Source organism: Dipodomys ordii, unplaced genomic scaffold (genome assembly GCF_000151885.1).
Source record: "Dipodomys ordii isolate 6190 unplaced genomic scaffold, Dord_2.0 Scaffold146, whole genome shotgun sequence".
Taxonomy (NCBI): domain Eukaryota; kingdom Metazoa; phylum Chordata; class Mammalia; order Rodentia; family Heteromyidae; genus Dipodomys; species Dipodomys ordii.
In genome coordinates, this window is record NW_012267362.1 from 1,218,348 (window position 1) to 1,346,103 (window position 127,756).

The 127,756-nt window shown below is 46.4% G+C and overlaps 4 protein-coding genes across 4 annotated transcripts; 2 read left to right on the forward strand and 2 right to left on the reverse strand.

Moving 5' to 3' along the window:
* Nucleotides 1-14,616: 14,616 nt before the first annotated feature.
* Eps8l3 (EPS8-like 3) lies at nucleotides 14,617-74,982 on the forward strand. Its single transcript, XM_013031873.1, has 19 exons — nucleotides 14,617-14,672; nucleotides 65,380-65,433; nucleotides 65,611-65,675; nucleotides 67,059-67,217; nucleotides 67,497-67,646; nucleotides 67,748-67,803; nucleotides 68,144-68,289; nucleotides 68,371-68,486; nucleotides 69,225-69,348; nucleotides 69,438-69,499; nucleotides 69,723-69,797; nucleotides 70,098-70,246; nucleotides 71,733-71,814; nucleotides 71,998-72,029; nucleotides 72,500-72,680; nucleotides 72,864-72,992; nucleotides 73,556-73,629; nucleotides 74,345-74,477; nucleotides 74,736-74,982. The coding sequence occupies exons 2-19, from the start codon at nucleotides 65,403-65,405 to the stop codon at nucleotides 74,745-74,747; spliced, it is 1,776 nt and encodes a 591-aa protein (XP_012887327.1). The 5' UTR covers nucleotides 14,617-14,672; nucleotides 65,380-65,402; the 3' UTR covers nucleotides 74,748-74,982.
* A 7,271-nt stretch (nucleotides 74,983-82,253) lies between these two features.
* Nucleotides 82,254-85,014, forward strand: Gstm3 (glutathione S-transferase mu 3 (brain)). The gene is made up of 8 exons (XM_013031916.1): nucleotides 82,254-82,357; nucleotides 82,682-82,757; nucleotides 83,091-83,155; nucleotides 83,433-83,514; nucleotides 83,615-83,715; nucleotides 84,263-84,358; nucleotides 84,455-84,565; nucleotides 84,836-85,014. The coding sequence occupies exons 1-8, from the start codon at nucleotides 82,307-82,309 to the stop codon at nucleotides 84,932-84,934; spliced, it is 681 nt and encodes a 226-aa protein (XP_012887370.1). The 5' UTR covers nucleotides 82,254-82,306; the 3' UTR covers nucleotides 84,935-85,014.
* Nucleotides 85,015-97,630: 12,616 nt separating this feature from the next.
* Nucleotides 97,631-103,433, reverse strand: LOC105997437 (glutathione S-transferase Mu 1-like). The gene is made up of 8 exons (XM_013031858.1): nucleotides 103,353-103,433; nucleotides 102,973-103,048; nucleotides 102,501-102,565; nucleotides 102,125-102,206; nucleotides 101,930-102,030; nucleotides 100,929-101,024; nucleotides 100,734-100,844; nucleotides 97,631-98,131 (listed from the first exon to the last, which is right to left on the reverse strand). The coding sequence occupies exons 1-8, from the start codon at nucleotides 103,386-103,388 to the stop codon at nucleotides 98,042-98,044; spliced, it is 657 nt and encodes a 218-aa protein (XP_012887312.1). The 5' UTR covers nucleotides 103,389-103,433; the 3' UTR covers nucleotides 97,631-98,041.
* Nucleotides 103,434-116,874: 13,441 nt separating this feature from the next.
* LOC105997436 (glutathione S-transferase Mu 2) lies at nucleotides 116,875-122,930 on the reverse strand. The gene is made up of 8 exons (XM_013031857.1): nucleotides 122,817-122,930; nucleotides 122,424-122,499; nucleotides 121,949-122,013; nucleotides 121,584-121,665; nucleotides 121,373-121,473; nucleotides 119,965-120,060; nucleotides 119,772-119,882; nucleotides 116,875-117,341 (listed from the first exon to the last, which is right to left on the reverse strand). Exons 1-8 carry the CDS (start codon nucleotides 122,850-122,852, stop codon nucleotides 117,252-117,254), a joined length of 657 nt encoding a protein of 218 aa, XP_012887311.1. The 5' UTR covers nucleotides 122,853-122,930; the 3' UTR covers nucleotides 116,875-117,251.
* Between the last annotated feature and the right edge of the window lie 4,826 nt (nucleotides 122,931-127,756).

The window sequence follows — 127,756 nt, forward strand, 5'->3', positions numbered from 1 at the left end:
AAGACTTTTCTCATAAAACACACACATTCCTGAGGTCATCTGAACACTCCAATTAAATATAATTTTCTAAGAAGCTTCCTCATACAGATAATCCACCCAGTCCTTCTTATAGATGATGAGACAAGATTATATTCTCTGTTTTATGGATCATAATTTTACTGAAGCCAGGTGCCAGTAGCTCACACCTGTAATCCTAGCTACTCAGGAGGTTGAGCTGAAAATCATGGGTTGAGCCAGCCTGACAGACAAATCCAAGAGTCTCTTATCTCTAGCCAGCAAAATGCCAAAAATGGATGCATGGCTCAAATAATAGAGCACCAACCTTGAGCAGAAAAGCTAAGCAAGAATGAGGAGATACTGAGTTCAAGCCCCAATCACAGCATAAACAAACCCACAAATAAATACTTCAGAGATTTAAAAAGAAGAATAAGTTTAGTGAGTACTGTCTATCTGAGAAAACAGGGAGATAAACAATCATTGTGAGGAAACACCTGAGATAGCTTCTAAGGTGGGAAGAATTATTTGGTTATTTGGTTATGATTTGGCTATTATTATTATATGGCTTCAGTCCATCGGTGCATGGCCCTGCTGCCTTTTGGGCCTTTGGTAAGAGAGTAAATCATGGTGGAAGTGTGTGACAGAGAAAAGCTACTCACTTCATGGCGGCCAGGAAGCAGAGAGAAAGGAACCAGAGTCCAGATAACCCTCCTCAAGGCCACACCTCCAATGACCTACCTCCCTTCCACTAGGCTCCACCTACAAAAGGTCATCATATCACTTCCCATTACACTATCAGCTGGAATCAAGCCTTCAGAATGTGGGCGTTGGGGGAACATTCAAGACCCAAACCATAACAAGTACCTGCTGTATGTCAGGAACTGTTCTAGGCTCCTTTCCTTCAAGTTATCTTCCTCCATTTACTAAAGGACTCAGGGCAACTGAGCTCCAGGTCTTGCATGTGTGGTGTTGCCTTTGGAATCATTTTGATCTCAGACTTCTTCCAGAAGCAGATATTACTAAGAAAAAGGTATTCCATGAGCACGCTTAGAAAAAGATAGGCCCACCAGATGGGAGAGTATGCAATCAAGGGGCAGGGTGGAAGGATAAGGTACCTACAGGAATTAAGAGCCCAGGATTACAGTGGGCTTGATTCTAGGCCAGTCTGCCTACCTTCTCAGAGTCACTGGGCTTTCTTAGCCTTTCTTCCTATATCCTCTTCGATGTAGGGGACAAAGTCACTGATCTGGGAGCTACAAAGATCTGGGTTCAAGCCTCAGCCTCTCCAACATTGTGATCAAGGTAGGAAGAGTGTCTACTTCTTTGTTAAGTCAATATGAGGGTTCAGAGTTACGATGTGATGTCCATGAAATGCCCCGTATATACTCCTGGCTAATGGAAACACCTCTGCTATGGCCATTTAGGCCCCTCCCCCCATGACCTACACAGCTCCTGCTTCCAGCCACCCTGTACATCTCTCTCACCCAGTTCTCTCCAGCCAGACCTTTGCCCTTGCAAAGGCTACTGGGAATTGTATACAAATTAGAGAGACACAGCTGGGACAGGCAGCAGCAGAGTTCCTATCATCTCCCACCCCTTGTGGAGGATAGACAGAGTGCTCAAGCCTGGCCTGAGAGACCAAATCCAAACTCTCTCCTTCCTGTTTACTTTGCCAGTATCCCTACTATTTAACTTGGCCCAAGTGACAGGACTGTGTGGTTCAACCTTAATTCTTAGAAGTAGCAAAGATTCTGAGCTGGGGGAGCCACTAGTGTGGGTCCCAATGGGCCATTCCCATCCTGCATGCAGACTCCAAGTAGGGGCTCTAGGCTCCACAGGCCTGGGGCATGCCTTGCTGTGTTCACACTACTCTAAAGGCTTTCTACCCCAGCTTGGGCCAAGCTCAGGACCACCACTGTTAGTGGCAAGAGAGCCAGAAGCTAATGTCTACTTTGTGAGAGACCTGTTGAGTCTCTGGGCACAAACTCCTACAACTCCATGGGATCTCATGGGTGACAAAGCAAGTTGCCAAGTGAACCATCAATACCTCTGATGGCTGTGATGACTGTCTTTCCCCCTTTAACTGTGTGTGTGTGTGTGTGTGTGTGCGCGCGCGCGCGCGCACGGGTATGCCAGTGCTGGGCCTTGCACTCAGGGCTTGGGTGTTGTCCCTTATCTTTTTCACTCAAGGTTTGCTCTCTACCACTTGAGCCACAGCTCCACTTTCAGCTGGTTCATTGAAGATCAGTTTCACAATCCTCAGATCTCAACCTCCTGAGTAGCTAGGCTTACAGGCATGAGGCACTAGCTCTCCATTCCCTTTACATATTTTGAGGATGAACTGCTGGCATGTCGGACAGCTGTTGATAGCAGAGCAGCTGAGCACTCGGACACAGCAGCCAAACCGCCTGGGTCTTGGCCCTGCCACTGAACTGCCCTGTTTCCCTGTCTGCAAAAGCAGAGGGAAAACAGTGAGCAGAGCCTGCATGAAGATCTTAGGAAGGACCTGGCAGGAGTTATGTGCTACATAAGTGTCAGTTGTTATTTTGTAGCCAGCTACAAAAACTCATGAGCTATATTTGCCTTGCAGTGAATTCTCTGGAGTTTCCTAGGTATGCAGTTGTATCACCAATGAATAATAAAAGATTTGCCAGTTCTTTTTCCCGTAATCCTACTTCCTATTTCTACTTCCTGCCTTATCTCATTGCCTATATGATAGGTCCTTTGAGGACTCACTGGAACTTGGTAAAAAAAACAAGTTGAATTTCTGAGCAATTATGAGAAGGATGGGGTAGCTAATAAGAAATTACTTAGGAGGAGAAGGAAGAATGGAAAAAGAAAGATGGTGAAAAACAATAACACATCCCAAGTGTGTGTGTGTATGTGTGTGTGTGTGTGTGTGTGTGTGTGTGTGTGTGTGAGAGAGAGCAACACAGAGAAACTAAACAAAAGCTGGTAACCAATAAGGGGATGGAGGGAAAAGAAACAGATTAGTGGGAGGGGGAAGATTCCCCGAAGGAGGACAAAGAAGATTGAATACATTACTATCAAAATAGACTAAGCCAGGTGCTGGTGGCTAACACTTGTAATCCTAACTACTAAGAAGGTGAGATCTGAGGATCAGAGTTCAAAGCCAGCCCAGGCAAGAATGTCCCTGAGCCTCTTATCTCCAATTAATCACAGAAAAAGCTAGGAATGGAGCTGTGGCTTGAGTGGTAGAGTGCTAATCTTGAGCAAAAGGAGCTTGGGGACAGCACCCAGGCCCAGATTTCAAGTCCCAAGATCACAAAAAATAAACAAACAAACAAATACACACAAAAAACGATTCACAACCATTAAAATGGAGCAAAGAAACCTGTTGGGGATGTATTTCTTAAAAGGAAGGGTGCAGAATGTGCAATGGAGGGGTGAAATTGATGGGAACGCAGGTTAACATGTATTGATACAAGCTAGAAGCAGACTACAATAATCTGGGAACTATGCTGGGATGTGGTAACATGCTAGGAAACAGAAAAGGACACACTGCCAGTAAGAGTTGGATATGGTGACAAACAGTAACCATCCAGGAAATTCTATTTCTTCCTCCTCCTCCTCCTCCTCCTCCTCAACCTCCTCCTCCTCCTCAATCTCTTCCTCCTCCTTCTTCTCCCTCTTTTCTTCTTTTTTTGTGGGTCATGGGGCCTGAACTCTGGGCCTGGGCGCTGTCCCTCCACTCTTCAGCTCAAGGAGGGTGCTCTACTACTTGAGCCACAGTGCCACTTCCTATTTTCTGTGGATAATCGGAGATAAGAGTCTCATGGACATAGCTTTTGACCTTTTCTGCTTGTCCTAGACATATACTAGTTATTGCAAATAAGGGAAACCATGGGACCTATGTTTCTTTGTCATATTAAATGATGCTAAGCAAAATGAACCCCAAGATAGGGACACAAGTGGTTTTATCTTTTTTTTTACTGTTGTTTTAAATGTGTTTATAATGTACCATGTGAAATTTTTTTTGTTTCTTTTGTATGTTCTTCCCCCATGGCATAACCCCTGTTTGCACTATATTTGATTCTGGTGCCCTGCATCTTGTATATATGTTTTTCTAATTTGGGGAGGGGAAGGGAAATAACAAAATGTTGAAATAAGGATACAGGCTGACCCATTGTAACAATGAGATGTACAAGAAGACACTGTTGAAATGAACTTTACAATTTCGAGGGGCGGGGGAGCAGGGAAGGAGTTGGGAAGGTGGGGAGGGAAGGGATGGTAGGGGATAAACAAAGGAGGTGATAACAATGCTCAATGGGAAATATACTCATTACCTTATTCATGTAACTGTAACCCCTCTGTACAGTATTTTTACAATAAAATATATATACAAAAAAAAAAGAGTCTCATGGACTTTCCTGGCTGGGCTGGCTTTGAACCATAATCCTTAGATCTCAGCTTCCCTGGTAGGTAGGATTACAGGCATGAACTACCAGTGTCCAGCAGCAATTCTATTCTTATTTACTCCTCTAAAAGGGAGAAAAAGAATGGCAAAGTTTCAGCTTATGGTTAGTTTTGAAACAATAGATTCAGGAGTACTTTGCATGCAAATACTTTAGTGACACAACTTGGCTGTTTTCAAAAAAAAAAAAACTGATCACTACTTGCGAAAGTATTTCTAGTTTGTGCAAAGCAGCCTTCTGTGTTTGAGCTTATTTAGTGCTCACAAAATCCCTGTGGTAGTAGATATTCCTGAAACACCACATGTGGAACACTGAAACATAGCAATTAAGAGTGTGGTCCTGGGGCCAAACCACCAGTGTTGGGAAGTTGTTTCTAACACTTGCTCGCTGTGTGACCTTTAGCAACACACAACTTCTCTGTGACTGTAAGACTCCTGGATAGATTCTGCTTCAGGACCAGTTTTCCTCAGCTACACCACTGAGACCTACGTAGAAGAAGGAAAAACAATGAAATAGAAGATGAGGTCAGGGAACACACACTGAGTGTGGCTCGCATAGCTTTCAGGGAGGCCATGCACTTGAGAAAGGAGAAGATCTCCAGGGTAAGGAGCTTTGAAGAGCCATCTGAGGGGTCAAGGGGTCTGTGAGGAGGAATTAGGTGAAGTAGGGAAGAAAAGGAATGGTGGACATGTATAACAGGCTGGAAAATGGGCTGGGCTATGGCAGGGCTTGGAGTAGCTGTTAGACCACAGTGGAAAATCCCCACCAACAGTCAAGAAGTGCATTCAACAAATATTTGTGACACCTACTCAGTGCACCGAAGAAGGCTGGCTGAGTCATTGGATCAGTCCTGTCCTGGCATCTCAGTGTTGAACACAAAGGATTCTGAAGGCCACTTGGCATAGATGAGGAGCTTGAAGGGCAAGCAGGAGCCAGGCCGGGCCCTGAGGCCCTCTTAGCCCCATCCCTGTGGGGACCAGACCTCCACAGACAGCAGGGCCCCACCCTCCAGCATGAAACTGATGAGTCACCCCCTCACTGGGCACAGCCAACGTGGCCCTGGGGGGTCTAGAGCAACAGACTTTGCTCCAATATTTCTATTATTTCCATGGGGTGGACACGCAAGAAGAGGGGCCTCCACAGGCCTTCAGTCCTACCTGCTCAGACTCTACTCTGAGGTACCCCCCGAGGTTGCAAAAGCTGAGATATAGGCAGGGGGTGGAGGGATATAGAGCCCCATCTTCCTTTACCTTGAACTTCTCACTCTATCTTTCCTTCATATCCTCTGGGCAGACTGTATGGCCCGTAGGATTCACTGTGTCACCCACCGGCTGTCATTTTGCCCTGCTGTAGCCACAGGGCCTGGTCATACCGTGGATGAGCCGGTATTAGTCTTCTGTGTTATATTCATACCTCTGCCCACCCCCAATAACCAGCCTTCAGGGTTGGACTTTAGTCCCTGGACCCCAGCTTTCCCAACCAAGCAAGTTCCAAGGCCTTAGGTAAGCAGTGACAGGTCTCAAACAAAAGGCTCCATAGAACCCCCTTGGAAAAGATCAGAAGATCACCTCTTGCATGAGAACTAGTGTGAGTGGGTGAAAGGAGTCTCATGTAGCCCCTTCCCAGAAAATGATGTGTCAGGTCAATGCAGACATGGGTGCTTGATGTTACTCCCAAAGTGTCTCAGTCTGTACAGCTGCTTAGAGTGCAAAGCACTGTCACGTCCGGTCTTCACAGAGCCCTCAGCCTGTCATCCATTCCTATTATCCAGATGAGGAAACTGAGGCCTGGGTGCTGCCACCTGAACTGGTGCTGAGCTCCATTGTGTGGCAGAACTTGAATTCAAACCCAGAGCCTATCTTCTCAACACAAGACCAAGATCCCACACATCCCACCCAACATCTGTGGGTATCACAGATGGTGACATGCCCCTCCTTCTCTTTGTCTCTTCAGTTGTCCTGCAGTGAAACCTGCCCTTTGTCTAGAATGCCCTCTCCCATTAGCTCCTTGCAGCCACAGCTTTGGTTCTTTAAAAAAAAAAAAAAAAAAGAAAAGCCACCTCCCCTGTGAAGCCCTCCCAGTTACAATCCAGCAGAGCCAATCGCTCTTGCTCTTGTGTTGCACATCTCTCTATTCCTGTGACAGGGCCCCCAGGGGTCCAAGAGCGCTGTTGTTGTTTTACTAGTCAGAAGCTGTTTCTTGAGCAAATAAGGAATGAATGAATGAGTGAGTGAATGAATGAATGAAGCCAAGGGTCAGAACTCAGGTCATTAGGAAGGAGCTTGCCTCACGAGGGACATCTTGTCATCCTCAGAACTGGAGGAGCTAGGGCCAGGATAGTGACTTCACTTGCCTCTGAGCAGAGGGTCACACATCCTCTTAGTTTGGCTGTTTCCCTGAGGACATTACTCAACAAGTCCTCAGCTCCACCCACCCCCTCATTTTCTTCCTCAAAGAACCCATAGCTCTTTGAGCCATCATTCCTGTTCATTTCAATCCTTTCTCCCAAACTTACGTCCTTAAGGGGGCTGCCCTGGATTCTCCCACAGACTTTTCCCCATTCTCTGATGGGGCTGAGGGAGCAGTCAGCCTCAACTATTGGTGCCTGATGCCACCTTTAGGGCCCGTGTTGCATGAGGACCATGACATTAGCAGCCCTCCTGCTTACCTATCTGGAGCCAAGGCCCACAGCAGTTCTCTTTTCTGAAGAACCAACTCACCCATCTCACCTGGACCCTCAAAACATGGCTTCAGCAGCTCAAGAGAAGCCTAGTTTGTCTGAATTCCTGACTAGAGCTGTGGTCTAAGAAGCTCCAGACTAACCCTCACAACCATGGCTCCCCTCTGACCATTGATCAGGATGCTCAATGCTCTGTGGTTTTTCATTCCTTTGGTGAAGCTCAGGACTCCACAGAATGCCAACTGGCCTTGAGTTATTTACATCTCTGCAAGGATCCTGGGGACAGAGACAGGGAGTCTCTTGGGGCTAGAAGAGGGCTAGGTTCCTGGGCAGGAAGGATCCCAGGATGTTCAAGCTGGAACAGTTAGAAGAAATGACTTACTGGGTACTGGTAGTTCATACCTGTAATCCTAGCTACTCAAGAGGCTGAAATCTGAGGATCCTGGTTCAAAGCCATCCCAGGCAGGAAATTCCATGAGACATCTCTAATAAACTAACAAAAAGCCTAAAATAGAATTCTGGCTCAAGTGATAGAGCACTAGCCTTGAGCAAAAAATGCTCTAGGATAGCACCTAGGCCCTTAGTTCAAGCCCTAGGATGAGCACCCCAAAAAAATGTGACTGTTCATCCCAGAGGAGGGAAAAGCAGGTTCTACAGGCTCCCAGTCTTCCCTGAGTTGCCCCTGGGTACCAGGAGAGGGGAGAGGCAGGGTTGGCCCTAGAAGGGCTCAACTGGGCCAGCCAGACTCTTCCATATCCATTGCTGTGGGTGATCAGAGAAGCTGGAACCAAAGCTGCCTGGGGCTTCTCGCCCATAGATTCCTCAGGGCAGTGCCCCTCCCCTTCCCTCACATCCTACCCTTCCCTGAATCCTTGTCCTGATCCCAGGAAATCAGCAGTGCTGGCACAGGCCACATGCCACTGACTCATCAGCAAGGCGACAGCCTCCTTAACCACACTCGCAGCAGCCACATGTGTTGCTCTTGAGCCCTCTCACTTCTCCAGTCAGCGGGCCTTGCTCCAGCTCCGGGATAAAAACTGGTGCGGCCAGGCTGTGATTATTCCCCCCGCCCCCGTGCCAGTTGCTCTGGGCACTCATCACAGAATTTCTCCACGACGTGGTGGACACTGTGCTGTGCCTGGCAACAGCTCTTTTCCATGCCACTCGTGAAGTCCCAGGGGCTTTTGCAAAAAGAGAGCATGATAGAGAGTCTTTGGTTCATAGCCTATGTTCAGGGGTCCAGGTTGCCTCGCCCCCACTTTTGCCCTGCTCTGCCCTCTCATAATGCTCATGAATGCCTGAAGAAGCTCTCCTCTGCCCCACTCTGTCTATATGGAATTTCATAAAGAGGCAAAAGCTTGATGCTGGCTGCTCACGCCTGTAATTCTAGCTACAGCAACCTGGTGGAGGCCGCTGAGACAGAAGCAGCATTCCCCAAGGACCCTGAGGCAGAACTGCACAGCGGACAGGTGCCCCTCCTCTCGGGGTGAGGGGGACAGTGACTCAACCAGATGCCGGAGCAGCTGAAGCTGAAGCTTCCCCCAAAAGGGCTATAAAAGAGGGATCCCACAAACACTGCCACAGGCTACTGATTTGGGGTTCCACGTCTCACTCAGAGAAGCCTGTATGCTCACTCTCCACCTCTTCCTCCTTGCTCAGAAGAAGGTGGATACAACCTCATAGGGTATAAGGTGGTATCCTCATCTCCTCTGGCACCTTGTTCTCACTTTCAAATAAACTTTGCCTCTGCTCCCATTTCTCCTGTTTCATGATTCTTTATTTCGTGAAGAAAATGAAAGACCCAAGATTCCGTACCCACACTCTACCCCAGTGCCTCACCCTCACTCCTGGTCTGCCTCCTACGTCCTCAAAGGCTGGGCTATGCCTTCTAGCAAAGCCTAAGGTTTTCCACCCTGACCCCAAGCCCCACATCCTTGCACAACTCAAGAGACCTTACTACAGACTATCAGATCCCAGCAGCAAACTGGGCCTCCCTGCCATTGGTGACCTCTGTATATGATGACAGGGCCAAGGTTTATGGAGGCCATGAGGCATGAAGGTTGAATGGCCACAAGATATCTTGAGCATTTTAAAATCCTCCTTCCCCCAAAAGCAAGAAGTATCTGATCACCTATATGCCCTAAGTCCCTGACCAACCCTCCCCTCCCCACTCATCCCTGCCTTGGCTGGGGTCCTTTCTCAAACTCCCTCATCTTTCCCCTGCCCCTCTTTCAAGGGTAGAAAAGAGGCTCAGACCGACAGCAGAGAGAGAAAGTCTCTGGCTATCCAAAGACCAGAGGCTACAGCTGGACTAGAGAAGGGAACCCTGGGATTAAGAGTGACCAACGTGGTCCAGTGGTCCCAAAGGAGGAAGGACTGCCTTTTCCTAAGAGAAGTTCTCTGGAATCAGACTGGCCTAATTTAACTCCTGATGCTGGCCCTGGATGAGACTTTCTTCCTGAGTCCTGGTCTTCCTATCAACAAAATGAGTTAACAATGGTTAATAGTTAGCATAGAACCCCAGGGAAATGTACCCAGCAAGTGGCAGGCCCTCCTTCCCAGCCTAGAAGACCCTGGCTGGCCTGGTCTTCTCTTCTTTAAATTCTAGCTGTTCAGGCAGTGCAGTAGGACAGGCCCACACAGCACAGCACAAAACTTGGCGCCTTGATCCCACTCAGCCTCAATGCCCAACTCAGCTCCCCAACAGCCTCAGAGAAAAGGAAAGGCCATTGGGCCATCAGAGCCAGCCAGGGAGCACTCCTTGGTGCCCAGATCTTGACTTCTACCAACCTGGCCCACACTCCCCTGGCATTCCAGAAGCTCGGTTCCCCACTGAGCAGACTCATCTCCTGATGGCTGGTGAAGCTGTTACACACAGGGTAGCATCAGAGACACCAAAGCCACCATGGTTTGGCATCCACATCTCCTGGTTTTGCTTGTAAAGACCGAAGTGTTCCGTGCTACTTTGGATTCCTTGATACCATTGTGCAGAGCTGGGAAAAGGCTCTTCTGGCTTTCTGTCATCTGGACTAGGTCTCCTACTCTTATCTCATCCCATCTCCCTCGGTCTGCACTGTAGAGGGAAGTGGCATGGCGGCACAAGGTTTAACCTACAATTACCCCATGTCTGAGGCTCGGTATTTTGTGTACAGCCAGGTGACCTCTGTAAAACCAGGACAGCCTCCCACCCTTGAGCCTTCACACAGGGGTCACATGCACTACCATGTCAGAGAGGCTGTTGGGATCTGAGTGCCTGTGCTCAGAACCAGCTGGAACTCTACCCCTGTGCCTAAGGGACAGAGCAGAGCCAAACAGCAGGGGCATAGCACTCAGATAGAGGTCACAGGGCGAGGACAACACTGGGAACTCTTGCCCAAAAGGAAGATATGATCTTTTCATAACATGTTCTGGCTTCCTGGGCTTCTGGCCAGGGTACACCCAGCCCTTGCCTCTTCCACAGTGTCTCCAACAGAGACACTGCCTTCTTTTGCCATGACCATCTCTGGGGATAGAGGAATCCAGGGATCCCAGGAGAGAGGAACCATATCAGCAGACTCCACGCAGGGCTAATCCTAAAGCTCTTGTCTCAGAAGGTCTTTGCAGATCACTTCAGACTTCACCCCACATTCAGGCTCTGCTGAGACCTGGGTGGAGCTAGGAGCAACAGTATTCTGGCCCCTGGGATGTCCAAACCCGCTGTGCCAGATTCTCTGAAGACAAGACGTGGCCAGCTCATGTATTTAGGGTACCCAGCCCAGCACAAGGCAATGAGGAATGTGGACTCATGGCTAGGGAATGGAGCCACCTCTTTCACCCATGGCACTCAAGATATTTTAAGTATTTTATTTCATTTTTCTAAATGACAACAAAAAACGTATGGCCCTATCTAGACTCAAGCTGCCAGTTGGCAGTTTCTCCTTGCTTCTCTGGAGAATTCTAACATCTAGGTTTCATCTGAATCCAAGGAGCAGGCCTCTCTTGTGTATCTTTTGGGGATAGCAGTCTCTCCTATGGAGAAGCTTCCTATGATTTCTTTAAGTCCCACAGCCCCTGGAGACATGTGTGGTTTTGTAGTGTGTATGTGCATGCACACACTCATGCTGCTGGTCCTGGGGCTTGCATTCAAGGCCTAAGCACTGTCCCTGAGCTTTTTTGCTCAAGGCTAGCACTCAACCACTAGAGCCACAGATCCACTTCCACCTTTTTGGTGATTAATTGGAGATAAGAGTCTCACAGACTTTTCTGCCCAGGCTAGCTTTGAACCTTGATCCTCAGATCTCAGCCTCCTGAGTAGCTAGGACTCCAGGCATGAGCCACTAGTACTTGGCTGGTTTTTAACTCTTAGTTTTGCTAGTAAGGGAAAGCAAGCTGACAAATCATTAGAGTTGAAGTTTGTGGGTTCTCAGCTTAGACCTTGCCTCTCAAAAAAGTTCAATCAACCAATTTAGATTTGTAAAGTAATTAGGGATTTATGAAGGACTTTCTCATAACAAAGGCGTTTAGCCCCTTCATTTACATAGTGGAAGTCTGGGATACGGAGAAAGTGGTATATCACCTCATACCTGGGGAAGTGAGGGCAGGAAGTCAGGATCGGTGGCCTCCTCACCAGTATAGCCAGGTGACCTCAACAGATGGGCCAGGCCTGTGCAGGTGCAGATAGCAAACAACTGTTTGCTGAGTACCATGACCCTAGGAAGTGTTCTTCCTATTTCACCCCAGTCTCCTCCCCAGGAAAGGAAGATATTGGAAGCCGCTCAACACAAAGAAACCACCCTGACTTTGCATTAACTACGTACTCACTCACCTGCCTAAAAACTGAGCAGGATGAACCTAGATTTGCCATGCGCCCAATCTTGAGGACCTTACATTAACTCCATGTGACATCCACCTAAGTCGGTGTCTAGAAAGTAAAAGACCATTCTCCAGCCTGCTCACAGAGGTGGCAGAAAAGACTGAAGCATTGAGGTAGGGTGCATGCTGCTGGTAAATATTTCCAGACTTCCTTAGCCAGCCATAGTTGCACAAGAGATACAGAGGAAGCCCGAATCTCAGCCAGGTCCTGGCCAGAACAGCTCATTTGGGCTCCCTCTAGCCAGCCAATCTAATACAGGAGGGAAGAATATAAACCCTGGAGCCTACCAACCTAAATTGAAACCCCAGCTCAGCCACTTTTGCAGCAGTGTGCCTTTGAGCAAGTTCTGAACTTCTCTGAGCCTGTGTGTACAGGCCTGTAATTCTGGAACTTGAGAATCTAAGGTAAGAGGATCAAGAATGAAGAGATAGGGGCTAGCTGCTATCCTGAGATATACAGTAATACCTTATCTCAAAGAAGGAAGGGGAGAAGGAGGAGGAGGGAAAGGAGAAAGAAAAGAAGGAGGAAGTAGGCATTAATAGTTAATAGTACATACTCCATTGGATAGCAGTGAGAAGTTTATGAATTAATATATGTAAAGTTCCTAGGAAATCAGTGGCTCACACCTGTAATCTTAGCTACTGAGAAGTCTGAGAGCTGAGGATTGAGGTTCAAAGCCCATTCATACATAAGCATGTACAAGATGTTATCTCTAATTAACTAAAAATTAATAAATTAATAAATACTACTACTAATAACAATAAAACTGGATTCAAGGCATGTCTCAAGTGATTTAAAAAGCCAAGCAAGAGTGTAAGGCTCTGAGTTCAAGCCCCAGTACCAGTACAATATAAAAGCAAAATAAATAAATTAAATGTCTAGGACATTCCTGACATTTTATGTAAGCCATAATTGCTTTTGTTAGTTTGTTTTTAAATTTTGAGGCAAGGTCTCTAGGAATTGCCCACACTGGCCTCAAACTCATTATATAGCCAAGGCTAGTCTTGACTTGAGATTCTCTTGCCTCTCAGCCTCCCAAGAAGCTGGTATTACAGGTGTTGCTCTACCATGCCCAACTTGTGGTTGTTTTGTTATTGTTGTTGTTTTTTGGGGGGGTATCTTGTTTTGGTTTGGTTTTGGTTAGTCCTGGGGCTTTGCTCAAGGCTAGCAATCTACCACTTTGAGCCACCGCACCACTTCCAGTTTTCTGGTGGTTAATTAGAGATGAGAGTCTCACAGACTTCCCTGTCCAGGCTGCCTTTGAATTGCAATCCTCAGATCTCAGCCTCCTGAGTAGCTAGGATTATAGGCATGAGCCACTACTGGCTTGTAACTTCTTTATAATCATTGTTATTGTTATTAATTATTATCCAAACTCAAGAAAAACTATGGATAGTAGAGCAGACAAAACCCTCACCCCTAGGGAGGTTCTGTATGCAGTGGAAAGCTCGTTGTGCAAAGAGCAGGCATGTGGCTCACCAAAAAGGTTATATCAGGTGGAAATAACCATTAATAACAATTCCCTCTGGAGCCAGACACAATCCTACAAAGCATAAGAGAATGAGAAATTTCACTATTGCACAGAGTAAGAAATATTCCTGCTGGGCAGATTCCATTTTTAGAACCCAGGAAGTTATTTTGAGCTGAAGGATGGTGTTATTTTTTTTAATAGCTTCTGTACTCTAATAATCTCTTTAGGCATGCACAGCTTTGAGGAAAACCCAAGCCCAGTGGGGTGCCTGGTTAGACCTCTGTAGTTGCTAGGCAACCAGCCTTTACCCTCGCTGAAGCCTTAGTGAGAGATGGCAGCGGCGCCATACTCCCTCCCCTCACAGGAGCCAGAGCTCATTAGTGGCTTTCAAGGATGTTCAGAGCAAGCAAGCCCATTTGCATTTGGGCCTTAGCAGTGTGAACAGCGAAGGGAATCAGCAGAATCTTTTGTACAACTACAGGCATGCTCATTTTCTGAAGCTGTATTAGCTTCCTGTGGCTGCTATGACAAATCACTGTGAAATGAGTGGCTAAAAATAAGGGAAATCTAGTCCCTCAACGTTCTGGAGAGCAGAAATTCAAGATGAGCATCCCTGGGCTGAAATTAGAGGGTCAGACAGGTAGGTAGAAGGGGGAAATCTTCTTGCCACTTCTGGCTCCCTCTGGCCACCTGCATCCTTTGGTTTGTGATTGTAGTATTCTAGCATCTGTACTTGTACCTCAGATCTCTGTGTTTCTCTTTAAGGAAACCTATGATTGTATTAGGTCCTATCATAATAATCCAAAAGTATCTGTCCATTCCAAGATTCTTAACTTTGTCATATCTGTTGGGGCTTTCATTTTTCCCCATATAAGGTAAACTTTGTAGCTACCACAGGTTTAGGAACTGCTATCTTTTGAGGTTATTATTCAGCCTGCCACCCAAGCAGCTATCTTCCTCTAACAAAGCCAATAAGTGGGTCATCACTTTGGCTGCCTGGAATGTTGGCTTAGTCACTATAGCCTGACAACATGCACCGGGGCCAACATGACTGAGCCCTGCACTGAGCTCCACCTGTTCTGGAGCTGTCTTGCCTAGACCAATGAAGAGGCCAGGTTTGTGCTCCTTGGAGTACCTAGACTATTCAACTCCACAGTTAGCTTATGACTGCTTCCTCAAGGCCACCAGCTGCCATTGTAGAAGAAGGCATGGAACTGTAGACCAGAGATCAGGATGGTGAGAATTTCTCTTAAAAATATTTTTTAATAGCACTACAAAATTCAACAAGGAAATTGGGGTGGGGGGAGTGGAGAATGCAAATCCTCCAGAATTCTAGTCCCCAGAGATTTAAAAAAAAATATTTGTTGTATGAAACAACCTCCCTTCTAGATTTTTTTAAAAAGGTAAAACCATAGACTTGTAGTTAAAAATAAATAAATAAAAGTAGGGCCCGGCACCGATGGTTCACACCTGTCATCTTCACTATTCAGGAGATTGAGATCTGAGGATCTTGATTTGAAGCTAGCCCAGGGAAAACAAATCTGAGAGACTCTTACCTCCCAGTTAATCAGCAAAACAACAAAACAACCCAGAAGGTTCAAGTGGTATGCCAACCTTAAGCAAGAAAGCTAAAAAAGAGGATGAGGTTATTATTCAAACCTCAGTACTGTCACCAAAAGTATTAAAGTAGGATAATACTACATTCTCTTCTTTAACTTGATACTTTTTTTCAGTAAATGACTACTTTGGGATAACTTTCACGATAATAAAGCAGTTTCTCCATCTTTTTATTTATTTATTTATTTTGGTCCAGTCATGGGGCCTGAACTCTGGGCCTGGGCGCTGTCCCTCAGCTCTTCAGCTCAAGGCTAGCGCTCTACCACTTGAGCCATAGTGCCACTTCCGGCTTTTTTTCTTTTTGCTTATGTAGTGTTGAGGAATAGAACCCAGGGCCTCATGCATGCAAGGCAAGCGCTCTACCACTGAGCCACCTTCCCAGCCCTCGCCATCTTTTTAAGACGAGAAAGAAGTTCCCAAGATGGATGGTTACCCTACTGATGATAATCTGGTTGTTCTAGTTTTTCCACTAATGGGGTAAATTAGACTTTGCCAGAGAACCACACAGACATCCAGGTACAGAGAACAAAGAAAGGTTCATTGCCAGGAAAGGGACTGCAAGACTCCTTCTCACAAGAGAGAAGTGAGAAGTGGCTGCTATTGTCTGAGATGACCTATATAACCTAGGAGGTTTACGAGGAGCTAGAAGGGGCTAGGAAGCAGAGATCCTTGTGTGGACATGTGGGCCAGGGGCTTCATCATGGCGGACTAGGATTTATGGCTGCTATCCTAATAGTAGATAAGGGGTCCTGCAACTGCCCAGACCTGAAGGTCATTCTAAGGGGCTCTTGTTGCCTTATATGGTGGTAGCTGCCCCAGAGAAGTCCCATCCCAAGGTAAAGGGGGTTGGAGGCTGATTATTTACTGGCTTTACTACATGGGCCTAGTGTTGCCTAAGAAGGGAGCATGCTAAGCTGTGGAGATGGGAAGGAGTGGACTAAGCTATGGGAAGAGAGCCCATTTCGTTAACATCCACTGACCCAAGTGTGTGTGGTCAGCTAATTCAGTGAGAAACTAGTATTTGGCAGTTCACATTGCTAATAGGAAGTTTAGAAACTGGGGAGACATTTTTCTCTGTCTTCCACATATCACCCCAACAATCAAGCTAGTGAAAGGAAGTCAGTTCTTCTCAAGCTCCCAAGAAGAATTAACAGGACTTCTTTCTCAGAGGCAAACCCTCTTAGAGACAAGGACCCAGATTGTCTGTAAGGGGGAGGGACTCTGTGAAGAGGCTCTTACTACAAACATACAAACATCTCTCAAACCAGTTTTAACAATAGAGAATGTGCATGGCCTCTTGCATCAGGAAAGCCCAGGGCTTGCATGGAATTGGAAGTATGGAGTTTCATCAGGCTTCTCTTGGTTCAGTCCTATTCCGATATGTTTTCATCCTTGTAGCAAAAAGAGCTAAAGCAGTTTGGGTCATACATGGACCTGTACCATCCTTGGGAATGAAAAATCTCTGACTGTGGGCTTTCCACAAAACTCCTGAGATTCATCATGTTTGGACCAGTTGAGGTCCAGTGAGCAGACAAAAGAGTACTGACAGACTTAATTTTAGGGTATGCTTGCTGAGGCTGAGGTGCAAAAAATTGTTCTGTTGGAAAATAGAACTCATGAGAGCCTGGAAGGTGTATGGGTCTTATAAAGTTCTCCTCCCTCCAATATAAAACTTCTGAAAATATCCATTAATTCACATCTTATCATTATTAAATATTCTTCATCTTTTGTGTTTGTCATCCTGATAGATCAGATTGGATTTTTTTTTATCATGAGGGTGAACATCTTTCCTATTCTTTTTACCAAGTCTCATTCTTCTATGAATTCTTCCATCTTGGCTTTTGTTCAGTTTTCTATTGTATGTTTACCCTTTTTTTGTTGTGGACTTATAAAAAGCTCTTTGTAGCCTCGGGATACAAACCCTTTGTTTTATCTGTTGAAAATATTTCCCCCAGCTTGTCCTTTGTGCTTCAACTTGGTAGATAGAGCTTTTTTTGTCCAGACGTTTACAAATGTTGTGTAGTTAAATGTATGAGGATTTTCTGGGTTTCTGCTCATAATGGTCTTCCCCAATTCTACAGTAAAATAGTCACCCCTGTTTTCTTTCATGTTTTCTGTGTTTTTAAAAACTCATTTCAATATTTTATCTGGAATTAACTCTATTGTGTTATAGATGAGGTGGGGATAGTTTTGAGCACATTAGGATATGAGAATTTTGTCATGTTGTAGACCCTCTGGAATTTTCCTCTTGTCTGATTTTTGGTAACCTCTTGTTTCTAGAAAAGACCACGAGAGGGACTGAAATAAGGATATTGGGTCTAAGTAATATCACCTTGCTCTCACAGCCATCCTGGTGACTTGCTGGGTGGTGAGGGCTTTCTACCCAGCAAGGCCTAGAAGTGAGACAGGCCATTCATTGAATTACAGATATCATGCTGTTTAGCCTGAGGAAAGCTTTGCTCACCTTTGATTTCCCCTAAATGATCTTGTGTTGCTTGCCTCTGAGTATTCCCCTAGGTGGTTTTCTTTGCTTAATATTTTGTCAAGGCTCGGTCTCTACCCCCAAACACATAGTTTTTTGTCTTTGTGCTAGCTGTATTCTGGGCTGCAGGTCTTTGAGACAGAAGTCCAACTGCAGTTGCAGGCTTGCTAATAAAGACTCCCAATCTGATCGTTCAAGATGTGGCTTCTCTGTTTCTCATGATTGAATTCCCCTATGACAGAATTAGAAGGAAAATCAGTGCTCATCTTCAAGTTCAGGAACATCCAGAAAAGGGAGATGCAGTGAGATCAAGATGTAGTATTCAGACATTGTTGGGAGAGTGGTTGTGGTCCCAATAAGAGGAAACATGTTGAGCTCAGTAGCAAAGAAGAAAGGAAGGCAGACTAGGTGCCAGTGGCTCATAATCCTAGCTGTTTAAAAGGCTGAGATGGGGAGGCTCATAGATCAAGGCCAGCCTGTACATACAGTGAGACCCATTCTCAATAGCTCGGCGTGCTGGTATGCACCTGTCATCCCAAAAGTGAAAAATAGGTGGGTCATGGTTCAAGTGTGCATCAGGCAAAAAACATACCAATAGCCAATGCACAAAAGGGCTGGAGGTGGATTTGACACCAAGCAGCCTTCTTTCTGCATTTCTGTACTCCTGTCTGCCTTCCATCTTCAGCTTATCAGGCTCCTTATTACGTGTTCCTTCCACAAGGATTCTTGGGGATGGGGGAAAAGTGTCTTTAATGGGGTTTGAAGCCAGGGGCTTTGAGCGCTCACTTGGCCTTTTCACTGATAGCTGCCACTCTGCCACTTGAAGCACACTTCCACTTCCAGCTTTTTGGTGGTTAATTGGGGATAAGAATCTCACAGATTTGTCCACCTGAACTAGTTTCAAACTTTGATCCTCAGATCTCAGCCTCCTGAATAGTTAGGATTACAGGCGTGAGCCACCAGCACCCGGCTTCTGGCTGTAGTTCTTTCTGGCCCTAAAAGTCCACCTTGGGATCATCTTTTGGGTGACCCTTTTTGCTGGAAGGCAAGGTTATGCATGTTGGTGGTAGGTGCTACACGGGGCTGAATGAATGTATGTGGCATTGTCACATTGTCTGAAGTAGCCCAGGGCTACTTCAGACCCTGCCCAGCTGGAGACCATGTGGTCACAGAGGCCCACAGCAGGTGAGGGAAGCCCTGATTTAGCTCATGGGAGGAACATAGCCCCTCATATCTGAGTTTGCCAATAGCTGAAACCTTGCAGGCATGGTCACCTGGTGTAGGCCTCTCTCCCCAAGTAGGTGACCTCCAGTGTCCAGCCCCTTGTGGTGGACAGCAGCTCTTCCACCCTTGGAAGCTTCTGCAATTCCAAACCTAGTGACCACCCATTGGGTGACATTCCCTGAACCCTTTCCTGCTGACTCATGCAACCTCAGCTGTTTCCCATGGTCAGCCTGGCTGAGGCCAGAGGGGGAGTAAGGGGGGTGGGAGGGGGTGGAGAGGAGACCACATCAGGATCCAGGAATTCCCTTTCAGGCAAGGGGGACAATTTCTTTGTAGGGGTGGCCAGGAAGTGGACTGCCTAGTATCCTGTGGACTCTTCTGTCCCCAACTCAGTTACAGCCAGGAACTCACTAACCCCTATTCAGAATAAAAGTTTCCTCCAGCCCTCACTGCCATATTTAAAGGACCCTGTATGGCTGCCTATCAAGGCCTGCAGTCACTGACCACCTATGATGGTGTGTTGCCATGTGCCCATGAATGTGACCAAATGTGATTGTGGTTGCATAGAGTGATACGATCTCTGTGGGACTCAGAATCACTGTGCAGCATGAAATGGTTGGATGTATTTGGTTAAATCTCACTTTGAACCATGGGACTCATAAGACTATATGTCATGGCACATGGTTGCCTGTGGTTAATGCATTCTGTGTGGTTGCCTGCTGCTGAGTACAGCGATGAAGTCTGATTGCAGGTGGTGCTCTGGGTAGTTTTGAGTGGGTGGCTAGTGTGACCCTGCATGACAATGTGCATGTGTGTTCCCTGACTCATGCCCAAGGGGGTCAGAGGTCTTTGTGCTGCAGTAGGAGAGGAACAGGTGTGTGTGGGGGGGCGGGAGAGAGAGAGAGAGAGAGAAAGAGAGAGAGAGAGAGCATGCACACATTTCTGTCACATGTTCCTGGTTATGAAAGGTATTAGAGCAGACTAGAGGATAGTCTTCCCCGGGTGCTTTCCCTGGGTTGTAGATCATCTTTAGAATGTTTTCTTAGAAGCCACGCTGGGCTTGGGGTAAATCCTGGCCTATCTGAGCCCTCCCAGCTGTTGACTCCCAGGCTTACAATTTCTCAGTACAACCCTGGCCCAGGTCTAGGCTGCCTCCCATCTCCTCAGGGACCCAGCCCAAATTGCTGAGCCTCCAGCCACCTGTGCCCATGCTTTTGTACCTCCTGGAGCTGCAGAGAGAATATAGGCACCTAACGTATACATTTTAAAGTTATACTAAGTCCCTCTGGGAAAGAAAATGAGATAATAAAGACTTTCTAACAAGTGGTTCCAATGCTTCAGCTATTTACAAGCCTTCATCATCCTGGCATCTGGACATCTTCCTTTTCTTTCTGAGGAAGGTGGTGAACACCCATTCTTACCTGCTCTCTTCTCCCGAGACAGGTGACCCCCATCCTCAGGCAGGACTCTTAACTCCTCGCCATGATCACCACCCTTCTCGCAGATGATAGCCCCTGCCTCTCAGAAGAGACTCTACCTCTTGGGGATACCGCCTTGCCCAGAATGACAGAAAATTGCCCTCTGCTTTGATTTCTGTAGGTCACAGTTGAGCAACAACTGCCCAAGTGTGCAAGCCTCTGACACTTCCAGGAAAAAAAAAAATCCTGTGTTCAAGGAAGGCCTGGTCCCACTGCCCTGGCTGGCACTGGGCAGGTTGAGAATGAGCAAGAGGCTGACACAACTTGAGGGAGAAAGTTCTGAAAAGAAGAAACCAAAAATGGAGAGTCAGAACGCTCTGTAGGGGCTAGGGCCAAGGAAGATGAGTGTTTAGGATACTTGGGATCTGGGCCTAACTCTACCACCCCAAACTATGCAACTAGGGAAAGCAGTTGTCCTCTCTTGGCTTCAGTTTAGCCACTGGACAGACTAGAGGAGGGGAAAACCGGGGAAAATAAACTATGTAAAATGTGGAACGCAGGGAGGAGAGCACAGGAAGTTGCTCAGAGGACAGAACTCTTCTCTTGACCCTAAAGATAATTGCTGGCTCCAAATCTGAGATCCTTCCTAGTACCATCTGTCTCTGAAAGAATCAATTTTCTCTTTTGCCAATAGAAAAGGAAGGCCCCACAATCCCAAGGTGCCACAGAGACCCTTCTTAGACAGGGAGAAATGGACGGGGCTGGGGGTAGGGGTGGGGGAGTATGGAAGGAAGAGAGAAAGCTGTAGAGCTTTCCATGGAAGTACCCAGATGCTAGCACCTGCCAACTCTCTGCTTTTTCCAGTTCTGCATCTAATTTATCCTACCAGCCCCTGCCTTCTCCCTACTCCCTTCCTACCACCACAAATCCCTCCCCCCCCATTGTATGACTACTAGACTGGCAGAGATACCATTTCTTTAGCTCAACAGATGTTGGCTGAACCCCATCAGTGGGCCCAGCACTGTGCCACATGTAAGGGAGATGAAGATGAGCCGTCCAGATACACATCTGTGTTCGGGTGGCAGAGGGCCCAGTGGAGGGGGTGGGTAATGGACAAGCATTTCTATAAATGTCATAAGGGTTTAGTATGGAGTACAACAGTCAGCCTCAGACCAGGGCCAGGGCCAGCATCCCAGTAAGTGACACACAGGCCCCTTGGGAGTGGACCTGGCAGGGAGCTAGCTCCTCTTCTCTGTGAGTGAGTTTTACTGATGTAGGATTTCCAAACATGGAGACTCTCTCAACAATGTGAAGTTACCCTGCTTCTGCCCACTGGCTTCCAGGATTCCTGTTCCCAGAAATCCACACCTCTGTGACTGCCTGATGACACTCAGACTTTAGAGTCAGTTGGACATCATTTCCTGCAAATATCATGGAGTGGCTGGCCATAGGAACCTGGTTCCTTCGCTGAAGTCTGACAGGGGAGGTAGGAGGCAGAGCATTGGGATCAGGGAGGGCTGGGGGAAGGGGGACTTGTGGTATGAGCCGAGAAAAGGAAAGGAATTCCATGAGGTCCTTGGGGGTCCAGCATTGGCCAGTGATGATTCAGGAGCCCCAGGGGTCCTCGGGGGATGAGCTGGCTGAATGGAATGGATTGGGAAGGGACTCAGCAGGAAGCGGAATAGCACACATAAATTTGGTGATTTGAGGCACATTCCATAAAGAGACTATTGTCAGAGATCTAAGTAAGGATTGTAGAAACCAAGACCCAGAGCTGCAGCCGGCCCCACTGCTAAGCCTGTAGGGTAGGGAAGTTTCCAGAATGGCTGAGAATCCAGCTGAGTGGAGAGGCAGGCTTTGGCAATCTGCAGGAAGTGTCAGGTGCCTTGCCCTTCTGCTGTCTGCCCACTGCATGTTGGTGGTGCTTGCTGTAATTCAAGAAGAGACAGCTATGTCTTCACAGGGCAGACAAGTTGGAAGCAGGCTAAAAGGAAGAAGAGAGCTAGAGGATGTGGATCAAATGGTAGACACGTGGCCCTGAGTTCAAACTCTAACAGTGCCAAAACTTAAAAAACTAAATAAATAAACGAGCCCAATCCCAAGTCTTTGGCAGGAAACGGAACAAGTTACTCCTCCTTCCTAGGTCCCCATTTCCTTCTCCATGAAAGAAGGAAGGTGAATGTGCTTATGTTTGGGGGTTTTGTTTTTGTTTTCCAAATTTGAAATGTGTTTATAGATCGATGGTCCCTACAGAGGCTAGATGTCTGATAGCAACAAGAATCTAATATCAGGGTCACTGAGAAGCCAGAAGCCAGCTCCTACAACCCCAACAAGAGAACAGGCACTGATAAGCAGACATAGAACCCCTGTGGGGATGGATCCAGAAACCCTCTCTCCACACAGCCCCACCCCTAGCCTGAAGCTGCAGTAGGTACTTCAACTCTCAATCTCTAAGAAAGCAGCACCTCAAGGTGTCAGAACCCAGGGGCTGCCTTCAGTAGATAGGTGAGTGGATGAAGGAGCAAAAGGCTGGGCCATGCTTCCTAGCTTGGTTGAGGATGGAAGACTCTGGGCTGGGCTGGAAGGACACCTAGCCATGCTGAGTCCCCCTCAAACTCCCACAGTGTGTATGTCTTCCTTGCTGCACCCCAGAATCCAGCATGCCTCACGAGGAAATGAAGCAACTGATTATAGAAAGCAGTGGTTTGCTCTGGATGGCTAAGGGCCTAGAGACCCCAAATCCAGACCTTCAGCCCTCAGAGCCTTTATTGGCCTCGCTAGGCTTGCTCACTCCTTACCACCTCAAGTGCCCCCAAACAAAAACCCCTGGAGAGACCCACAAGCCTCTGCGCTTTATCTGTTATCACCAACATCAGAGCTTACAGGAAGAGGGTTTTCAAAGAGTCAGAGTCAGGGCTGCACTGTGGTCAGTGGTTTTTAAAAGAAAGGAGAACAAAACGGATCAAAAAGTACAGGTGCAGCTGATTAAGGCAGACACTGCCTGTGGCAGGAAGGGAGCCCAGAGAGAAAAGTGAGTGGGTGGCTGGAAAAAGGGTAGGGACTCCTTTCCTCAGCCCCTGCTGCTTTTCTGGTTCTCCAGATGAAAGCAAGGGCAGGAGAAGGGGCAGAGAGGTCAAAGGATAGGGAAGGGGAAAGACTGTGCACGGCAATCAGGCACATTAGCCCATGGATCCGTTGGAAGTATGCAAAGAGCACCTCCCCTGCCCAGCAGCCAGTCCCTCTGTCTGGAGAGGCCCTGGGGAGCTCACAGCCAGGGTATCCCTCATTCTGGTCCCCTATTCCTGTGCTGCTGAGCCCTAGCTGCTCTCCCTACACCCCGACAATCTCCCTCACTGATCTCCCAATGAGGCATTCAATCCCCACATCCAGCCTCCAAGAGGGATCACCAAATCCCACGTTTTTCCTAGCAACAGTTATCTCTCTTGTTCCATCTGAGGTGCCTCCTAAAGCTGAGTTGCTATAATCAGCTATAATCAATTGCTTCATGCATCCTAGACGTGGACTCCTTATCTCCCATGGGACTTGAATTCACTTGATCCAACAGCTTGTAAGGACAGTTGTCTACCCCAAGCCACGTGGGAACATCAAGTTACTTATTTCACTGCCTTTCTTTTCCATTCGCTTCACTTTTGGTGTCTTGTTTGTTTTTCTTGTTACATTGAATGAATCCTCTTTGAAGACAAACGTGTTTGCAGTTGTGAAATGTTTCGCATGTTTGGCAAAAAATCCTAACGAATTGTATAACTTTCTAACCCGCATTATGGATTCTTAGTGTATTATCATATTTGCTTCAATCTTTTTTGTGTTTTTAGTGTAATAGAGTAACGTAAACAAATTGTCATTTTCTCCATTTTCCATTTCAGTTTCTTTTTCTTCTTTGTTTTTTTTTTGCTGGCACCAGGGTTTTGAACTGAGGACCTTATGCTCATTCAGCTGGTACTCTACCACTTGTATCACACCTCTAGCCCAGATTCTTGCTGGTTATTTTAGAGAGGGAGCTGATCAGACTTTTCTGCTCAGGCTGGCTTCAAAACAAGATACTTTGATCTCAACCTTATGAGTAGCAAGGATTTTAAATGTGAGCCACTGGTGTCCAGCTTACTTGTTTGTGGAGACAGAGTCTCAGTATGTAGTTCAGGCTGGCCTCAAACCCACAATATTCCTGCCACACCATCCCGCAAGGCTGGCCTTACAGGCAGCTACCAGTGCAGCCTGCTGGCTCTTTAGTTTCTTTTTGAAACATAGCATTATGAATACAGTTAAAGGGTCCTTTGACATCTTCGTTTGCCTATTGAAGTGACTATATAAGCACTTGTATAGCAAGTGGTAATTGGATGCAAAGTAAAAAGTAGTTCTGTTATGCTCAACCTGAAACTCATCCTCACAGTAAAAACTTTCTATGCATCTTCCAGGTTTGTTTTGTATTGCTGTGTTTTGTTTTAGCGTTACAGATTTGAAGCCAGGGTCTGGCATTTGCCAAATTTTGCTCTATCACAGACCTTTATGCCTGATCAACCAAGTAATATTTTAGAAATCTAAATTATGTCAGCTTGTTATCTTCCTTTACACAGATGAGATTCTACAATCCATATTGTTCCCCAATTTTTCTTTTGCTTGCAAGAGTCAGTGTTTCTGGATTGTTTCCTCATGTGAATAACAAACAGATCTACCATGTTCTTTTCAACAGCTGCCTGGAATTCTACTTGATTGTTTCCCATGCACGGATATTTAGGTGGTTTCCAGTTACCATGCTGTAGCACGGTAGCAAGCCTACTATGAACGCTCTGCCTTTCTGTTTTATTCACTTGTGGGAACACTGTCTAGCTGTGGAATAAATACCTAGAAGTGGTGTTGCTTGATTTAAAAAAAAATTTTAACTTTTGTCATCTTGAAAAAATCACTAAACCCTCCTTCCAAAAATGAAACACCTACTCAAGATCATGTCTTCACATACCAGTGCTGGCTTTTTGTTTATCTTCTGTAACCTGCCCACTCTGATTTCGCCCCCATCCCCCAGCATTTTAGAGAGATTCTTTTTATATTTGAATCTCTGATCCATCTGGAATCAATTTTGGATGCGGAAGGAGAGAGATATTCTTTTGAATCAACATCTATTGATGGTCCCTACTTTGTAGATAAATTGAATTAAGAGCCAAGACAAAGGGAAAGGCAGATTTCTTTCCACTCCTAAGAGTAGCCTGCGTCTGCCATAGACTATGGTGCAAATTGGGTGGACATAGAAGGTAACCACTGGAAGTGATGCTTGCTTTGACACCAGAGAGGTAATTTTAAGTCAAATAGGAAAGAGAGAAGGAGAGGAGAGAAGATGAATATTCTGGCACCAGAAGGGGAGGAGCATACGCAAAGGTTCTGAAAGTAGATGGTGCTTTTTTTCTTCTTCTTCTTTTTTTAAAGTTACCAGTGTTTGAACTCAGGCCTTTGCTTGGATTGTTTGCTCTGCTGGCATTCTGCCACTTGAACTATGCCTCCAGCCCTGCTATTGGCTAGTTATTTTGGAGATAAAATCTTGCAGGTCTTTCTGCCCAGGCTGGCCTTGAGCTGTGCTCCTCTGGATCTCAGCCTCCTGAGTATAGGATTACAAGTGTGAGCCATTAGAGGATTTGGAGAAACTAAAGAGGAAAGAAGAGGGAAGCCAGTATAATAAGGACTGAGGATTTCAGATAGGATCTCTAGGAAATGTGGTATCCTTGGCCCATTCCAGTAGGAAGTTGATGTAATCAGATTAGGACTGAGAGCTGCCAAAAAGCTGACTGAGACATGGTCTGAGGTGGAGCAGTGGAGACAAGTGATTAAGCTTGGGATGTATTTGGGAGGTGATTGATAAGATGGAGGGTGGGGTGAGGGAGAGAAGTGTCAAGGATGAAACATCAATGACATGATGTCTAGTCCATGAGTAAATTGTGTTGCCATGGCCAGAGAATCTGGACAGGAGGACAGGACCTAGTTCAAAGTCAGCTCAGAGCATTGAAAAGAGACTAGATTTGTGAGCATGTCACCTTTCACAGTGTGTGTGTGTGTGTGTGTGTGTGTGTGTGTGTGTGTGTGTGTTGGTACTAGGGTTTGAACTCAGGGCTTCATGCTCTCACTTGGCTTTTTCAATCAAGACTAGCACACTACTCCTAAAGTCATAGTTCCATTTCCCACTGTTTTTCCGGTTAGTTAGCAATAAGACTCTCACAACCTTTTCTTCTTGGACTGGCTTGGAACCTTGAACCTCAAATCTCAGCCTCCTGCATAGCTAGGATTATAAGCATGAGCCCAGCTCCATTTTTTTTTGTATAATTTAGAAATAATTACAGCTTCATCTGCCACCTAGGAATGCCTTAAATATAAAGACAGTAGGCTCCACTGCTGAGAGGTACTAATAATGAAGTAGATGATATGTGTTCATGAAAAGCGCTAAGAAGAACATAATAAGCTGGGAATTGAAGTGTGGTTCAAAGTGCCATAGCACAGTCTTGAGTGCAAAAGCCAAGGCAGAGAGTGAGAACCTGAGTTCAAGCCCCAGTACCAAAACAATAGCTAGCTAGCTAGCTAGATAGCCAGACAGACAGACAGACAGATAGACAGCTAATAAAGTAAACAGAGGGGATAGAAGAGGGGTAAATTGGGGGTAAGATATTTATGTTCATAGGCAGGGTGACTCTTGATTCTCTGAGAAGCCTGAGTTTTAGGCACTTTGGAGAAGCTCTCTTTTAAATATCTTACTTTTAAACATCTTCCTTTTTTCCAAAAAAAGGTACTAAGTCTCCAGGGCCTGGGAAAGGACCAGTATGAGTGGGTGGCCCCACAGCCCAGGCTCCAGTTCTTCAGAGAGTCACCTGTGCCCATGAGCACTGAAGCTGTAGGTAGGAGTGGGTGGGCTGCATGTCACAGTATGAACCTGTTTTTTTGTAGCTTAGAGCAAAACAGCCAATCACTCTAACCCTCAATTTCCTGATCTGTTCACAGAGACAATGTCTTGTCCATATAAGGTTTTAAGGAATAAATAAGGACATATTAGTAAAATGCTTGACTCTTAGGAATACACAGTAGCTATTTTTAGACATTTTTATTCCTACTCCACACAGATGGAGAATCATGGTCTTAACCACTGAAAGAGGCCAAAAAGAACTAGAATCAAAACAGAATTGAAGCCAGGTGCCAGAGGCTCACGCCTGTAATCCTAGCTACAAAGGAGGCTGAGATCTGAGGATTGTGATTCAAAGCCAGCCCAGGCAGGAAAGTCCATGAGACTCTTATTTCCAATTAACCACCAGAAAACCAGAAGTGGTGCTGCAGCTAAAGTGGTAAAGTGCTCGCCTTGAGCTGAAGAGCTGAGGGACAGCACCCAGGCCCAAAGTTCAAGCCCCAAGACTGACAAAAAAAAACAAAAACAAAACAACAACAACAAAAAAACAGAATTGAGAAGGGTCAGGGTTGTGATTCTGAGGTAGCACACTTGTGTAATACTTCTCATGGTCCTGAGTTCATCTCTAAGTCCTGAGTTCAATTCTCCTTCCAAATTGCAGGGGGGAGGTGGGGGAAGGGATTATCAACCCTAATAACAGGCAGGCCCCACACCATCTGTGAATGCTGGGCTCCGTGGCGCCGGATGTATATAGTATCTGTATGGCCTTTGACCTGTGGATTCAGTCTGTGGCAATGACCCTCATGTGCTCTGTGCTCTGGAGCAGAAACTTAATGGCAATCAAACATCCTATGATGACCCGGCTGCTGTACAGGCAGAACTGTTTGAACACAAAGAGCAAAAAAGAGCCTGGCTAGATGATGGTCCTCACTAGAGGTTGTGAGGACATGAGAAGGCAGGGTGCCAACCATTTCCAAGATTAGGAGGAAGAAGCTTCTTCCAGTCAGACACGGACTCTGCGATCTGCAGCAAGGCCAGCCGGGGGTAGTTGGTAATTGTGGAAGTCTGTCAGGCCCTGGGATGTGTGGCTGCCATAGCCTGTGCACATAAGCATATAACAAAGCAAGTGTGACCTGTGAGTGGGTGCTGGTGACATGCAATTGGACCCATAATCAGAGGGTGCTTTGACTTGGCTCGGGAAGGCTTTTTTGCCCACAAGTCACAAATCATTTGCTAGCACAATAGATCAGCCGTTAGCCCTCAAACTCCTGTTGCTAAGAGATTATGAACCAAATGATGTTTCCAAAAACTAACCACTAGAGGATGTTCAAGAATTTGAGCTGTAATAACAGCCCAAACCAAACATCCATGCTGATATTGATCAGTCCTTCTAGAGTTGGGGAATGAATAGGTAACTGGGAGGGAGTCTGCCCATATATATCACTGGTTTGCCAGAGGTTTTGAATCTAATAAAACTGACACAGTGTAAAATGGATTTGGTATAATGCCTTTGTAATGCCAAAGGCTTGTCTTCAGCCAACCAAGATGCATTGGTGGGAAGTCTATTGTTTTGTGTACATTTATGACCATCTTAGCCACATTTAGTTTCAGGGATGACTAAGTCTAATGAAGCCCTTGGCTGGCACAGTGCCTGTTTATGTTAATTAAGTGACTTAACATAGTCATTTGAAGCCATCTCCATGATTGGTCTGTTGCTAAGGTAACAGAAACAACTCCATCAACAGAAGCCAAGTTAGAGCCAGACAGAGGTCAGCCAACAGGGCACTTGCAAGGAACTGGCTGCATATCTAATGATGGCTGCCTATAGAAGTTTGCTGTTGTTCTTTTGGATTTTTGTTGTTTTTATTTTGTGCAAGTACTAGGGCTTGAACTCAGAGCCTTGTGTCTCGCTTGACTTTTTCCACTCAAAGATGGAGCTCTACCACTTGAACCACAGCTCCACTTCTGACTTTTGCTACTTAACAGAAGATTTTAAAAAAAAGTCTCTCAGATTTGTTTCCCTGGACTGGCTTCAAACAGGGCTCCTCAGATCTCAGCCTCCTGAGTAAAGGCTAGGATTACAGGTGTGAGCCACTGGCACCTGGCTCAAACAGATTTGCTGTTGAGATTTTCCTGAGAAAACACAGCCATTCTTCTGCTCTGTGTCCTAGCAAAGCTCCTGTGTTGCCCCCATTACCTTCCTCAGACAGATGGGCTAATGCAGGGTAGCTGTCCCTCAATCTGTCACAGAAGGAAATTCTGGTCTCCGCAGGCCTCTCTCTAGGACCTTGGATCCTAGCAGCTGATTGCAAGCCTAGTCCCTCCCTGCTACATCCCTCCCTGGCCTCTTAGCTCCTCACCTCCCTATTCCAGCCCCTAACCCATCCCTACCCCACCATCTGCTAGAGCAGTCTACTTTCTCTCTGGCCAAGTCCCTGGCTACAGGATCTTTATGTTCTACCTTTCATCTCAATGAGGCAGGTAGCAGAGGACAGTCATATTCTTCTCCTCCATTTCATAGACCTGAGAACCGAAGTCGGAGGAATCAGAGTAGAGTCAAAGTTGCAGTGTAGTCAATCAGTCAGTCAATCATTAGTCAGTGAGGAGACAAGTTCATGTTTTCTAGTGGAGGATCCCAAGATCTTCACAGCTCACCAGCCCTAAGCACCCTGTGATGTGTTACGCAGGAAGTCACTGGATATTGCAATGCTTCCTAGAAAGGGGTCAGAGTTTCCACAGGCCAACTCTGGTGACCTTCCGTCACTGTGTGGTACCCATGGGAGGGAGCAGGCCTGCAGGAAGCCTGCCCTCCTTCCTTCCTCCCTTTCTAGGGAGCAGGAGGGTACACAACAAACAATATATTTGTAACTACACCCATGGAAGCTGATTTTTCCATTGACCTCCATTGCCTTCTGCAATGCAATTTCCTCTCTACAAAACACAGGCAAGACGAATATCTTCCCAACCTTATAGGACTGTTAGGAGAAATGCTGCCATCACAGAGTATCAGTGGTTCACACAGTACCAGTGGTGAAATGGTGTGTGGGAAACACTTGCTAAATGCCAGCAGCAGCTAGCACCCCAGCCATAAGATGGTGATCCTTTTTTCTTTTCTTTTCTTTTGCCAGTCTTGGGGCTTGAACTCAGGTCCTGGGCACTGTCCCTGAGCTTCTTTTACTCAAGGCTAGCACACTGCCACTTGAGCCACAGTACCACTTTTGGCTTTTTCTGTGTATGTGGTACTGAGGAATTGAACCCAGGGCTTCAGGCATGCTAGGCAAGCACTCTACCACTAAGGCACATTCCCAGCCCAAGGTGCTCATTTTCAACCCATCATCATCAGTGCTCTGGCTGCAAGAGGTCAGGACACTAGTGCCAACCGCAGGGCTGTTGTAGTCTCTGGTGATGACTGGCCTGTGTCATGAGGTGCCTCTGGTGACAGAGATATTTCCCCAGATTCCTAAGAAACCCAGCTTTGTGAGGTTTCTATAACGGTGTAAGCAAAGCTGTGCTTCCAGTGGGCTCACCAGGGCTGGAGTTCCCCATGCTCAGCTCAGGCGGAGTCCCCCTATCCCTGCCACCCCACCCCAATCAGGCCTGCCTCCTGCATTGCCTAGACCACATCTGGAGGGTCCCCCGGGCTGATTTGCTTTCCTGTGCCATTGATCAGCTCTCCTTGGGAAAAGGGAAGAACTGGCCAGTTACCGGCCCCTCCTAACTCTAAAAATTCCAATTATTATGACTCCAGGGGTCTTAAAACCCCAGCCTGGAAGACATTCCTGGGGTAGGGAGAGTAGAGCTGAAGACGGGCAGAGAAGATCATTAATTTACCCACCCACCACTTGGCAGCTGCCGTCAGCACAGCGGCTCCACTTATCCCCAGTCCAGGACCGGGATATTTCTGTCGAGTCATCCTTTCTTGCCCAGAGGGATCCTGGATCAAAGCCACATTCCTGGTGGGGTCTAAGTGTGGCAGAGAACGGAAGCTTCCTTCCTTACCAACCCCCAGCTATGCAGTCCTGGGACAGGCTGGTCACTCAGCAGCCTCTGCAGACAGTAAACCTCTGCCTCCAACTTCTATATTCCCCAAGCTCCCACAAAGCTACACCACTCCTGGTGAGGGAAGGGGTGAGTTAGAGACACCAGTGTTCTGGAAGAAAAAACTGGCCTATGGGGAGGGGGGGTTAAAGGTCAGATTGAGGAACTTAAACTCTTGCTTGTCCATTTGGGACCCTCTTGCCAGTGGGGCCAGCATCTCCATTAGGAAGGACTTTACTGCTGGACAGAATGTCTAGCCTCAAGATGGTAGACTCCGTGTCAGGCTAGGAGGCCTCATTACTGGGCCCATACTGCTTCTACTCTGCCACTCTAGTCTGCCTTCACTGTGGGTATCAAGGTGCCCAGGCCAGCAAGCTAGCTGTCCCCTCTGTGAAACATAGGCCTCAGGAGAGCATGTTTGGAATAGTTACCATGTACCAAGCATGGCACCAAGGTACTGCTCTGCAGTACTGGTACCACCCCCATCCTTTTCACACTCCATCTCTGCCTCCACTCATACATTCATCTCAGGTTGCCTAGGTTAACAATGTCTAGCTGTGTGACCTTAAAAAAGCTACTCTCCCCCCTGGGTCTCCTTTACCTTCTCTATCATGTAGGACAAGATAATACCTACCTGACAGGAATGAAAAGGCAAATAATAAGAGAGGTTAATATGAATAAAAGTTTAGGACAAAACTGGGCAATGGTAGCTCATGCCTGTAATCCTAGCTATACCAGAGACTTAAGATCTGAAGATCAAAGTTCATGGTCAATTGTTTTTGTTGTTGTTCTTGTTTTGTTTTGTTTTGGAGTCCGGTCCTGGAGCCTGAACTCTGGGCCTGGGCGCTGTCCCTCAGCTCTTCAGCTCAAGGCTAGTGCTCTACCACTTGAGCCACAGCGCCACTTCTGACTTTTTTCTTTTTGCTTATATGGTGCTGAGGAATCAAACCCAGGGCCTTATGCATGCAAGGCAAGCGCTCTACCACTGAGCCACCTTCCCAGCCCCATGAAGATCAAAGTTCAAAGACAACTGGGCGGGGGGGGGGGGAGACTGTGAGACTCTTATTTCTTTTTTTTAAATTTTTTTTGTGAACATACTGTACAGAGGGGTTACAATTACATGGGCAGGATAATGCATACATTTCTTACCAAGCATTGCAGCCTCCTCCTTTGTTTACCCTTCACATCCCTTCCCAGCCTCCCCCTTCCCCCCCCACCAAACCGAGACTCTTATTTCTAATTAACCAGCAAAAGCTAGAAGTGGTAAATGTGGCTCAAGTAGTAGAGTGCCAGCCTTAAGTGGAAAAGCTAAACAAAAGTATGCAAGATCCTGAGTTCAAACTCCAGTACTACTACTATTTAAAAAAAAAATGGTTTGGGACTGCTCTTAGCTTTCTGTGTGTATGTGTCTGTGTGTCTATGTATCTTTGTATGTCTGTACCTTAGCTCCAGCCTCTTGCTCTTTCCTTTCCTTCTAGAAGGGAAGATTGACTTTGGGCAGACCAAACTTTGTTTACAGTACTAGGGTTTGAATTCAAGCCTTGAGTGTCTTCAGCCTGCTTGCTTGGCATGTGTTTCCTTTCTGCCTGGGGCTTCACATCAGCCCTGGGAGCTAGGTGTGAGGGGAGGGCCGATATCTGCCCGAGGTGGCCGGTCAGTGCTAGATCTGAGTGTGGAACTTGGATCTTCTGTTTGGAAGTAGCTTGGTCCCCACCCCACTTGTCACAGCAGTCCCCAGAGTCCAGCAGACACTCTTCGGAGGCCACCAACAGAGTATCAGAAGCCCCTTTACACACCTCTTTGGCTCATACCCAGGGCACAGAGCCTTCTGGGCCTGGAGTCAGTGGCTTGTCTCTCAGAGCCAGATGGGCTTCATGAAGCCTCAGGACAGGGATGCAGACCTGGCAAAGCCCCAAGGAGGCCCTGCAGCAGGACTCAGCCCAGGAAAGTCTGAGCAATGCTGGCAGACCACAGAGCCCCAGGCTTCCTGCCCCTTCCACGCAGGGTGCCCTGTCAACGTCAACAGGCTTGTGAAAGCTGTTGGTGGGCAGCAGGAACTTGGGGGCCCCCAAGGTTCACGGGCTGTGGTCACCCTGCTCCCTCGAAGCCCTGGCAGAGGTGGCTTTCTAAGCCTGCTGGAAGCCACACTGTAATTGGCTCCAGCTGCTACAGGAGACTGGCACCTGGCTGAGATCCATCATCATCTCTTTGGGCCTAGCACCTCAGACCAGGTCTTCCCCATTGAGCCTACAGGCCTACATCCCCTGGGTTTCTCACAGATGCTACCAAGGACCAGAGCAATTGTCTTAGCAACCATGAGAGGAAATAGACATTAAAGGTACAGCATCCTTGTGTTTTTCTGTTTTTTTTTTGATTTAAATAAAAGCTACCCAGACTCAATTGACTATAGATGATCCCCAAATCATAAATGGGCTTAGAAAGCTGCCAGGCATCAGTGCCTCAGCATCTATAATCCTAACTACTCAGGAGGCTGAGATTTGAGGATTGCAGTTTGAACCAGTCCAAGCAGGAAAGCCTGTGAGACTCTTATCTCCAATTAATTAACAAAATTCAGGGAGGGAAACTGTGGCTGACACTCTTACCTCTGATTAATTACCAAAAAGCTGGAAGGAAAGCTGTGGCTCAAGTGGTACAGCATCAGTGTTGAGCAGGAAAAGCTCAGGGACAGCACCCAGGTACTGAGTTCAAGCCCCAGTCCAGTGTGTGCATGCTCACATGCATTTGTGTGTGCACACATGTACACACACACACACACACACACACACACACACACGGTATTTAGAAATACATGGAGACTATCAACTACCTGTTTGCAAAACCATGGTTTTTAGAGGCTGGGTATATTACGTGCATATTTAACTTAGGATACCTCATTATATAATGTGCTTATCAGAAGAGCATCATGGGAGGAGCATCATCTACTCAGAAGAAGAAGGACCTCCTGCCTAATCTTTCCTTTCCCTCTGATTACCCAAGATCCACCAGATCTTGGAGGTGGAGGTGAAGGGTCCAGTGAGGACCTTGCTGAGCTCCTGTTTCACCTCAACCCAGATCACAGCTTCAGTCCATTATGTGTCTCCAGAATCCATGCTCTGCTCCAGACCTCTGAACACAAATTGCCTCATTGTTCCTGTATCCCCAAATCCTCAGGCTCCCCCATCAACGGTCAGCGTCAATGCTCATGGTTTGGTACCCAAGAACCACCATGACAGTCTTTCTGGTCCAGAACAGAGAACATCAAGTGGGAGGCCAGGATCTGTGGAGGATCCTCTGCCCTTCCCCTTTATGTTCTAGGAACACCAGATGTGAGGTTCCAGAAACAGGGCAGAGAGGGTTGCTTTGGGAAGCAGACAGGTGGGTAGGTGGGGCTGATGGCCTCAGAGGAACAGAGAAAAAGAAGATGCATTCCTAGGGAGTGACAGGGAGGGACAATGGTCAGGGAAGTGGGGTTAGAGCTGCTCAAGGACCCAAGAGGCATTACTGGGAGAACCCTGAACGCTGCTGGATCCAAGGGAGGCTCGGGCATATGAAGGCAGGACCTAGTCTCCATAGCCTGAGTGAGACAGGTATTTGGGAGGCCGTTCTCCAGAGTCTTCAGAGACAGCAGTCAGAACTGTAATTCTATCTGGAAGGGGCTTCTGGGAGTGGTCCAATCAAAGCTAAGAGCAAGCACACAGCTCTCTGCCAAGGCTGCCCAGTACCCTCCGCCCACCTAGGTGCTTGTGTGCAGGCTTCCAGCTTGAGGCAGACCTGGACTCAGGGAGCATCTGGGGGGACAGGAGCAATGGCCAGGGCCCCACCACAGAGGACCACTGGGGTCTGGCCTTTGGAGCCCGACAACCTGGATTCAGACCCACTTCTGCATCTACAGTCTCTGTAACAAGGCACCATCCCTGAGTCTCAGGCATACACTTCCCTTCCAAGTGGGCTTCATGGAGCTGCTGGTGAAGATAAATGGAAGGATGCGAAGTTCTTAGAGCCTAGAACGTGGCACACAGGACACCAGTGGACCCACGCGGTGCTGTGCTACTACAGGTGTGCTGAGGAACAAGGTACGGTGACAGAGGCCTCTGCCAGCCTGTGCCTGTGCAAAATAATCTAGTTGGCATCTCTCCCTCCCCCAGCCAGGGCTCCAGGCCCAGTTGGAGGAGGCCAGGCTTTGGCCCAGGAATGAAGGAGGTTTCTCACCATGGCAGGGAAATTGCTGGCTTGGGGGTGTGGGCAGCCACAGTGACCATCTCTCTGCAGGACGGATGCGGCTTTGCTGACAGGGAGTCTGCGGCCTGAACATGCCAGCGGTGCAGGTCTGAGGTCAGCCCAGGGGAGCCAGGCCCACCATGGCCTTGCCACTCCCGCCAGGGCCCCCTCCAGAACATGGCATCTGTTTCCAATCAGCTGCTCTTCAGCCAAGAGAACCGGGTCGGGGTCTAGACTCTCCCCAGGCCCAACTTCCCCTCATGCAGAATGGACACAGGATCTGAAGGCAGGGAGAAGCTCTGGGGACCAGGGCTTTGGAGAGGCAAAGCACTTGGTTGTTGCTAAGTTGCTTAAACCAAATCCTTTAACAGCTGCTTTTTTTTCCCCTTTTCTTTTCTTTTTCTATTTCTTTATTTTCTGCCAGTCCTGGAGCTTGAACTCTGTGCTTGAGCACTGTCCCTGAGTTTTTATGCCGCAGCACCACTTCCGGCTTTTTGGTTAAGTGGAGATAAGAAGTGTCTCATGGACTTTCCTGCCCAGGCTGGCTTTGAACAGCCATCTTCATCTCTCAACCTCCTGAGTAGCTAGGATTACAGACATGAGCCATTGGTGCCCAGCAACAGCCGCTATTTACAAGGAATCTTGAATGTTCCCCAAATCTCTTGGTCTCTAGAAAGTAGTGGAACCTTTGAGACCCTGACCACATCCTTGCTTTCTTCTTCCTCCCAGGCTTGTAAAGGTGGGCTATCTTGCTCCAACACACACACCAGCCATAATATGCTGCTGTGCCACAGGCCCAAAACAACTGGGCACATTGATCGTGGACTAGAACCTCCAACCCTGAGCCAAAATAAACCTTTTCTCTTTATATGTTGGTTGTCTTGGGCATTTTGTTATCGTGACAGAAAGCTACCAAACACAAGTCCAGCCAGGCTCCCAGCTTCCCCAGTTCCTGTTGCTCTCTCTCAAACCTCTGGCTTTTTCCCTACTCTATGGCTCAGTATTCACATCCCAGGGCCCCCTTCCCAGCTATGCACAGCCAATCTTCATCCTTTCCTCAGAAAAGCCTCCAGACTCCACTTTTGTTCCCTTGTTCCCCACTAATCTTTTTAAAGGAATTTTTAACTTTTTTGCCAGTCCTGGAGCTTAAACTCAGAGCTGGGCATTGTCCCTGAGCCTCTCTGTGCTCAAGGCTAGCACTCTACCACTTGAGCCACAGCAGCACTTTCGGCTTTTTCTGTTTATGTGGAATTGAGGAATTGAACTCAGGGCTTCATGCATGCTAGGCAAGCACTCTTTCACTAAGCCACATTCCCAGCCCTTAAGTGTTTATCTTTATTGTTATTATAAAGGTGTCATACAACCTAGCACCAGTGGCTCACATGTGTAATCCAGGAGGCTGAGAGCTGAGGATCACAGTTCAAAGCCAGCCCAGACAGGAAACTCTGTGAGACTATTATCTCCAATTAACTACCAGGAAACTGGAAGTGGAGCTGTGGCTCAAAGTGGTAGAGCACTAGTCTTGAGCTAAAAAGCTCCTAAGGACAGCTCCTAAGTCCTGAGTTCAAGCCCCATGAAAGAAAGAAAGAAGGAGGAGGAGGAGGATGTGATGTTCAGTCTCTGCTAATCTTGTAGACACAACTCAATTTGCACTTGGATTTTTACACCAATCTACTGCCTGCCTCTCTCTCTCTCTCTCTCTCTCTCTCTTTATATATATATATATATATATATATATTATAAGCCCATGTAAGTAAGAGTTACACCTGTCTTCCTCAGGAATGACCCCTAGAACTCAGCATAGGGCCTGCCAGAATCCATGTTTACTAAGTTCCTATGGCATGAATGAATGATTCATGCATATTTTTCCTTCTGCGGTCTCCCATCTTTTGGTTGCTACTGGTCCCTGCCAAACCATCAAGACATAGGTGAGTCAAAGGGCTCTGGCTCTGTGGTCTTTCACAACCTCAGGCTCCTTTTGTTTAGGAGCAGAGGAAAGATAAAGTAGGCCTCTGTGCCAAGCACCAATGGTTCACATCTGTATCCTAGCTACTCAGGATACTGAGCTCTGAGGATCAGAGTTAAAAGCTAGCCCAGGCAGGAAAGTCCATGAGACTCTTATCGCCAATTAATCAGCAAAGAGTCAGAAGTAGAGTTGTGGTTCAAGTGCTAGAGCAACCAGCCTTGATGGAAAAAGCAAAGTGAGAGTATGAGGTGGTGAGTTCAAGCCCTAGAAGTGGCATACACACACACACACACACACACACACACACACACACACACACACACACACACACACACACACACAGGGTCCTCTATGTTTCTCAGGCTTCATTGGTTCATGGGAAGCATCCTTTGGCATTGGGCAGGGGGGATTCTTCGGTTTTGAATATGGCTTATTCCTTTCTATATAGGAATCCTTTGGGGACAAGGACTTATGTGTCTCCCAGGGCTTCTGAACTACCCTAGGCCTGGACTCAGTACTCAGCCGGCTGCATGAACCTGAGTGTGACAGCTCAGTAAAAGCTCTGTTTACTTTCTGATTATGCCAGTCCAGGGAAGCTGGGAGACGGATGTGTCTCTCCTGTTGACCTGGAGCTGAAAGATGTAGAGGGTAGGGAAGAGCCAAGAGAGAGCTGTCCCTCACAGGAACAAGAGGAAGGCATCTGAGCAGAGGCAGGGAAGGGCTGTGGTGGGGTTCGAGAGGCTCTGCCAAGGGCACTCTTGACCTCAGAATGTAAAGAGCAGTGTCAGGGCGTGCAGAAAGCGAGCAAGATACCCAGCAGGGAACCACAGAATTAGCCTGGACCTTTGCCTGGGGCAGGGGCGATGAGGCCAACCTTCCCTTTATAGCACCTACCTAGAATAGTGCCTGGCACAGAGCACATGCTCAGTAAATATTTGTTAAGTTAGTGAAGCAGGAAGAACGAGGCTTTTCTGCTGGCTTCTTCACTGGCCTCCCAACCTCTCTTAGCTCTGGCCCAGCATGCCTCCAGAGAGGTGAGAGCCCAGGATCCACTCACTCTATGAGGCTGTGTGGATCTACTCACTCCACACACCCATGGGCTGTGTGTACCACGCCTGTAGTGTCTGTCCCCACCGAAGACTCATCTGATGCCCACCTAGTCTTTGGTGGAGGCCCAACCCTTCCTGGGCAATAGAGCCTCATGTGGTCCTTCCCTGGCAGAGCAGTGGCCCCTCTCTGGCTTCCACTCTAGCTCAGCACTATCTCCCACTCTGTATCCCGTCCATGAGCTGTGGGCATTGGGCTGCAGGAACTCTGCTTTGTTCTCCCTTTATCTCTGCTACCCAGCTCAGCACCAGCCTATGGATATATAGTGTAGGCTTGGGGGGGGGGGGCGGAACTCACTGAACATGTTCCTTAAAAGGAATCCATGACATTGAAGCTGCTGATTTCATGAATGGCAGTGACATAAAGAACCAAGTACTGGTGGCTCCTGCCTGTCATCCTAGCTACTCAGGAGGCTGAGATCTGAGGATTATTGTTCAATGCCAACCCAGGCAGGAAAGTACAAGAAACTCTAGCTCCAATTAACTGGAAAAAATACTGGACTAGAGGTGTGGTTCAAGTGGTAGAGCACCAGCTGAGTGAAAAAGCTTCTCCAGAGCATGGAACTCTGAATTTAAGACCTGGTATGGCTCTCCCTGAACAGCACCCAAAAAAGTTAGAAAGCTTTGGTTATGTCAACCTCTAATACATGCATGAGTGTGTGTGTGTATGTGTGTGTGTGTGAGCTGTTCTCAAATTCCTCCTCCCTTACCCCAGCTGGAGATTCCACTTCATGTTCCAGATCTTTCCTCACCCCACTTGCATCAAACAGCTGTGTCCTAAATTCTAGATCTAAGCCTCCCCCTTGAACCCAGCTTGCTAAATTGATTGCAGCTTGGGCTGCTCAGGCCAGAGCAGGGTCATCAAGCCAGGTGCTGGTGTAATCATAGCTGTTCAGGAGGCTGAGATTTGAGGGTCACAGTTTTTTTTTGTTGTTTTTTGTTTTGTTTTGTTTTGTCCAGTCATGGGGCCTGAACTCTGGGCCTGGGCGCTGTCCCTCAGCTCTTCAGCTCAAGGCTAGCGCTCTACCACTTGAGCCACAGCGCCACTTCCGGCTTTTTTCTTTTTGCTTATGTGGTGCTAAGGAATCGAACCAGGGTCTCAGGCATGCAAGGCAAGCGCTCTACCACTGAGCCACCTTCCCAGCCTGAGGGTCACAGTTTGAAGCCAGCCTGGGCATAAAAGTCCCTGTGAGACTCTAATATAATCTCCAACTAACCACTCAAAAACCAGAACTGGAGCTGTGGCTCAAAGTGGTAGAGTGTCTAGCCTTGAGTAAAAAGAGCTCAGGGACAGCACCCAAACCCTGAGTTCAAGCCCCACAACCAACTAAAAATAAAAAAAAATAAAAAAAACCAGCTCATCAACTTTGGGGCTGAAAAGGACTTTGAAACTTAAACATTGTATAGGTAAGAGAAAAGCAGTGTTGAGCCTGGCCAGCCGGGTCTGGCTGGCTAGCTCCCTGAAGAGGGGGAGAAGGGCCAGCAGGAGAGAAAGCACCGATGGAATCTCACTCCATGAAGGCCCTAGACAGAGTACTTGCCCCTGCTGTGACTTAGTCCTCCAAAAGACCAACAGGTGGCAGCCAGCCAATGATCATGACAATGATGATGTCAGCTGCTATGCATTGCCCTTTGTCTGCTTGACTCTAAAGCCACATTTAAAAAAAAATATTCCTCCTCCTCTTCCTCCTCCTCCTCTTCTTCCTCTTCTTTTCCTTTTCTTCTTTTTCTCCTCCTCCCTCCCTCCCCACCTCCTTCTTCTCCTCCTTCTCCTTCTTTCCCTTTTCTTCCTTTTCTCCTCCTTGTTTTTTGTGTGCCAGTACAGGGGCTTGAACTCTGGGCCTGGGTACTATTCCCTTAGTTTTTTCACTCTGCCACTTGAGTCCCACTGACTTTCTTATCAAGACTGACTGACAGTAAATAGCAATCCTCAGATCTCCACCTCCTGAGGAGCTAGATTACAGGAATGAGCCAACGGCACCCAGCCAAAGCCATATTCTTTACTTGCATATTCCAAGTGGAAGTAAAGACCAGGCAGGGTCCTGTGGAGGATGCGATGAGCTTCACAAGGCCCAGGGTAAAGGTCATGGAAGTCAATAACCTCACTGAGTTGTACTGGACACATGAGTACCCTTCCAAGGCTAAGGTCTAAATGAGATCTCTTTCCTGTGGGAGGAGGGAGGGGTGGTTCTTTCCCACTCCCTCCTCACTCCAGGTGGGGCTTAGGAAACCAATGAGATAACCTCTAACAGAAGGAGGGGCCAGTCACTGGCTCTATGTTATTTTGTTGGCCACGTTTGAAGGGAAGGGCTCAGGTAGCACAAGGTTAAGTTGCCTTTCCAGGAGGCAGATCCAGTCTGGATCAGCCTTGGGCTCTGCCCCAGCTGTGCCCCTACTAGTAGCCTTGAGTTCATCCAGGTGGGTAAGAGCTCTGTGCCCCAAGGCAGAGAGAACAGAGCCAAACCCTAATACTCACAAAGCCAGCCTTGGAAAGCAGAGAGATATTAATGGGCACAGGCAAGAGAATTCCCCCCTTCCCCCTCCCCAAATCCACGAGGGGAGGGCGCTTCCCCTGCCCTCTGGGACAGCCAAGGAGGTCCAGCCCTCCGGACATCCGGCCACAGCACTGAGAATCAGGGACCCCAAAGCTGTCACTTGGAGCTCTTGTCGACTTCCTGAGACTCAGCCTCCCCTTCCCCCCTCCACCAACACCATGAACCACCTTCCCTGCCAATCCCAAGGAATGTGGCGGGCTCTCAAAAGCCAGCCCAGGGTTAAACAAACAAATGGAAGTCGGCTTCACAAGCTTAGGCGGGTCAGGAATAGAAACAGGCTTCTGGCTCTCCTTTCTCTACCCTCTCTCCACCCCTACATCTGTAAATTTAGAACTCCATTACTTCTACCCCCCCCCACCCCCGACCCTCTGCCCCATACCCCAGAACTAGGAGGAGACCTTTCAGAGGGAGCGAAGGGCTGTCCAGAAGGGTGAGCCGCCTCCCCTGTCCAAGGCATCCCCTTTTGCCTGCTCCCATTTCTCCATACCCCCCTGCATTCCTCTTTAGGACATGCATGTCCACCTCTGTGCCCCCTGGAGTTCTGAAGATCACCTCTGATTGTGCCTGTCCCACAGGTGCACAGGACACTGAAAGATGGGTCTAACTGGTGCCATCTTGGCATCTCGGTGGCTGATGGGGACTTCCCAAAAACTCTAGAGGTGAAATTCACTTCCTCACCCCCCAGGTGATAGATGCCTGAACTCCTAGAAGCAGATGGGTGGGGATCTGGACATAGGTTCCCATACCTGCCAGACCTGTACCATGAACTCATGGGACTCTGAACTTTTGAGCTCCCTGTGACCCTGCTCCCTAAGCATGACTCTATTTAGGCCCCTCCACCTCTGCTGCCATTATGCTATTCCTCGGCTCTCCTGACTGTCCTCAAGTCACCATGGCATCTCTCCAGCTCTGTATTAGAGTTGTTCTGGTTTGTTGAGTGTGTTTTCTGCTTTCTTTACTATGCTCTTGGCTCCATTTCCTAACAATATTAAGTGCATTCGAGGTTGTTTTTGTTGTTGTTGTTTTGTTTTTTTTTTTGGGAGGGAGGTGGCGCAGGGAGGGACATGAATCTAGTCACAATTGCTGGCTTCTTAATAAAGACTCCAAATTCAACCTCTCAAAATGTGGCTTCTGTGTCTCTCACAATCGAATTCCCGTATAACAACACAACTATGAGGAAATTTTCCCCAAAGAAGAAGGCTGAGGATACTTGGGAGGAGTTGTGGCTGGCTGGTGGCTCTCAGGGTGAGCCTCTTTTGCCCTTCCCTGCTTCTCTTCAGCTTCCAGGGCTCAGCCCGGCCCCCTCCCGCACAGCCTCCCTGGGCCTGGCCTGTCCAGCATCAGTGGCCTTCTGCTGAGGGGGAAGGCCCCACGCCCATACGAGCCTCTAAACAATGGGAAAATATGCAAACACTCAGCCCACTCCTCAGAACAGAAGAATGCACAGCTGGACAGAGGTGCATGCAGGTGCAGATCACACTGCTGGGTTGGAGCAAGCTGAGCTTAGCCACAGGAAGAGCTAGCTACAGGGTCCAAATCCAAGGCCATGGCTCCCACTCTAAGGCCCCAGACCTCTACTGTTCCTCAAGCTTCTTAAAATAGCTGAGAAAGCCAATGGATGTCTTACATTCAGACAGGGTGAGCTTCTGGGATTAACAAAAATTCCAAGGCTTTGCTTTTGGCTGGAATTAAATCAACTCAAGGCAAAAACATTGGCCATTTTGTCCTGATAAACATTTTGAGGGCTAATATACATGGATCAGATGGAGAAAGAAACAAGAACTGTTTAGCAAAATCCTTCCAAACATGGTATTTGTAAGTTGATGGTAATAATAATATGAATCATATACGCTTATTGTGTAATATGTAACTCGTACAAATCAAAGAGGAAAAGATTAGCCAAAAAGAACAAAGACCAACAATGTGGGGAAAAGGGAGGGGAAGAAGCTCAAATAGTCAATAAACATAGTAGTATTCCCTTATCTGTGGCTTTGCTTTCAAAGGTTCAAGTTACCTGCGGTCAACCACAGTTTGACATCCTTAAATTGAAATTTTCAGAAATAAACAATTTCTGGAAGTTTTAAGTTGTATGTTATTCTGAATAGCCTGATGAAATCATAGACTGCTCAATGTGTCCAAGCTGTGTAAACTACCCACCCGCTAATCATTTAGTAGCCATCTTGGTCATCAAGATGACTAAGTTGTGAGATGGTAGTGCTCAAGTTCAAATTACTTTTATTTTACTAATAATATCCCCAGAGTAAGAGTAGTAATGCTTGCAATTTGTGTGTGCCAGAGAGAAGATATTGTGTTTCTTTTAACAGAGAAGATATTCTCAATGAGGAAAGAAAAAAAACCCATAAGCTGGAATTTGCTAATATCTGGTAAAAATAAATCTTTGACCCATGAAACTGTGTACAAGAAAAAGAAATCTCAGCTAATTTTGCTATTGTACCTCACATTGCAAAAAGTTATAGCTATGGTAAGTGCTCAATCAAGATGAAGAAAGGGTATTGAATTTATGTATAAACCAGGTACTTGGTGGCTCATGCCTATAATCCTGGCTATTCAGGAGGCTGAAATTTGAAGGATCACAGTTCAAAGTCAGCCCAGGCAGAAAAGTCTACACAACTCAATCTCCAGCCTGCAAAAAGCAGGACTGGTAGCTGGGCACCAGTGACTTCACATCTGTAATCCTAGCTACTTAGGAAGCTGATATCTGAGGATCTCTATTCAAAGCCAGTCTGGACAGAGAAATCTACATGACTCTCACCTTCAATTAACCAGCAAAGAGCTGGAATTAGGGCCATGGCTCAAGTGGTAGAGTGCTAAATGTAAGCAAAAAAGCTAAGGCCCTGAGTTTAAGCCCCAGTACTGGCATGCATTCATACACATACCGTGTGTGTGTGTGTGTGTGTGTGTGTGTGTGTGTGTGTGTGCACGCGCACGCAAGCGCGTGCGCGTGCACAGAGGAAAAAACATATTCAGGTATTCACTAGAGGCCCTGGAACATATCTCCTAAGCATATCTCCTGAGAAACTACTAGATAGGAAAATATGCTCAGCACCACTCTTGAAATCACTTGGAAATTTAAAATCCCATACCATTTTTTTTTTACTAAATTAGAAAGATTTAAAAGTTTTATAAGACCAATATCAATGCAAATATAAAAGGAAATCAACATTCTCACATATTATTGGTGAAACTATAAATTATAATCATGTTTTTGGAAGGTAATTTGGGAACAGACATTGATTTTTTTTTTTTTTTTGCCCATCCTGAGGCTTGACTCTTAGTCATCTTGAACTCTATCTCTGAGCTTCTTTTGCTCAAAGCTTGTACTTGAGCCTCAGCACCCCTTCTGGCTGAATAGTTTATTGGAGATAAGAGACTCATGGGCTGGGTACCAGTGGCTCACTTCTATAATCCTAGCTACTCAGGAGACTGAGATCTGAGGATCACGGTTCGAAGACAGCTTTGGCAGAAAAGTCCCTGTGAGACTCTTATCCACAATAAACCACTCAAAAACCAGATGTGGCTCTCTGGTTCAAGTGGCAGAGCACTAGCTTTGAGCACAAAGAGGCTCAGGGACAACACCCAGGCCCTGAGTTCTAGCCCCCCCCAACCCTCCCAACACACACACACACACACACACACACACACACACACACACACACACACACATACACGACTACATTGAAACTTTAAACACAAATATTATCTGTCAGCTGGCAATGAATGAATTTAAAAATGCAGTTATCCATCTCCATGTGATTTGCAATGACAAAAACTAGGAACAGCCTAAATGCCCACCAAAAGCCAACCAACGAACAAGTCATCTGATGAATCAAATCTTTATATTAGACTTTGCTGTTAGCACAAAGAACAGGTGAATCTACAGGTGCAGCATAACCAAGATCTAACACCAAATAATCGGACTGGGATGTAGCTCAATGGCAAAGCGCTTGCCTAGCAAGTGCAACATCCTGGGTTCGATCCCCAGTACCAAAAAAGAAAAGACAAAAGAAACACAGTTAAAAAAAAAACCCAAACACAAAATAATGAAAATCAAGCACATGCACATCTATTTTAGGGCTAAACAAGGAATTGTGAGGGTGGTCCTATAGGATATAAAAGGGGACAAAATGAGAGTATTTTTTTTTAATACTTGGATTTGAACTGAGGGCCTCACACTTGTTAGGCAAGCACTCTCCACTAAAGTCGTATCCTATCCCTTTTGCTTTGTTTATTTTTCAGGAAGGGTCTCAAGCTTTTTGCCTGAGGCAAAGTTTGGACTGTGGTCTGCCTACCTATACCTCTCAAATAGCCCCCATTATAGACATATAGCACCATATCCAGCCCTCTGCGATTATGCTAACTGCCATCATTTTTTGAATTAATTATTTAAAGGGATCTTGGCAATGAAAAAGGTGAGTGTTCCCAATTTGGAAGGACTAGATGATTACTGAGAAAGGTACTGCTATGTTCTGAATTTTTGTGTTCTACCCAAATCCCAACCCTTAAGAGTTGGGGTCTTTGTGAATGATTACAAGGTCTCGGGGAGCAGTCTTGACATTCCATGTGAAGTCACTGCTAGAAGGCAAGCCCTCACCAAACTCTACATCTGCCAGTGTTGATTATAGACTTTCTAGTCTCAGGGACTATGAGAGGTTAAGTTTGCCTAGCCTATGGTATTTTCTCATAGCAGGCTGAACAGAATAAAAGAGAATTTGGCACCAGGAGTAGGCTGCATGTACAAAAACAAAACAACAAAACAAAAAAATCTAAAATGTGGTGTTGGAACTCTCTTGAGTACTTAACAGAGAATGCAAGGAAAGAGAAATGATATTAAGATGGAAATGTTCATCAAAAGAAAAGCAGAATATTAAGACCAGCGAGTTCTCAGCTTATTCATAGTAAAAGGATTGAAAAAGTGTGTTTGGAAGAGACCATCAAGAATGTGTAGCCAAGGACTAGGAAAGTGACTTAGTAGTAGAGTGCTTGCCTAGCATGCATGAGGCCCTGGGTTTGATTTCTTAGTATCACATAAACAAAAAATAAATAAAATTAATTTTTTAAAAAAAGAATGTAGCCAAGCAAGTTGGGCACTAGTGGCTCACACCTGTAATCCTAGCTACTCAGGATGTTAGGGCCTCCAGGAGACTCTGATGCACAACCCAGGCAGAGGGCCACAGCAAGGGTAGGACCAGTGCAAAGAGTCTATACTAGAGCAATGTCCCCTAGAGCCATGGGGGGTGAACTACTCCCAAAATCTCAGTTAAGTGAGCCATCAGCATGCAATTCAAGCCTGTAAGAGCCACAGTCTTCCATATAGCTCATGCAACATGGGCAGTACTCAGAAATGCTTGAGAGCAGGTCATCCAGAGACTTAAATACCTCGCTTCTGCCCTAGCATGTCTACGGGCAGAGCATCAAGCCAAACAAGACTATTCTTGAGTCTTCAGATTTCATATTGTTCAGCCAGTTCACTTTCAACTTACTTGGGTGATCTTACCCCTTTCTTCTTGCCCATGGCCCCTTTCTGTGATGGAAATGTGTATCCCGTGCTTGTCTCCCCATTGTATTTCAAAAGCACAAAATAGTTTGGCTGCACCTGCTCATAGCTGGAAAGCAGTTTGCCTCTGATTGATCTGCCCTTGAGTCTCATCTATATGTGACTAGACAAAGCTTTGGTCTTAGACTTTAAAGCTGACGCTGGGTCAGGCTAAGTGAAGGTATTGCCAAGACATGCATGCATTTTGTATGAGAGAATAACATGGATTTGGGGGTGCTAGGGAAAGAATGTTATGGCCTAAATGTTTACATCCTCCCAAAATTGGTAACCTAAAATCCTACCCACCAAAACCATAATATCAAGAAGTTTGTTTGTTTAGGGTTTGGGGGGTATTTTGGGTTTGGGATGTTTTGTTGTTTTGTTGTTGTTGTTGTTTGCAATGCTGGGATTGTAGTAGAGAGCCTCTCACTTGCTAGGTAAGTTCTCTACTACTTGTCCCACACTTTCGTTGTGTCTTACTAACTACCCAGACTCAAACTCAATGATTCTCCTGTCTCTGCCTCCCTAGCAGTTGGGATTACAAGTATGCACCCCCATGCCTGCTAAGAAGTAGGATTTTTATAATATGCCTTTCTAAAAGGGACCCCCAAAGAGCCAGATCGTGTCTTTTACCTGGCAGGGCACATTAAGAAGGCATCATCTAGGTACCAGAATGCCCCTCACCAAATGTCAGCATCATGTTAACTCAGGGAAACACCTTTCTGCTGTGTATGGGAGGCTCAGTCAGTCTGTGGGATTGTGTTCTGGCAGCTGGGCCGATTAAGATAGGGCAATGAAAGGAGACATTATGTCAGGCTTCTCCAAAAGTGCTTAACAGGAGGGGAGACACAAGAGGTCTATCTTCTCAGGACCTCCATCCCACCCAGAGGAACAGACGAATGGGTCCTGGGGAAGGAAAATAACCTTCAAATGGCAGCCCCTGGCCTGAAGGGTGGGGGCTGTTTGCTCTGCTTTCTAGCCCAGCCCCTCTTCCCTCTTACCCCATCCCAGGCTCCTTTCAAAGCCAGGACAAAAGCTGTGCCCTCCAAGAAAGGAATTTGCACAAGAGCTTTTCTAAAAGGAAAAGAAAAGGTGAGAAGATAAGACACACAGATGGCCCCTTACAATAAGTGAACACGTTCTGATCAGATCTGATAGCCTAGCCAGGATGGGGGGGGGGGGAGGGGGGAGGCCTCCGGAATGCAAAGGTTATTTCTGGTCTGTATGTCATCTCCCTATACACCCCCAACTCCAGTCTTACAGAAGTTTCCTAGGGCCACGTGGAACAAGACTGAGATGTCAGCTCCTGGGTACTTTCCCAGGGTTTCTACGTTGTTTCTGTGACGCTTCATCTGTAACAAGATGATCCTGGCACCTTAAGGGTTGATGTGAGTATTAGAAACAATTCAACAAGTATTGTTGTCCAATGTTGCCCACCTACCAAGTAGTTATTGAAAAGTATATACAGGCAGGCACCAGTGGCTCATGCCTATAATCCTAGAGACTCAAGAGACTGACATCTAAGGATCCCTGCTCAGAGTCAGGCGTGGCAGACAAATCTGAGGCTCTTATCTCCAACTTTCACTTCTGGCAAAAAGCCAGAAGTGGAGATGTGGCTCCATTGGTAGAGTGCCAACTGTGAGGAACAAAACCAAGGAAGAATATAAGGCATTGTAAAAGTACCAGTGCCAGCACACACACACACACACACACACACACACACACACACACACACACTATGTAGAACTATTTTCTTAAACTCAAACTCACCTCCAGGCCTTTATTCCAGCTGGTCAAATCCTATTCATGTTTCAAGACCCCATTCCTTATCACCTACTCAGTCTATAATCTTCAATTCTCCCGTCCTCTCTCTGTATCTATAGTTCCTTTCATCTCTTCCAGCTAAGTCTGGAGCTACTTAAGGATGCCTCGTGGCAGCAAAGTTTTCTGGATGGATTCTGTTGCTAGCACAGAGACTCTGGCAAGTGTCAGTTAATACCCATGAGTGCCATCCACCATCTGGGTACCGCCCATCCTTCTTAGGGAAGGAGCCAGCATGGCTGACACTTCTTTCGCTCCAGCTGCATTCTTGGCTCTGAGTTTTGATCCTAAAGTCCTTGAGGTTCCCTGGAGGCCCAAAGCAGGCACCTCTGGATTCAGAAAGGAAGGGCCACAGATACCAAAGGCAACACAGCCACAGCTGGGAAGCTGGGCTGGAAACAGGAGGTCAAGAAAGTCACTCGACCTCACTTTGATCGCCATAAACTGGCTTCCCCTCCCCCAGATGTGCGCAGCTGGATGGTTTCCTCCTCTCCTGGGATTCTTTACTCCCAAAAGGGCCAAGCCTCTGGCAAGGAATCCTGGACTGGATGGGTCCTGAGCTAAGGGAACATGGGTTAGCCCTGCCCCCTGCTGGCCATTGCTGAGACCAAGGGTGAACTGCAGGTGGAAAAACGCCAGAGAGTGCCAGACTGACCTTCTGAGATAGCTCTGGAAGATCAAGACCACCCAGTACAGCACATTGCCCTCTAGGTTTGGGGGTCTGACAAAGTACTCCCGAACCTGGTTCCGATGACACCTTCCAAACTGATTTCCAAGGCAGGAACCCGTTAAAGCAAGTGTGCTTTGTCCCTGGACACACAGGCCTGTGTATCCTGACCTTCATCCTCTATGCCATATTGCTCCCACCAGCAGTGGTCTTGCCTTTCCTCTCTATTTCCAGACCAGTTCAAGTGTCACCTCCTTGCTGACGGCGGCTTCTCTGGGGTCCTAATCCTCTAGCAGCTACTGTTGCCTGTGGCTTGTAAGCATGCGGCCCTGGGCAGTCTGTACATGGTGGGTCCTGAGAGGGAAAGAAGACCACATCCCAGCCTCTCCCATTTCCATCCCTCCCATCAGCCCTTGCTCAGGGTACCTCCCAGAGGAAGAAGGATGACCTCAGGGAGGTTTAGAATCATCTCCAGACCCCTGCCCTTAGAAGTTATCCAACTGTTAGAGACAGGCAGGAAGTCCCTCTGAGGGGGGGGGGTCTCCTAGCATGCAGCCAGATATGGAAGGAGTTTGTATCTGAGGAACACTGAGCCCCTGCGCCCAGCAAGGTTCTGGCTCACTTTCTCCTCTCTCAGCCACCATTCAGCCAGGTTTCAGTTCCCATTTTCCTCCTTCCCTCCCTCCCTTTCTCCTTCCCTTCTTTTTTTCGTTTCTGCTTTATTTCTTTCCTTCCTTCCATCCATCCTTCCTTCTCCCTTCTTCTCCTCTTTCCTTTCCTTCTGCTCCCTCTCCTTCTCTCCTCCCTCCTATCTCCCTTCCTCCTCCCTCTAGCCCTTCCTTCTTCCTTTCTTCCTTCTCTCCTGCCTTCCTCCCTCTTTCCTTGCTTCTTCCTTTCTTCACCCATTAAGTGTCTGCCTGGCTGTGAGTATCACACAGAAAAGATATAAAATCCTGAACTTCCTTGCCCAATCTGTAGGAGGAGCTTCTCAGTCTGGGAGCCACACACAAACAAACTTCAAGGAAGCCATCAGTGAGGTAGCTGGTATTAAACTCAGTTTGCTCATCTGTAAAATACCAGGCTGGGCCTGGTCACCTCAGGTCCCTCCCAACAGCGATTCTACCTTTGCCCCTGCTGCAATTCACCTACTGCCCAGCAGAGGGAGGCAGCATATTTCTGCAGACAGCCTGGACCACGTTCCCAGAGCTGGCCAAGGGATCAGGAGATGTTAAACCAGGGCTGTACCAGGCGTGTGACAGGCTTAGCACAGAGCCTGGCTGGGCTACACATTCAATACATAGTTCTTATGGTTGTTTCTTGTCCACCAATGAAGAAAGTGAGGTTCAGAGAGTTCAGTGGAACCCAGGGTTCTGGCTCTGATGATGCTCTGGGGTGGCCCCAGGATACCAAGATTCTGTCTTCACTATCTGAAGGCCTCACCTCAAAGAGAGCTTCAAAGGGTAGACACTTGCGAGTTCAGATGGATCCTGGCCTCAGGAGTAATGTTCTAACGGGCAAAGCTAGCCAGTTGGAGCAGGGCCTGCTCTGGCACTGTGCCCTGTCTGAGAGTGTTTCAGGAAGTTAGAGATTAACAGGTAGGGTCCGCTCCAGCCCAGGAAGCCACATTCCCAGAGGACTAATGGGCCAGCATAATTGGTCCTGACTTGAGTCACTGAAGCCACAGCTTTGGGGGGATTTGGTTCCCCTAGAATCACACAGATGCCCATTCTCTCTGGAGGACATAGTTTAGACCCAAAATTTGTTGCTCTGTGGACCTCAGGATTCCATCACAGCCCCCTCCCCCACCCCCAACCGTCTGTCCCACGGCTTTCTCACTTCCGCAGGAAGGCTTGTTCTGAAATCCCTGGCAGGCTTTGTAAGGCTGGACAGTTGGTAGCCTGGGTTCTGGTCTCTGTTCATAGGGTTAAGACCCCGGCTGAAGGAGGGCAACAGGACCACAGACTGTGCTGTCAGGCTCATTTTGGAACCCTGAAGAGGCTGTCTATCCAGATCTCTATTTGGAAGAGCGTTCTAGGTACCTCGAGGGTCAAGTTGCAGAGGTCAGGGCTTCCAGCCATAGTGCAGTCCACTTTCAGAGCAGAGTGTCACAGAGCCCACTCCACTGAAGTGAATGCTTCTCTGAGCCACAAGCAGACCCCATAGACTCAGTGGCATTGCTGGGGGCAGCTGAAGGGAGGACTCTCACATCCAAGCTGGCTAGGCTGCTCCCTGGCTCAGTCACTTGTGGGGACAGTGATAGTCTACCTGCTGCGTGGAGGAACACTGGGCACTGACTTGTAATTGTTGGCACTCTGAGATTCCTTCTCAGTCTCCTGAGTCAGACTTTGCATGAGAATTTAGGTCATTTTTTGATTTTTTGTTTGTTTGGATTTTTTTTTGCTTTTTTTAAAAAAAAAAAAAAAACTCTGTACCAAAGTTTGAACTCAAAGTCTCCTACTTGCTTAGCTGGTGCTCAACCATTTGAGCCATGCCTCTAGCCTAGCTGTTGCTTGGTGGTTTTAGAAATAGAGTCTTATGTATTTTTCTGTCGGGCCTGGCCTTAAGTCTCCATCCTCTGGATTTCAGCCTCCTGAGCAGCTAAGATTACAGATATGAGCCTCTGTCACACAGCTAGGGTTTTGCACATCACCCAGCTTTCCCTGGAAGTTTGATGGGGAGAAACCATTTCAGACTGAGGAAGCTGTGCAGAGTATGTCTGGTGAAGAGATAGGGCGCAGGAGGGGACTGTTCTGTGTGGCTCCACAGGAAGAGCTGGCAATAGCAAGAAGAACTATAGAGTGACCTATCTATAGAAGTCACATTTTTGTTTATAGACTCCCTCCCCTGATTCTGTGTGACCCGCTGTCCTATGTAAACTCTGCTGTCAGCATCAGCCTTTTCTTTTTTTAAAAAAATTTTTTTTATTGTAAAGATACTATACAGAGGGTTAGTTACATGAGTGAGGTAATGAGTACACTTCCTCTTGAACATTGTTACCCCCTCCATTGTAGCATCAGCCTTTTCAAGCCAAGGTTCCAAGACCAAATCACAGTAAGCTACAGCTTGCAGTGTTTCTGCACCTCTCTCTCCTTCCATATTGTGTTGTCTCTCATATGACCGCCTTCTCTGTGGAGACAGTGAGCTCCTGGCCACTAAGAGGGTCCCAGCTGCTGAGACTGCAAGAGGGGATCTTGCTTTGTTTAGAAGTAAGAATCTACGTGGAGATATGTGGCCAAGAAGCCAGGACAGACTTCTGGACTTCCTTGTGAGAGCTGGGCAGACATACATGTGAACACTTAAACACGTATTGCCCCTAAAGCTCCATAGCCAGCACCTTTCAAAGTCAACCAAGGGGAAGCCTGGGTTTGGCCCAAGACGTAATGACTTCAGTGGGAGGCCTGAGGTTCCCAAGGACCTCAGCCCAAGGCCTCTGGGATGGTCAAGGGGCCATAAAGCAGGACAGGGAGCAGGGCTCTCCTGGTCTTAGGCCTCTGATCTTGCCCTTTGATAACCACCTATGGGCAAGACAGAGTCCCAGAGCTGCAAGACAAGTACCTACCTTGGTTAGTTTTGTCTTATTAGATTACTTTAAAATTGTCAAAAGGGAACTCTATTACACTGTTGGTGGGAATGTAAACTGTTCAACCACTCTGGAAAGCAGCATGAGGTTCCCCCAAAAAACTAAACATAGAACTACTCTATGACCCAGCAATTCCACTCTTGGGCATTTATCTAATAAAGCACAAACAAGGCCACACTAAAGCCACCAGCACAGCCAGGTTCATTGCAGCATTGTTTACCATAGCCAAGATATGGAATCAGCCCAGATGCCCTTCAATGGACAAATGGATCAAGAAAATGTGGTGTAGATACACAACAAAATTTTACTCATCCATCAGAAAGAATGATACTGTACCATTTGTAGGGAAATGGAAAACTTGGAAGAAATTCTATTAAGTGAAGTTAGCCAGACGCAGAGAAACACAGGTTGAGTGATTTCCCTCATTTGTGGGAGCTAGAATTTGCCTATAAATCTATAAGTAAACACACTGAGTGGCATCCAAGCAGTTATAAATTAATTAATAATAGACGCTATGAGAATGCAAATAGTATATTTTTTAGAAAGATTAAGTCTAAGTCCAACAAAATAAGTGTTAGGAACTGGGTACTTGCAAGGGGTGGGGGCAAGGAGAGAATAAATGCGGGAAATGAGTAGAACGTTGGCAAGAATGCATTGTATCTGCCAAAGAACTGAGAAAAATAAGGGAAAGGGTAGGTTGAAGGAGAGTGATGATGTTGAACGGATGACAAAGATCTAGATGTGCTGTATATATATATAAACTGCTTTGTTAAATGGCCAAAACTTCAATACAAAACCCGAAAATTAAGCAAAGTGAGGAAATGTGTGAGGTAGGAGGTGAGAATGTTAAAAGGGGTGACATTGATCAAGAGGCACAGTGTTCAAAAACTGCTTTGTTGAATGGCAACTCATTTGTACAGCTACTTGATGAAAATAAAAAATATTAAAAAAAAAAGTTATTTGTTCAAGCCAGGCACTGGTGGCTCACGCCTGTAATCCTAGCTCCTCACGAAGCTGAGATCTGAGGAGCTTGACTCCAAGCCAGCTCAGGCAGAGCTTTTATTTCTAATAAACTACCAAAAAGCTGCAAGTAGAGCTGTGGTTTGAGTGGTAGAGTGCTAGCCTTGAGCAAAAGAAGCTCAAGCCTCAGGACTGGCATTTTAAAAAAAAAAGTTATTTGCTTAATGTTACCCCTTTCATCATTTTCTTTCATCCCTCCCAACCCCTCAGTTTTTTTTTAGTTTCACAGGATATACATTGAATATTAACGACAAGGTTGACATCTATCAGGATGAATAAACTGATTTGTTGAATGGTAATTCTTTTGTACATCTACTTAAAAATAGTATTAAAAAAATATCTGGGCACTAGTGGCTCACGCCTGTAACCCTGTGTAACCTGAGGATCATGGGACAAAGCCAACCTGGTCAGGAAAGTCTGTGAGACTCTTATGTTCAATTAACCACCAGAAAACCAGAAGTGGAGCTGTAGGTCAAAGTTGTAAAGACTATCCTTGAGCAGATAAAGCTCAGGGACAGTGTCTGGGCCCTGAGTTCAAGCCCTACAACTGACAAAAATTTTAAAAATGAAGCTACTTGTATTTCATGTGGACTAGCATGAGAGTGAAGATATATTGATTATTGATTGTTAATTGTGGTCGAGCTCTTTCCTAGCATGTCCAAAGCCCTGGGTTCAATCCCAGAGCAAAGCAACCAGAAGTATAAAATTGGAAAACATAGAAAAGCAAGACCACACACATCTTGAAAGAATTGTGACTGCTTGCAATGTCTCTATTTGCAAGCCTAGCTGCTTAGGTTCAAATTGCACTTCTGTTGTTTACAGGTTGGCTGTGTGGCCTGTGACAAGTCACTTAGCTTCTCTGTTTCTTCATCCTGGATTTTGTCCTATGTGAATTGGAGATGAAAATCACGGTACCTATGTCAAGGGGTTGTGAGCATTTTCAATGAAGTCGCTAGATGGGTACATGTGACAGAATAAGCTAAATAAATGCTTAGATTCCCATGGTGGCATCACGAACGTTTTCTATGTTTACATTTACGTAATTGCAATGTTTTCTGTTAATTTGATGATAGGGTTTATTGAGTTTCTTCTATGTTACATTTACATAATTCCTATTTACTTCCTCATTTGTGTGCTGGTTTGTTTTCTTAAAAGTAGGATTTTACATTTATAGTTGCCTTTTACAGTTAATACCGCACAGTGAACTTTCTCCCACGTAGCTGATTGTTCTTGTGGATTTGAATGGCAGCATTGTTCCCAGTTTGGCCAGTGGTCTGAAGACTGGGGAGGAGCTGCGGTGAGCCAGGAAGAGACTCTGCCCAAGGCCTGTCCCTTCCATACACAGAGAGAGGCTGCAAACAGCCACTCCAGCACCTAGACAGCCCCAGGACCCTTTCCATGGGACCATCCTTCTCCATCTCTCCTCATCTGCCTCACACACGGAAGCTGAGCCAGACTAGACCCCACCCTTGAGATCCCCAAGAGCTTTTCCTCTGTGCTCTTTCCCAGCCTGGCCTGTGGCTCCTGTCTGAGATGCTCTGAATCATAGTCCAAGGTCCAGGGCTCTGTTGAAGGGCTTTCCCAGCATCCACGAGGACCATCGGGGTCATGGGGTGAAGGGCTGTGGGCCGCAGCCCTATGTACCTGGAAGAGGTTGGATGCAGGGCAGAGGGAAGGTGGGAGGGGGCACTTGTAGGAGTTACTCAATGGATCCAGATCAAGAGGGCCCAAGATACCCATACAGAATGTGGCAAGGGAGGAGGAGGAACTGAGAAAGATCTGCAGTGGCACTCAGTTAACAGGGAATTAGAAAAAGGTAGAAGAATGAGGGTAGATTGGGAAAATGGAGTGGCTCTCAGATCCAGGCTCCAATCTCCCATCTCCCATCCCTGGACAAAGCAGCTTCCCAGAGCACAAATATCTGAGACTAAACTTAAGTCCCTTCACCCATTGCCCTCAAAAAGGCAATATGTTGATGACAAATTGTCAGAGCAAAGAAAAGGCCTACAAAATCAAGACTGAGCTCTACTGAGTTTCCAGCTCCTTTGGGCAAAAAGGAGAGAACAAGGTTTAGGAATGGAAAAAGGACTCTCAGGGGCTGCTCCAGTGGTCTGGAATGGGACATGGGAAAACTTGGTGTTTGATAACACATTGATCCTGATGGCCCCTGTAAATCTTGAGAGTATCTATTGCTCTTCTATGGATATCTTCAGCCTTGGAAAGGACTGAATAGGGAAGTTTCAGGAAAAAAAGGCAACTTCAAATTACCAGTTCTGGTCTAATATTTCCTACATGACTAGCCCAGCCAAGCACAGAGCTGAGCGGAAAACATCCAAACCAAAGGTTAAAGGAGAAAAGCAATACCTGTCAAGAAGACAGGGATGAAGGTGAAGGTGGAGCCTTTCCACCGGCCATGAGTCACTTATGGGACATCTTCAGGTGATGAGTCAGAGTCAGTGCTTTTGGCAAAAGTGGCTTTCAGGTTTATGAAAAGTAACCTAGGCATCTGCTACCATGGTCTTATGGCAGGAACATTATTTACTGCAAAGCTAGTTAGGAGACTAAAATATACTGCTCAGCCAAGACTAAGTAAAGCTGGAAGGCTTATTTAGGTCAATTCTGGTGTTCTGAAAACTCAGACTTCCATAGTACTCTGGCCCAGAGAATCAGCCATTTGTCCTCAGATTGTCCTCCTCTACATTCTTCCACTGCCTTCATGCAGAAGGAAAGCAGGGTTTTGCCCACGGATGGGGCACTACCTGCCCTCCTCCAGAGCCAGTTCCTCCACCCACACTCCAGCCAGATCTCTGTTGCCTCGTTAGCTTCTCTAGCAAATAAACATGTGTTGCCTTCCACTTTAAACTCTTCTGAACCAGTCTCCATACTGTGCCGGACCCGGCTACAGCCTCCCAGCAAGGCCTCTGTTCCCAATGTCCATGTCCACCACCTCTCCCCTCAAACCCCTCCCCTCAGCCCTTTCTCCACTCCATACCCACCACCTGTGCAAGAAACTGCCCCTAACTCCCACAAAGTCAGATACACACCTGATCACACCTGATCCAGGTCCTTCTTCTGTGTGTGTGTGTGTATATATGTGTGTGCGTGCACATACTGGGCTTGAACTCAGGACCTGGGCACTATTTCTTAATTTTCTCAAGGATGGCACTCTATCACTTGAACCACACCTCAACTTCCAGCTTTATTGGTGGCTAATTGGAGATAAGAGTCTGATGGCTTTTCCTACTCAGGCTGTCTTCAAACTTTGATCCTCAGATCTCAGCCTCCTGAGTAGCTAGGATTGCAGGGTATGAGCCACCAATACCCAGCCTTACCTTCCTTTAAAATTCTCCCCCTCTAAGGGAGCTGAGCTCTTCTGGGAACTTACCAGATACCCCGCCCATCTCCTAGGTCAATTGCCCCTCACTCTGCCAATCTCTTGCATGGACTCAAGCCTGAGTTCCGCTTTCCTCCTCTAGGCAATCATTCTTTCAGTGGTCTCATCCAGCCTTTGGCCGCTGGGTAATATTGTATACTGACAACCTCCAAGTTTCTCCCATTATCCACATGACAAACTCTCCCCTACCCTGAAGAACCTCCCTACTCATGGTTTGGGATGGCTGTAATGTGGGGGTATCACTCCACTGAGCTCCCAATTCAAGCTCACTCTCCCTTCCTACCACCTCTGAAGTCTGAGAAACATCTTAAAGGAAGTCATCCAGATGGAACTGAAACTCCTCATGCCTTCCATCTCCCAAACCTTCTTCTTCCCCAATACTCAAGCCTCTCCCCGTTTCCCAACTGTACCAATAACACATCTGTCTTGTCCACCTGCTCCATCCTCACTGCCCACCCACTGTCCTGGCCTGGAGGTCTCTCAGGTCCACACCCCACCCCCACCATAACACACTGTCCCCAATACAGCCAGAGAAACTATCTAAACAAGGTTAGAACCCCAGGCAGTGGCTCAAACCTGTAATCCTAGCTACTTGGGAGCTGGAGATCTAGGGATTATGATTTAGGGCCAGCTCAGGAAGAAAAAAAAAAACAAAACAAAACAAAAAGCATGGGAGACTCCATCTCAACCAATGACTGGGTGTGGTTGCTCATGCCTTTCATCCTGGTGGCTCACGACATTGGGAAGCACAAACAGGAAGTTCAAAGTCCAAGTCAGTCCAGTCATAAAGCAAGATCCCATTTAGAAAATAAGCAATATGCTGGCACTGGTGGCTCATGCCTATAATCCTAGCTACTCAGGAGGCTGAGATCAGAGGATTATGGTTCAAAGCCAACCAGATTTTTTTTAAGTCCATAAGACCCTTCAATTAACCACCAAAAAGCCAGACATGCAGTGTAACTCAAGTTGTAGAATGCTAATCTTAGCATGAAAACTCAGAGACAGCACCCAGGCCCTGAGTTCAAGCCCCAGTACCAACATAAATCATCATCATAAACAGCAGCAGCATCACCAAAAAGGGTGGTAGAGTGGCTCAAGGGTATAACATCTGCCTAACAAGTCTTCGGCTCAGTAAAACTCTGTTTAGTAATAACAGTAATAATAATAACAGATAAGATTCATCTACCTAAAACTTTAGTATCCTACAACTATCCTGGGAATGAAAGCTAGACTCTGGCAAGGCTTTCAGGACCTGTGTGATCCAGTTACTCCCATCTCAGGGCATTTCATTCCACTTATTCCACTCTAGCCACCCTGCCTTCCTTCCCAGCTTCGAGCCTTTGCCTTGTTGCTCCCTTTCCTGCCTTCTTCCCACACCCTTGTCCCAGCTGGCAGCTTCCCTCCTCCCAATAGGGTCTTCTCTGAAGTCATGGAGCCAAAACAACCTCCCTCCCTTCTTCCCTCCCTCCCTCCCTCCCTTCTCCTCATTTACATCCTCTTCTCTATTTCCTTTCTGTCACTTACCAGGTCATTGATTATCCTTATGTGTTATACTTATTTATTACTTTTTTGCCGTCTCTCAAGTATAATAATTATACACTTTGATAAAGTGTTTTATATGGTATGTGAGCAATAGTTTGAAATATAAGAGCCTGTCCCTTTGAATCATCTGTGTGTGTGTGTGTGTGTGTGTGTGTGCGTGTGTGTGTGTGTGTGTGTGTGTGTGTGTGTGTGTGTGCTGGTCTTACGGCTTGAACACAGGATCTGGGCGCTGTACCTGGGCTTTTTTACTCAAGGCTGTCGCTTTACCTCTTGAGCCACAGTTCTGTTTCCACCTTTTTGGTGATTAATTAAAAATAAGTCACACATTTTCCTATCCAGGCTGGCTTTAAACTTTTATCCTCAAATCCAACCTCTGAGTAGCTAGCATTATATTTATGAGCTACCAGCACTTGGCTTAAATCGTCATTTAAAGATTTTTTTTCCCTCCTCCTCATTCTTTCAGGTGTCAGAAAAGCAACTTCAGTGTATTATAAATCTCTTTTCAGGTAGCATGTGCCATTAGTTCACATAGCAGTCAGATGCAGCAGCCCTTCTAACTGATGAAGCTGAGCTTTGGAGAGGAGGGGCCATGGTCACACTGCTAGAATGGAAACTAGCTGTCAACTCCCAATGACCACATCTGTCCACTTCACAATGGCTGCATCCTGAGGATGCTGATGAGGTTTTCTGAAACCCATGTGGCTTCTCTCCAGCATCTTGAAGGACTTTGGGAAAGAATGAAGCGTGTTGAGAAGCTCTCTTTGTCTCTGGGAGAGTCCTTGAGGTGCAGGCTCTGTTAATCATGGGCAAGCTCAGCACAGTACCCCCCATCAGGAAAAAAGACTCTAGCTTGTCTGAGTGTTGGGACTTTGAACAGTGGCCACCTGGGTGTGTTTGTTTCTTCTACCTCTGGAATGTATGTTTCCAGAGGAGGGACATGTCTCTTGTTGACTCCTCTTTGCTTGGCTCACATCCTAGCAAGGGTGTGAATGCACAGCTCTTCCTCAACACCCTTTAGTGCCCCAGTCCTGACCAGTGCCTGTTCTGATGCTTCTGAAGGATCCAGGCCTACTTCCTGGGTACAACCAGGGCAGCTTAGAGGGGCTCCTTGCTCTCTTCAGACTAAAACTGGTGTGCTTACCATTCTTCAGAAGCCTTCACCAACAATACTTGCCACTACACACACACACACACACACACACACACACACCCCAGGATGTTCAGGCTCTGGCATACCCAAATCTCCACCATGCCATGTCACTTCTGCATCTAGAAGAACTGTTGATTGCCCCTGTATGGTATTCCTTACCACTTCCTGTTGGCCCCAGAAGTTTCTCCTGGTACCTATTCTTTGATGCTCCCAAGCACAGTGTGGCTCATTGTGCTAGACACTGGATGGTGCATTTACTTCTTTATAAATTTTTCTGTTTACCAGAATGTGATTTAAAAAAAAACATCGGGGTTCCCAGAGAGGCCAGGGGTGGGGACATGTCTTTCAATGTAACACAAGCAGTAATGGAGGACATGTAGCAAGGTCTGGGGGCCAAAGTCAGAGTCCTTATGGCCCTGGGCATCTAGGATAGTCCAGAGAGGCAGAGCAGGCATGAAGACCTGAGGCACCGAATGTGCCTCCAGTGGCCAACCCAGGCAGAGAGTGGTTGGCTCAGTTTCTATGGCTCAGATGGGATTACATGAGCCTCTAAGCTGAGTGTAAAGTTCAAGGGACAAGGAGTGAAAAAAGATAAGATACAGTCGGACTGAAACCTGGGACTCACAAGGGCCTTCATTTGCCATGATGGAAGTTAGAACTTTGTCCCAAGAACTGATACTTTGGGTCAGAGGAGTAGGCGATAAAATTGCTAGTCAAGAAAGAGCCTCTGTCCACAGCCAACAAGAAGGATTAATAAGAAGAAGGGTGAGCTGGAGGCTGGGGGCTGGGGGCTCACACATGTAATACTCGCTACTTAGAAGTTGAGATCTGCGAATCATGGTTCAAAGCCAGGCTGAGCAGGAAAAACCCATGAGACTCTTATCTCCAATTAAACATCAAAACTCCAGACATGAGGTGGAGCTCAAGTAGTAGAGCACAAGCGTTGAGCACAAAAACTCAGGGATAACGCCTAGGCCCTGAGTTCAAACCCTAGGACCAGCTCTAAAAAAAGGGAAAGGTGGTGGAAGCAGAGAGCAGAAAGATGGTTAAAGGACAGCTGCATAGGCAAAGGCAGAGAGTTGGAACAGGCCCAAAGAAGGGCAGTCACAGAGAAGGGGTAGTGCTGTAATATAATGGGCTGAAGCAGTGGAACCTGCCAGCAGGTAGTGGTTTGGGCATGGGGGCTGAGGGAGGGCTCAGGATGACCTCAGCTCTCCACTGACACATACAGCTGGGTGAGATGGGAATGTGGGGGAAGGCCTGGAGTTGTTTGGAGGGAGATAATGAACTCCAGCTGCATTCTGAGGGGATGTCAGCCCTCTAAGTAAGCACGATGCCTGGCAGACAAAGCTTTGGAGTCCACAGGAAATTTTGAGTGAGTGAAGGAGGGAGGGAATCAATCAATCTATGGATGTGTGAGATACCCAGCCTCTATAGTCTCAGGAGGTTTCTTTCTGGATTCTGCTTCCATCCTCCTCCCTCTTGAGTTCCAAGTGCTCATATCTCGGTGAAGCTTACTCGCACACCTGGCGGTGTATTTGGGCAGAAGCCTCAATTCCAAACCTTCTATCCTTCCTCTTACTTGGGGAGATGTGCACATTGCATAGCCCCCAAAGCCCAAGCCCCCTCCCCTAACCCACTACTACAAGGCTGCTACCAGAGGACCTTGGGCCTCAGAGCACCCAAGGACACTGCAGAGTACAAGATGTCCCGGATATCACATGGCTTACTCTTTTTCTCTATCCAAAGATATGAAGTAGATCCAGCCCCACTCTGCTCTCAGGTCGCCTCTGAGAATCCTGCTGTTCTACACTGCCCTGGGCACAGGACTGTGGGAAGGACAATCTGGCCTGAGCTGGGTAGGAATGAGGTCTTGGCTGGGCACCCAAGCTGGGGCTGAGTGTGTGGAATGTGGTTATGGCCTTGATGAACTTGGGGGCTGACACTGGGGGAGGCAATGAAGGTCAGGCTGTCCTGTCCTGAAAGGAGGTTGAAGGTTCTGAGTCCTAGGGAACAGGACATCCAGAGAGATCGAGGAGGACTGGTTCTCATGAGGTCTTGGCTAGGTATAGGCCCAACAGGCACCTGCCATTTGGGGCCACAGAAGCTGGCTGCTAGATAGACTTTCCCACAGGCCCATACCAGCCCAGGTGGGGAGGCCCCTCACTAGTGGCAATCCCTGGACTCTAGGCCAGCAGAGCAGTGTTGCTGGGTGGGGGAATGAGGAGAGGCCAAGATCCCCTGGCTGGTCTGAGGGAGGACGAGGATAGAAATGCAGGCTGAAGGCAGCACACTCCATAACAAATCCTAAGAGCTGCTGGGCCTGGGGCTCTGTGGCAAGAGGATCATTTTCCAAGGATCAGTTTTGCTTCTTCTCTTTCATTCTATCCCCCACCTCTTCCCTCCCAACCCTTTGCTCCTTTGGTTCTAGCGGGTAGAGAGACTGGTCCATCCTGAGTGTCAAGGCAAAATTTTTGTTGTTGTTGTTGACCATGGGGCTTGAACTCTGGGCCTGGGCGCTGCCCCTGCACTCTTCAGCTCTTCAGCTCAAGGCAAGCAGTCTACCACTGGAGCCACAGCGCCACTTCCGGTTTTCTAGTGGTTTTATTGGAGATAAGAGTCTCACGAACTTTCCTGCCCGGGATGGCTTTGAACCGTGATCCTCAGATCTCAGCCTCCTGAGTAGCTAGGATTATAGACATCAACCACCGGTGCCTGGCTCTCAAGGCAAGTTTTTAAAATGCAGAGTCTGACAGGTTCCTGTGTCTCCAGTATAGGACCTATAAATCCTAACTGGTAAGGGTCTTGGTTCAAAGTCAGCCCAGGCAGGAAATTTGGTGTAACTCTTATAGCCAATTATCCACCAAAAAGCTAAAAGTATTGGCTCAAATAGTAGAAGGCTAGCCTTAAGCAAAAAAAAGCTCAGGAACAGTACCCAGGCCAAAAGTCAAATCTTAGTACCAACACACATACACACATATATACATACACATACACACACACACAAGAAAATGGGAAAGGGTTGGGAAGGTGGCTCAGTGGTAGAGCGCTTGCCTTGCATGTACTGGGTTTGATTCCTCAGCACCACATAAGCAGGAAAAACAAAAAGCTGGAAGTGGTGCTGTGGCTCAAGTGGTAAAGCGCTAGCCTTGAGCTGAAGAGCTGAGGGACAGCGCCCAGGCCTAGAGTTCAGGCCCCACAACCGAACCAAAAAAAAAAAAAGAAAGAAAAGAAAAAGGGAAAAAAAGTGCAGGGTCTCTTAAATAGGGTCAGAGGGAAGCCTAGGTTCTCTTTTTTTTTTTTTTTCTGGAGGCAGCCAGGCATCCTCCAGGGGTGAGGGTAATGGAGAGGGAAGTGGTAGGGAGGGAGCCGGATGTGGAGAATGGGTGGGAGGAGCCCCTGCTGGGTGGGAGAAAACACAAGACAAACCCCACACATGAGAAACCTTAGCCCGGGCCACTCCATGCCCCTGTGACCCTGGGGCCAGCCTCCATGTTCTCTGACAGGCCCATGCCCTGTTCACAGTCACTTCCTAGACACGCGATCACGTGCCCCTGGGTGCAGCACATGTGAACTTACAGCACACAAACAAACCCACAGCTTCCCCAAAGTCTTAAGTTTACCTCTAGATGACCTGTCCTCCATTACGAACCCAGGCTTTCTAGGCCTAGGGCACTAGTGCCTCATGCTATCCTGGGACCCAGAGAAAGTACCCAAAAGGCAGAGGGACCAGGGGCTAGTCCCAGTCCAGAAAGCCACGAAGGAGGAAGCTGGGAAGCAGGGCGCTTCCTCAGCTCCAACTCAGTGTTGGGTGGGTGGTGGCTTAGGAGGCCTTCCCACCTACCAGAGTCCAAAGGGCACAGGTGTGGCTGGCTCCATTAGTCTCTCCACCACGGAGTCCCCTGCTCTCCCAGGGCCATCTGGCTGCCAGTAGGGCTCTGCCTCAAGCCAAGCCACCAGACGACTGGCTCAAGCACCAGCCCCCCATTAGGGGACCAGCCACCAAGCTGCATTGGCACCAGGTAAGAGCTTGTCCCATGGGGAAGATCAGGGCTTGAAGGGAGAGGGGATCCCAGGGCCAGCAGGTGGGGGCAGTTTGGTGGCACCCTCGGCCAGGGCCTGTCCCAGCCCCTTCCCAGATGCAGGCAGGAGGATCATCCCAGGTAGGGTCTGAAGGACTCTCCAGGGGCTGGAGGGTTGGGTAGTCCAGTGTCTGTAACAGAGCTACTCCTTCCTTGTGTTAAGCTCCTGCATTTGGAGTACAAATGGGGGCTGCCAAGGTCTTTAGCTGTTTACCCACCCACAGGCACACACGTGACCCACAGCGACCACCTGGTGTGAAGGAGGAGCGAGGAGCTGGGTAGAACTGGACTCCCTTTTCTCTTCTACTTCTAGAAGCAGGAAGCCAGTGCCATAGTGTGGGGGGGGGAGGGGGGAAGGGAGGCTTCCAGCACCCTTTCTCTTGGGAAAACAGGCAACAGAGATCTGGTCACTTCCTCCTCCCCTACTCCCGCCCTTCTTCACTCGTTATCCATTTTCCCATCTCAGCTTCCCAGATTCCCCATTTTCATACCAGACCTAGTAAAAAGGTGTGGGTGCTCACTTATACTTTGCCCAGGATACTCTAAGATTCTGTACTACACAGGTGCACCCCCAAACACGTGTGGAGACCCATGATGCATACATGCCTCACCTGGATGACACACACCCTTGACCCCCTTGACTAACCCCACCTCACACACACACACACACACACACACACACACATACACACACACACTCATACCATATCTAATTTTCTTACTTTTCAAAAGATTTGGATCCCAGACCTCCTGGATTCTGGCCTAATAAGCACACATTTATAAATCAATTAAAACATAGAGTGGCCAGGCAGACAGGCCTGGGTTCACTCTTGGTGAAAGCATTCCTTGAGACCCCAGGTCTTCTCCCCCTTTAAGTGTCAGAGTTCTCAACTGGTGAGAGGAGATACTAGAGGCCCCCAGACTTGAGGATTAAAGGAGTTATCAAAGGTAAAGCCCTTAGAACACCGCTCAGCACTTAGGGCCAAGGACATGGGTGTTGGTAAAGATTGAACCATGTGGGTTCTTAAGAGTCCTGGACACAGGTGTCAAGACAGGAACGCACAGGCATAGTGTGGCAGAGTGGTAATCGAAAAAGGCCTAACCAGGACAAGGATATAGTATCCTAGAAGATGTGTAGTCAGACATTCAGGCAGGTCCAGATCGCTCTCACAGTCACACACACGTGCACATACATGCATTGCACACTCCTCTAGAGGGTCTCTAGCTTGGAGGTTAGCAGGAGCTAATTTCCAGGTTGAAAACTGAAACTGGATTGAAAAATGCAAGTTTGTTGTATCGGAAAACTCTGCTAAGCCCTTGCCCTCTCTGCAGAAGTGGGTAAGGTTCATCCTCTAACTCCCAGGTCCAGGGGTAGGATCCAGTCCTAGAGCCAAATAATGGGAAGCCAGCCATGCAGTAGTGGCCGAAGCCTTTCCTTCTGTAGTCCCCGGTCTCTAAGCCCAGTCAGGATGAGGGCTCCTTGGAACAGAACACTCTCTGGAGCCAGGAGTCTGATCTCAGAGACCCCAGATCAGAGCAAGAACAGCAGTTTGCTCTGTTGTGCCTTGTACTCCTCTCCCCAGCTCTAATGGCTGTCTCTGATTCACTTGGTTCTAGGGAGCTTCCTCAGCAGTGGCAACATGTCCCGGCCCAGCAGCAGAGCCATTTACTGTAAGCTCTCCCTACCCCTACCCCTTTCCCTGCCCTACTTGGCTCTGCTCAACTCCCCACTGAGCTGAGCTCCCAAATCCCTGTCCTCTGGCCTGGTCCTCCCTATGACTGTGCTAGCCATTGCCTGAGCCTCACTCCAATTCTTCAACTGCCTCCTGTCCTGCTGATACCCAACAGTGCACCGGAAGGAGTACTCCCAGAACCTGACCTCAGAGCCCACCCTCCTCCAGCACAGGGTGGAGGTGAGTACTGCTGGGGCCCCAGGCAGATTTTAAAACCAGGGGCTCCTATGTGTCCACTGCTCTGCCCATACCCACGCCATGGAAGCCAATAGCTTAGTCTGGCCAAATCCCTTGGAAATAGAGCCAACAAGACTGGAGCTTGGTTGAGCATCTGCTAAGTGCTAGGGTCAGAGAGGGTGTGGTCAGGGTTGATTAAACAGCACCAAGTGAAGTCCAGTACTTGGACAGAAAGAAGCAGAGGGACAGGCAAAAGGCCACTTTAAAGCCACCTTACCTTAAACCCACTTGGCCCACCTCCTATCATACCATCTCCAGGGACTAGCTCTTTGTGGGAGACAATGCATGCCTGGAGAAAGGAGAGGGGGAGGGATGTAGCTTATGAGGGCTTAAGAAGACCATCATTGCAAAAGGGAGAGTCTGTCTGAGCTCCCAGTCTAGGCTGAGCTGCTGGAACCACAAGAGGATGGCTGGCATTTTGAGATCAAGTTATCTGAAGGGCTGCCAGGAAAGCAAAGGCAAGCTACAAAGACATGGCTGGAGGAGGATGCAGTGCTGAGGACATGGTGGGGGACATAGCGTGTAGGGTAGAAGCTCCCACCTGGCATCTTCGGTGTTAGGCTGGAATGAAGCAGGAAACCCCATGAGTGATGGGAAGTGGATTCTCAGCTAACTGAGGATAAATCAGACTTCTCTCTAGGCAGTGTGAACACAAGGAGGGATCTGGATCCAAGTAGGGATATGCAGTGGCAGATCTAGGGGCAAAAGGCAGATTGCATTTCCCCTTGGAAGATGGGAGTGGCAGAGGCAGAGTTGGGCTGGGGAAAGGCCCACTGGAGGAGTTTGGGCAAAGACAAAGCCCACCAAAAGATGAGGCTAGAAGGAAGGAAAGGACTTGAGTGGAAACAAATCACTCCAGATCTCTGCAAGAATCAGAAGGTAAGCTGGATCTTCCTGAAAAACTCAGGGCCTGAATTGGCAGAAGTGAAAAGGCATATGGTATAGGAGCAAAGGACAGGGATGCTGTTGGAAGGTGATATCTCAAGTGCAGTAAAGGAAACAGGGTAGAGTCTGAGGGTTCAGCAGAGAAGCTCTGACATTGCTTGTTAGGAGACTAGAGCCCATAGCTACCGGCACTCAGCTGCCTTGGGCCTGTCCTTCCTTTGAGTCCTAGAAGCCCTCCTGCAGCAACGAAGCCTCAGGCCCAGATGCCCTTTCCCTAGCCTGCCTGCTGTGACTTCAGTGGTCCTATTGCCCTTTCGGGAGCCTGGGACATCCCCCCATTCCTTAGAATAAACCAAGAACACATCTTTCTTCTCTTCCTGCCTTTCCCCTGCCCCCCACCACCTCCAAACCTCCTAGTGTGGCCTCTCTGTTTTTCCTTAGCACCTGATGACATGTAAGCTGGGGACACAGAGAGTCCAGGAGCCCAAGGATGCCTTGCAGAAGCTGCAGGAGATGGAAGCACAAGGCCGAGTATGGAGTCAAGACCTGATCCTGCAGGTCAGGGATGGCTGGCTCCAGCTGCTGGACATCGAGACAAAGGTCAGCCCTCCCACCAAACATAGCCACAGGTCCTGGCCTACCCAGCCTGTGGAAGAGCAAGCATCAGGCTTTTCCAGGAAGCCCTATATACCTCCCCACATACAATGCACACCCAGATCTACGAAGATTCAAGGGTCCAGGGGCAAGGGACAAAAGAACAGGGGTCAGTGTATACATCCTAACTGTGGGCCACTAGAGGGTGGGGGAAATCTCATACAGCTCCCAGGAGCCCAATTTGGCTCTCAGTGGCCTAGCAGTTAACTACTTTTCTTGGTTCAGGAGGAGCTGGACTCTTATCGACTTGACAACATCAAGGCCTTAGATGTGGCACTGAACACCTGCTCCTACAACTCTATCTTGTCCATCACTGTGCAAGAGTCTGGCCTGCCAAGCACCAGCACGCTGCTTTTCCAGTGCCACGAAGTGCAAGTAAGTGGCCAAAGATGGGGTTCAACAACCATCACACACACAAACACACACACACACACACACACACACACACACACACACCTGACTGCTGCTTCCTTTAGGCAGAGCGATTGAAGACAAGCCTACAGAAAGCTCTGGAGGAAGAGACAGAACAAAGGTAAGTATCTCCTGGCAAGGAAGACCTTGATCCCACATCTTGAGGAGCTCAAGAGCCTAACAAAGCAAGGTCTAGAATGAAAAAGGGCTAGGGCAGAGATGAGCAGGGTGAGGAGTGGGGCCCAGGGGACACAGGACATTGTCACTTCACACTGTTATGGGACCTACGAGGACTTGGGCACCAGGGAAATGAGTCAGGATGGAGTTGGAAGGAGACCAAGGAGCAGAACTGAGGCTCCTGGAGAGAGGTGATGGGTACCCCTGGGTCCTGGAGCAGAAGTGTAGGCAGGGCCTTTGTTCCAAGAGTCTTATTGATCATGTATCCCTCACCATGTCCCCAGCAAACCTAAATTTGGAGGCCTTTATCATCCAGGCCAGAACAGATGGAGAGGGCCTTTTCTGGAAAGGCCCTTTCCTATAGATCAGGCACCCTCTGTGGAGTGGGGATCCTCACCAGAACAACTCCACCAGATGACTCCAGAACACAGTAAGTTCCGGACATAAGGACAGGTGAGAAGGTTTAGATTAAAGTCAGAGAAGCTGTAGCCCTTGATCCTCTAAATTCCAGGCCTCCCACCATCTCCAAAACCCCTGCTACGCTACCACAGTACTCAAGAACCAAATGCCTTCACTCCACCCCCTCCAAGGAGGAGCCCATCCCCTGAGGACCCTGAGAGAGATGAGGTAATAGAGAATGTCTTGGGCTTTCTGGTCTTTGGAGAAGGGAGAATTATGGGAACCCTAGAGTCCTGAGAGGACTCTAGGCTGGCTACAGGAGATAGGACTGGTGAGCTTGGAGTTTGAATGCTGTCGGTGGAAAAATCTTGGTTGTGTGGTTGTTTGTCCTACATCTAAGTACAGACAGAAAATTATCAGTAGCTGACCTTCTGCAGTAATCCTGTCAAGACAGTAGGAGTCCCTGAATGAACTTATCTCAGTGATTCCCTGGTATCCTGGATGTATTATGAAACTGCTTACATTAGTACTTCCTGATAGCTTGTTATCTACCTTTGCCCTTTTGTTTATTTTTCCTTAACTCCTTTAAGAATGCTTCAGATCAACAATCTGAACTTATAAAAGTAAAGGATAGGGGGACATGTTCCATTGAACCCTGTCTGCCAGTTAATCCATGCCTTGCCCCGTGGTGGTATTGAAATATTAATTAATAATAGAATATCAAATATAAGCTATCATATTTAATCATATTTCTTCATTCATTGCCCTAGAATCTGCTGGTCAGAACCTGTAGACATCCTCCCCCTAGAAAGTCAGATTCCTCAGGTAGCCAGGGCAGGCTTGTTCAACAGAACCCATGCTGGGACTAAGGCTGGGACTGGTAGTGGGGAAGGGACAGCAGACAGGGTTGAGAGGTCTACGATCAGTCTATCTGCCCACTCAAGGCCACGGGTTGTTTGGGTCCAGGAGATACTCAATCACACCCTAAAGGACATCGAGCTATTCTCAGGGAAGCTGAAGGAGATCCAGGGAAAAGCCAATCACAAGAAGAAGAAGAAGGCCTGGAAAAAAAAGAGCAAGAAACAGGGTGGTGAGTGCTGTGCACCTAGGGAAACAAGTGGGGGGGAGAGGGGTAACTTGGGATGATCTGTGACACCCATTTTTGTCCATATCCCATAGGAATCCCACAGGAGCATTTCATTGACTGCTTCCAGAAGATCAAATTGAGCTTCAACCTCTTGGTCTGTGGTCCCTGTCAATTCCTCATCCCTTGTCTCCCCCCCCCCCCACCACCCAGTCTCTAATTTCAGCACCCCGAGCCTTTCCCTCCTCCTGTTTCTCTCCTGGGAAGTTTTGGAGGGTGCCAGGTTCCCAGCTAAAGCACAAACCATTATGTGGCACTGGGACCCTGTTGGAGGTGTTGTGAGGTGAAGGGTGGTGACAGACATTTTCATACATCCCCAGGGGAAACTGGCCATCAGGATGCAGGACACAAGTGCCCCAGAATTCGTGCACATCATCTTCCAAACTCTGAACTTCGTGAGTAGGGGAAGAATAGAGTGTTAAAGACAAACAAGCTGAAGTCAAGAAGGACAAGAAGGGGCTTTCTCAGGTCAAGAAAAAAAGAAAGAAAGGTGTTAAGGGAGGAGAGGGTCAAGGGAAGCAGTGAGGACTGCCCCTCACTTAACCCAACACCTTCTCCTATAAGGCCAAGAGACCATCTCTGGCATATAACAGAGAACCCTTAGTAGGCTAGTTGGTTAACATCAGAGCCATGGACACTGGAACCCTGAGCACACGCTGGGCCCTTTCCTTATCTGGCCTCCACCCTTCTGTTAGATCCTGTCGCAGTGCCCTGACCCTGGCCTGACAGCCCAGGTGGTCTCACCTCTGCTCACTCCCAAAGCCATCAATCTGCTGCAGTCCTGTCTAAGCCCAAATGAAAGTAACTTCTGGAAGGGGCTGGGTGCATCCTGGACCATCAGCCGGTGAGTGAATATGAGGTGCAGCCAACAATCATTATGTATTTCCAGCTCATTCTTACAATTCCAAGCAGAAAGTTATCCTTAAATACTATTTCCTTATCATTCTCTCAGGGTTACCTCTATTCTACTATCTCTATAAATTTGTCTGTTCTAGTTACCTGATGTCAGTAGAATCAAACATTATTTGTCATTTTGTGACTGGCTTATTTCACTCCTCATGTCCTTCTTTCTTTTTTATGTTCATTGCGTGGTTGTGTCACACTTTATCCATTTATTCATCAATGAATTGTTTACCCTAGTGTGATCTGATTTTATGTTGTTCTCTTTTAACTCAAAAAATGAAATCATTTATGGTTTCTGAACCTCCTATCTCTTGTTCATCTACCCAGAACTCAGTGTGGAGTAAGTCCTTACATCTGTCCAGCACTAGCAAGAAAGGAAAGCAGAAGTTTTGCAATGGGCTTAAACAAGAAAGTCTCAAATACTTGAACATTAAAGAAGTGTATTCGATGTATCATTTCTTTTTGTCTCAAAATCTCATCTGAAGCCAGGCACCAGTGGCTCATAAATACTAGCTACTCAGGAGGCTGAGATCTGAGGATCACAGTTTGAACCCAGTCCAAGCAGGAAAGTCCATGAGACTCTTATCTCCAATTAAACACCCCAAAAAAGCTGGAAATGAAGCTGTGGTTCAAGTGGTAGAGTGCTAGCATTAAGCACAAAAACTCAGGAACAGTGTTCAGTCCCTGAGTTCAAGCCCCGGGACCAGTACAAAGAATTTGAGACCTTAGAAAAATGGATCATACTGGGTGCTGGTGATTCATGCCTGTATTCCTAGCTGCTCAGGAGGTTGAGATTTTGCTGGTCAATTGGAGATAAAAGTTTCTCTGGCTGAGCCAATTAACCAGCAAAAAGCCAGAAGTAGAGGTGTGGTTCAAATGGTGGAATGTCAGCCTTGAGTGAAAAAGCTAAGGGATATTTATCCAGGTCCTGAGTTCAAACCCCAGTATGGCACAGGTGTGAATGTGTGTGTGTGTGCACATGCGCACGCACACACATTCACACACACACACACACAATTAAAAAGAAAAGAAAAAAGAGACTAAGCTCCACATGCTATTTATTTGGAAAACAGAGACTTAAAACAAGTTAGAAAAATATCTCCAGGGCCCCAATATTCTGGCACCTAACATTTTAGTTGTCATCTCCAGTGAGGGTAATAAAGTATCTGCTATATTACTGGGGATCAATGCTCAAGGATGAAGCTGAGAGGGGCCCACAGATGCCTACACTGTAATATTTATTCATGCTTAACTGTCTGTTCCTTTTCTCCTTTATAGGTACTCTATGGCCTTTCATCTGTGTACATATTCCGTGTCCCCATTATAACTAGATGATCCGTGGGCCTAGTCCTTCACATTCCCTCCCTTTCCATGTCCCCAAAGCCCAATACAGAGACACGATGGACTCAGCTTTGTTCTCTCCCCAGGGATGACTGGACAGGCACTGAGCCCTCACCTTACCAACCCACATTCTATGATGGATGGCAGCCTCCAGAGCCCTCCTCTCCGGTAAGGGATGCTCAGCATAGAGCCCTCCAGGTTCCAAATTCCAATCACAGGACTAAGGGCTTAAATGGAGGAGGAAGGGATGGGACAGGAGGTAGCTGTGCAGGCTTGGGATCTGATCGCTCTCTCCCTATCACCATTGTGGTTGCCTCCCACTCTCACTCCCTCTGTTTTTGTTCCTAGCAGGCACCCTTAAGACACCAGGACTCCTTTTCTAGGTAAGCCAGAGCTTACTGGGAACTGCTTGGCCGTGGGAGGAAGGGGCAGGAAGTGTCTCCAGGATCACAGAGATCCTCTGTGCTCTCTTGTAGTGAGATGCAGACATCTGCAAAGATACTTTTCCCCTCCTTGGGTACAAAAGCAGCATTTTTTTAACCAGCTAAGCTCCAGTCCCTTCTGATAGATACTACCCACACATGCCTTAGATTTCCCAGAGCTCAGTCATAAAGTGTTCAGAGCAGAGCTCTACTGGAAATGTCTTCAGAGACCAACACTATTTCAGAGCCCTCCTGTCTCCCACCCCTAAATACCACCTGCTGCCATCAAATTCTGGGCGATCCTCAAAGTTACCACCAGATTCTAGCCAGGAGGCATTAGGAGCTCTTGGGGACTGGGACTGGGACTAATACTGGGGTATCACTTCTGGGGCTCCTTCTCCAGCCATCCTGATTTTCCTTCATGATCAAAGGCCTAGGTCAGAGAGCACCTCACACTTTGCTCGGGAAGAGACAAACAGCCATGGTCTTCAACCTTGGGATGTCAACCTCCATCCCAGACCCACCAAGCCCATCCTGAAGATGCAGGTGCTATATGAGTTTGAAGCAAGGAACCCACAGGAACTGACTGTGCTCCAGGGAGAGGTGCTAGAGGTGAGGCCAGGGCTTGAGTTGGTGTGGAGTGGGTGGTCTGGATAGTTGGGCTGCCAGGCTGGATGGCCAACAGAGGAGGAAGAAGTGGGAAATGAGTTGGGAGAGTCAGAGCCTTGGGGGCGGGGGGGGGGTGGTTGCTTCCAGGACAGAGCCTCAGGTGACTGAAGTAGTGACTCTTGACAGGTCCTGGACCAGAGCAAGCGGTGGTGGCTGGTGAAGAATGAGACTGGACAGCGTGGCTACATCCCCAGCAACATCCTGGAGCCCCTGCAGATGGGGGTCCCTGGGAGTCAGGGCCAGTCACCCCCTCGGGTATTACATAGCCTAAGCTGTCTAGAAGCCCTGAGTCAGAGTGGGGAGGAGAGGGTGGACAAGGAAGACAGGATGACAAGAGGAGGGGATAGTTCTTTTATTTTATTTTATTTATTTGTCAGTCATGGGGCTTGAACTCTGGGCCTGGGCGCTGTCCCTCAGCTCTTCAGCTCAAGGCTAGTACTCTGCCACTTGAGCCACAGCGCCACTTCTGGTTTTCTGGTGGCTAATTGAAGAGTCTCACAACACTTTTCCTGCCCAAGCTGGCTTTGAACTATGATCCTCAGATCTCAGCCTCCTGAGTAGCTAGGATTACAGATGTGAGCCACTGACACCTGGCAAGGGGATAGTTCTTATTTGATTATTGATTATTGTTCAGTATTATTGCATGCTTAGAGGGTACCAAGTTCATCATAGAGCCACAGAAGGGAACAAATCAGGATGCCTGCTAGACCAGAACAGCAGGGGATTAAATAAGTGATTTATTGGGAGCCCAGAGAAGGGACCCACTGTGGGGAACTGTGAGATGACATGAGCCCTCATTGCCCCTCCTCCCATTCTAGGCTCCAATGCTTCGAATGAGCTCCAAGCCTGAGGAGGTCACAGCCTGGCTGAAAGCAGAGAACTTCTCCACTATGTGAGTGGCCAGCCCGGTGGACGGAGAGCCTTGTGAAGGACTCACAGTATAACTACAGTCACCCAGAGATCTAGAACATGCAGCCCACCCCTATTGTACATGACAACTCCATCCCAGGCTGCAGAAGACAGGCAGAAGGGCTAATGCCAGTCACTGGTGACTCACACCTGTAATCCTAGCTACTCAGGAGGAGATCTGGGGACTGTAGATCAAGCAGAAACACAAACGAAATAGGGCATAAAAGTCTGTGAGATTCTTACCACCAATTTACCAGCAAAACAGAAGTGGAGGTGTGGCTCAAGTGGTAGAGGGCCAACCTTGAGTAAAAAAAGCTAAGCAAGAGTGTAAGGCCCTGAGTTCAAATCCTAGTGCCAGAACAAAAAAGAGGGAGCTGGCCTAAGCCTAAGACAGGGCATCAAGTGGGGAACCCCTGCCAGAGTGAAGATTGCAGGGATCCTCAAGGATCAAGCTCCTACGTAATGAACTTAGAATCTCAGCTCCTGGTTCAGCTATTCAGCACATTCTATCTTCAAACCTGGGAGTCCTGAAGTAGGTTGAGGCCAAAGCCAATTGGCTCCTTTACTTTCGAACACCCAGTTCCATGAATGTTTCTGTAACCGCACTCTCCAAACCCAAAACAGCCCTTACTCTACCCAAATATGCAAGCCTTGCATCCTTTCCACCTCATTCCTGGTGGCTTCGATTTTGTTCCTAGCACGGTGAAGAGCCTTGGGACCCTGATGGGAAGCCAACTACTTCGCATGCGACCTGGAGAGCTGCAGATGCTGTGTCCACAGGAGGCCCCAAGGATTCTGTCCCGGCTGGAGGCTGTCAGAAGGACACTGGGAGTAAGTGCATCCTGGGGTCCTGACTACCATTGGGAAGGGCTGGTCCCCCCAGGATGAGAGAAAGAGTGTGGAGTGAGCAAGCCAGTGGCCCCAACCAGGGTGGAAATGAGCATGGCAGGTATTTTGGCAAGGGATATTTCTCCAAGGGGCTGCCTTCCTGCACTCGGGTATGTCTTGAAGCACCATCTTATTTGTGGTATGAGCTTTGGTGCTCCCTCAGCTAGCACCAGCTCCATCAGAATCCTTTTCTTCCTTCAGATAAGTCCTTAGGCAACAGCTCAGACACTTCCAAGACTAAGGAGCTCTCAGATGCAAGATGGAGCATGTGGTCCTCTTTAGAGCCCCAAGAATTCCTCTTCCAGCTTCCCAGCTCATGGCAAACCACACATTTCAGCAAAGAGATGAATAGGTCCAGATACTGCAGCAAATGGTACCTTTCTTACTGTGCTGGAGCCTGCCTCAGTTACTGCCTATTTATTTTATCCCTTTCCTAAGCCTGGCTCAATTATGCCCATGCTTGTCAATAGTCTGTTCAGTCCTTTTCTTCCCCAATAAAAAGCACCTTCAAACCTGTTGCGGCTTCTTCTGGGCCTGATGGGAGCCAAAGGAAGGGCAGGGCAGGGCTAAGACACAGCACTTGAACATCAGCAACTCTACCTCTATCACTGGCCAGAGTGTCTGAATGGGAAAGGAAATCTATGCTGCAACCTGGAGCCTGGAGTTAGCATTTGATACCTGTGGTCCGAGCTTGCCTGACTCTTCCTTTTTTCCTTTTTGTATTTTATGTCCATCCTGGGGCTTGAACTCAGGATCTGGGCACTGTCCCCTAAATGTTTGTGCAGCACTCTACCACTTGACCCAGAGCGTTACTTCTGGGGTGTGTGTGTGTGTGTGTGTGTGTGTGTGTGTGTGTGTGTGTGTGTGTGTGTAATTGGAGATAAGAGTTTCATGGACTTTTTGCTGCATGGATTGGCTTTGAACTGCAACCCTCAGATCTCAGCCTCCAAAGTAGCAAGGGTTACAGGAATGAGCACAAACTCCAGACAAGGCAATGCTCACCACCTATATCCTTTGGTGTCAAGTCAAGGTACCCAACATGGCTGAGTATTGAACTTCAGGGCAGCAAAGAACACGTGATCCACAGTGCTGTACTTGAGAACTTCCTCTTTCAATGGGACTTTTGTCTCCTGAAGTTCAGCGAGCTGAATTTCCTCCTAGTGGAAATTAGTGGCAGAGCAGAAGGGACGTGACCAGAAAGGGAAAGTCGTTCTGCTCTGGGAATTCAAGTGTTTCCACTTTGGGCTCCTGTTCTCTCTAAGGTTAAGGGGAGATTGTTGGGTCATCTGTGGCTTCTAATGTTTTTCGGTGAAAATAGCTGACTTTCACCTCAAAATTTGTCATGGAATGAACTCCCATCTCCACATAAAAGGATCTGTGCTTTTATTGATTTCATTTATGAAGTCTGACATACTTATGGATTTAAAAATGTTCCTTTAAGTCTCTCTTAATTAAATTTCTACATGACTCTAACATTGTTTGGGGTACAGAGTAACCTATTTGGGGGCTGCTTATATCATTCTTCCAAAAAACCATCTCTTGCAGCTAGGAACACAGAATAGGAAAGCAAAATTTCCCTCTCATCAAAGAGAAAAAGTCTAGTAAGAGTCTTAAGGTGTGACTTACAAGGTCAAGTTTAACCAAAAGCAAGATTGTTCAGAATGAAAGAAGGACACAGTAGCTCATTACCTGGGGACTTCTCAGAGCTGGAAGGGCCCTAGAACCAGGGAAACTGACAAGATAAAAAAATAGTGTTCGATGCCATATTCCCCCCAGACTTCACAGAAAAGACTGAGATGAAGTGAGGAGCTGTCAGGATCGTCCGTTTAGGTGGGCTGGACACACAGACCTCATTCTGAATGCAGACTCTCCATGGAAACTTGGGCAACACCCAACTTTCCTGGGCCTCAGTTCTTTTAGATATATAAAACAGACAAAATACCTACTTTACAAACTTGTTAAGCTGATATTAGAATAAATTAGCTAAATTAGCAATAATCATTGCCTAGACTATCAAAGATGCTCATGCCTCCAGTGAATGTGTGACTGGCTTTTCGTTATCTTAGAAGGAAAAACCCAGGTAATTTAAGGTCATGTGTCCCTATGTTGTCATTTGTTCCCTTTGTTGTTTTTTAGCCAAGTGTCTTTTTATAAATTCCCAGCAGGACACAGTGGCTCAAGCCTGTAATCCAAGCTACTTAGGAGGTGAAACAAGGCATGACTGTTTGAGGCCAGCCCAGTCAAGAGCGTTTACAAGACTTCATCTCAACCAGTGGCTGGCTACTAGGAGGACTGAAGGCCAGGACAGCCAGGACATAAAGTGAACCCCTATCTCAACAAATAGCCAACACAAACTGGGCATTGGTTGCTCTCATCTAGCTACTCAGGAGGCTGAAATCTATAGTGTTATGGCTCCAAGCCAGCCCAGGCAGAAAAGTCCTTGAGACTATCTCCAAAATAACCATCAAAAAGTCAAGTTGGAGGTATACAGTGTCAGCAGAACAAATAAGCCAAGTGCTTAAGAGACCTTGCAATCAAACTTTGGCAAAGGCAATAATAATAAAAGTAATAATAACAACAACAAGAAGCCAGGCACTGGTGGCTTACACCCATAGTCCTAGCTACTCAGGAGGCTGAGATCTGAGGATCATGGTTCAAAGCCAGCTTGGGCCGGAATGTCTGTGAGACTCTTATCTCCAATTAACCACCAGAAAACCATAAGTGGCACTATGGCTCAAATGGTAGCGTGCTATCCTTGACCCGAATTGCTGAGGGACAGCACATAGGCCCAGAGTTCAAGCCCTAGGACCAACCAAAAAAAAAAAAAAAAAAAGCTAAGGGACAATGCCCAGGCCTTGAATTCAAGATCCAGTACTGTACCAAAAAGTAATTAAGTAATTAATTAAAGCTTAAGATTTACTTCAGTTGAACTAATGGGAAAATTGATTTCCCACTACTAGGCTAGAGAGAAAGGGGCTAGAAGCCCCATAAGGTCATGCTGTACAGGCTGGGTACCCTCCTCCCTCCTCTTTCCTCCATCTCCCTAGTCAGCTCACAAATCCTATCTCTGCCACCCAGCAGTGACATTGTTACAACTCTGCGGCCTATTTTCCTTTCTCATGGCCTCTGCACAAACAGAAGCTAGCTTCTTCCCAGGACCTTCAGGGAACTCCTACAGATAGCTTGTTTAATCAAGGTCACCATTGTGTCCATGTTGCTAAATCCAGTGGATAACTCTTAGGCTTCAGCTTCCTGGATCTTTTAGTCATATTTGATAGACTCACTCATTCCCACCTTCTAATGTCTTCACTTAGTTTCCAACTACCTGTTTTCCTCTGACAACCCTGGCTACTTTTTTATAGAGACCACCTTGGTTTGTTCATTGGTATTTGCTTCTAAATGCAGAGCTCTGCTCTTCTCTGTTGACCTCACTTCCGTGGCAATAATGAAATCTGAGTTTAAGGCACCCTCTTCCCCAGCCCCAGAATCACACATCAGGTCCTGCCAAAGAGAAAGGAGGTTTATTCCTTAGCATGGGCAGCCATGGGAAAGCAGCACTTCAGTTCATCTTCAGTCATCTGTGGAGTACAAACAGCTTTGAATAGACAAAGAACTTGGGGGAAAAGAAAGAGAGAAGCATAGCCATTCAACATTCTCATTGTCTCAGCACTGATCTGGTGGGTCCTGATGAACCATCATCTCAGTCCTGTTCTCAGGATACAGAGAAGTTATTATCACCACACTACTTAAGGAAAGCCAGCTGGTTCCCATGATATGACTATGCCTGCTCCAAGGTGCAGCCTTGTCATTACAGATAATTGTCCTCATGGGGGGAGTGGATTTGTTACCCAGATCTGTTGTTTCTTAGCTTCTTAACTTCTGTCTCTTGTCCTAAAGATGTTCTCAGTGTGCTGCTTAGAATTGAAGTGATTGCAAGATACATAGCTTAAAACAAAGGCCATGCATACAAAACTGAAGTTGGGATGACAGAATTATTTCAGTTAACTCATGGGCCCCAGTAAGGAGTTAATGCTTTACAATCTCACCTGGTTTTTTAATGTTGTCTGCACAGTGATGATTATCTCTACTTGTTGCTTGCTCTGCCTAGATTTCTCTAGAGTCCTCTGTAACACCGTGGCTGAATTCCACACCTGCTTCAGGCCTTTGTTTAAAAGTTAACATCTCTGCCTGGCACTTGTGGCTCAGGCCTGTAATCCTAGTTACTCAGGAGGCTAAGATCTAAGGATTGTGGTTAGAAGCCAGCTTGGGCAGGAAAGTCCATCACACACACACACACACACACACACAAAGTGGAGCTGTGACTCAAGTGGTAGAACACTAACTTTGAGCAAAAAAGGGCAGCGCCCAGGCCCTAGAGCTCAAGCCCTAAGACAGACAGACAGACAGACACACACACACACACACACACACACACACACACACACACACACACACTCCTTTAAAAACACAAATCTCCTTCCTAGCCCAGCTCTCACACCCTCTACCATTCCCTAGAGCTCATCTCTCTTTTCTTTCTCTACATAGTATGTGCATAATTCTTTGACTTATTGTAGCATTTATTTTTTTAATTTTTTATTGTTATTATAAAGGTGATGTAAGAAGGGTTACACTTACATAAGTCAGGTAAAGAGTACATTTCTTTTTGGACAGTGTCATCCTTTCCCTCCCTCTCTCCCAGTTTTTCCCTCTCGTCCTCACCCCAAAGTTGTATAGTTCATTTTCAAAATAGTGTGTAGGGAGTACCACTGCTGCGTTTGTTGACCCTTTGTCCCTCCATTTCTGTGTCCTCCCTTACCGTCCCAAAGACAAGACAAAAAGAAGAGATAACAAAAATAGCAACAAATTAAAGAAAGAACACAAAACTCTTGTTTCCATTATAACAGATTCTTAAATGCGCTTTTGTGAGGAGCTCTGCCTCCTTACTCGGGCCCACGATTTAAGCTAAAGTAGGAGAACAGCTTGGCATCCCAGCCTCCATTTTGTAACTGTGTCCACTGCTCTGCATCATTCTCTCCTACAATCACTTTGCAATCATCCTGGAAGCAAGGAAAAACTAGATTACCTGCTCGGTAACAATGATTCATGATAACAAGGTCTCACTTGTCCAATCCTGAACAGTGAGCTACCAGACCACCTGTGACTACCATTGCCACCTATAACTACTGGAACACACCTGGGCCCAGATTTGTTTATGCCTACCTCTCATCCCTTGCCTCCAACTCTTCCTGCTGTTAAACACTAAGGCAGATGTCTGCTGAGAAAAGATGGCTGAAGGTGAACTGAAGCGCTATCTTTCCATGGAAAGTCCACGCCATGACCTCCTTTCTCTGCCCTTTACTTTGTCTCTTTATTTGGAATACAGAATGGAGTGGCAAGATGTAACGTGAAGTCCCAGGAGTTTGGGTCTAGGCTCTAAAAGTCCATTTTCAAGATCACTGTAAAGTGAGAGTAGCAGAGAAGAAATGTGGTCTGCCAGTTTGGGATACTGTGGCATAACATTAGAAGTGGGGGAATGAGAAAACACAAGCACCTGAGAAGGCTCCAGTTTCATTATTATGAATTTGTTACATACTCATTTGTTAGAATGTAAGTTTCCTGAGGTGAGGGGGTTTGGTGTCTTGATTTCAGTTCTGTATTCCCAACACCTAAAACAGTGCCTGCCCCCTAAAAGGCATGTTAATAAACACGGCTGTATAGATGAATAGCTGGAGGAAGGAGCAAATGGAAAACATGGCCATATCCTTCCATACACTCAGCACCAACTAGGGTCATTTTACTAGAGGACTCTGACAAAATAACTCATCTCCGCAAAGCATCACAACCTGCCCTGTCCAACTAGTCAATGAGTTGCCTGGAGCTTGCCTTGAGAGGTGCTGTAAGTAACTGTAAGATACGCACTGTGTTTTGAAGACAATACAAAAGCAAACAATAGAAACCATCTCAATAATTTTCATATTAATTACCTGCTGAAATAACAGTATTTTTTATATATTGAGCTGTATTATTAATTTACCTGTTTCATTTTGTTTATGTGTGCCATTATTGGGGCTTGAACTCTGGGCCTCACCCTCTCCGTTGATTTCACTCCCTGCTTTTTTGGTACTTAAAAGGAGTGAAGAGTCTCAAGGACTTTTCTGCCTGTGCTGGCTTTGAACCACAATCCTCAGACCTCAGCCTTCTGGCATGAGCCATCAGCACCCAGCAATCCCTGTTTCCTTTAACTAGAAACAAAACATTTTTAAATCACACATATGGCTTGTCTAACATTTCTATTAAACTGTGTGATCTAGACAATTTCCACAGACCAGGGTTAAAACATCCAGACTCTTCTTTCTGCTGGTCAAGGTCTTCTACAACCTGTTGGCCAGAAGCTGTTCCCACTGTCTCCTCACAGCCCATCACAACCTTAAAACCCAGCCTAACTCAACTTTAAGTATAGTTATTTCTGTACACATTTGTATTTCCCATATTCCTGTGACCTTACTCAATGCCTACCTCCTCCTTCTGCTTGGCCCGAAGTGATCTACCCCCTCTATAAATTTCACATAATGCTTCCTTCCAAATCACTTCCTACCTTAGTTTTAAGTGTTTAAACAATTTATGTTTTTGTGTCTGTGTGTGTGCCAGTATTGGGGCTTAAACCCAGGGCTTATGCACTGTCCCTTTGAGTTTGGGCTACAGGCTGGTGCTCTATCACATGAGCCACTCCCCCACTACCAGCTTTTTGGGTGGTTAATTGGAGATGAGAGTCTCACCAATTTTCTACCCAGGTTGGTTTTGAACTGCAGTCCTCAGATTTCGACCTCCAGAGTATCTAAGATTACAAGCCTAAGCTACTGACACTGGACAAGTTTTTCTTTTTAATCACCTTGTCCTCCTTTTCCAGCTTTTCCCACTCCCCCCAAACTAGAAACTGATAACCATTCCTTGGTGATCCAAGTCCACCTGACTTTTGTGGACTGCCACGAGGCCCCCAGGCAAGAAAAAAAAGGGAAGGGCAGGGGAGAGGAGAGGAGGAGAGAGTAGGGGAGGGGGGGGAGAAAGGGAAGGAGGGAGGGAGGGAGAAAGGGAGAGAGGGAGGGAGGGAGAAGGGAACCAAAGAACAAACAAAAGGAGAAAAAGGGAAGGAAGGAAGGAAGAAGAAAGGAGGGAAGGAGGGAGGGAGAAAGGGAAGGAAGGAGGGAGAGAGGGAAGGAGGGAGGGAGAAAGGAAGAACGAAAGAACAAGGAAAGGAAAGAAAGAGAAGGAAGGAAGGAGGAAGGGAGGGAGGGAGGGGAGGAAGGAAGGAGGGAGGAAAGGAGGGAGGAAGGGAAGAAAGGGAGGAGGGAAGGGGGAGGGGGGAGGAAAGAAGGGAGGGAAGAGGGGAGGGAGGAGGAGGGAAGGGGGAGGGAAGGGGAGGGAAGGAAGGAAGGACACACATGAGTTTTATTAGCCCTGAGAACCAAGGTCACGCTTACTGCCACTACTGGTGATGTGAGGTTTCCCACAGTAGGGATGGGCAGAACCTCAGAGCTTCGCCGCGCCCCCGCCCCCCTTTGCCCCAAACCCTAAAGTGGACAGAAGTCGCGCCTGCGCAGGACCGAGTGGCCGCGAGGGGGTCAGGGCCGCGGATGGAGCGGGGCGGGGCCGAGGGGCGGGGCCGGCGCGAGCTGCTTGGCCCCGCCCCGGTGCTGGCCCCGCCCCCCAGGGGAGTATAAGACCTGCGCCTGGCACCGGTCTCCCGCTCTGCAAGACTTGCAAACAGTCACACCATGTCGTCCAAGTCATCGTCGATGGTCCTGGGTTACTGGGATATTCGCGGGGTGAGTGAGGGCCTTCTCGACGGCGGAGCCGCCTGGTCGGACAGACCGCCGCCGAGGGGGCCGGGGCCGGGGGTTGGGGATCTCCTGGAGAAACAGCCGTATGGGGGTGACCTAAAGCTGAGCCGCCTCGGAGGCCCGCAGAGCCTCGCCCAGCCCGGCCCGGCGACTTCAACGCCGCCCCCGGCCGATCGGGCCGACCGGCCCGCCCGTGAGCTTAACGACCGCCCTGGCGGGATGCCGGGGCCCGGGCCGCCCCGCCGGGGGACGTTGGCGGGAGGGGGTGGGGGGGGCGCGCAGGCGTTGAGCCCCGCTGCCTCCCCCCAGCTGGCGCACGCCATCCGCCTGCTCCTGGAGTTCACGGATACTTGCTACGAGGAGAAACGGTACACTTGCGGCGAAGGTAATGTCGTTGTGGGCGTCCGGGCCCGTCCCCGGGCCACGCCGTGGCTCTCTAGCTGGGCCTGTCTTGGACCTGGAGGCGGTGGGCATCACGGCACGGTTGGGTGGGACATCAGCCCCCAGTTACGTGGGAGCTCTTCAGTGTCCTGTGTGAGGACAGGTGGATAGATCCATGACTTTGTTCATGGCCCAACTCCGTCTTTATATTTAAGACAAATAGACCGTAAGGCCTAAATGATTAAGCTTGGGGAGCTGGGGATTTGAGGGGCTGGGCCTAAACGTTTTCCAACAGGTGGATTAGTGAAGAGATGGCTTCCCCACTTCTTTCTTACAGCTCCTGACTATGATCGAAGCCAATGGCTGGATGTGAAATTCAAACTCGACCTGGATTTCCCTAATGTAAGTGGCTTTAGGCGATGAGAGGAGTGGGCAGATGGGAAGGCCTTCAAGTATACCTAGTTTTGAGTCTTCCCTCCCCGGTTTGGGGAGGATCTTGGCAGGGACAGACTAGGTCAAAATGGAGGGGGAAATATCACATGTTTATTAGGTGAAGACAAAGGATTTTCCACTTTTTAAAAAAATTTTCTGCATCTTCTCTCTTGCTTAGTCTCCTCTTTCCCAGGAGACAGAAGGAGTCAAAAGAGACTATTAGTCTGACCTATTCTTTTCTTTCCAGCTGCCTTACCTCCTGGATGGGCAGAACAAGATCACCCAGAGCAATGCCATCTTGCGCTACATCGCTCGCAAGCACAACATGTGTGAGTGGAGTAGAGCTGACCAGGGAGTCCAATGTGACTGCCCAACTGGAGTAAGCAGCAACGATGATCCCAGGGTAACTTGTCATGATTTGGAATTCAGGTGGTGATACTGAAGAAGAAAAGATTCGAGTGGACATCATGGAGAACCAGATAATGGACTTCCGCATGCAGCTGGTGCGGATTTGCTACAACTCAGACCATGTAAGTTTCCTTAGCTGGCATTAGCTAAGTGGTCAAATGCCGGGTGCTAGTGGCTCAGACCTGTTATCCTCCATACTCAGGAGATCTGGGGATTAAGATTTGAAGCCAGCTCTATCAGACAAATCCAAGAGAGTCTTATCTCTAATCAGCAAAAAGAAGTAGAAGAGTAGCTCAAGTAATAGAGTGCCATCCTTGAGCAAAAAGACCAAGCCAGAGCACAAGGCCCTGAGTTCAAGCCCTAGTATGGCATACACACAAGAGAGAGGGGGAGAATGGAAGGGGAGTAGGGGGGAGGAGGAGCTGAATATTTAGAAACCTGAAGGTTATTTCTGCTCCCTTCTGCTACTGCCACCCTCCCACAAACTATCAGAATAGAAAAGAAAGCTAGTTTGTGTGTTTGAATGTTTGGTCATAGTCTAGTGTTAGCTCTTTCTCCTTTTCAAAGCCTTCTCCTCTTGCTACTCCCAAGTGAAGGCAAAGAGAAGTATCCTTCACTGGCCAGCACCCTGATTATTGACTCTCACTCTTTTTTTTTTTTTTTTTTCAGGAGAAATTGAAGCCTGAGTACTTGGAGCAGCTTCCTGATCAACTGAAACAATTCTCCTTGTTCTTGGGGAAATGTTCCTGGTTTGCAGGTGAAAAGGTAAGAGGAAGGAACAAGGATAATATCTCTTGTCTCTCTGCAGTTATTTGTCATGACCTTTCCAGACCTGACAATCTCACTACCTCTTCCTCCTAGCTCACCTTTGTGGACTTCCTCACTTATGATGTCTTAGACCAGAACCGGATGTTTGAGCCCAAGTGCCTGGATGAGTTCCCAAATCTGAAGGCATTCATGTGCCGCTTTGAGGTAATGCTCCCTGCTCCTTTCTTTTAGAAAGGGTCTCCCCTAGGCTTAGAGGAGCTCTATGATGGTATAGATGCCCCAGCTTTTGCTTAATGAGATCAGTAATTGGACACCTCTGGGTAAGTCCTGGAAAGGGTCAGCTACACTCCAACCTACTTCCTACAGGAAGTGGGAGTAAAGTGGAGGCAGTAGCATGTGAATGTTGCTCTTACACTGTGGGGCTATCAGGCTGGACTAGGGGCCTAATAAAAGTTTGGTGTGCTTTCCTTTCAGGCTTTGGAGAAAATAGCTTCATACATGCAGTCTGACCGCTTCTTCAAGATGCCCATCAATAACAAGATGGCCAAATGGGGCCACAAGTGTATATGCTGAGCAGGTGACAGGCTTGTACCTACCCAAAGGTTCTAAACTCTGTTTTTCTCTGCTCTTTTCAATAAATACCATTAATGTTACTGGTGTCCACCTGGATTTCTCTTGGGAATAAACGTCAAAGGAGAGAGCAATTGAGATGGGAATTCAATATTGGCATTCCCTTACTCCCTAACTGAGATCAAAGACTAGAAATTTGCGTCTAAGCCTTAAGGGTGGGTACTGGAAAGAAAGACTGTAAATTGCTGGAGATAGCTGTGTTTTAAGTGGACCAGGAGTCTCCATGACCCTGCTGAAATCAAGTAAGTTCGGCGGTACTGATGAACTTAACAGAACAGGAGTTCAGCAGCAGACCCATGTGTGTGTAGATATTTAGTATGATAAAAGCAGTATATCAAATGGGTAGGCTAGCCCATAGAGGTAAGATAATAGCTTATTCATTAAAAGCTGTAAAACCTTATACCTCACTCCACTTAAACTTATCTCCGATTTAAGGTCCAATATTACACACAAAGCTGTTGAAGTCTTGATAAAAATATAAGAATGTATGAGTAGGGTATAGGAAAAGATTTTTTTTTAATGAAAGGTTTACTAATTAATATCATATGCTAAAACTTTTCCATGATAAGGCACAAATAAACATAAATGACAGGTGAGACCACAAGGGGCTCCTGTAAAGATTATTTAAAAAGCCCATGCTGGTGGCTCACGCCTGTGGTCCTAGCTACTCAGGAGGCTGAGATCTGAGGATCATGGTTCAAAGCTACCCCAGGCAAGAAAGTCCATGAGACTCTTATCTCCAATTAACCACCAGAAAACGAGAAGTGGCACTGTGGCTCAAGAGATAGAGCACTTGCCTTAAGCTGAAGAGCTCAGGGACAGCTCCCAGGCCCAGAGTTCAAGCCCCATGACAAGCAAAAAAAAAAAAAAAAAGAGCCCAGCACTGGTGGCTCACTCCTGCAATCCTAGCTACTCAGAAGAATGAAGGACTAGGATTTGAGGTTTGAAGCAAGCCTGGAGATGTGGCTTTGAGCACAAAAGTCAAGCAAGAGCTTGAGATCCTGAGTTCAAGCCTCAGTACTAGAAAAGGGATTATTTTAAATTTTTTTAATCAAAAGTTAAATGGGACAAAATAGACAATCTGCAGGATCTAAAAGATTTTTAAAACCAAGAAGGGAGTTTTACTTCTGTGTATGTGTATGACACAAACTTAGCAGACTAAAACAACATGCTGATCACCTCAGCTTCTATGGGCCAGGATCAGCTCGGCTTTACGGGGCAATGGCTCAGTTCTCATCTGAAAACTGAGGTGTCTGAATGTGGCTCGAGTTGTGAATGCTTACCAAGCAAATGCAAAGGTTCTGAACTCAAACTAGCACAGGTGGGGGGGGGGGATGGGGAAGGGGGATGGGGAGGGCACAGTTAGACTTGCGCCAACAGGCAGGACTACAACCCCATCTCAAGGTTCAGTTAGATGAGGATCTACTTCCAAGTTCATGTGATTGTTGACAGAATTCATTTCCTGTACCATGCTGGATGGAGAGCCTCCATTTCTTGCTGGCAGCTAAAGGTCACTTCTGTTCCTTAGGAAAGAGCCCTCCCAATATTGTCACTTGCTTCATCAAGCCAGTAAAAGAGTCTCCTGGAAAGTGAGACACTGCAGCCTTTTGTAATATAACCATGGCAAAGATATCCCATCACCTTGCCCTATCTGTTATGGTTTGAACCTTAAATGTCCTCCAAAGGCTCATGTGTTCAAAACTTGGTCCCCAGCTGATGATTCTATTGTAGGTCATGGGAGATGTGTCACTGGGGGGGATACTGGAACTTTGAGCCTTCTCTTTGTACCCCAGATGGCATAGGCCTCCCCCCACCACGTTTCTGCCACCACGGGCCCAACAACCATGAACTGAAACCTCTAAAATAAGCCTTTCGTCCTTTTAAGTTGGTAATCTCTAGTATTTTTCACAGCAATGGAGAGTTGACTACATACTTTCAAAGATAAACCAATAGATCCTGTTCCCACTCAAGAAAATGGGATTATATAAGGATGTGCAGCTCAGAAAGCAAGGATGACCACTGGGAGAAGCAAATCCTTCCTACAAGATGAGGGCTCACCTGGCTTTAGTCAGTCCCTTACATAGGCCAAGAAAGAAATGCTGCCACAATGGCTACCGTCAATCAAGGGACAGGTTCCATGGAGGATGAAAGGGTACAAGCTGTCATCCCATAGACATCTAAATACCATAACGAGTATACTAGCAGTTAGTATACAGTCACCTTAGTAAGTTAAAAAGTCACTGTAATAGGTACATTCAGTTCAGCAGATCAATTCCCCAAAAGTATGAGGGAGACTCGGTTGTATTTGCTGAAGGTGGGAAGCTAGGTTAGAGCATTTCCCAGACTGAAAGAAATAGCTTGGGGAAATTAAAAGAAAATGCCTTATAGGATTGGTACACAGATGCGATGGGCGGGGCATGGACACTGATACCTATAGACTTGGAGCTGCCTTGAAAGCCAGCTTAAGAGGGGTTTATGGGAACACCTGGCCTTTGTATAGAAATTACACATTCCTTCCACCTCAGCTTCAAGACAGGTGGCTCAAATGAACCCTGATGAAAGTTGACAGAAAATTGACAGTGAAGGGAGCTTGAACGCTGGGCCTGAGCACTGTCCATCAGCTCTTCAGCTCAAGGCTAGTGCTCTACCACTTGAGCCACAGCACCACTTCCTGCTTTTTCTGCTTATGTGATGCTGAGGAATCAAAGCCAGGACCTCATGCATGAAAGGCAAGCGCTCTACCACTGAGCCACCTTCCCAGCCCTTAAGAATCAAAATTTTTAATTTTTATTTATTGTGTGTGTGTGTATTTGTGTATGCATATGTGCTGGGGCTTGAACTCAGGGCCTCAATGCTGTCCCTAAGCTTTTGTGCTCAAAGCTAATGTTGTACCACTTTGAGCCACAGCTCCATTTCCAGCCTTTTCTTTTTTCTTTTTGGTAGTTAACTGCAGGTTAGAGTCCCTTCCCCAGGCTGGCTTTGAAACTCCATCAGATCTCAGTGTCCACCAGTGCCTGGCCAGGAATTGAAATTTAACCGGTGCTTGTGCTTTTTTATGCTCTCTCTCTCTCTCCCTCTCTCTCTCTCTCTCTCCCTCCCTCTCTCTCTCTCTCTGCCTCTCTCTCTCTGCCTCTCTCTCTCTCTCCCTCTCTCTCTTTCTCTCTCACTGTTTCTCTCTCTTTGATGTTGGTGGTAGTGGTAGTGGTTGTGGGGCTTGAACTTGCAGCCTGGGGCTTGTGTGCTGTCCCTGAGCTTTTGTGCTCAAAACTAGTGTTCTACCACTTTCAGCCACAGCACCACATCCAGTTTTCTGCATGGTTTTGGAGTCTCACCAACTTTCCTGCCCAGGCTGGCTTTGAACTGCAATCCTCAAAACTCAGCCTCCTCAGTAGCTAGAATTACAGACATGAGCCACCAGTACCTGGCAACCAGTGCTTTTTCTAATACGCAAATTAACACATGGCTCCTGACCAACTAGTTGCAACAAATTTGCCTCTAGCTCCCTTATAATGACTTCCGCTTCCTTTCCAACTTCCTCTCTGGCATATGCATCACCCCCCAACCCACAGGCACCCAGTGTGGGGTTCAGCCTTCCTCAGTTCCCTAGGGAACAGCCAGTCCTGGAGAGGCCAGCAGCTAGGCTCCCACCCTGGCTGGCTCTGCCCAAGTCAGCAGTTTCAATCTTCTCTGATCAGTGAACCCCATCCAGTCAATGTTTCTAGGACCCTTGGGACAACACAGTGTTACATCAATTTACAAATTGAAATTCTCCTAGAACATTGTGTTCTTGTTTATATCTCTACACTTCTGCATGCACTGTTCAAACTGCCTCTTGCTCTCAACTCTCACCCGGCCCCATTCTGCCTAATGCCTCCTCTTCTAATCCAAGCCTCGAAGTTACATCTGCTAAGCGCTGTGGAAGTCATAGGTGATTGATGGTCATCAATATTTCTGATTGCTTTTGATGCCACCTACTGGTACAAATTCATTTTCTCTGCTGATTAAAGAATTTAAGAGGCAGGGAAATATTTAAACCACATAGAGCAAGTGTATTTAAAAGTGAAAGTAGGGGAGAGGGTAGACAAAAAGGAGGGGGCAGAATGCAGTCAAGAATACAATGTATAGGCTGAAAAATTAAGAAAAAGGAAAGGGTGGGTTAGAAGAGTTAGAATGTTGAAAGGGGAGACATTAATCAAGATGCATGGAATTCATAAGTTGCTTTGTTTTTTTGTTTTTTTTTATAAGTTGCTTTGTTAAGTGGTAACTCTGTCATATAAATACTTGAAGATAACTTTTTTTTGTGAAATAGAGTCTCTGTAGAGAGGTGCCTCAAAAATCCAGTCCAAAAGAATCTTTTCAGTAATTATTATAGTATGGGACTTCTCCCATATCTCTTTCCTTGTGCTTTGTACTGATTGCTTAGTGAATTTTGCATGCGCCACCCTAGAGCCAGGATTTTAGACTCCAGGCCTGAAGCCCAGAAGTCTCAAGTTAGATCCAGCTACCTGCTCCCAAATGCCAAATAAAGAGGTATGGTAAAGGCAGAGAAAGGAGATGTATTACATGACAGCTATGGGAAGACAACATTTCAGTATATCTTCAGCTGTCATCAGAGATACAGATATTGGCTGGGAGAGATGGGGAAGGGGATGAGGAAGGTATGCATAATTAAAGCAGTGTCAGGTCAGAGTCACAGAACTCCTTGGAGGAGTTCTGGAGAAGAACAGGAACAAGGTAGTCTCCTGTTTCTGCCTACTTGCTTTACGATGATAAGAAGAAAGCATTGCTTGTTTGAGGGGCAGTTTGCCTTCCACACAGATGGTTGTCTGTACCATCTCTTTGCTCCTGCAAACAAGTGATTGCAAAAGGTCTGCAGCAGAGAATAACAGATCAAAAGGCACCGATGCGCCAATGGCTCATGTCTGTAATCCTAGCTACTCCAGGAGGCTGAAATCTGAGAGTGGAGGTTCGAAGCCAACCTTGAGCAGAAAAGTCCCCATGAGAGTCTTATCTCCAATTAACTACTCAAAAACAGGAAGTGGAGCTGTGACAAAAGTGGAGCAAAAGAGCTCAGGGATTGTCCCCACACCCAGAGTTCAAACCCCCTGGTGAAAAAAAAAAAAAAAGAGGCACAGATACAAATTTGGGTATTTTTAAGCACAGGACCTAGCAAACACATCTTTGAAATAGCTTCTTTTACAGCCCCAACCCTTTTCTTAATTGAGTGGCCACACAGCATTATGGAAAGAAGCATTTGGGTTCCCATGTGAGGAAAACGCAGACTTCTCTGTCAAGCCAAAGTGCCTCCCTCCTATGTAATGAATTTGACTTCAACTGTAACTATTATCTGTACTGTTTGTGACCAGCAGCCATACTAGGAATGTGAACCTAGAAGGTGTTAAAAGAATAAACTGTAATTATCAGGTGTGCTGCTTGTGGCCAGCTAGCCATGTTAGGGACATAAATCTTTGTTGATGAAATTAAAAAGAATAAGACCCTGTTTTGAGTGGAAACTTTCCACTGACTTCATCAACCTCCTCCAGTTGTATCTGCCAGCCACCCCATTCCCAACCTCACTCCCAGCTTAGCTGTGAGGGAAAAACAAAAACAAAAAACAAACCTTTGGTAAGAATTCGATAATAGGACCCATTCTAACCTTGGTAATCAATTATACTTACAATGTGAGCCTAGCTCCTTGGCAAGGAGGAAAGACAGTTTGAACTGGGATTAAAAACCTAGCAAACTGCTCTGTCTGGTATGCCTGCCTAGCTTTGGGTAAAGTAACCATATTGTACCTTTTTGTGCAAAATTGCCTTGATGAAATCTGCTATATCTCTTGTGTCTCTTCATTTTTGACCCCAAAGAGACAATGTACGTTTCTAATACCCAGCAAATTATGAGAAGAGGCACCATGATGAGCTATAGGTTGTCTGCCATGTGTGGTATCCACCATGTTTTATCCCTAGCTGCGTAACAGAAGTCCTACCTCTCCCTCACTTCCCAGTGAGGACAGTTCTCCCAGCCTCTCAAACTGCAGCCTCATGCTTTGGTCAACTAAACACAAATAGAAATTGCACACATTTTCCAGGCAGGACCTTAAAGAGCCAGTGTATAAGTTGCCATATGGGCCTCCCACCACATGTGTTGATGGATCTAGGATCCTGGAAGCCTCTGGGAGTCCAGGCTTCTGACAAACTGAGAACAGCAGGGCTCTAACGGAGCTCACGGTGCATGAGAAGTAAGAAATGTCTGCATATTATGCCATTCAGATTTGGGTTAGCCCAATAACAAACTCCCCACTACCTCTCTCAGAGTGATTCAAATGCATTAATAAAAAAACAATTTTCTGTTCCCCCAGAATTCAATGATCAGTCCTTAACACAATAAAATTTAATGGCTTATTTAGGTGTCTGCTTCTACCACTGAATCTCAAGTTGTCTGAGAGCAGAAACATGAAGGAACATGCACATATTTCTATGTGCATCTTCATGGAGTCTGGTGCAAAGCAAGTAACTAGGCAGAGAGTCTACAGGCTAATAAGAAACATAAGAAAAATATTTGTTCCAGGTAAGTGCTTAATGCACTTGAGGAACTTCTAAAATTCACTCTGTTCTTGTTGGGAGACAGAATACTTTAAAAGTAGAATGTGCTGTTCTAGAAACAGAGATCGTTCAAGTAGAAGTGTTTGAAGCATGCTCTGTTCTTACACGGAGATAGTTCAGGTAGAAGTGTTTGAAATCGGGTCCGAAGCTCAAATTCACGGAGGTCCCAGAAGTCAGTGAAGAACTCTAAGGCCCTAGGGTAGCTTAGTTAATACTGGAGTCCAGCTCACTCCCTGTTCAGATCTAATTGGAATTAAATGCTTTTGAAAGCTGAGACAGTCTGAGAATGTTCTCAAGAGGTTTTCAATGGAAATAATCAAGAATGGCTCAAATGTGGGACAAAAATCTAAAAGAAAGGATTAGATGGAGGTGTGGGTGTTTGGGTTTGACGTTTCATTTTTTGTTCGTTTGGGTAACTTTTCTTTGTTCCAGTACTGGAAAGTTTAGGGATTAAAAACTGAGCAGCTTGCCTGCTCTTTGTGCTTGCTTGCCAGATTTTTGGCTGATGGCGCACCCTTCTGCAGAGCTAAACTTTGCCTTGCCGAATTCCTTTCGAGTTAAGTGTCCCAACATCCTGAGTCACTTCTAACAAGTAGACTGCTAGCCTTGAGCAAAAAAGCTAAGGGATAGCACTCAGGCCCTGAGTTCAAGCCCTAGTACCAGCATAAAAACAAAAGGGAAAAAAAAGAAAACAGAACTAAATTCTAATTCACTTTTTCTCCCAGCCCCCTATGGCTGTTACACAATAATAATTTTCATAACTCAAAGTGTGCCCTTAGACAAATCATCCCATTTTCTGTTTTTGATTTTTCAGTAGACCTGTCAACTAAAATTCTCCCTTAAGGGGAAAGACAGACTTAGTGCTTTTCATTCTTAATCAATTTACAACAGAGATCTCCTAAACACCTAGATCCTCATACTTCCCATATCTTTAAATTTCCCTGTCAGGAAGGATAAAGAAATTTTACTAATTAGTTGTGAATTGTTTCCAGTTTTTCCTGTCTAGAAAAAAATGGCCTAAGGCCAAATAGTTCAAAAGAGCTCAAACAACAAAGAAATGAGGCAACAAACGCAGAATTTCAAATTTTCTTGGCAAAACAAGCAGCCTATTCAAAAGACAAGAAAAGCAGGGTCCAATTATCCCCTATTGGAAAGCATTTAACCAGGGATCCAAAAAGGCCTCCAAGTTAATTTAAATCTCCCTTTCACCAACTGGTGGTTTAAAAAAAAAAAAAAAGCAACAGATGAGGGCCCAAATGGAAAGACAAGAAGAATGTCATAGCTGAGGGGTGCAAATTCCATCTCTCCTTTCTGTCCAATGTCAATTAGCTGTCCGTGGCTACTGCTTCATGAGGACATTTTCTTTTGACTGGCTCACCAAAGCTGAAACCTGATTTTAGACCCTGGTACTGAGGCTTGAACTCAGGGCCTCATGCTTTAACTGAGCATTTTCCCACTCAAGGCTGATGCTCTGCTATTTGAGACACACCTCTACTTCTGAATTTTTGCCAATAAACTGGAGATTAAGTAAAAGTAATTAAAAGTCTCACAGATTTTTCTGTGTGGGCTGAGTTTTCTGCATTGTCCCTGAGTTTTATTTGCTCAAGGGTAATGCTCTGTCTCTTGAGTCACACTCCACTTCTGGTAGTTTGATGGTTAATTGGAGATAAGAATCTCTGGGTTGGCTTTGAACCTAGATCCTCAAACCTCAGTCTTCTGTATAGCTAGGATTACAGGTAGGCATGGTCCAAGCGTCCCCATTTTTGATGTCCCGTTTTGCATCTTTTTGTTCATTGCCTATCTCTTAACATATTAATGTAGTTATTATATTAGTTGTTTTGATTTCATTTTTCTTTTTTTTTGGGGGGGGGGCGTCCGGTCACGGGGCCTGGGCGCTGTCCCTCAGCTCTTCAGCTCAAGGCTAGCGCTCTACCACTTGAGCCACAGCACCACTTCCAGCTTTTTTCTTTTTGCTTATGTGGTGCTGAGGAATCGAACCCAGGGCCTCATGCTTGCAAGGCAAGCGCTCTACCACTGAGCCACCTTCCCAGCCCCTGATTTCATTTTTCATATTGACAGTATGAATGGTTTGCCATGCCGTGTTTATTTTTTTTCCCCAGCCCCCCCCCCCCAATGCTGTGTTTATAGTAGTAGAGCTTCTGAGTTTTTCTGTGGAGTTATTTTTCCAGGGATTTTTTTTTTCTCCTGATGCTTTCTTCTCACTCATTAACATCTTTCAAACTGAGTTCAAACTGATAGTTTGAACTCAGGGCATTCATTATTGTTTGTTTGTTTTTGTGCAATGCTAGTGCTCTACCACTTGAGACACTCCTCCTTTTCTGGATTTTTTTTTTTTTTTTTTGGTCAGTATTGGGGCTTAAATTCCCTTTAGAATTCCTTGTAAGACAGGTCTTATGGATAGTTAGTCTCTTAGGCTTTTTGTTGTTGTTGTTGCTTTTGTTATGGTTGTTTTTGTTTGGGGGAGTTATTTTTCAATCATGGGGTTTGAATTCAGGGCCAAGGTGCTATCCCTGAGCTCTTTTGCTCAAAACTAGTGTTCTACCACTTGGAGCCACAGCTCTACTTCTGGTTTTCTAGTGGTTAATTGGAAATGAAATCTCAAAGGAAATTGATTGGGCTGTCTTTGAACAACCTCAGATCTCAGTGGTCCAGAGTAGCTAGAATAGGTGTGATCTACCCTGCCTGTTTGTTTTTAACCTAGGAACAAAGATTTCATTTTCCTTCAGTACTGTGAAAATCATTCTGTGCTCTCCTAGTTGACAAAATTTCCTCTAAGAAGTTCTGCTGTGAATGAGGAACCCCTCCTTCATGTGTTTTTTGGTTTTTGTTTTTCTTACTGCCTTGAGAATTTCTATCTTCCAGCTGTACTATGAAAACTTCATTATGTGTTTGAAGATTTGGTTTTGTTAATTCTGACTAGTGCTCTTTGACCTCCTCATACCTGGATATTTCTCTCCTTCTTGAGGTTTGGGAACTTTCATGTTATTAACTCTCGAAGTTTTCTATTCTCTAGGCATTGTCAAGGCTTTCTTGATAATTCTAGATGTTTGTTCTTTTAATGCTGCCTTAGATCCCTATATAGTTTCTTCATTCTTATTTTTTTCTTTTTTTCTATATGTTCAAATGTTTTATCTTCAAGTCTCTTTCTTGATTATTCTGTTTATTCTATTTATTCTTTGATTCCTGCACTTACAATTTGCTTCGAGTACTTTTCATCTTGAAGATTCTTGTTTTCTTGCTTGCTTGTTTCTATCAATCCATTAAGTTTCTATGTTAGAGAACTGTTTCTTTGTGTTCTCTTAAAGCTCATTTACTTCCTTAAACAGCTATTTCTGCATCCAGAAGTTCATCTATATTAGTCACTGTATGGTCAATTTCTGGTGCCTATCTTTGACCATTAGGTAAGGTCATGGTTTCCTGAAAGTTGCTGATATTTGTTGGTATGTGACATCATCTGGATATTAAAGGCTTAAGTACTTAATCCTGTTTTTGTAATATGGCTTTGTCTGTGCTAGCCTTTCCGGAAACTTAAGCAGGCTATTTAGTTTTAAGGGGGTTGTTTATTTTTTAACTTTGGGACTATGGGCACTCCCACTATTTCAGTGCTAGCTGGTGACCTAAGTGTAGGTTGCCCATGAGACCTGGCTCACAGGTTATTGTTGTTTGAGAGAGTGATCAAAACCTAGATTTGGGAGGTAACAATGCTCGATAGGAAATGTACTTACTCATTACCTTACTCATGTAACTGTAACCCTTCTGTATAGTAGCTTTATAATAAATACATATATAAAGAAGAAAGAAAAAATAAACTAGAGTTGTCCCAAATCTGTACTTCGTGTGCCGTGCAGTGTGAAATAGGGAAGTATCTAACTCTGCCCAACCTTGGGTAGAATCACCACAATGGGATCACCCATATGCAGCAATTGTGACTACAATGCTATATCATACCCTAAGCCCATAGTCCATGGAGACCGGCATAGATCTGGTAGAAGACAAAGGCTCACGTATTATTTGTGTTTAATTAAGCAGATTTGGGTTAAATAAATTTTGAAAGCTGGGTGCTGGTGGCTCAGGCATGGAATCCTGGCTGTTCATTAGGGGGAGATCTGAAGAGCCAGCCCAGGCAAACAAATCTGAAAGAGTCTTATCTCCAATTAACCAATAAAAACCCAGAAGTGACTTGGCACTGGTGGCTCACATCTGTAATCCTAGCTACTCAGGGGGTGAGGATTAAGGCTCTCAAAGCCATTTGGGGCCCCGCAAAGTCCACAAGAGCTTAACTTCAATTAACCACCAGAAAACCAGAAGTGGCACTGTGGCTCAAAGTGGTATAGTACTGGCCTTCAGTGAAAAAGCTCACAGACAGTGCCCAGGCCCTGAGTTCAAGCCCCAATACTGGTCCTAAAAAAATCTAGTGGTGGAGGTGTGTCTCACGTGGGAGAGCCTTAACACTGTGTAAAAACAAATGAAAAACACCAAACAAACAATAATGAAATGCCCTGAGTAAAACTCCCAAAACTGGTGTGCCTGGGTACACACACACACACACACACACACAGATTTTTCTTTTCTTTTGTTGGTTGTAGGGCTTGAACTCAGGGCCTATGCGCTGTCCCTGAGCTCTTTTGCTCAAGACTAGTGCTCTACCACTTTGAGCCATAGCACTACTTCCAGTTTTCTGGTGTTAATTGAAGATAGAGTCTCATGGACTTTCCTGCTCGGGCTAGTTTTAAACCATGATCCTCAGATCACAGATTACAGGCTTGTGCCACCAGTGCCCAGCACACAGATAAACTTTTGGTTCCATGACCTCTTACCAGATTTGTATTTTTAACTGGTCACTTTTTTCACAGTGATCTCTAACACGCCGCCTGGGTTCCCTTGCTTTTTCAGAAGACAAGGCAGCAGAAGCCCGCAGTGATACTATGGACAAATTCCCATCGGGCCCCTCCTTGGATCTGTTTCCTGTTACAGCAGAGTCTAAGGCAGTACCTGACCAAGGCCAGAGCCCAAGATCCAGCTGCTGTCTCAGAGCTTGCTCATCACATGCTCCTGTCTTGAATCCCACTGATAGAAAGCTCAAGCACCTCTCACCACACACGCTGTGCTGAGGCCCCACACACTGGGCCTGTCCATCTCAGATCACACTCTTGCTAGGGCAATTGGGGCTGCTTAAGTGCTTGTAAAAGAGAGAGTTCCTGGCTCACAACTAATCCCTTACATGTAAAATCCTTATCCCCCTTTGGGCTCAGACTCTCTATATACATTTCCAGAGATCTGAACTCCATAATGACAACACAAGCTTCTCTGATGGTAACTGTTTTGAATTTCTAAGTTTCCTGAACATTGGTGATATGCCAGGCACTAGCATATCAGAGATTAAAAAAAAAAAAGTTCAACAAGAGCTGGGAAGGTGGCTCAGTGGTAGAGTGCTTGCCTTGCATGCATGAGGCCCTGGGTTCGATTCCTCAGCACCACATAAACAGAAAAAGTTGGAAGTGACTCAAGCGGTAGAGCGCTCGCCTTGAGCTGAAGAGCTGAGGGATAGCGCCCAGGCCCAGAGTTCAGGTCCATGACTGACAAAAAAAAAAAAAAAAAGTTCAACAAGGCTTAGATTCCCTCCTAAAATAAACTTACAACTGAATTGAGGGAAAATATACACGTCAACTACAATTTGGCAGAAAACCTTTATGTGAAATATATCTTGAGAAGAGAGGACCATCTCCAGATCAGAGAAGGCTCCAGGACAGGAGGTCAGAAAGTGGTTGGCCCATGATGTTTGGAGCCTTCGCATCAGCACAGCACTGCTCTGAAGCATGATACACACTGCCCATGACCACTGGAGGAACCACATGCTCCTGAGCCAGTGAGCTGCCTGGCACAGAAGGAGCATCTCCTGCAGGACTCAGGATTTGGATACAGGTACATTTAATGACCCAGACACCATACAGCTCCTCACTCAGCCCAGCTGTGGACAATAGAGCAAAGAACCTCAACCTTGTGAACACAACCCAAAGGGCCAGAGACAATAAGACAAGACACAGAGTAAGTGTGGCTCAGGCTTTACTGGGGGTAACATAAGGCTGGGCAGCCCCCACGCTGGGAACCAGGGCCTGAACACACAAAACTGGTGCAGGAACTTCAGGGGTACTGGGGGTCAATCAAGCTCCTCCAAGCAGGACAGAGGCTATATAGTTAGATTCAGGGCAAGAACAAGAAGGTAGGGGCTTTGTTGAAGAAACTGGGATCTGAAGCTTACAGAGGCTCAACTGTATAGGGGTCTGAATAGAAGGAGATAATGGCCTTTGCAGAGAAGGGAGGAGAAGGAAGGACAAAGGATTGAGAAGACTGAGGCAGCAGTGCTAAGAAGCAAGAGGGCCACAGGTGCAGATCCTCTCCATGCACCCGTATTGGCATTACAGGGCCCTTACTTGTTACCCCATGTGGCCTGTTTTAAAAACAGAGGCTTTCGGAGGAAGCGGCTGGTCTTCATGTAGGCAGAGATCTTCTTCAGTCCCTGCAATTGGGAAGGAAAAGCAGGAGCTCAGGCCTGGTGGAGACTGACCCAAGCAATTTCCCTCCAGGAGAAGCCCATGCATGGGAATCAAGACCAGTCTGCTCAGCTCCCCAGTTCTGGGCAGGGAACTCTTGAGTGTCCTGTAGATACTGGGCAAGGTGCTTTATATTCAACATTCCATATTAGCTCAGAAAATCCGCTCGTCCTAGGCACTGGTAGCTCAATGCCTATAATCCTAGTTATTCAGGAGGCTGAGATCTGAGGATTGCAGTTTGGAGCCACCCAGACAGGAAAGTCCTAGAGCTGTGACTCAAAGTAGTAGAGCTCTCGGCTTGAGCAAAAGAGCTCAGGGGACAGCACCTGGGCCTTGAGTTCAAGCCCCATGACTGACAAAAAGAAAAAAGCATCAATCCACTTGGCAATCCTGCAAGATCCAACCTGCCTTCACCACTGAGCAGTAGGAAACCTAAGGTCCAAAGAGATTAAACAACTTCCTTACAGAGCTCGTGAGAAGAACTAGAGAGTCCCAGGCTGTCTGTCACTCTATGCTTTCTGTGCTCACCCCTCTTCCCTTCCCACAGGGGTGGCTCTGCTTCACAGGAAAGTTTCTGCACATCTGAATTTGCATACAGGAGGAAAGATCTAGAAGAACAAAGGAGCTGAGAGCTTATCAGCATTGCATGGAAGATACACAAGGTCTTACCCAAGCAACTCAGAAAACCTTGAGTGAAAAGTGCTCAAGATGGAGGAAGACCCACAGGGAAAGGTTGGACAGGGTCCTACCCAGTCCTCTGAGAGCAGAATGTCCAAATTTCTCTACCTAGTACCTGAGTCTAATTTCACTGTGACCCTGCACAACCTCATGGCAAGCCCTGATATAGGGACCAGGGAAAATGACATTCAGTTGTGTTGTGTGACTTCTTAACAAAGGTTCAGCTCCCAGGTAACTCAAAAGAATTCAGAGAGGGCTAGGAAGGTGGCTCAGTGGTAGAGCCTTGCAAGCATGAGGCCCTGGGTTCGATTCCTCAGCACCACATAAACAGAAAAAGCCGGAAGTGGTGCTGTGGCTTAAGTGGTAGAGCGCTAGCCTTGAGCTGAAGAGCTAAAGGACAGTCAATACCTAGGCCCAGAGTTCAAGCCTCACAACCAACAACAACAACAAAAAGGATTCAGAGATCCAAGACTGCCTAGATCTAATAAGCCAGACCCAGCAGACCATGTTGCAGCTCTCAGAGCTCCTTTTCCTCCCTATCTGTGCTCCAGTGAGCTTTCAAACACCCCAAGGCCAAGCCTGGAACAGAACCAAAGCTGATAAGAACTTGCTGAGAAAGGACTTCATTTGATGAGGAGGAAGGCCGGAGAATGGATTTCGGGCTAAAACAACAACTGTTGCAAATTATGCCTCTAACTCCCAAATCTCTAAGAAAGTAGGCTTTGTTGGTATTAATAAACAAGTGCACTTTCAGTACATCATTATCAACTGTGGCATGAGGTCCAAGCTGTATTCTCAGAACCCAGGTGGTGTTTTGGGCACTTTCTGCTATACTTATTTGCTGATTAGGCATGAGGGAGCTCTTTATATGTTGTACGAGGCCTGACTTAGAGCCTCTTACACAGGAGAAGGTCAGCAAACAGAAAGGAAAATTAGCCAGGTGCTGTTGGCTCACAAATGTAATCCTAGTTACTCAGGAGGTTGAGATCTGAGGATCAAGGTTCAAAGCCAGCCCAGGCAAGAAAGTCTGTGAGACTCTTACCTCCAATTAACTGCCAGAAAACTAGAAGTGGAGCTGTGGCTCAAAGTGGTCAAGCACTATCCTTGAGCAAAAAAGCAAAAAAGCTCAGTGTTCAAGCTCTGAGTTTAAGAACATGACCAATAACAAAAAAAAAAAGAAAAGAAACAAAGGAAGAAATAAAAGGAAGTGTATGAGCCTTTCAAAGATGCAACACAGGAATATTGAAAGAAAACAGAAGAGGGGCAGAAGGTCCCCACCATAGAACACCTGAAGATAAACTCCTCCAACAGGGGCCCCACATAGCTACTCGTCAAGCACCAACTACAGTCTTGGTGCCTCCTCATTAGGGGTCATAACTGTATGTAAAACCTCCCTGCAGAGCAACAGTGACTCTTGTCTGTGTTTCTTGATACTTCTCAGTTACTCTCAACTTGTCTCACCCTACTCAATGACACCTGTATATGCTTTTGTGTTCCTTCTCCACAGGGTCCTGGGCAGGAAACCCAGGCTGCAGAAGGCCTGAAGATTTTCCTTCCACTATAAATCAAGGACAGCCAAGGACTATTGCCCTTAGACTAAGCCAGAGGCCCACCACAACCTCCCTTGGCACTGGAACCTTCAATAAGCTGCTCACCCTCTACAGCCTCAGGTTCCTAATCTGTCCAATGGGACAGATTGCTCTGTCCACCCATAGGAATGCTATAATGATAAACTTGGCTCACTATATATGGTGCTAAGCACAGGGACTGCCAGAAAGCCAGCACTCAGTAAACCCTCATTATTCTTCACTCAGCTCCAGGACTAGGAAGCCATCATGGAAAGGGGGAAAAGACGTTTACCCATGAGGAAAGAGGACTGGGGGGTGTCACCTCAAAGCGGGACATGAAGTCCTTCAGGTTGGGGAACGCATCCAGGCACTTGGGTTCAAACATTCGGTGGATATCAAGGACATCATAAGCCAGGAAATCCACAAAGGTGATCTGCAGAGACAGAATGAGTGGGCTGAACTCTCATATAAAGTGTGACAATAGACAAGTTCTCCTCCCTGTGGCCCTCCTCCTTACCTTGTCCCCTGCAAACCATGGCCGCTTCCCCAGGAACTGGGAGAAGAGCTTCATCTTGTCAGGAAGGCCCTCCAAGAACTCAGGCTTCAGCTTCTCCTGAGGCAAAAAACAGCAAGTCAGGACCCTCAGATAAAAGCCCCCCATCGGGACATCTTTTGTGTGTGCCAGTATTGGGGAATTAAAGAAGCAAGAACTGAAAGACCCCAGGAGGGAAGTTGTACCTAATGGATGGCAGGTGAATATTGGCATATTTTCAGGAAAGTTGAAGAATGTTTGATCTGTATGTGTGTGCACATACATGTATGCATGTGTATGCCAGTACTGGGGCTTGTACTTAGAGCTTAGCTACTGTCCCTTAATTTTTTGCTCAAGACTAGCACTCTACCACTTGAGCCACAGCTCCATTTCTGGTGTATTGTTGGTTAATTGGAGATAAGTCTTCACAGACTTTCCTGCTAGGGCTAACTTCAGACCACCAGTGCCCATCAGAATGTCTGATCCTGAAAGGAAGGAAGGAAAGGGATGGTGATCTTCTGGCTGATCCTGGGATGACTATTAAGAAACAGTCTTTATTCTTACTGGTGGTATTAAGGGCACAACTTTGGGGAAACCATTGGACAGAGGGCTGGAGACTAAGGTGCATTACTTTCCACTATCTTGTTCTTGGTTTGAGTCTTCTTATTCCAGAAGCAGGAAGAGGGGTGGGGGGATCACATCTTAGGAGAGCCCATTGCTCAATTAAAGGTCAGAGATGAAAGGGATCCTAAAAACAAACTCTAAAGTCTAACTGAATTTCAAAACTTCTAAGCTAAATTATTCCCTAAGATTGGGCAATTGATTTGGTGTTTACATGGCCAGATTTTGATCATGATGAATAAATAGTCCTGTGGGGAACCAGAAATGACAAAGAGTTCAAATGACAAACAAGATCAGCATGCACGTGAACCCAGTTTAACTCCTGCTCCAAACTCTGCCAGGTACAGCACAATTGGGAAACTCACAAAGTCAGGGTTGTAGCAGACCATGACAAGCTGAATGCGGATGTCCCAAACCTGATTCTCCAAAACATCCACACGAATCTTCTCCTCCTCTGTCTCCCCACCTGTGGCCATACAGATGCATCCTCACCATCCTGCCCCAGCCAAGCCCCGGGGCTAGCCATTGTGCCCACACACCCAGCCGCCAGCCCCACTCACACAGGTTGTGCTTGCGGGCAATGTAACGCAGGATGGCGTTGCTCTGGGTGATCTTGTGAGCTCCATCAATCAAGTAGGGCAGCTGGATGGACAAGCAGGGAAGGTCACAAGGGGCCCCAGGCCCCAGCAGCCCTTCTCTGGGTTAGAGCAGACACAGGACTTGGCACTCAGTGTGCCTGGCCATGGTGAGCCCTACATGAATACACTGCAGAATGAATGCAAGAACTGGAGCATAAAGCATCATAGAACCAGAGACAGCCAGGAAAGAGAGAAAGAGCAAAAGCACTGGTCCTAGAAACTCTCAGCTGGGCAAGGAAAGGAGGGAAGGAAGGAGGGAGGCCACACTTCCCTAGACCACCCCTTCCCCTGTACCTACATTGGGGAAGTCCAGGCCCAGCTTGAACTTCTCATTCAGCCACTGGCTTTTGTCATAGTTAGGAGCTGTGGTGGACAAGATCAATTAAAAGCAAAACTGGCTGAGTCCAGCCCTCCTTCCCCAGGACCCCCTGAGGCAGTGGATCTGCACTCTGACCAGCTGTGTCCCACATTCCAAGGCTACAAGGGTGAAGAATGCAGTAAGGACTGAGGGATCTAAGGACCAGGGTCACAAAAGGTTTAGGCCAGTGCTAGACAACCCCACCCAACTTCAGACAGAGGGGTCCCCAGCCCTCCTCTCCCAGTTCCCTGCAATGGCATACCAAACTGCCTCCTACAGGCTTTGGGAAGAGACAGGCCCTGGGTGTAGGTAATGGAGGCCTACAGAGTTGAGCAACAGGTGACTACAGAATGGATAGTTGGTCACTAATGGGCAAGGGTTGGACAAAGGCCTGGCCAAGAGGTGTCCTTACCATCCCCCATCCTGTATGTCTTCTCCTCATAGCTTGAGCCTGTGTATTCTAGGAGCAGGCGGATGGCGTGAGCCAGCTGGAAGAGATGGCAGGTGACAGAGGTCAGACAGGGAGGCTGTGGGACTTCACCTTCTCCATAGCCTACATAGCCTACACCTACACACACCTGCATTACACATGTGTGTGTAGTTGTATGCGTGCATGTAAGAGAGAGACAGACGGACAGAGAGCACCTGTGTGCTGTGATACCACACAGAAATCCAGAAAGCCTTCAGAGGATTCTTGATCTAGAATCTATCCAGCTGCTCACAACTTTCTTTGCCTCTTGCTGAGTCTCCCACACACACAGAGGTAAGACACCCCCCCCCCTGCCTCCTTACCCCACGGATGTCCCAGTAACCCAGCGTCATGGCCATGATGCTCCCACAGGTACTGTGACCAAGCCTAGTGCTTTCTGCAGGACAGGGCTGGGACTTTTCTACCTGAGCATTGAGAGGCAGGGCCTGGGTCTGATACAGCCCCGCCCCTCTGCTTCCCCCCGCCCCTCTGCTTCCCCCCGCCCCTCTGCTTCCCCCCGCCCCTCTGCTTCCTCGCCTCGACTCCCCAAGCACCTCCTCCTCTTGTGGATGCTGAGCCTCTTGGCCAGGAAACTAGGAAAGGGAGCCAGGGACTCAGAGGCAGGAAAGAGGATGAATTAGTGCTGTCTCACCCTCCAGGGTTCAGGGAGCCAAGTGTGGGCTCCCAGAAACCAAAGGCACAGGTCACCCAGCCTGCTCCCCAAAACCCTGCCAGAGACTTCCCCCAACCCCCCTCCTCCCCTTGCTCCACCGGGAGCTGGCAGCCCTTTGCTGATGTGGCAAGTTGATCAACCGCAAGGCATTCTCACTTAACCCTTTCCAGTTCCTTACTCTTTGCTCTTAACTGGAGAGATTCCTTGGGCAGAAATGCCGAGGTTTAGCCAAAAAGAGGATGCCGGATATCCTAAGGAGACAGGTTGGGATAGATGAGAGAGATGGAAGGTATGGCCTTAAGATGCATTGTACTGGGGCTGGGAAGGTGGCTCAGTGGTAGAGCGCTTGCCTTGCATGCATGAGGCCCTGGGTTCGATTCCTCAGCACCACATAAGCAAAAAGAAAAAAGCCGGAAGTGCCACTGTGGCTCAAGTGGTAGAGCGCTAGCCTTGAGCTGAAGAGCTGAGGGACAGCACCCAGACCTCATGATCGGACCCCCCCCCAAAAAAAAGATGCATTGTACTCATAAACTGCTATGATATGTTGAAACCGTCTTGTACAACCACTTAATGACATTTTTTTTTAGAGGGAGGATATCACTAACCTGAGAATTTAATTTAGTTTCTATTACTGAAAGAACAAAAGTTGGACCTATCAGAAAGTTGCTTGATTTTTTTATTTTTTATTTTTTTTTATAAACCTTGAAAACCTCATAGAATAGTTAATGACCCAAGGGCCTAACCAAGGATATTTGGTCTCCTTGGTTTCCTGCAGAGAATTTGTGGCACCCAGCCATTGCTCATCTGGCTAAGGATGATGTAAACTAGCTACTTAGTATTTTGGTCCTGATAGTGAATCTAAATTAAAAAAAAAAAAAACAAAAGCAGACAAAGGTCCTGCCAGGAGTGTGAGGTGCCCCCCGCACAGGGCCTGCAGTCAGCTAGCAGAACTTCACATTGGCAGCACCATGGCCTGATATGCAGAGTTCAAGTCCAACTATAAGCTACAGTGGAAGATCTTAAGAGCTCCAGGGGGCCAGATACCTTTCTCCTTCCAAGGTGCCATTCAGAACCACAGGAAGACCAGGGCCAGACCCTCAGCCTGTCTAGGTCCCTAGGATTCAGCCCTGGCCCAGGCCCCTAACCCCTCTGTGCTCTTGCTATCAGGGGGGAAGGTTCAAGTGGCCTTCCAAGTCTCTCAGACCTGGAATAAAACCCCCACATGCACATTATTTTAACAAGAACATTGATTCACCTGCCAGCCTTCTTCCTTCCAAACAGTCAAAACCAAGAGGTGTGAAATCCATTGGTTGACTTTGCCTTGTCTAAAAGAAAGTTAAGGGACATAATAACTAAGAGAACAGATAATGGAACTTAAAAAAGGAAGTGAATCAATAAGGGCAAGGTTGTTATCTCCATGCAATAAATCTGAGGAATTAGTTCAGCTAATGCTTTGTTAGGACTGTAGAGTCTGAACCTAGTGTTAGGACCACAGAATCTGAACCCAGCTTATCAATAATGGTTTTAACTCTTCAAACCAATATTGGGCTGGAAGTGGAGGACAGGCAGAGGTCCTCTCATCCCTGGAGAGGCAGCCATATCACATACTGCGCTGGTCTCTGTGAAGATGGAGGCTTAGAGACCCAGTCACTGGGGTTGACAGAGTAAAGGACCTATCACAAATATTGTCTCTGTTCTCAGACATGGTTAACCCTCCAGCTCTTACTATTAGACTGGTTGTGGGCTGACGAGGCAGTGTTAGGCCTCCAAGGGAATTCCTATCATCTTGCAAGGCCATGCTACCATTTCTGTGCAGACATGCACACATACAAATAGTTGAGCCTTTGAATTAGTAATTATTTGTCATCTTTTTCTTTATGAATTTTGATCCTGAAGAAAGAGTATTTCTAGATTCAGTTGAAGAAATGGGTTTTGAAAACTTTAACATTCATTCAAATATCAATTTGGAAAGCTAGGTAATAGTAGTACAGTGGTATTCACCCATCTGGTCCTTCTTTTACTGAAGATCCTACCACACACTAGATTCTTCATAGTCCTCCATATTGAGTGTAATTTGGCTGTTAACCATCACAAGCGAGGTGGAAACTCCAGGGAGAGACCTTGGAAATATGAGGCATGTCTTCATGTTTTTATGCCCTAAGAGAGTAGACAGAGAGGGAGGCTGAGAGAAGGAGAGGGAGGCCATGCTGGCCATGATAAGGACTCTCAGGAGCTGGGGAGGTAGATTCCAGTCACAGGGCCTTTCAGGAGAACAGCTCTGTAGAACGAAGGGATGGACTGGGCCAGAAGCCACTCAAAGGCAAGGTCCCCACAAACTAGGGGAGACATCCAGGGGGTCTCCTGAGTCTCTGAAAGGCAAGAGGGAGCAGTCAAGATTAAGGATGGTAGTCAGTTCATGACCTCACAGAAATTGCCTCCAGGGTTGTTGGACTCTCTGAACTTTAGTGTGCACTGTCCCAACTGCACAGAGTAAACAAGCTCTAATTGTTTAAAGGAACACTCTGCAAGATAAAATGTATTGGATACAAATTGACTTCTGGACTCTGCAGTTAATACGCTAACATCCCTAAGGCATTTCCATAGCAATTAAATAGGATTATGTTAGGCACTGGTAGTTTAAGCCTGAAATCCTAGCTACTCTCAAAAGGCTGAGATCTGAGGTTCAAAGTTCAAGCCAGCCGGGACTCTGGGCCTGGGCGCTGTCCCTCAGCTCTTCAGCTCAAGGCTAGCACTCTACCACTTTAAGCCACAGCGCCACTTCCGGCTTTTTTCTTTTTGCTTATGTGGTGCTGAGGAATCGAACCCAGGGTCTCATGCATGCAAGGCAAGCACTCTACCACTGAGCCACCTTCCCAGCCTCTCCATTAGACTTTTAAGTCAGTTAACCAGCAAAAAAACAGAAATAGAGCTGTATTTAATGGACAATTATACACAAACACACACACACACACATATGTGTATAATATATTGAACCTTAGTAGCAGAAAAGCCAACAGTAGAAATAAATTTACTAACAAGGTCAAATGTAGCAAGACTAATAGCGTGCCTAGAAGGAGCAAGTACAAACCAATAGCACTGCTTGGAAAGTCCAGTGAGCTGACTGGATCATGTATTCCCCATGATGCTCCTTTACTGATTAAAGAGAGGGGCTTTTTGGTTTGGTTTGGTTTTCTTTTTGTCGGTTGTAAGGGCTTGAACTTAGGGCCAGGGTGCTGTCCCTGAGCTCTTTTGCTCAAGGCTAGTGCTCTACCACTTTTAGCCACAACTCCATTTCTGGTTTTCTCATGGTTAATTGGAGATAAGAATCTCACAGATTTTCCTGCCTGGGCTGGTTTTGAACCTTGATCCTCAGATCTCAGCTTCCTGAGTAGCTAGGATTACAGGCATGAGCCACCAGTATCCGGCTTATTTTTTCTATTATTATAATCTTTAAATAGTGTACAAAGGGGATTCAATTCAACATCTCAATTTAGGTAGGGGTTTCAAAAGTTAAACTATATAAGCTTGTCATTAGCTTAGTTTGCTTTCTCTTCTATGACTATAAGAGGCAAAGTAAAACATGCTTTTACTGGTCCCTGTGAATGAACTAAAATTCCCCCTGCTCTGTATCTGTGCGATTGTATCTGTGCTATTTGATCTGAACTACTCCTTGCTCCCATCCCTGTACATTCACCTTGAACTGCAGGAAAGAAGAAAAAGTTCTGTTATCATGTTGTGTAGAAGACAATTTGCCCTTCAAACTAGTGATGCTTTCTTATTATTTTAAAGAAAACAGCCCAGCCAGGCTCCGGTGGCTCATACCTATAATCAGCCCTTAGCCTTTTAGCCAGGAGGCTGAGATCTGAGGATGGCAGTTCAAATCCAGAAAGAAAGAAAACAGCCCAAAACTCAGAAAACCACTTTGTTCCTGTTCTTTTCTAGTAATAAAGTAGTAACTTCTCCAGAGCTACTCCAAGGACAAAGACAGAACTAATGGCCAATCAGGCCATACTTGTGACTCAAGCCTGTTTTTACTATACATACCTTTCTCATCTTCTGCCTCAATTCTCCCTATTTAACCTGAAGCCAATATCTGTAGCCCTGAAGATGTACTAAAGTGCTGTCTTTCAATGGCTGCCATATAATAACATATAATAAATCTCCTCTTTCAGTCCTTTATCATGTCTCTTTTTTTGTCTACCTTCATCCATGCCTCCAGACACCCCCCTACCTTTTTTTTTGGTCGGTCGTGGGGCTTGAACTCTGGGCCTGAGCACTGTCCCTCAGCTCTTCAGCTCAAGGCTAATTCTCTACCACTTCAGCTACAGTGCCACTTCCAGTTTTCTGGTGATTTATTGGAGATAAGAGTTTCACAGACTTTCCTGCCCAGGTTGGCTTTGAACCGCGATCCTCAGATCTCAGCCTCCTGAGTAGCTAGGATTATAGGCATGAACCATGGGCACCCAGCAACCCCTATCTTTTTTAAAAGTATTTTGACATGGAGATTTGCACTTTTTGCCTGGGCTGGCCTTGGACCATGATCTTTCTGTCTCTACCTCCCATGTAGCTGGGATTACAGATGTGTACTACCATGTTGGGAATTGATTTTTCTAGAGCAAAGTGAAAGAGTTGTATCAGAAAGTACTCAAACCATGGAGAGGTTTGCTTCACCTGAAAAGCTACAGAGTGTTTTAGAATCAAATAGTCTGTTCATTCAAACTGTGTTAAGAATGCTTTAGAGTCACTTCTCAGGTTACTGACATTAGAGTGAAAATTCTGGCCTTAAGTTTGCAGCCTATCCTGGGAGATTAAACAGCCAGAAATGGCCCTGGGCCTGCTAAGTTTGTTCTTCTTTGTTCTAAAGAAGACGCCTCTACCAGGCCAGGTATGCACGAAGAGCTACAGAAATGAAACACCTTGAAAGTCTGATGTTGCCAAATACAAAAGTATACAATTTCCCTCTTGAGAAAAATGCCAAAAGAAAGGACTTAAATTCTTAGTTAAAAGTTTTAATTTCAGACTGGGTGCAGGAAGCTCATGCCTGTAATCCGAGGTATTCAGGAGACTGAGGTCTGAGAATCATGCTTGAAATCCAGTGTGGGAAGGGAAGTCCACGAGACTCTTATTTCCAACAAACCAAGAAAAAAGTTGAAAGTATAGCTGTGGCTCAAGTGGTAGAGCACCCACCCAGGTCCTGAGTTCAAGTACCAGTACCATCACATACACACACACACACACACACACACACACACACACACACACAAAGTTTTCATTTCATCCAGTATCTGCTTTCAAAGGACTGCTTCAGGCAAAAAAAAAAAAAAAGTTGTGCTAGTTAGGCACTGGTGGCTCACGTCTGTAATCCCAGCTACTCAGAAGGCTAAGATCTGAGGATCGGGGTTCAATGCCAGGTCGGGCAGGAAAGTCCCTGTGAAACTCTTAGCTCCAATTAACCACCCAAAAACTGGAAGTGGAGCCATGGCTCAAAGTGATAGTGTCAGGACAGTGCCCATGCCCTGAGTTCAAACCCCACAGCTGCCAAAAAAAAAAAAGTTGTGCCAAAGTATTGTTTGATCTTGTAGTTTAAATCTCTTCTCCTTTGCTATATAGAGTATGAATATTATATTTCATTTTCCATATTTTATATATATTGCCTACTTGTATAGATATAATATATGCTGCAACTTGTTTTGATCCTCTCCTTCAGGTTTTAGTTGAAGCCAATCATACTGCTGACAATGAAAATATAATTTCTAGCACTTATATTTGGGAAGATAAAGTATATTTTTCCATTGTTGGAAAGCATCCCAGAACTAGAACTGCTGGTTAGCAAAAGGAAAATTCCAGAAGGTTAGCAGAGCAGCATTTCTCCCTGGTAACCAGTAGCACAGATATAAGGAAGATGTAGACCAGTCTTACTTGGGGCAGCCCCTGGGTAATATGGCTACAGACTGAGAAGAAGATAAGGAGAAGAGAAATCTGGGTCTACCAGTAGAGCTGCTGGGTAGCTGGGTCTCCCACTATACAGGACAGGGAAAGGGAGACTTCCTGGTGATCACACAGATGACTTCCCATGAAGTCCTCAGTAGTTTGTTCCAGTGCCAGGCAGCTTTCCTCAACCATGGGATGAAGAAAAGCCCATGATCTGTTGTCTGCAATAAGCAAGAAAGGCTGTGATGTTATTCAGCCTGAATCTATCAGCCTCACATGAAGATGAAGGGATGGTGGTGTAAGTCTCCAATAAAATCAAAAGGTCAGCAAACCAGAGGCAGATAACCCAGATCCAGAAGTAAATACCCTAGTCAAACAGTCAGCCAATCCATACCTCTTCTACTTTTATTCTAGGAGACCGCTGATGCCCACCTATGTTAGTGAGAGCATATCTGCTCTCAGTCTACTTATTCAAAGGCTAATCTTTTGTGGAAACACCTTTACAGACACATCCAGAATAATGTTTTCAAGGCCATGTGGGCTTCCCTTAGCCCAGTCAAGATGACATTAAAAAAAAACTAGAATAGAATTATAATTTATAATGCTGCACCTTTAAAGGAGAAATGAATTTTGGATTGTCAGTAGATAATCTTTTAACAGAAAGAAAGAAAGGAGGGAGGGAGGAAGAAAGAAAGGAGGGAGGGAGGGAGGGAAGGAGGGGAGGGGGAAAGAGGGAGGAAGATGAAAGGAGAAAAACTGGCCAAGTCACAGGAAGATAACAGAATGTTACACAGAGAGGTTCATAGAGATTCATGAGGTGGAAACAAGTACAAGCAGTAACAATTAACAAAGAGTGAAGGTAGAAACCACCAAAAAAATCATTGTAATCTCTAAAACTATCATAAAATAGAACCATGAACCTTTGCATGCCTTAGCACATATAAAAGTACATATAAAAAGTCCACGTATTTTCCTTGACTCACTCTCAATAGGTTCTCAAAGGAAAGTTGTCAAACACTCTATTATATTAATGGAGTATTACTAGACTTTTCCCTTTGACTGGCACCCGTTGGGACTCAAATAATGTAACCGGAAAGAAGGGAGGCAATAATTTAAAGACAATCCTATTAATATACAGAAAGGCAAAAAAAGATGATTGATAGGCAGATGCCAGTGGTTTATGCCCATAACCCTACCTACTTAAGTGGCAGATATCTAAAGACTGAGGCTCAAAGTCAGTCCAGTCAGAAATGTCTATAGGACTCATCTCCAATTAATCAGCAAAAGAAGGACAGAAGTAGAGATGTGGCTTATGGAGGGGCAGCCCTAAGTAAGAAAAACTAATGCCTGGCGCTGGTGGCTCACGCCTGTAATCCTAGCTACTCAGGAGGCTGAGATCTGAGGATCGTGGTTCAAAGCCAGCCCGGGCAGGAGAGACCGTGAGACTCCTATCTCCAATAAACCACCAGAAAACCGGAAGTGGCGCTGTAGCTCAAGTGGTAGAGCGCTCGCCTTGAGCTGAAGAGCTGAGGGACAGCGCCCAGGCCCAGAGTTCAAGACCCACGGCTGACCAAAAAAAAAAAAGTAAGAAAAACTAAAGAATAGTACCCAGTCCCTGAGTTCAAGCTCCAGTATCAGAACAGGAAAAAAGAAAAAGACCAATAGCATGAGAATGACTAGGCAAATATTACTTTATCTGCAGGAAAGAATGGTAGATAATGATTAAACATTATATCTGATTAAATATTATATGTGAACATTAGTTTTATTATTTATTTTATTGATTTATTTTTAGTGCTGGAATTAAGCATTGGTTTTGGGCATGTAGGCAAACACTCTACCATGGAGCTACATTCCCAGCTCTAATATTATTGAAGTAAAATTGCTGAAGAAAAGAAGCTGAGCCAAATGAAATACACACACACTCTAAATTCACCTACTTAAAGAAACAGATATCAATAAAAGTCAAATGAATTAGAACTGACACCACTAACATTGGAATATAATTTGCTTAATGACTATTCATTGAATTCTTCCTATTGTGAAAGGATGTTCTAGGTATTAAATAAACACTTGTAACACTGGTGAGCAAGAAGAAACAAATATGTGTCTTTTTGTCATTGGTATCCTACAGGAGCAATCAGATGTTAAACACAAACATACAAATAATAACATATAATATGCAACTATTGTTCTGTGTCTGTGCTGATGGGAGACTTGAACTCAGAGTCTCACTTACTTGGCTTTTCCACTCATGACTATCACTCTACACCTCCACTGAAGTATAATTCACCTGCAGTATGTACATAGCTCATCAAGGAACACTTCCATACGTTTTAACATCTGCATACTTTATGTAATCAACACCCAGATCAAGGTAAAGCTTATTCCCAGCAAGCCACAACTTAAAGATAAAAGATAGGAGTCTCGTTTCTTCAGTGTTCTACACATGAATATTTTGTTTTCCTAACACCATTTATTGAAAAGACTTTTCCCCAATGTACATTTTTTTTGCATCTTTGTCAAAAATCAGATACTTGTAGATGTGTGAGCTTGTTTCTGTTTCTGGGTCTTCTCTTCCATTGGTCTGTATGTCTGTTTTATGCCAGTACCATACTGTTTTGTTAAAGTTAGCTCTTGTGATATCTTCAATATAGCTCCTCTTGCTCAGAATTGCTTTGGCTATTCTTTGCATTCCAGCAATTGCGTTGCTTTACCAGAATTGCATTAAACCTGTAAATTGATAGTCTAACAACTTTCCATGAACATGGAAGATCATTCCATCTTCTAGTGTCTTCTTCAATTTCTTTATAGTTTTCATTGTAGAGGTCTTTCACCTCCTTTGTTAGGTTTATTTTTAGGTATTTGTTTTGAGCCATTGTGAATGAAATTATTTTCTTGACTTCTTTCTCAGCCTGTTTATTAGTAGTATATGGAAATGCTAATAGTTTTTGTACGTTGTTTGATATAATTCTACTTTGCAAAAATTATCTATCAGATTGAAGAAGTCATTTGTGGAATTTTTAGGATCCCTACAAATATTACTTGAAAATGGGGTAATTTTCCTTCTTCCTTTTCTATTTATATTCCTTAATTTGAGGTAGAATAGACAAGTAAATGACATTATTTTTAACAAATAGTTAAAGGGTCAGACTTAGACATAGAACCAGAAAGCAAAAAAAAAAAAAAAAAAGAAATGAACATAAGCTATTGAAAACTTCTCTTCCTTCCCTTTCATCATATCTCCTTTTATATATTAAGGACACAGCATAAGGAAACCTAAGGAAAGCTGTCTACATCTACCTCCTCCTTTGAAATGATTTTTTAAAAAACTTCAAACACCTCATAAATGGGTAGAGACAAAAAAATGAATAAAAAATCTGGGAACAGGAAACCCTAAGACTCACCTTTTGTCCTGTGTTTTAGGTAGGCCCCACACATCGCCATGTTTTAGAATAATAAACACCCATCTTGTCCACCTCAAATCATTATCTAATGGTTGGGATTTGCTAGACTGTGCATTCCCCCAGCTCGCTAGCTAGCTAGATAGGCAGATGAGTCATTTTTGAGCCTTCAATTTTCATTTCCTATGTTAGAAGCAGGAAATGTTTTTCCCTTTTTTTCTGTGTTCCTTCTTTATCTTGTTACACTAAAATAAATCCTTTTCTCTGACAGACACTTTGAAATGTTTTCATAAGTGGATCTCAAGGATCTGAGATTGTATGTAAAACTTGGAAAGCTGAGGGAAATACTCATTTAACTATAGTAACAATTCCTTTCTCTTGCCATATTTCTCTGGCTAAGAATTCAAGTACTATATTAAGCAAGAGTGGAAAGTGTGGTTACACTTACTGAATTCCTGCCTAGAGGAAACAGTTTCAGTTTTTCCCAATTTAGTGTGATGTTAGCTATAGGTTTATCACGCATGGCATTTATTAGATTGAGTTATTTCTTCTTATTCTTTATGTCTTTTATACCAAAGGGAGATTGAATTTTGTGGAAAACTTCTCTGTACCTATTGAGATGATTGATTGATTTTTTTTTTTTTTTTTTGGTTGTCGTCGGGCTTGAACTTTGGGCCTGGGCACTGTCCCTAAGCTCTTCAGCTCATGGCTAATGCTCTACCACTTGAGCCACAGTACCACTTCTGGTTTTCTGGTGGTTTATTAGAGATAAGAGTCTCGCAGACTTTCCTGTCTGGGCAGGCTTTGAACCACTATCCTCAGATCTCAGCCTCCTAAGTAGCTAGGATTATAGGCGTGAGCCACCAATGCCCGGCTGATTATGTGATTTTTATCCTTTATTCTGCTTATTTGTTGTATTATATTTACTGACTTGTGTGTATTGAAACATTCTTGTATCTGTGGAATGAAACTACTAGGGCTTTAACTCAAGGTCTTACATTCTTGCTCAGCTAAAATTTTCACTCAACGTTGACACTCTACCACTTGTGTGGTAATTTTGACCTTTTGCAGATTAATTGGAGATAAGACTCTCACAGATTTGTGAGCCAGCCTAGCTGTAAACGGTGGTTTTCATATCGCAGCTTTCTAAGTAGCCAGGATTATAAACATGAACCATACACACACAGCTATAATCTTCTAAAATGTGTTATTGTATTCAGAATTAAAGTATTTTATTGAGAATTTTTGTGTCTGTGTTAACCAAAGAAATTGGTCTGTAATTTTCTCTCATTTTTCTCTCTTCCCTCTCTCTCTCCTTCACTTTCCCTTTTTCTTTTCTTCTCTTCTCCTTTTGTCCTTATTTAGTTTTAATATCAAGATTATGTATCTTGGGACTGGGAATGTGGCTTAATGGTAAAATGTTTGCCTAGCATTCATGAGGCCCTGGACTCGATTCCTCAGTACCATATAAACAGAAAAAGCTGAAAGTGGTGCTGTGGCTCAGGTGGTAGAGTGCTAGCCTTGAGCAAAAGAAGCTCAAGGCCTTGAGTTCAAGCCCCAGGAATGGCACACACACAAAAAAAAGATTATATATCTTTGTAGACTGAAGAAGAAATTTTGATTAGACTGAAATTAGAAATTTGAAATTAGACTATAAGACATTTTTGTGGAATAATTTGAGGAGTATTGATGTTATTTCTTCCTTATAATATCTGGTCCAATTCAGCAGTGAATGCATCTGATCCTGGTCTTTCTTGGGAAATTCTTTTTTTTTTTTTTTTCCAGTCATGGGGCCTGAACTCTGCCTGGGCTCTGTCGCTCAGCTCTTCAGCTCAAGGCTAGTGCTCTACCACTTGAGCCACAGCACCACTTCCAGCTTTTTTCTTTTTGCTTATGTGGTGCTGAGGAATCGAACCCAGGGCCTCATGCATGCAAGGCAAGCGCTCTACCACTGAGCCACCTTCCCAGCCCTCTTGGGAGATTCTTAATTACTGCTTTGATTGTATTTGCTTGTTATAAATCTAGAAATTTATCCATTTTTTCTAGATTTTCCAGTTCATTAAAATATAAGTTTTGAAAGTATTTACTAGGGAAATGGTAGCAAACACATGCCAAGATGAAAATTCCCAAGGCAGGTCCCAGTGCTCTTGGACTTTACTTGTTACTTCTTCTGTGAAGATAATGTGATTGGAAGGATCGGGGCTCTGGGTGCTTTGGCTCACAAGGGCCAGGAGGCAGGCTCTGGAAGCTAAATACTTTGCCAGCCACAGGCTTGATGCTTTGTTTCTGCTATGACCCTCAGATGACAGGACTTAGTCCATACCAGTCGGCCTCCAACCAATATGCCCTTTGCTGACAACGCTCTCTCTGGATTGAACTTCTCTATAGGACCATATTAGGACTTCTTCCTTATTATGAAACCTTGTCATGTCTGTGCTCTACTCAAACATTGTAGAGAGTGTCCTAGGACTCCCTAGGCCATGATGGTTTCTTGTTTTCAATCCCCAAGATTAACTCAGTCCCAAACAATAGTTCTTCTCTCAGGATGGTATTTTGTACAGAGCTTCATGATAAGGAGAGCAACAAAGTATCATTCTCCACCCAGGCTAGCTTTTCATACAGAAGCAGTCACTGCCTCACCAACTTGCTCACTGGATTTAAGGCTTGCAGCTAAAATTGCCAGTCTGTCACCAGGGCCATCCTTTCAGTGGTTGATGAGTATGTCAAATGATTCCATACTTAGCTATTGTGAATAGTGTCACAATAAAATATGGCTATGAAGGTATCTCTATTGTATGCTGATTTTGATTGCTTTGGAAATGTACCCAGTAGTCATAGTTAGATTATATGATAGCTCTATTTTTAGGTTTTGAGGAAGCATCATACAAATTTCCATAGTAGGTAGACTAACTTGTATTTCTATTAATAATGTATAGGTGTTCTTTCTTTGTGTGTGGGAGAGGGGGCTGGGGAAGTCCTGGAGCTTGAACTTAAGGCCAGTGTACCATCCTTTAGCTTTTTGCTCCAGGCTGATATTCTGCCACTTGAGCCACACCTTCACCTCTAGCTTCTGGGTAATTAATCAGAGATAAGAGTCTCACAGACTTTCAGGTCTTGGCTGGCATTGAACTATGATCCTCAGAGCTCAGCCGCCTGAGTCACTAGGAATATACACTTGAGTAAGTGACCACATCCTAAGGGTTCCTTAATAAACAGATTTGAGTAAGATTGCAATTAGCTCTCTTATCAGATATGCTAAATACCAGAAAGTTGTTGGCAAGGCCAGCTAAGCCTGAAGGCCTTGTTTCTGAATTTCACCCCCACAAAGTATTAATTAAATCACATGACAATGATATAAAGACCAAAGAAATTTATTTCACAAGTTCCCAGTCAATCAAAAAGTAAACCAAGAAGGCAGTTCATACGGTAATTGTGTATCAAGGGCTGAAGATGACTAAGGCATCTGAAAACCCAGTAGACACAGCTTCCTAGAGACCCACAGGGTAATAAGCCATACCACTGGGAGAAAAAAGGTTCCTGACACTCCTTGCCACAGACCTCCACAAACCTGGAGTTCTGCTTACTGAGACACCGCAGCTTCATCTTGAAAATGTGAGTTCTGCTGGAGAGTGAACGTGATTCCAAGCCCAGAAAGGCACCTTTCAGTTTCTAGACAGCCTCCTGGGATAGCCTGCTCTGAGGGACCAGGAAATCTTAAACCCTTCCCCACTCCACCAGAATCCCAGTGTACCCAGCCATGGCCATGTGGTTTATTCAGTCCTTTTGAGGTAGCAGTGAGGGATGGTGCATGAAGAAACCAGAGGCAAAACTCAAAGGAAGTGTGACTCCAACTTTATTAGAAACCAGACACAGGACCCTCATTGGGGGACAGAGACATAGAGTGGCACAATTTGAGTCTTCTGGGCAGAGCTCAAGAGAACAGGATTGAGCTCCAAGGGGAGGGCCTCAGCCAGGCTCCTCAAAGCAGCCTCTGCCAGGCAGGATGGTCAGGGTGCTGAAGGAAATGAGGAGCTGAGGACTTTTTAAATGGCCTACATGGGTCAAGGATTAAGTGGAAGAAAATGACTGGTAAGGCCATAGAATAGGAAGGTCGTGGAAAGAAGAAGAAATGAGAAGGCGGAGTCAGGGCTGCAGTGGGTCCAGCTGCTTCTAGGGCAGGATGAGGATGGACTCCCTGGCCCCATCCCTTGGTCCTACTTGCCACCCCACTTGGCTACCTTTGTGAACACAGGTGTTGGGAGGAAGCGGCTGCTCTTCATGTAGGCAGAGATCTTCTTCAGGCCCTGGGAGTGAGGAGAGAACCAGAGGTCAGATCTACTGCCTGTTAGCCTGAGCAGCCACACTTTAGGAGCAGCCTGTTCATGGAGATCAAGGGGTGAGGCCCAGCTCAGTCTGCTTAGTTCCTGCCCTGTCCCCCAGCTCTGAGAAGGGAGCTTTTCCAGGTCCTGTATCAAGGCAGAGACTAGACACAGTAAGGTGCTTTAAAACCACTAGACATTACAATGTAGGGTAAAAAAAAAAAAAAAAAAATCACTCAACTGCAAAAAGTCATCCTATCAGAACAGGAAGGAACTTGAAAGATTTCCTGTAAGAGTGAGCAAATGCAATCATAATATTCTCCCTATATATAGGTTAAAAGGAATCTAGGTAGATTAAGGAGATGGTTAGAGTTGGGAAAGATGATGGGAAATGATTTTTTTTATCAAAGGATGACATTGTACTCACAAATTAACGTAAAATTGACTCACAAATTGAATTAAAACCCCTTTGTACAAGTATTTAAGGACAAGAGGGAAGGAGAAAGAGAAAGGAAGGAGAGAGAAAAGGAGGGAGAAGAGGAGAGGAGGGGAGGAGAGAGGAAGAGGGGGGAAAGGAGGTTAATGGGAGGGGAGGGGAGGATTTCCTATCTACACCGCTAGTGCGGGGCAGGGCTGGAGTCAGCCTGGTTCTGGGTCTGCTATTCTGTGCTTTCTGGGTGCTCCCCTACCCCAACTCCCCACAGGTGGCCCTGTGACCCCTCTCTGGTCTGGAATGTTTCTTTTCTACAAGGAAACTCCTGCTTGCCTGGTTTTATACAATGACAAAGGGATCCAGAACATGCCAGTAGAGCAGACCTCAAATCCTGCATAAAATGGACAGGACAGTTAGTGGAGGACCAGCTTGACACATTTGGCTTGCCCTAATCATTTTCCAGAAAGCAGAAGGACCAAACTTTTTACCTAATGTCCGAGCCTGATCTCCTCTCCAACCCTAGTACAGAGGACCAGGCTGAATGACAGTAGATATGCTTTGTGCCTCATTAAGAATATAGAGTATTTAAATAAATTCCAAAAAGAATCAGAGATCTTTGGCTGGGCACAAGTGGTTTATGCTTGTAATCCTAACTACTCGGGAAGCTGAGATCTGAGGATTGTGGTCTGAAGCCAGCCCAGGCAGGAAAGTCCATAAGACTCTTATCTCCAAGAAGCTACTCAGAAAAAGCCAGAAGTGTTGCTGTGGCTCTAATGGTAGATCACTAACCTTGAGCAAAAGAAGCTCAGGGTCAGTACCAAGACCACAGTTCAAGTCCCAGGACTGGGGGGAGGTGGGGGGAAGAACCTGAACTCAACAATGCAGGCCCACAAGTCTCAGGTTCTAACTCTCAGCTATCCCATCCCTCTGGACAGTTGAGCCATTTCTTGTATAATTCCCAAGGCTTCACCTCTAGGACCAAAACCAGAGCTGATAAGCTATCTGAGAAAGCACATTTCTTGATGAGGAGTTAGAAAGAGAACAGATTCCAGGCAGAAATCGCTGTTCCCCTAATGCTTCCTACTCCCAAATCTGGAGTCAAGTAGGTTTTGTTGATGCCAAACAGAGACTCTGAATGCACCATAAATCATTGTGAGGTAAGGCCCAGACTGGGCTCCCTGGCACCTGTCTGGGACTACCTGAATCTCACAAACTGGTATTTCTGCCAAGAAAGATTGGCGAAGGCCAATCTTTTCATTGGCTGGAGCTACATTGTATTTCATTCAGCGAATGCCAGAATATGGAACTGAAAAGAGAGTATGAGTTAATTTCACAGACAAAACACATGAGCTAGGAAAGAGGAGGTTGAAACAGTTGACAGAGAGAAAATGAGACAACCACCATCAAGCAACTCAAGAAAAAGTCCAGCTGGGCACTTGTGGAGTTCAAAGCCAGCTTAGGCAGAAAAGTCCGTGAGACTCTTATCTCCTAATCACCAAAGAGCTGTTAGTGAAGCTATGGTTCAAGTGGTAGAGTGCTAGCCTTGAGTGAAAAAGCCCAGGGAGAGCAAAAGGTCCTGAGTTCAAGACCTAGTACCTGCTCCCATCCCTAAAAGGCAATTCTTACGACAGGGGTCCTGGGATCTCAGTGCCTCTCCAGTCAGGAAGCTGAGCAAAACTTCCTTCTGGTTACCCAGCACAGCCTCCACTGGCACTGGGACCTTAAGCAAATGACTCACTCTCTACAGTCTCAGGTTCCTAATCTGTCCAATAGGATGGATTGCCCTATGTACCCTATAGGAATGCTGTAATGATAAACTTGGCCCAACAGATGCAAGTTGCCAAACACAGGGACTGCCAGAAAGCCAGCGCTCACTAAACCCTCGTTATTCTTCACACAGCTCCAGGACTAGGGAGGCATCATAGAAGAGGGGAAGGGAAGAAGTTCATCCATGAGGAAGGAGGATTGGGGAGGGGTGTCACCTCAAAACGGGAAATGAAGTCCTTCAGGTTTGGGAATGCATCCAGGCACTTTGGCTCAAATATTCGATTCCTCTCTATCATATCATAAGCAATGAAATCCACAAAGGTGATCTGCAGAAAGCCAAAAATGAATGGGCTGAAATCTTATAAAATGGGAAGAAGGAAACTGTCTCTTCATCTCCCTCCTCTTTACCTTGTCCCCTGCAAACCAGGGCCGCTTCCCCAGGAACTGGGAGAAAAGTTTCAACATTTCAGGGAGTTGCTCCAAGTACTCTGGTTTCAATTTCTCCTGAGACAGAAAACAGCTGTTACCACCCTCAGACACAAAATTCCCTGACAGAATGACTAGGCCCAGCCAGGCTATGTAGGCCTTGGCAGGGCCATGGTGAACAGAGCTTCCCTAAAATTGAGCCTGGCTCCAGGCTTTAATATATCAGCATTGATTATAGACTCCTACAGTTAGAAGACACCATGTGTCTGAGGGGATTAAAAGTCAGACACAAAGTACACTGTTGGGCATCTCATCAGTGATGTCCAAACCCTTTCTTTCTTATGGATCACCCCCTCCCCAAAGTGTGCAGGTACCTGGCAGGCTCTGAGCTCAGATTTAGGCAGAATCAAAGAAGCAAATAACAACAACAAAAAAAAAGCATCCAGTGTTCTTTCTAGTGGGGTGGCAGAAGACGGGCATGAACTTACATGTATTTTTCAAAAAAGATGAAGTGAATTTGAGATGGCAAAAAGAAAGAGGAACAGGATCAAAGATATTTAGGCTCACTGGAAAAAACCATCAAGAAATGGCTACAGAAAGCTGAGTGCCAGTGGCTCAAACCTGTTATACTAGCTCCTCAAGAAGCTGAGATCCTAGAATCACAACTCAAAGCCAGCCTGGCAGATAAATCTGAGAGATTCTATCTCTAATTAACCAACAAAAAGTCAGAAGTGGGGATGTAGTTCAAATGATAGAGTGCCAGTCTTGAGTGAAAAAGACAAAGTAAAACTCAAAGCTTTGTTTTTAAGCCCCAGTACCAGCACAAAACAAAAAGAAAAAAAAAGAGAACAACATGTCTGTAGGAAACTAGCTGGGAAAAAGTCCACAGGCAAGAGTGCCCATCACGTCCTCCTTTTCCTCCTAGTCTGTGTACCCCAATACCAGTGATGCATTCAGCAAACTGGAAACATGACATAAGGGAAGAAATCCAGTCAGAACTGAGGAGTCTGAACACAAACTTAACTATCCAGGTACTGACTTTCTACCTAAGATTTAGTGGCAGGTGGTTTGCAATTTTCATTAGAAAATATAGGGTTTAAGATGTCACTCTGTTCGTGAATCTTGTGAGGGTGTTTTGTTTGGTCTGATTTGAGTCTGGATTGGTTTTGAGACAGAATCTTAATATATAGCACAGGCTCTAGCCTCAAATCTTCAACCCTCCTATCTCAGTCTCCTGAGTGCTGGGATTACAGGTGTGTTGTTGGTTGGGAACCACAATTTGTAGGATGATAACACAAAGTGTTTGGATAGCGAACTAGCCAGAGGAGTTGGAAATGCAAAGATGAGCCCCTGTTCCTCTCTGTATCTCTTAGCCCAGCAGGGAACTCACAAAGTCAGGGCTGTAGCAAATCCTGGCCAGTTGCATGCGAGTATCCATAATCTGGTTCTCCAACATGTCCACACGAATCTTCTCCTCCTCTGTCTCTCCACCTACAGCCACATAGATGCATACTCACCTTACTGCCCCAGGCCAAGCCCAGGAGCTGGCCATTGTCCACCCCATACCCCATATACATTACCCTGCAGCCAACCCCACTCACACAGGTTGTGCTTGCGGGCAATGTAGCGCAGGATGGCGTTGCTCTGGGTGATCTTGTGAGCTCCATCAATCAAGTAGGGCAGCTGGATGGACAAGCAGGGAAGGTCACAAGGGGCCCAGGCCCCAGCAGCCCTTCTCTGGGTTAGACAGACACGAGACCTGGCATTCAGTGTGCCTGACCATGGTGATCCTCACATAAACATCCTGCAGAATGAATGCAAGAGCTGGGACACAGAGCATCATTGAAACACTGCATAGACTAGAATGAAAGCCCAGGAATAACTGATCCTGAAACCTCTGAATAGAACATGGAGATGAATAAGGAACATCTGGAATTTCCCAGACCACCCCTTCCCCTGTACCTACATTGGGGAAGTCCAGGCCCAGCTTGAACTTCTCATTCAGCCATTGGCTTCCATCATAGTCAGGAGCTGTGGTGGACAAGATTAATTAAAAGCAAACCTCCTTGAGTCCAGCCCTCCTTCCCCAGCACCCCCTGAGGCAGTGGATCTGCACTCTGACCAGCTGTGTCCCACATTCCAAGGCTACAGGGGTGAAGAATGCAGTAAGGGCTGAGGGATCTAAGGACCAGGGTCACAAAAGGTTTAGGCCAGTGCTAGACAACCCCACCCAACTTCAGACAGAGGGGACCCCAGCCCTCCTCTCCCAGCTCCATATAATGGAATACCAAACTGCATCCTACAGGGGTTTGAGAAGGAGCAGGCCTTGAGTGCAGGTGGAGGAGGCCTGCAGAGCTGAGCAACAAGGAGCAACAGTATAGGTGGCTGGACACCCTAATGGACAAGAACTGCTCAGGAATCTGACCAGGAGGGGTCATTACCGTCCCCCATCGTGTATCTCTTCTCCTCATAGCTTGTGTCTGTGTATTCCAGGAGCAGGCGGATGCCATGAGCCAGCTGGGAGAGATGGCAGGTGACACAAGTCAGGGGAGAAGGGCATTGTGTGGCTTCACCTCCCTGGTGAGCCTCTCCCTCCCTTCTCCTGAGGTTAGTATTTCCAAGCACACACATGCACCTCTCCATCCCCTCACCTCCCTATCAGGTCTCCCAGCCCTGCTCTTACACGCACAGGGTCTCACAGGCCTCCTGCCTGACACAGAGAGGGTTACAACAATTCCTCTGGAGGATGCATTTTCTAGAACTAGACCCCCATCTATTCAACAAGTCCCCACCCTGTGTCCCCGTCCTACGTGGCCATCGGACCCCTGGCTCACCCCACGGATATCCCAGTAACCCAGTGTCATGGGCATGGTGCTGGTGCTGTGAACTGAGCCGACAAACACCTGCCCACAGTCGTCCCAGATCAGAGAGTGCCTGGTGCAGGCAGGCGTGGCTGAGCCCGGGCTGTGGGCTGCTTTTAGCCCGCCCCGCCCCGCCCCACAAAGCCACCAATCCCCGAGGCAGGAATCGCCCACCCGCGGGGAGGGCCAATCCCAGCCAAAGGCAGGGCTCCGCTTGCAGCCCGGCAGCGGCTGCCCTCTGCACCCCCACCTGACCTGCCTGCTCCTAATTTATCAGTTACCCTGGGAGACCTCCAGCTAGTGAGCCAGCAGCACTGTCCCCACCTTCCTTCTCTTATCTCACAGCTCAGTCTTCCACCCTGGCTGGGCTCTGGAGTGATTGTGGATTCTGGAGACTCAGGAAGCCAGGGTCAAGCCAACAACAACAACAAACAAGCAATAACAACAACAAAGAGCAAGAGTGGCGGGTGGGGTGTTGCAGCCAGAGAGTTCAATGCTCCACTTCTCCATCATAAGTCATTGCAATCAGACCGGTGGGCTGGTTAAGCTACGCTAATGGCCTGTAACTCAGAGGTGTGTCACTGGGGCTCTCCACCCCCCTCCCCATTCAGACAGGGCCAGTCTTCCTACCCAGAGCCAACCCTGTGCCCAAGCTCAGGTCTCAAGAGTAACCTCTCCAAATTTGTCCACACAAAAGCCTTGTGTCCAGCACTCACACAGGGCTGGCCCTCGGAATTGTTTCAGTCCTTCAGAGGGTGTCGTTTGGGCCTTTATACATTTTGGATTTTGAAAGAAAAATGTCTGAATCCTATTAAAGGGATGATTATTTTTCATTTTTATTTTTTGTTGTTAAAAAGGTGAAGTAAGGAGGATTACAGTTACATGTCAGATAATAAGTACATTTCTTTTGGGACAATGTCACCCCTTCCCTCTGAAGGAATGATTTTTTTTTAATCTAACACAAAGTCGCCCACAGGTGGCTCACGCCTGTAATCCTAGCTACTCAGGAGGCTGAGATCTGAGGATCATGGTTCAAATTCAGCCAGGACAGGAAAGTCCATGAGACTCTTATCTCCAAGAAACCACTAGAAAACATGAAGTGGCACTGTGGCTTAAGCAGTAGAGTGCTTCAGCTCGCCTTGAGCTGAAGAGTGCAGGGACAGCGCCCAAGCCCAGAGTTCAAACCCCACGACTGACCCCCCCAAACCCCACCAAAAAAATCTAACATGAATTAGAACAATACTTTTGAAAGATAAGACAGCTGGGTGCCAGTGGCTCATGCTTGTAATCTTAGTTACACAAGAGACTGAGATGAAGACTTAGGTTTGAAGCCAGATTTGGCAGAAAAGTCAGTGAGACTTATCTCCAAATAATGAGCAAACAAGCTGGAAGTTAAGGTATGGCTCAAGTGGCAGAGTGGCCAGCCTTGAGTGGAAAAGCAAGAGCATAAGGCTTGAATTCAAGCCCCAAGTATCAGGAGAGAGGAGGGGGGAAGAGAGAAAGAGAGAGAAAAAAGAGAAAGAGAAATAGGGACAGGGAGAAGGAAGGAGAGGGAGAGGAGATTGGCTGTTAACCACCACAATTGAGGTAGGAACTACAGGAAGAGACTTTGAAGGTAGAGAGCAGGATATCTTTTTTCTCCCAATACTGGTGCTTGAACTCAGTGTCTGCATACTGTTCCTTAACTTTTTCCCTCAAGACTATCACCCTACCATTTGAATCACAACTCCACTTCCAGCTTTTTGGTAGTTAATTGCACCAACTGGCTTTTGAACTGCAGTCTTCAGATCTTAGCCCCCTGAGTAGCTAGGATTACAGGCGTGAGCCTCTGGTCCTGACATTTTCATGTTTTTATACCTTGAGCTGAGTAGACAGGGAGGAAGGCTGGTAAAGGAGAGGGAGGACATGCTGGCCTGGACAAGGACTCTCAGGAGCTGGGAAGGTAGAATCCAGTCACAGGGCCTTTCAGGAGAACAGCTCTGCAATAGCAGGGAACAGGCTGGACTGGCAATCTCTCAAAGGCAGGGTCTCCAAAAGCCAGAAGGGACATCCACTGAGTTTCCTAAGTCCCTGAAAGGTAAGAAGAAGCAATCAGATTATGGATACTTCATAGTGGTGTGAAGTAGAGGATTTTAGTCGTCACCTCACAGAAATGCTGGCTTCTTTGGACATCTGTGTGTGCTGTCCCTGCTATACAGAGTGGACAATTTCTCATTGTTCAAGGTCATCACTTTGACACTGCAAGGTCATCAAAGTGTATTGGGTACAATTTGACTTAAAGTCTACAAAGTGTCCTTTGGATTGGAATCCATAATTCTTTCTTCTTTTCTCATTTGCCTCTAATATTGTAACCCCCTTAGGATGAACTCACAGAATTTCCACAAGGAATTAAATCAGATTTTATTTGATTTGATTAATTAATTTTTGTTTGTTTGTCAATCCTGAGCCTTGAACTCTGGGCCTGGGCTCTGTCCCTAAGCTACTTTTGCGCAAAGCTAGCATTCTACCACTTGAGCTACAGCACAGCTCCCGGCTTTTTCTGTGATTAACTGAAGATAAGAGTCTCACAGATGTTTTTGCCTGGGCTTGCTTTGAGCCAAGATTCTCAGATTTCAAATTCTTAAATAGCTAGGATTGCAGGCATGAGCTACCAGCACTGGGCATTTTTAAATATCCAAAAGGATGATCTTTATTCGTTATACCATTGGCCCATAACAGGAGACAGTTTTACTTGAGGTCACATTTGGCAAGAGTTCTACCACTTGAACAATAGCTCCCCTTCTGACTTTTTTTTCTGGTTAATTGGAAGTAAGTTTCACAGACTCTCCTGCCTGGGTTGGCTCTGAACCACAATCCACAGATCTCAGCCTCCTGAGTGGCTAGAATTTCAGGCATGAGGCAAGGAAATGAGAGCAGGGACCTGGGCCTACCAGGTGGAGAGGCTGGGTGGCCTAGTCTTCCAGTTTACAGGGTGGGGAGATGGGTTACTCTTTTCTGGTCCCATAATCTTCCACCAGCAGGTTGGTGAAGAAAAAGAGAAGTTGAGATACACTTCAGAAAACTAAGAATGCAGATGTCCCATTGGAAGAAAAGAAGGATGCTCCAGCCAAGTAGAGAAAAGAAAATCCTCCCTTCTCCTCATTTTGTTCTATCAGGGCTTCAACTGACTGGATGCTACCTACCACATGAATGATGACTATCCTCTTTGCTAATTCTAATGCTAGGTCTTTTCAGGAATCATCTTGGATTCTTCCAGCAAATAATGGGAAGTCAAGTTGATGCAGAAGTGGAGTTGTGGCTCAGTGGTAGAGTATCAGCCTTGAACAACTAAGGGACAGTGCCCAGGTCCTGAGTTCAAGCCCCAGTCTCACATGTGCATTCAGAGAGAGAGACAGACAGACAGAGACAAGACAAATAGAGAAGACAGAAAAACAGAGAGAAGTATGCTCACATGTGGACTGATAGAAAATACAAACCTTTAGTTAAAATGACACAGAAAAGGGGTTTGGAGATGTGGCTCAATCAGTAGATCTGTATGTAGCTCAGGGACAGCAGCCAGACCCTGATTTCAGCACTCACGCGTGCACGCACACGCGCGCGCACACACACACACACACACACACACACACACACACAGAAAAGGAAGTTTTGCCTAATGAGGAAGCAGAAGAATGAAATATGTATTTGGTAGTGTCCATGGAGTTTGAGGAGTGTTTGAGGCCGAAAGGGAGAGAGAAGAGCAGAGGTTTTCTCGCTGACTATGAGCTGCCTTCATACAGTGAAGGGGACAACATTGGGGCAGAGGTCAGAACTCAAGGCTTTCATGACAGTGTTAGAGCTTAGACATCATTTTCCTCATTGATTGAATTTGTTCATAAAGCAGCACGCAGATGGAATGAATCAGAGAACAAGGTTAGAGGTAGAAAATTCTTTTTTTATTTTTATTGTTATAAAGATGATGTACAGAAAGGTTACAGTTATATAAGTCAGGTAAAGAATATATCTCTTGGGGCTGGGAAGGTGGCTTAGTGGTAGAGCCTTGCATGCCTGAGGCCCTGGGTTTGATTCCTCAGCACCACATAAGCAAAAAGAAAAAAGCCAGAAATGGCGCTGTGGCTCAAGTGGTAGAGCGCTAGCCTTGGGCTGAGGGACAGCACCCAGGCCCAGAGTTCAGGCCCCATGACCGGACCAAAAAAAAAAAAAATAGTACATCTCTTTTTAGACAGTGTCACCCTTCCTCTCACTCTCTCCCAGTTTTTCCCTCCTGTCCTCACCTACAAGTTGCATAGTTCATTTCAACATCATGTCTAATGAGAACCAGTGTTACATTTGTTCACCCTTTGTCCCTCCATTTCTGTGCCTCCTCTTGCCCTCCAAAAGACAGATAAATGAATAAAAAGAAAAAAACAACAAAAACAGCAAAAAAGAAAAAATATTTTGTTTTCATTTCCTGAACATTACTTTATATGATCAGATGCATATAGACATGGTACCTTTCTGTTCCTCTCCTAAGAATATCCTCCAGTCCTATATAATTTATTGTATCCCAGTGTATTTTAAATCTAGCTTCCGGAGGGGGACCAAGATGGCGACGGGGCAGTAGGGAAATGCCACAGCTCTCTCCAACCAAAAAGAGAATTCGAGTTCCAACGCTCAATCTCCCCAAGAGACCGACAACAACAAAAAGACGAACACTCAGAGAAAAACTAGAGGTGAAAAATAATAAAAAAAAGAAAGAGAGGATAAGAAGAATTTCAGAACAGAGAAGAGCGAAGACCCCTCCCCCAACCTTTACTGGCCGCGCGGCAGAGCGCCAAGCCGCTGGCCAGCCGGCAGGGCGGGGGCTGCCGGAGCCCCAGAGACACAGGGGGCCACTCGCAGATACCAGGTACCGGTTGCAGATACCAGGTACC

Coding starts and splice junctions, on each gene's coding strand:
- Eps8l3 (XM_013031873.1), top strand. CDS start 65,403: ATGTCCCGGCCCAGCAGCAGAGCCATTTACT. Junction 68,290..68,370: donor CCAGATGACTCCAGAACACA/GTAAGTTCCGGA, acceptor TCTAAATTCCAG/GCCTCCCACCATCTCCAAAA. Junction 72,681..72,863: donor TCCAGGGAGAGGTGCTAGAG/GTGAGGCCAGGG, acceptor GACTCTTGACAG/GTCCTGGACCAGAGCAAGCG.
- LOC105997436 (XM_013031857.1), bottom strand. CDS start 122,852: ATGCCCATGACACTGGGTTACTGGGATATCCGTGGG. Junction 122,014..122,423: donor GAGATACACGATGGGGGACG/GTAATGACCCCT, acceptor TGTCCACCACAG/CTCCTGACTATGATGGAAGC. Junction 121,666..121,948: donor TGGGCCTGGACTTCCCCAAT/GTAGGTACAGGG, acceptor TTGTCCATCCAG/CTGCCCTACTTGATTGATGG.
- LOC105997437 (XM_013031858.1), bottom strand. CDS start 103,388: ATGGCCATGACGCTGGGTTACTGGGACATCCGTGGG. Junction 101,025..101,929: donor TCTGCTACAACCCTGACTTT/GTGAGTTTCCCA, acceptor TTTTTGCCTCAG/GAGAAGCTGAAGCCTGAGTT. Junction 98,132..100,733: donor ACTTCATGTCCCGCTTTGAG/GTGACACCCCCC, acceptor TCCCAATTGCAG/GGACTGAAGAAGATCTCTGC.
- Gstm3 (XM_013031916.1), top strand. CDS start 82,307: ATGTCGTCCAAGTCATCGTCGATGGTCCTGGGTTACTGGGATATTCGC. Junction 82,358..82,681: donor GTTACTGGGATATTCGCGGG/GTGAGTGAGGGC, acceptor GCCTCCCCCCAG/CTGGCGCACGCCATCCGCCT. Junction 83,515..83,614: donor CGCTCGCAAGCACAACATGT/GTGAGTGGAGTA, acceptor TTTGGAATTCAG/GTGGTGATACTGAAGAAGAA.